The 108768-nt window shown below is 44.2% G+C and overlaps 1 protein-coding gene across 1 annotated transcript; it reads right to left on the bottom strand.

The window, feature by feature from the left end:
- Positions 1-22458: 22458 nt before the first annotated feature.
- Positions 22459-103968, bottom strand: LCP1 (lymphocyte cytosolic protein 1). The gene is made up of 16 exons (XM_075532521.1): positions 103874-103968; positions 72543-72630; positions 71833-71996; positions 71515-71644; positions 68848-68980; positions 66279-66360; positions 63125-63290; positions 54149-54291; positions 50946-51041; positions 49062-49257; positions 41917-41995; positions 40719-40833; positions 37654-37787; positions 30536-30659; positions 26656-26780; positions 22459-23441 (listed from the first exon to the last, which is right to left on the bottom strand). The coding sequence occupies exons 2-16, from the start codon at positions 72604-72606 to the stop codon at positions 23309-23311; spliced, it is 1884 nt and encodes a 627-aa protein (XP_075388636.1). The 5' UTR covers positions 72607-72630; positions 103874-103968; the 3' UTR covers positions 22459-23308.
- Positions 103969-108768: the final 4800 nt, after the last annotated feature.

Below are 108768 nucleotides of genomic sequence, written 5' to 3'. Positions count from 1 at the left end.
TGCATGTTATATCTCCACAGGTCTGTCTAAACAAGATAGCCTGGATGAACAATCTGGAGGAGAAAACAACAGAATCGACATGGGAGAGGGGGAGTTGGGGGAAAAGGTAGTGGTGTTAACAAGCTCAGGGACAAGGGAACAACAAGTGATCCAAATCGGTGGTGAGGAGGGGTATAGGAGGCCTGGTAGGGCATGATCAAGGGTAATGTAAGCAAGAGGAATTACTGAAACCCAAATGAAGACTGAGCATGATAGTGGGATAAAAGGAAAGTCAAAGGAAATCAAGGAAAGAGCTAGGAGGCAAAGGGCATTTATAGTGGTCTAAATAAAGGCATGTGCATATGCAAATATATTTATAGATGAGGATGGTGAAATAGATCTATGTGTATATATTTATAGGTTTAGTATTAAGGTAGCAGAAGGACATTGGGCCTCCACTCAAGTACTCCCTCAATGCCAGAATACTTTCTTCTATTAAATTGTCATTCCATGATGCTCACCTTCCCGACACAACTGTTGAAGACAAAGCAGGTGAATAAGCAAATGTGGTGAAGAAAGCTGATGGTTACCGGCTATCAATAGATGTAGTGTTTAGGGTCTTAAGGCCTGAAGGTAAACAAGCGGCTATCTAGCTGAGAAGCAACAAAGCCCACATGGAAGAAGCACACCAGCCTGTAGGATCACAAAGTGCCAAAGGGATCAGTTATCAGGCATCAAAGAACAAAAAATCATATCGTTGTGTGCTCACCTCCATGGTATGATCTCTGAAGACAAATGGGTGCAGAAAGCTGATGGTTCCCGGCTATCACTAGATATAGCGTCTGGGGTCTTACGGCTTGAAGGTAAACAAGCGGTCATCTAGCTCAGAAGCAACAAAGCCCACATGAAAGAAGCACTCCAGCCTGTGTCATCATGAGGTGTTGAAGGGATCGGATATCAGGCATCATCAAAACAAAAAATCTTATAATGAATGAGGTGGGGAGTGCGGAGTAGAGACCCAAAGCCCATTTGTAGGCCACTGGACAACCCCTTACAGAAGGGTCTTGGGGAGGAGACGAGCCAGTCAGGGTGCGATGTAGCAACAATGAAACGTACAACTTTCATCTAGTTCCTAAAGGCTTCTTCTATTCCCCCGCCCCCGCACCTACTCCCCACTATCATGATCCAAATTCTGCCTTGCAAGTCTGGCTAGACCAGAGGATGTACACTGGTACAGATAGGAACTGGAAACACAGGGAATCCAGGACAGATGACTCCTTCAGGACCAGTGGTGAGAGTGGCGATACCGAGAGGGTGGTGGGAGGGTGGGTTGGAAAGGGGGAACCGATTACAGGATCTCCATATAACCTCCTCCTGGGGGACAGGCAACAGAAAAGTGGGTGAAAGGAGACATCGTACAGTGCAAGATATGACAATAATAATTTATAGATTATCAAGTGTTCATGAACGAAGGGGGAGCAGGGAGGGAGGGGGAAAAATGAGGAGCTGATGCCAGAGGCTTAAGTAGAGAGCAAATGTTTTGAGAATGATGAGGACAATGAATGTACAAATGTGCTTTACACAATTGATGTATGTATGCATTGTGATAAGAGTTGTATGAGCCCCTAATAAAACGATTAAAGAAAAACAACAAAAAAAACACCTTTTTTTCCATTTAGTGGTGGTGCAATCGAATCTTGTTGTAAGTCAAATCTGAGTTTTCTGAATTAGTAATGAAGTAGAATTATTTGCATTTGATTATTGGTCATTCGTATTTCCTTTCATAGGATATGTTTATTTACAGCATTTGTGTAAGCTATTAGGTTATGCATATTTATGTAAGAATATATGTATGTTTGTGTGATGAAGGAGCCTTATCTCACTACATTCTAGATACTAGTATCCTTGGTTAGTTGAGTTTATGTTTTTCTTTTCTTTATTCTGTATTATTTAGTCATCATTTCCTTTTGTGCATACTTCGTGAGTTATAAACTTGTTCTTCCTAACGCTTGAGTCATGAAAGCACCTAGTCTCTTTGTCTATCCAATTGACATTTTCATATATTTTAAAATAGTTTGTGCACAATGAGCAAGAAATACAGTTACTAGTTTTTCTTCTTAGCATAATTTATTGAATCTTCCATATTTTCCAAAGGGATTTTCGGTGCCAGTTCTTTCATATGGTTTGAGTATAGGTTGGCAGAGACAAGGTTGGTTCATCACACTGCTGCCTTTTCTGGGCCACACAACCTTCCTTGTGATTGAGTTGAGAAGGTACTCATGAATTCTTGCCAAGGGGAATGTGAGCAAAAGCAAGGCTAGGCAATTAGGACAAGGTGTGCATGCACGTGGTCTCTCCTTGTAGCTAGAGGCAGAGCATCTTGAGAAGGTGGAATTAGACACTGAAGGCACTCTAGGTTCAGGTCAGAGGAGAGTACCAAAGGGAGACCAGGGACCTTTACTGGACAGTGAAATGAGTGCAGTCAGCCTTGGATGATTTTCAGGTTTGCATCATATGGCTGAAAATTTTAAGTGCGTCCTTGGCATCTCACAGGCCCCTAAAACCTAACATGAGTTCCCCTGCTCTTGCTAGATATGCCCCTCACCCAATGAGAAAGGCTACCCCCCACCCCACCCCCTACATACCCCTGCATCCCTATCAGCTAGATCCAATTCATCCCGGCCCTCAACCTAACATGTCTCCCTTCCTTGCCAATCCACATGATTTCTTTCTTTCTTTCTTTCTTTCTTTCTTTCTTTCTTTCTTTCTTTCTTTCTTTCTTTCTTTCTTTCTTTCTCCTTTCTTTCTTTCTTTCCTTCTTTCTTTCTTCATTTTATTTGAGACTCGTACAACTCTTATCACAATCCATCCATTCATTGTGTCAAACACATTTGCACATTTATTGCCATCATCATTCTCAAAATGTTTTCTTTCTACTTGAGTCCTTGGTATCAGCTCCTCATTTTTACCTCTCTTTCTCTCCCCCACGCCCTCCCTCCCTCCTGAACCCTTGATAATTTATAAGTTATTATTATTTTGTCATGTCTTACACTGTCTGAGATCTCCCTTCACCCATTTTTCTGTTGTCTGTCGCCCAAGGAGGGGTTCAGATGTAGATCATTGTGATCAGTTCCCCCTTTGTCCCCCACCTTCTCCTTCCCTTCCTGGTATGGCTACTCTCCATATTGGTCCTGAGGGGTTTAGTTGTACTGGATTCCCTGTGTTTCCTGTTTCCTATCTGTACCAGTGTACATCCTTGGGTCTAGCCACATTTGTAAGGTAGAACTGGGGTCATGATAGTAGCGAGCAGGGGAGTCTCATAGTGTGGCGGGCCCTAGGGTCCTCTCTGCTTTGGCTGCTCTGAGCGGGAATATCATCCTCAGGGCTTGGTGGACCAGAATGTGTTCCACTCTCTCTTCATCTTCCTTGATTTGCTCTTGTGCACTCTGATCAGACATGTCCCTCTCCTTGAGCTGTAGCTTCAGTGCTGTCTTCTGAAGTAAATTCTTCTGGGGGGAGAGGGTGCTGTTCATGTAGTTGGTGTTGGGGCTGGCCCCTCAGACCCAGAATTTCTTTTAATCACTACAAAATCATACAAATCTTTGCAAAGCAAAAACAGCAAAATGTGATGCTACTGTATATATCTATATATATGTATATATCTTTCATATACATATCTTAAAGTGGTGTTTCCATCTCTCTAACCTTCTGCTGAAGCATTATGTGTTCTTCGATCTGGACCACGTCACTATGGCGGCTTTGGCAGTCTGCCTCACCGCAACTCTACAGGACAGGGTAGGGCTTTCCCCTGAGGAGAGATTGCTTCAAAGTGCTACCCTTGAGGTTAACAGCCCAACGCATAACCTGCTACACTACCAGGGCCTCTATACTTTTCCACAATCATTCTCATTCTTTCTTGTCCCATTCTATGAATCTATGGATGGCTTCCTGTGGTCTACTGCGTTAGTTTGGACATTGTCAATCCACTGGTGCAGACTGTTCTTCTCCCCAAGGTTCCCCAAACCATCCTTGTGGTTGCTGCTGCTCAACGTCACAGCAGCATGTAATTCCATCTTCCAGGGAGCTCCCTGGAACGCTCCATCCTCCATGTGATCTCTGGACAAGTACACCCCGAGAGTTGCTCTGAGTTGGAGTTCGCTCCACAGTGAGGACTTGGTTCTCGATCTCGTGCCTCCCTAGAAGGAACACATGAAGTGCTTGGCTGCAACAGAAAGGCTGCCAGTTTCAATCCACCCTGACGCTTTGTGGGAGAAAAACGTTGTGCTCTGCTCCCTTGGAGATCATGGCCTAGAAAACCTGTGGAGAAGTCCTAGTCTGTCACTGGGGACACTCTCAGTCAGAATTGACATGCCAGCACGTAACACCAGCAGGAAAGCATCCCCGTAGGGATAAGGTCCCTTTCCTTTATTAACACATCCAACTCTGCCCTAGCCAGATAACGACGAGACATCATCCTAGTTACTGTTTTGGAGGGCAGGAAAGGGTGTGGGAGGAAATCTGAGGAGAGGAGATGACATTTCAGAACTGTAATTCCTAATGGCAATGGGGACCACGGATCTCTCGATATACTAGAAACCAGGTGGCAATGCTTAACAACCAAGTTGGGCACAATTATAATGAGTGACAAAGGGACATGACCCACAAAAATGCCATGGAAGTGGTTAAGAGAACACAGCGCCCATAAAGGCAATATGGATATACTCCATTTTCCAGACCCACGGCATATTGTCCAAGGAAGCGAAAAGCGCTTGCAACACCATGTTGTCATGATTAGGGGCTGTTCAGTTTAATAGAACTAAATGTTGAAGGGTATATGATTATGACTCCCTCGGTTCCTATTCACAGGGATCAATGGTAACTTTGGATAAGACGTAGGTGGAACTACCCAATCATTTTTATTTCTGTTGGATACAGGGTTCAAATTGACACTGACACCTAGGGATGTAGAGTCCTACCCTGGGTCCAACTAACATGGGCCATTTACTGGAACCCAAAATGTGTAGTTGAATGGGCATACTTACTAGTCGGCAGAACTCCGAATTGGCTCCTTATGCCTGAGGGAAGTGGAAAAAAGCTACTGCCTACCTCTATGCCACGATGTTGTTATTATGTCCCATCAGTCTGTTCTGACCCATAGCAGCCCTCTGCACAACAGAAGGAAGCACTTACTGGCCCTGTGCCACCCTTACAATTGCGGGCACATTTGCTGCACACGACCTACTTAAAGTGTTGAAGAGCCAGGGTGTCACTTTCTGGACTAAGGTGCACCTGATTTAGAACATGGTATTTTTAATTACTTCACATGCATGGGAAAGTTGGACAATGAATAAGGAAAAGTGAAGATGCACTTGAAGTGCATTTGAATTACGGTGTTGAGGAAGAATAGTAAAAGTGCCATGGGCTGCCAGAAGAGGAGGTGAAGCTGACTTGCAAGAAGAACAGCCAGAATGCTCCTTAGAAGAAGGTGATATTTCATCTCCTTTCCTTTGGACATGATATGGACATGTTATCAAGAGAGACCATTCTCTGGAGAGAGACACCCTGTTTGGTGAAGTTGAGAGGCAGCGATAAAGAAGACAGTGCTGGACAAGAGAGATTGACAGAGTGCTCTAAAACACGGGCTCAGACGTTAAGAAGCACAGTTCGTATGGGACTACCACACGTTAGAGACAACTCGGTAGCAATAGGTAGTATGGAGAGATGGAGAAGATTTGTGAAGCTATTGATTTGGTCTGGGATAGCATGGGAAAAATGTCAATAAAACTCAAAATTACAACACCCTCCCCTCCTACCCCCCAAGAAAGAAAGGCTTACAGTTCTGAAAGTTCGGGTAGAATACAGAGACTGCGACGCTGAGCTACTCTGTAGGCTTGGAACCCCAGTTTCCATCAAATGAGAGGCCCACCAGGTGAGCAATAACATAAGAGGTTCGTACTCTTTCGAACAATCAAAGAGCAGCATTTTTCCAGGGATCCAACTCGAGTGGAAATGGGAAACCCAGGGAGTATGTGGGAAAAGGATTGTTACCTTGTGAGATTTGGAATCACTGTCGTAAAACAAAATGTATATGAACTTTTGAATGGAAAATCAATTTGCTCTGTAAACATTCACCCAAATAACAATAAAAAGCAAACACACACACACACACACACACACACACACACACTGATGAGCTGCCTCTGAACAATGGAACACAACAAAGGCTGCCATTTTCAAGCCCATGTAGAAGAAGCACACCAGCCTGTGTGCTCATGAGGTGGCACAAACAAACAGACAGAAAAAACCCATATTGTTGGGAATGAGTTGGGTCATAGCAAAGACCCAAAACTCATCTGTAGACAACGAGACCGCCCCTCACAGAGGGGTCACCGTGAATAAATGGGTCAATCAGGGTGCAATATAGCACTGATGAAACACACAATATTACTCTAGTTCCTTAAGGCTTCCTCACCCCCATTATCATGACCCCAGTTCTGCCTTTCACTTCTGGCTAGCCCAGAGCATGTGCACAGATACAGATAAGAGATAAGAGATCACGACACATGGAATCCAGGAACAGGAATGGGAGTAGCGATACCAGGAGGGCAGGGGGAAGGGGGACAGAGGGGAAGAAGGGGGAACCGATTGAAATGATGAACACATGACTACCCCCACCACCCTCACCCCCGGGGGGGTGAACAACAGAAACCGTGGGGGAAGGGAGATAGCGGTTGGTGTAAAATATGAAAATAATAATAACTTATAATTTATCAAGGGGTCACAAGGTGGGGGAGGGTGGGGAAAAAAGAGGAGTTGATACCAAGGGCTCAGTAGAAAGTGAATGTTTAGAACATAATGATGGCAAACATATGCACAACTATGTCTGATACAGAACCCCCAATAAAATGATCTTTCAATAATTAAAAAAGGCTGCACTTTATTAATGCACTGTAGTATTTTAAGGTTCCTGGTGAACTAGTGAGCGGATCTGAAAGGTGAAAATAATGTACCTGTCGGAGTTCAGTGAAAGGAAAGAAATTGTTCCATGCATGGCCAGTGGATGTATTTGATGGCCAGAACATGTCCTGTGACCTATTAATAATTCAAAAACACTTCATCCTCGGCCTTCCCCCACCTCCAATTCCTTTCCATTTCTTCCTCCTTGTCCTCGCTTCCTCTTCCCAAAGCAAAAGCCTCAGCAGGCTGCACTTTGGTGATCACTGCACAATGCGATTCTCCTCTGGTTACAACATTCTTGTAGTGCTGTGTTTTAGCCTCATAGTCTTTGGGCTTTACAAGCAAGTGAATATTGAGAGGCACTTTTTAAAAAATGTGTATGTTTCCCCACTTCTTGGCTTGGCACCTGGCAGTTACGCTCCTCTACCTTTTTTGTGGTTGCTCCCGGTGAGATTTACCAACAAGCACATACGAAGCAGCCACTAAGAGATTGCCTGGTTACATATTGTTATTAGGAAGAGAATGACGACAAGAAAACCCTAACAAGAAAAGCATCAGGAGCAAGCCCTTTTAATAAGGGTTTCTATTCTCGTCCCCTAAAGTAATGCGTCAGTCTCTCATCCTGAATGAAATTAGATTTCCCTTTCAGCTTCAGGAAGACTCTTCCTGGGAGAGCAGCACTCAGGAACATTTGGTTGCACCCCCCACAGCCCCCACCCCCAAAAAAGTATTTTCACTCACAGCAAAACTAATTTGCATCGTTATTTCTAGTGGAGAAATAAGAACTAAGAATCAGAAATGCATCTGCCCCTAAACTCTGCTTTGCAGTCCCCCACCCACTGGTCTACACAGAGGTGCAAGGTAGTAAATATTTTCAATGTCCTCAGTGGTTATACTGTAGTCTGCTCTAATGACCTTCTTCAACTCCGGTGTCCATCAGATGTCAGAGTCAGTTCTGAAACCAAGAGACACGAGTGTCCTCCCCACCCCCACCCCCATTCATTTTCCCTTCATTTGCATTATCTTTGTGCTATCGGGTAAGCTTTGGACAGCGAACCATAAGGTTGGTTGTTCAAACTCACCCGCTGCTCCTCGGGAAAAAGATAAGCCTATCTGCTCCCATAAAGATTGATGCCTTCCTAACCTTATCTGGGGTCTCTGAGTTGGAATCAGCATCATGACATGTTTTTTTTTGTTGTTGTTCTGTTCAGTTCCTTTTTTCTGTCCCACTAAACTAGTGAAATCTTGCTCATGGAAAGCTTTGGTGTGGCTGTGGTTGCTGCCCGGACTCATGATGAGCTCCTGCAGTATACAAGAACATGCCGCCCGGTCCTGCGCTACCCCTATAATGGGTTGTGATCCATAGGGTTTCATTGGCTGATTCCTGGAAGTAAATGGCCAAGCCTTCCTTCCTATTCCATCTTAGTCTGGAAGCAATTCTGAAACCTGTTCAAAATCATAGCAGCACACAACCCTCCTCTGACAGATGTGTGATACTGCATTTGGCCAGGAATTGACTCCAGGTCTCCTGCATGGAAGACAGAGCCTTCTACCACAGAATCATCAATGTTCCTTAGCAAGGCTGCTATTGTTGTCAGAGGCTGTCTTGTCATTTCTGACTCATAGTGACCTACGCACAACAACACAAATCACCTCCTGGTTCTGCACCATCCCCCCGATTGTTCCATTGTTGCAGTCACTGCGTCTGTCCATCTTGTAAAGGGTCCTTCTCTTTGGGGCTGTCCCTCTACTTTACCAAGTATGATGTCTCTCAGGGGCTGGCATCTCCTGCTGTGGTTAGCTGCTGGTTACACTGTGGGGTAGTTTAGTTCACTGCAGGACCAGCGTGTGCCTGTAAAGCTCTGTGTCAGCCCACTCCAGCAGAGCTGGCACTGGACTGGCAGGCAGACCGTGGTTAGGTCTGCTGTAGGTGAATGTGACCATGAGTCTGACTGCCAGCCCTAGCCTCTCTTCCAGGCTGCATACCGAAGTGACTGACTTCTCGTCAGAAGCAACAAAGCCCACATGGAAGAACACACCAGCCTGTGTGATCATGAGGTGCTGAAGGGATCAGTTATCAGGCATCAAAGAACAAAAAATCATATCATTGAGTGCACACCTCCATGATACGATCGCCGAGGACAAACGGGAGCATAAGCAAATGTAAAGAAAGCTGATGGTGCCCGGCTCTGAAAAGAGATAGTGTCTGGGGTCTTAAAGGCTTGAAGGTAAACAAGCGGCCATCTAGCTCAGAAGCAACAAAGCCCACATGGAGGAAGCACTCCAGCTTGTGCGATCATGAGGTGTTGAAGGGATCAGGTATAAGGCATCATCAGAACAAAAAAAAACTTACCATAGTGAATGAGGGAGGGAGTGCAGAGAGGAGACCCAAAGCCCATTTGTAGGCCACTGGAGATCCCCTTGCAGAGGGGTCTAGGGGAAGAGATGAGCCAGTCAAGGTGCGATGTAGCACCGATGAAAAATACAACTTTCCTCTAGTTCCTAAATGCTTCCTTCCACCCCCCACCCCCATCATGATCCGAATTCTGCTTTGCAAGTCTGGCTAGACCAGAGGATGTACACTGGTACAGGTAGCAACTGAAAACACAGGAAATCCAGGACAGATGAACCCTTCAGGACCAGTGGTGAGAGTGGCAATACCGGAAGGTTCGAGGGAAGGTGGGGTAGAAAGGGGGAACCGATTACAAGGATCTACATGTGACCTCCTCCCTGGGGGACGGACAACAGAAAAGTGGGTTTAGGGAGACATTGGACAGGGCAAGATATGACAAAATAATTATTTATTAAGTATCAAGGGTTCATGAGGGCGTGGGGAGTGGGAAGGAAGGGGAAAAATGAGGAGCTGATGCCAAGAGCTTCAGTGGAGAGGAAATGTTTTGAAAATAATGAGGGCAATGAATGTACAGATGTGCTTTACACAATTGATGTATGATTGGATTGTGATAAGCGTTGTATGAGCCCTAATAAAATGATTTTAAAAAAGAGAGAGACAGAGTGACTAAATCTGACCTCCCTCCAACTGGATACTCATTGTAATTTCAATATATGTTAGGGGTAGTGCTGGGCAGTGGGAAAAAGTTGAAATGAGGCGGAAATGTTTTTGAATCCAAGCTCCACATTGGTGTTTGACGTTGGTAAAGTGAATTTTTTTTCAACTGAGGATTTTCTCATCTGTGAAATATTGATAGCGATGTCTTCAGTGTAGGATTGTAAGTATTTCGTAAGATAGAATTTCAAAGCTCCTGGTCCAGGAGAACAACACAGGTGCTAAATAAGCCTGCGTTTACCTTCCTTGGTCCTGTCAAGGAAACCACCACTGCTCATGTCAGACAGATTGGACTTTTGGCCCAGTGTTCTTTTTCCCTTTCCTGTACCTGTAATTAAGGCCAAGCACCAAGGTATAGGATTTGAGAGCTGGCAAGGAAGGCCTGTAGCAAACATAGTCCTCTGATCGATTGCCTGATAATCCTAACAACCTTGACTCCGTGTCAGCTCAGTACGAACCATAGCCCGGTAATGGAATGTGTTCCTTAGCAGGTGGCCATCAGTGAACACCCGCCTAGCTTCAGCGAAGCTATGCCACACGGTCAGCCGTTTGAAACCACACCAGCTGCTGCTCAGAAGTAAGATGAGGCTTTCTACTTCCATAAAGAGTTAGGTCTTGAAACCCACAGGAGCAATTCTACTCTGTCCTATGCGGTTGCTATGAGTCCAGATGGATGTAATGACAGTGAGTTTGGTTGTCCTCCAGCTATTTATTATTTTTTTTAAAAAAGTGATTTAGAAATTGAAAAAGGGATTTTGGGTATGGGTTCTCCCTTTCCTGGTATGTTAATTTGCTCTATGTCCTCTCTCAGTCAAATCACTAAGCGAGAGAGAGGGATCAGTTTTGTATAAATTAGAGAAAAACATGATCAGAGAAGAAGACAAATGGAAAGAAAAGCAAAACAAATCCAGAGGAAACAATATCAATTAACAAAAGCTTTAAAAATGACTAATTAATAAATGACAATACTGCTGATAACCTGGAACCATTAACTCTATGTATTATGCACCAGACAGCACAAGTTCACTTGCATTCTCTGAGTAATTTGTAGTAGAAAAGGTTAATAGCAAGACATTAAAATAAAGTCATTTCTAACTAAACAATGAAAAATAAGATATGTTCATTTAAGCGTTCTTTGTAACACATCTCCTTCTTTTACATTTAATAATGGTGAATTCCTAGGCACAAATCAAACCTCCTGACACCTTTATCTTTTACGCTCCCTCCCCATGTTCTACGTATAAAAGGAAAATAAATTATTTGGATCTAGTATGTTTTACATAGGAGAACAAACATACTCTATGGGGTACACTAGAGTATCTATAATCACATTTACAAATGCTTCTATTTCTTTACTTTTCATAGGTACTGAATATACACATCGCACACACTTCTCTAGTAATAGAGCTAGAACTAGAATAGAAAAAATGCAGATCTTAGATCTCGGGACTTCCACTTTTTACTGAAATCTGCTCATTCGCCAGGGCAACATGGGAGCTTTCTGGAAGAGTTGAACTTCAAACCCTACCTTTTTGCTCCCCAGCCTATTGTAAACAAGTGAGGAAAATGACCCCCCCCCCCATGACCTAAAATTCTCATGAATTACCTCTGAAATGTGGAGACATGTTGCTCATTGAAGAAAACGACGCTTAAAAGGACACAAAGGCTATGAAGCTTCATCTCAAGAGTGGTTTTCTCTGTAACGAAAGTGTTGGACTCGGAAGGGCCCAAAGAATTGATTGCCCAAGAGCCTTCTTTACACACTGGTTAAACTGTAATGGTGCATTCTCTCTTGTTTCTGTGAATCAATCTACTTAGATTCATTTCCACTGTCAAAATGGGAGGTACACTTAAAAAATGTTTTTATTGTGAATTAGATGGGGATTTACATTTCAGGGTCTTATGATTATGTTCAATATCTTAACCTACATATCAAAACTCCCAGAACTTGCCCTGACTCAATTTTTTTCTTCTTCCTCTTGTAGAATCCTATCCTAATCCTTCACCCAAATTAACACCTGTCTACTCTCTAACCTATTGCTTTTCTTTCCCTTCCTTCCTCTACCAGCCCTGGTAACCATCAACGTATATTTCCTTTGATATGGAAACCTTTGTTTCAGGTACTATTTGTCCTTCTGTGATTGACTAACTTCAATCATAATGTCCTCAAAATCCATCCATGTCATGAGGTGTTTCACTGTTTCATCATTATTTAGTGAAGCCTTCTATGGTTTTGGGTTCGCCTGGGTTGACTAGAGAAACAAATCCAGGGACAATCATGTGTGTAAGGATGGAGAGGCTTTGTCTCAAGTACTTTGGACATGTTATCAGGGAGATCAGTCCCTGGAGCAAGACATCATGCGTGGGAAAGTAGCGGGACAATGAATGAGAGGGAGACCCTGGACAATATGGATCAACACATCGCTTCAACAATGGGTTCAAATATAAGAACAATGTGAGGATGAGCAAGACAGGGCAGCATTTTGTTCTGTTGTGCACAGGGTTGCTATAAATTGGGACAGATTCAATAGCATCTAAAAACAACCACGAAGTGTTTTGGGCCTCATCTTATTCCTCAGCGGTAGGAATATAGCAGGAGCTTGCCTGGTTTGTTGAAGAGACACGGCCATCATGTATTAACATATTGCGGATGGATCCCGAGTTTACTCATGTTTCGCACGTCATCTGTAATGGATGGATCCTGAGATAACTCGTGATTTCTACACACTGTCTTCAGATGCCATCTGCTTGGATATATTTTAACTACATCGTCTGTTTAGATGTTTACATCAGTAGTGAATGTATCAAACCCGATTGTCTTCATGTTCTTTTTGTTTAGCATTTTAGTGCATTTTGGTTAAATCAGATAGTTACTATTTGTTTGAATTGTTTTGCAAGGAGTTGTGCGTTTATCATGATCAAACCTCAGTGAAATGTAAAACATCCCCTAAATCGCTCAAGTGGTCTCCCGTTACACAAAAAGATGAAGAAATTCTTAGCCCTAATTCTTCTAATTTTTCAAAGTAATATGGATTATGTTGATTATTTTTACAAGATAGTTCATAAAAGTAATAATGTTCCACATACATTGCAAAATATTGTTTCATAATGTGAGGCAACATTTTATATTAAAAACTGAAAGTTATGAATAAATATGATAAAAAGTTGATGAGATGTAAATCCATTTATGGTTTAATGCAAAAAAAACTGTCAAAAAATACCAGCCACTTGGGTAAGTTGGTAAAAATATATCCGGTCTTTATTAACTAGTGAATCATGACCCACCATAAGGGAGATTTCCAATGGAGATCTTTCCTTGTCTATGTCTTACCCAACATTTTCAACCTAGAAGAAGACGTAATAAAAACCCTGATATTCTCAACTTTGTGGATGATATAAAGTTGAGTTGTATTGCAGATTATAGTCTCTACACAATTCTAAAGATGATTTGATCATATGGAATATGATATGATCCAAAAATAACTGAAACAGCATGTTGTATGGAGACTTTTTAGAGCAGTGAAGATACCCATTTATTTTTGAATCATCTTTATTTACCACAGGTCACTGTAATAACTGTCATCTAAATGAAGGCCCGCACCTATTATTCTGAAGAGAATAAAGTACAACATTGGTGTGTTACAAAGTCACACATACACTATGGAAGTGGATGATGCCCAGGTATTCCTCCCTGGTAAGTACACTGGAATGTTCTGGGGGACAGGATTGGCCAGCTTGTGGAAGAAACCAGCTCCATAGAATCAACTTTCAGGAAGAAACGTGTTGAGCTTCTAAGTCTCATTTTCTGAGGCTCAAAACTACTGATACATGTTTAATCTCCTGAGGTGGCTTCTACCCAAGATACTCTATGTACAAAAGGAGCACAGTGAATATACTCGTGTGGAAAGAGCAATTGATTAGAAGCTCTGGTACAGGTGATGGGGAAATGTGGAGATAGATGCAACATGATTAACACAATTAATGTCGCTGAATATTCCATGTCAAAAAGGTCGACAGTTTTCCAAAGCAAAGATTTTTTTTTTGAGGACTAAGATGGACCTGGCCCAAACCACAGTATTTTTAATTACCTCAAATGCAAGTGAAAGCTGAGTAATGAATGAAGAGAACTGAAGAGAAATTGGTGCCTTTGAATTACAGTGTTAGCAAAGACTATTGATTACACCACAGACTGCCCAAGGATGAATACAACTGTCTTGGCAGAAGTACAGCCAGCATGCTCCTTAAGGGGCAGGATAGTGCGCCTTTGTCTCACATACTTTGTATATGCTGTTAGCAGGGACTGCGGACTGGTCCCTGAGAAAGGCACCATGCTTGATAAAGTAGAGAGCCAATGAAAAAGAGGAAGACCATCAATGAGATGGGTTGGCATCCTGGCTGCAACAAGGGGTTAAAACAATTGTGAGGGTGCCTTGGGACCATGTAGTGCACACAGTGGCTATGAGTCAATATCAACGAGAAGACACCTAGAAACAGCAGCATATATAATTATTACACAAATGAATGTATGCAAATATCTGCTTATATGTGGAAAAATACATGAAGGGTAAATCAGAAATAAGTAAGATGGGTTAGCCAAATTGGGTGGGGGGAGGTTGGGAATAAGATTAAAAATAACAGAATAGGAGGTAAACAAGCGGCCATCTAGCTCAGAAGCAACAAAGCCCACATGGAAGAAGCACACCAGCCTGTGTGATCACGAGGTGCCGAAGGGATCAAAGAACAGAATATCTTACCATAGTGAATGAGTAGGGGAGTGCTGAGTGGAGACCCAAAGCCCATTTGTCGGCCACTGGAGAGCCCCTTGCAGAAGGGTCTCAGGGAGGAGATGAGCCAGACAGGGTGTGATGTAGCCACGATGAAAAATACAACTTTCCTCTAGTTTGTAAATGCTTCCTCCCCGCCCCCCCCCCCCCCCCGCCTCCATTCCCACTCTCATGATCCCAATTCTACCTTGAAAGTCTGACAAGACCAGAGGATGTATGTACACTGGTACAGATAGGAACCAGAAATGCAGGGAATCCAGGGCGGATGATCCCTTCAGGACCAGGGGTGTGAGGGGCGATACTGGGAGGGTAGAGGGCGGGCGGGCTGGAAAGGGGGGACTGATTACAAGGATCTACATGTGACCTCCTCCCTGGGGGACAGACAACAGAAAAGTGGGTGAAGGGAGACGTCGGACAGGGCAAGATATGGCAAAAATAATAATTTATAAATTATCAAGGGCTCATGAGGGAGGGGGAAGCGGGGAGGGAGGGGAAAATGAGGAGCTGATGCCAGGGGCTTAAGTGGAGAGCAAATGTTTTGAGAATGAGGAGGGCAATGAATGTACAAATGTGCATAACCACAATGAAGATGACTAACAAACGCAAGGAACATTTTATCTATTTTTTTTAACATTAAACCCCAAACTCTATCAAGTTGATTTTGGCTCATAGCAACCTTACACAGGCTTTCAGAGGCTGTGACTCTTTATCAGAGCAGTCAGCCTGATCTTTCTCATGAAGAGCAGTCGGTGGTTTTGAACAGCTGACCTTGCACTTAGCAGTCCAACATTTATCCAATAGAGGTAACTTCAAGAGAGAGAGAGCTGATAGTTAAGAAAATGGTATCACATTTCGTGTTCTCTTCATTTTCTTGTATTCTGTATTTCTTCTCTGGGTTTGTATTTCTTATTGCTGAATTTTTTTTCTAAAGGTCTTATCATAAAGACCTGCGCTTGTTGCTGTTAGGTACCATCAAGGCAGTACGGACTCATAGCAGTCCTATGTGTAACAAGATGAAATACCACCTGGGCCTGAACTTACACTTGTTGTTGGGTTTCAGCCTGTTGCTGCAGCTACTGGGTCAATCCATGTCAAGCAACAATATCTTCACGTATTCACATTTTTGTTTATTAAAGATTTCTATGATTTTGTAGTGATATTTTTTGCCTACCCTTATTCATAGTGAATATAATTTCCTCTTGGGGAAAATATATATATGTGCATAGTAAATATATTTTTCTTGGGCAGTGCTTGCTAAACTTTTCACTATTTTGAAAATTTTGTTTGTTACTCATTTTATTATTATTGTGTACTATATATTCTGGATACAACTCCTTTGCAAGGTATATATTTTGGCAATAGTTTGTGCTACTTTGTTGCTTACTTATTTTTAAGCTGAGTTAATTTTTTAGTCATGGTTTTGAAGCACAGACGTTTTTTATTTTGCTGACCTCAGTCTCTCCTTTCTTTAATTGTTAGGAGTTTCTAGGTCTAAGGCTTTTGGATGTGAAAAGACACTCTTCTTGACGCTTACAGCTTTCATTCTGTGGCCCATCTTCAGTCTTTGGTTTTACCTTTTCCATGTAAATTAGGTGAAGATTCACAGAACAGATCATACTTTTACATTCAACAATTTATACACATTGTGATTCAACTCATGCATTGCAACCCCCTCAATGTAACATCACTTTCTCTCTGTGTTTCGTGTTTTCATTCCCACTTCTTGCCTAACTCTTTAAATGTTGCCTTTGGGTCGTAACTAGATGATTATTTTACTGTAGAGAAGGGTTCAGTTCCAGACTTCAAGGGTGAGGGTGATAGTGTTGGGGATCCCATAAGTCTCTGTCCAACTGGTAAGTCTGGCCTCTTTTATGATAATGAGATCTTCTGTTCTACATTTCTCTCCCAGTCTATATAGTCCTTTCTAATGGACTTCCAGAAGAACCAATACATTTTGTCTTGGAAGAGGTATATTCAGAATGCTCCTTCAAAGTGAGAATGACCAAGACTTGCCTCACATACTTTGGGCATGCTACCAAAAGAGGCCATTCCTTGGAAAATGGCATCACGTTTGCTAAAGTCAAAAAGCCAATGCTAAAGAGGAAGATGTTCAACTCGATGAATCGACACAATGGCTGCACCAATGAGCTCAGACCACGTGGTGAGAATGGTGCAGGACCCAGTGGTGATGTATTCTGTTGTTCATACAACCACTATGAGTTAGGTCCAACTTGATGGCGTACTACAACAACAACAACATGTCTCCTTTGTATTAAAATGATAAACCAAGAAGAGAGTGACCGGGACCCAGTATTTTCTGCTCTAGCCTTATCTGGGTCTTCATGACCTTGATGATGGCTTGTTCTCTCCCTCTGGCTGTTTCCTGGTCAGTGATGAGTCACCACCCCCAGAGCTAACATAGTCCTAACAGATCTGTCTAAACGATTCCTCTGGAACCTCATGTAATCAACACATTGGTTCTCCTGCCAATCTCTAAAATTTGATAGCAGAGACAATGATGCTGGCAACAAATGTACAAATGTGCTTGACACAATGGATGGATTGTGATAAGAGCTGTAAGAGCCCCCAATAAAATGATTTAAAAAAAAAAAGCCAATCCTTTCTGTCACGACAATTCAAAAAATTATTCAAGAGCCATAAATAAAATTTTACAAACAAGTGAAATAATTATCCTTTAAATAATACCCTTTTAAAAGTTATAAATGAAACTCTTTGAGTTTTATTTTCGTTTTCAATTTTACTTCAGAGCCACCTGTACATACTCAAAGAGCTGCACAAGGTGTGAGCGCCGGGCCTCCTTTTGCTGACCTGAACCACAGACCAGTGGAAAACACCCCAGACTAGGTACCCTGGGGTCCACCCCAAGGCACGGAGACCCCATGCTTGTCAGGGTCGAACTGTGTGGCAGAGGGTTTCAATGGCTTGTTTTTCAGAAATGCCTAAGGCCTCTGAATAGATTCAAAGCGCTGAGTGCACTGATGATGTGCCCTTCCAGGACCTCCCACTTTACGCCAGTGGTCCTCTAGGTCGGCTGCCTGTTAAAAGGAGTCATCCGTTCTTTGATGCCTGATAACTGATCCCTTCGGGACCACTCGATCACATCTTCAGGACCAAGGGTGTGAGGGGCGATGCTGGGAGAGTGGAGGGTGAGTGGGTTGGAAAGGGGGAACTGATTACAAGGATCTACATGTGACCTCTTCCCTGGAAGAGGGACGGCAGAGAAGGGGGGGGAGGGAGACTCCGGATAGGGCAAGATATGACAAAATAACGATGTATAAATTACCAAGGGCACATGAGGGAGGGGGAACGGGAAGGGAGGGGAAAAAAAAAAGAGGACCTGATGCAAAGGGCTTAAGTGGAGAGCAAATGCTTTGAAAATGATTGGGGCAGGGAATGTACAGATGTGCTTTATACAATTGATGTATGTATATGTATGGATTGTGATAAGAGTTGTATGAGCCCCTAATAAAATGTTAAAAAAAAAAAAAAGGAGTCATCCGGGGACCAGCTGCGCATCACAGCTGCTTTATCAGAATCTCAGCAGCAGGAAGTAAGCATAAGCAATTTCCAAAGCACCAAAGGTGACTAGACTGGCTTCTCATGATGCAGCATCTGTCTCCCTGCCTGCCACACTGGTTGTATTGCTTCTCAAAGAGATCAGGCTTCCATCTCAAGACCGTTGTACAGTGTCTTTTTACTTAGAAGATACTTTGTTTTCTTCCTTCCTTCCTTCCTCCCTCCCTCCCTCCCTCCTTCCTTCCTTCCTTCCTTCCTTCCTTCCTTCCTTCCTTCCTTCTTTCTTTCCTCCTCCCTCCCTCCCTCCCTCCCTCCCTCCCTCCCTCCCTCCCTCCCTTCCTTCCTTCCTCCCTCTCTCCCTTCCTTTGCCATCAGGAAATTTCCAGAGAGAATAGCGATGAGGTTGTAGTTCCAGAAATCTTATGGGTGAAGAGCAGGTGCTGGCGGGGCAGTTTTGGGGACAGTTTAGTGAACTGCATCCGCCTGTTAATTGGACTAGATTTCCCTGAGCTGGTGGGAGAAAGGTCCAAGGAAGGAAGGCGTGCACAAAGTGGCACTGAGTGAAGAGTGGACTCCCTGGGCAGATGGCCTGCTAACTTGTGCCAGGAGACACACGAAGTGTGCCCAGCAGGATAGGGAGATTCTGCTGGGGGGGAGAGGGGGGGGCTTTGTCTGGGAGCAGATCCTGCAGGGGGGAAACCCAGAGGAAGAGGACACCAAAAGACAATACTGGGTGAGGCGCGATGCCCCTAAGTGCAGAAAACCGCCATCTTGCCTGGTGAAAAGAAATACTAGTGATGAGAACTTGTGGAGCAGAAAATTATTTTAATCTCTCAAATCCTGTATAATTAGAAAAGTGTGATTTAAAGTTAATTTAATCTTACTTCAGATCATTTTTGTTATCCAAAATAGATAGCACATTTGCAAGTTCAACATCTTCACGGGTGTAATTTAGTGACAAATTACACAACTATGTTGTGTAATCACCACCAGTATATTACCAAATTTTTATTACCATAAACAGAAACTCAGTTTGCCGTAAAAAAAATTCTTCCTTTTCACCTTCCTCCTGCCCCGAGTACCTAGTTTTAAACTTTGATATCTGTACATTTGCCTATTCTAAGTATTTCATATACTGTATATACTTGAGTATAAGCTGGCCCAAATATCAACCGAGGCACCTAATTTTATCACCAAAACTGCATTAAAAAATGTGCTGAAAAAACTCGGCTTATACACGAGTATATACGGTATGTGAAATATATGGGTCCTTTGTGACATATTTCACTTGATAAAAGGTTTTCAAGGTTCTTCCATGTTGGTCCATGCATCAAAGCTTCCTCTCTTTATGGTTGTGTAATATTTCAGTGTGTGTAGAAATAAATTCATATACCATATTTTGTTTAGTAATTCAGCTGCAGGTGGACATTTGGATTGTTTACACCTTTGGGCGACTGTGGACAGTGTTGGGATGAACACTGGAGTGCATGTGTCTTTTCCAGTCATTTGGGTGTCTGCCTAGGAGTGCAATTGCCTGGTTCTTCTCATAGCTCTGTTTCACTTCTTGGGGACCCCCAAGCTCTTTTCCATAAAAATTGTGTCATTTGTATTCCCATCAGCAGTGGAATAGGCCCCAATTTTCCCATATCCCCACCGTTATTTGCTATTTTATCTTAGTCATCCTGGTGTGGCTACAACACTCTCTTGTGCTTGTGATCTGCACCTCCCTGACAGCTGATGGAGTTCAGTGTCTTTGCATGCACTCACTGACCATTCATACACAGCCTCTTTGGGGAAATGGCTAGGTGTCTAATCCTTTGCTCATTTTCCACGTGGGCTATATTTTTGTTATGTTGTAAGAGTTCTTTACATATATTGACATAGTTTTCAAAATATTTTACCCATCCTTGAGGTTGTTGCTTTGCTTTCTGTAGCTCATTTGAGCTCTCTATTCTTTTACAATTGTTACAAGAGATCAAGTAACTCATCAATTTAGGTAAATCTGCTGCACAAGACCTCTTTAATGTGTTGAGAAACAAGAACGTTACTTTGAGGACTAAGGTGTGCCTGACTCAAGCAGCGGTATTTTGAGTCACCTCATAGGCATGTGGAAGTTGGACATAGAATAAAGAAGACCGAGGAAAACTTGGTGCATTTGAATTATGGTGTTGGCAAAAAATATCAAAAGTACCATGAACTGCAAAAAGAACAAACAAGTCTGGTTTGGAAGAAGTACAGCCAGAATGCCCCTTAGAGGCAAGGGTAGTGAGACTTGTCCCACGTACTTGGACCCATTGTCAGGAGACACCAATACCTGGAGAAGGACATCATGCCTGGTGAAATAATGAGGCATCAAAGGAAGAAGACCTTTGACAAGATGGATTGACACAGTAGCTGCATCAATGGTTCAAGCATAAGAACGACTATCGGGGTGGCACAGGATCAGGCTGTATCTCATTCTGGTTGACCTCGGGTTACTATGAGTTGGAAGTGACTTGATGTTACCTAACCACAACAAACAACAACAGCTATTATTCTAGGAAAATGAGCCCCGATAGTGCAGTATCTAAGCAGTTGGTTGCTAACTGGAAGGCTGGCAGTTCAAATCCACTCAGTGACTCTATGGGGAAAAGACCTATAGAGATTATAGCCAAGAAGACTCTGTGGGGGAATTCAGTCTGCTGTATGGCATCTCTGTGGGTCCAATAGACTCAATGGTGCTCAATGACAATTCTTTTAAAAGAGTGCTTTTTTCAGTTTCTTAAAAATAATTTCAGTTTTATTGATATGTAATTCACATACCATACAATTAAATGGCTTAAATATCTTAGAAAGATGTATGCAGTCATTGCCACAATCAATTTTAGAACATTTTCTTCATGCTTGTACAGTACAATGCTTCTTAATGTTTGCACTTGGGACCTTATTAAAATGTAGACTTATATTCATTCGGTCTGGAGTGGAGTAGAGAATATGCATTACTAATCAGATCCCAGTACTGAACAGGTGGGATCCATAATGGCAGACTTATGGTGTAGCTGAAGCCAGAAATGCCTATGGAGCCATCATTCCCTACATTAAATTCCATATAGCCATGGATGCTTGCTTGCATTCTGGTGACATTCCCCAAATGGTTGAACTCTAAGCTATGTTGTTATGCTGTGGTTATTATCCCAGTTCAGACGCAGAGTAGCCCTATGTTCAACAGAATAAGACCCTGCCTGGTCCTGCTCCATCCTCACAATTGTTATGTTTGGTCCTGTTGTTACAGCAGCTGTATCAATTCACCTCTTCCTCTTTTTCCTGGGCCACACATGATGTCCTGTTCCATGGAGTGACCTCCCCTGACAGGTCCAAAGTATGTGAGATGAAGTCTCGCCATCCTTGCTACTACGGAGAATTCTGGCTGCATTAGTTCAAAGACTGATTGGTTTGTTCTTTAGGCAGTCCAAGGCATTTCTGTGGGCTTCACTAACATCATAATTCAAATGCACCAGTTTATCTACAGTCGTTTTTTTCATTGTGCATTTTTAATCTACATATGAGGCAATTGAGAACACCATTGGTCAGGAGCACCTTAGTCCTTGCTCTTCAATAAAGAAGGTCTCATGCAGCATATTTGCCCCATATGATGTCATTGGACTTCTTGACTGCTCCTTTCATGAGCATCGATTGTGGATGCAAGCAAAATGAATGCATATGTATAGGAAAAGCATACTATGGGTAGGATTTGGTGCTATCCCCAGTACCACAGTTCTACTGGTGATCTTGGAACATATTCCCCGTGGATAAGTACGGGGCTAGTGTACATAACTGCCAACCCTCTGAGGATTAAGGCCCAGCCAAGTTGACACACAACCTTAACCATCATAACCACCACTATTACCCTTGCTTTGGACCTTAGTATCCCTCACTAGAAATCATCCGATAGCAGAATATTTACTTTTGTGGTAAATGCAAAATAGCAGATAAGGAGATAGTCGATAAATGACCAGGTGCATTAACCAAAATACGTGTTTAAATGGACCTTTTTACAAATTTTAATATGCCAGGCAACATATAAAACTCACTGTTGCTTTGTTAACCCCTCCCGAATTAAAGATGTTTATTGACTAAGCATCTATGTTTTGGGGCCTGAAATAAGATGGATTGGTAAATATATGTGGACTGTAGACACGAGAAAACAAATGAACGAACAAACAAAGCCTTATTCACACAGCGGTCAAGCACGTAGCTGCTATCCAAAAGGTCAACAACTTGAACCCACCAGCTGCTACTGGGTACCAAGAGAAGGCACTTTGATTCCATAAGGATTGCAGCCATGTGGGACAGTTCTATTTGGGCCTACAGGGCCTCTAGGAGTTGGAATTGACTCCATAGGAAGGAGTTGGCTGTGGCTTGAGTCATGATAAAACATTTATACAATTTCTTTCGGTCTGTTCAGTTGGCAAACTCTTGACTTTGAGAAAGACAGGTTAAGTGACATTGGGAAAATGTAGTCATCAGCAATCGAGAGTTTAATTACCAGAATTTTATTAGGAAACTGTCAGAGTGACTAGATGTTGAAAGATGATCAGGCAATATTTCTAATTTGTTCTCTTGTTCTGAGCAAACAGCTCTCCTCTCTGGATCATAAGCTTGGGAGAATTCACTGCAGACATATAATCTAAGTCCATAGGAGATTAGGTCAGATTAGATCTATCACCTTGCATGTGTGTATTGGCTGGTAGAACGTCAACGCTTGGCCACAGAACAGAGAACACAGACCACAGAGGCTGAGAGACCATTGATCTTTGTCCTTTGTCTAACATAGCTGTACCAGTAGGCTTAGATTCAAGCAGTGCGCTGCAGGGCACTGGGAGGGTGGAGAGCAAGATCACAGGGAGACAAAGTGTATGAGGGGAAACGAAGAGGGCATGACAGATCCGGGGACTTCTTGAGAGAATCCTGGGTCGGCCAGCCAGGCCAACCAGCCTGACGGGCTTCACACTCTCCTCATTCCTTTTCCCATGAGGCACGCGAACACTGTCATCACCATCTTGGGGTTAACTTCAACCAGGTCTTCTGGAAGGGCATACACTCGGGCCCCAATTTTTCGAGCCATGGAGATGGCATATCTGAAAAGGAGAAGAGAAGAAAGATGGTGGGGGGGTGAACAAGGTAGAACGGGGCCTTGGGATCATGTTTGATGCTTGGCCAACTTTCAGCACAGAACTCACTGCAGATATGCCCAGAGCCAGTCACTGGCTCCCTCCCACTTCTTAGATGGACAAGGTTCCTGACACCAGCAGACTTTCTGTGTAACCTCATGACAGTCACAGATTTATAATTTGTCCTTGGAGACGATTCTAGCCCCCACATCCTTGTTTTTTTAGTCCCCCATGAGTATTCTCATGGGCTATGACGCATACTGCTTGCTTGGCTGCTAACCAGAGATTAGAAGTGCACCTGGCAAGACAGGCCTGGTGATCTACTTCTGAAAAGCCAGCATTGACAACCCTGTGAGCGAGCACCGCTCCACTCCGACCCAGTTGGGGCTGCCATGAGTCAAAACGAACTCAACAGCCGCTCGGTTGGTTACGTGGCACAAATCTGAGAACAGCGCAGGAATCTTTTCTTTTTTTGGTTACCACGAAATGAGATCTGATTTCAATTCTATCACAACAGTACTATTAAGAGAAGATAACAGATGATCGTATGATTCTATCTGATATGATTTAACTCTTGTATTGTATAGTGTGTTTGAATGCATCCCAATAAAACCATTGAGAGAGAGAGAGAAGACAACAGAACTGTATACAAATTTTCACTGACATCAAAAGGGGGAAAGAAATAATTTTTCACTGACATCAAAAGGGGGAAAGATAATCCCATCAAATGAAATAATGGAGAGCTTTCCTTGGAAATGGGGTCTCTCTGTATCTCCTCACGGAAGTGGGATAAGTGGGGCTCCCATATTGGAAGGGGTAACTGACTTGGTCAGTGCAGAAGCATATCTGATGGATTCTACTATGTCAACCCACCTATTACATGAATGACCATAAGCTCTGATGCCCCAAATCTCCCAAGACTGTAAGCCAAATATACAGCGACATAAAAGGAAGGTGCAGGATCACGCTTTTCCTCAGATTTGGTTCATCTGCCAGTCTCTATTTCAGTCATCTCTCTTTCCTGATTATGTGATAAATCCTGCCTTTCCACAGATCGCCTTGGTCAAAATCTTAGACGAGCTACGTGTGACAACTTGTGCCAGGATAAATTTGCAGGCTACATTTTCACCGACAGAAATATTTCTATAAGGACGAACAGGAGGAAAAATGAACCTATAATACCCCAACCTTGCATAGCAATTCTTTGATTCCTGGTGCCTTCCTCATCTTTGTATTTATTTATGTTACTACGAGTCTTATCCAAGGAGCTCTAGTGGGGTAGCGGGTTATAAATTGGGCTGCTAATTGCAAGGTTCATGGAAGGGTAGAATCCACCTTCCGTTCCATGGGGGCAGATGAGGCTCTCTGCGTCTGTAAAGATCTACAGGCTTGGAGACCCAAAGGGGCCATTGCTCTCCGTCCTCGAGGGTCTCTATGAGTCAGAATTGACTTGACAGCAGGGGCTGATACTGGATTCCTCTCCATTCTCACCGAGCAGCATCAGAGCTGAAGTGGAACACTTTGGCTCCATTTATAGTTCTGCAAGGATAACTTTCATTAGTTGTAATTACTTTTGGATGAAACCACGCTACGTGCTGACACTTCTTTTATTCACCTCATTTATTATCTAGTAGCTTTACTCAGTGGTAAATGATAGTCTCTCCACTTGACCCAAAGCCTAGTCTCTCTCCTGCTCTCCGAAATAGCATTGGTCAAATTAAATTAAGATCAGGGAAGCAATAATCCCACTGTGTTTCCTCCATCTTAATTATTAAGGAGCAAACAGTTCTCTGCTCAGTTGGGTGAGTCAAGGCTACCTAATGACTCTACGGGGGAACAACAGGAAAGTCTGCTCCTGTAAATCTTATAGCTGAGAAAAGTCTGGGCATTTCTATTACATCACATGGTGCTACGAAGGTCAAAATCAACTCAATGGCACAGAACTGCATCTTAACTATTAATTCCTTTAAAGTAACTTTTTTAAAAAAAACTGTACATTCTAAAGAAAACAAGCTTAAATGTTAGAAAAGAGAGCTTTTAAAAATCCACGCAAAACCTCGTCAGCACGACATGACCATTTTATGGCATGCCTAGTCTGGCTTTCCTTTCCCCGTTTTTCTAAGTAATTTTTACCTCACCCCTCTAGAAGAATGCCTAGATTCCAAGACAGGCTTGAGCTGAACCACATAATCACCCTGTAAGCTTGAGTAAGCTTCTTAAATAGAATTCAGTCTTTTTTTTAGTCCATTTCTTGGGGCTCATACAACTCTTATCACAATCCCTACCTCCGTCCATTGTGTGTCAAGCACGTCGGTACTAGAATTCCGTCTTCCTGGGACATCTGGACTCACGGCTATCCTTTTCTGTCTTACTTTCTTTCTGTTTTATAACCGTTGTGTCTTAGATGCACTTTCCTCTCTGCTTGGGATAGTCTTCTCGCCATCTCCACCTGAATACTCCCTCCTTACTCATCCTTTTGATTTCAGTTTATACGTTGTTAGTTCTTTTGATCTTTCCAAGGCAGCCTGCTGGGTGAGTCCCCATTCTTTGTCCTCTAAATGCCCCTGAAGAGCCCACTCCAGAGCACCCGCCACGCTCTACTGGAGTTGCCACTGAATGAGCCATCTTCTCTTGATGAGCCTGTGGAAGCGCACCAGGAATACGGGGCCCCGCACTCGTGGGCTGGGAGCAGAGGGACAGGCATACAAGGCTGGGCTCTAGAGCAGGGCCACTGGGCACAGGTCACTTGTTAGCTCTAGTTCTGCTGTCAGAAAGGTGCCCCTGTAAAGCAGGAGTTGGCCAGCATGCTCCATAAAAATCGGGCAGTGTATATTTAAGTTTTGAGGACTTTGTTGAAACTACAGAACTCTGCCTTGTAGTTAGTCGGGAAGAAGCCACAGGACACAGGTGGACAGGCCTGGCTATGTTCCAGTAAAACTTGAGCTACAGAAGCAGGCAGCAGGCCCCGTTGGGCTATTCAGAACACTGCAGTTGTTCAGCCCTGGGCTCTGCTGGAGTCATCTGACAGGTGGGTGGTTACAAAGAAACTGGCAGCTGCTCCCCACGTGGGAATGACCCTTGCCTTGAGCCCCTTTACTGCCCACTGCCCATTTGAACCCTTGCTTTGGATTCCTTCACTGCCCACTGACCTTCCCTCCCAATGTCAGGGTCGTTTACGTACTTTGCATTGTTCAGCTTCTCCTCCTCATCCAGGTTCTCAGTCTTCAGAAGGTCATAGTTAATGGAACCTGGCTGAATGGCATCGATGAGATCCAGAACGGGCAGACTTGTACTAATCTTCGGGTCCTACACAGAGAGAAAAGGAGGGTTGTTGTTGTTGTTGTTGTTTTTAAACACAACCCAAAGCTGTCAACAAGATGGCAGCAACATGGGGCTCAAACATAAGAACAATTGGGAGGATGGTGCAGGGCCGGGCCGTTTTCTTTCTACTGTACATAGCGTCTCTAGGAGTCGGAACCGGCTTGACGGTACCTAACAAGGATAACGAAAGATACATTTATTCGGCTTAGGGGAAATGGATGATTTTTCCCTCTTCAACACGTAATATATATGGCTTGGTGTACAAAGTTGGAACCCTGCTTGAGTCAGCATTGCCTTGATGACAGTGAGCTTAATTTTGGGGTTTTGGGGTGTGGGGCTAAAACAGACCCACCGCGAGTAGGCAGAGGATGTAGAGGGAAGTTTAAAAAGAAAAAAGCACCAAGCCCCAGCTGACTGTCTTTAAGGATGGACCGTGTCGGTGATTCCTGGGCCCCCAAATGGCAAAAGCAAAAAAGACACGCTTCTCCCCTCCAGGGCAATGGATAACAAGCCTAGGAAAACGACCACGACTAATCATCGCCGCACCCCCCGCCACCAAGTAGTTACTTAGACACATTCAGAATCTCAACAAAACAGATGCAGCATTTTCTTTTGCAATGGCCGAGTGGTATTTGGTTAACAGAACCACAGCTATTTTGTCTAACCTTCGGCAGAGTCAACTGAAGAGGAAAAAAACCAAAACCCAAAGCTTCCAGCACCATCTATAACCAATGTGTGCTGTGCGCCAACAAGGACTGCTGTACATGTCCGTGCCAGTTGGCACCCCATCCCGTACCAGGCAAGGTTAGCAGCTATTGAAATGACCACCAGGGCAGGGCTATCTCAGGACACATTCGGTAGAGTGCTAACAACTATACAAAAAAGAAAAAGACAGTTTTCATATTTCTCTTAAGGCTGTTGGTTGTTGGCCGTGGGCGTATTCTACACGTCCCCTGCCTTTTCTCGCAACGTCCCCAATGGACATTGCCTTTGATTTTGGGCGATGCTGAGAACGAAACAAGAAAAAGGTCAAAGGAGGCCTCTTGGGTACATTGGGATCTTTGAACTTCTTTTCTCTCTCTGCTTTAGTTGGATACATGTTTCCCTTTCTCTTTTATAACAAGCCTTGGCCGTCTCAGCCATGTCTTCACGTCTCCCCTTCTCTGTAGCAGATATGGTCTCCCACCTCTCTGAGCACTTCTTAGAAAACTCAGAGAAGACTCTAAGAAAGCATCGGTGCTTCTTGTGCTCCTCCTGGCAAGTTTGCACAAAAAATGCCTATGACGACATCTTGCCTTCTTAGGAACACCTTTGCCCAGGTTGAATTATGTTTCATTGAGTCTATGAGGCACAGAGTAGCCCAGCACCATCTGGTTCTGCTGGCCCAGCGCTGTCTCCACGGAGCTCAGTGTTCTCTGCCCCAGCATTGTATCTCATGCTTCCAATCCACGGCAGTGTCTGCAGCAGGATCAGTGGAATCACGGCGGTCCACCAAGCAGAGAAGCCCCATTAGCTGCCAGCCCGAACACCACTTGTGGTCAAGTCAATTCTGATTCATTGCAACTCCATGTGCTGCACACTACAACTGCGCTGCACTCCATGTGGTTTCCCATGTGGTTTTTAAGGTTAGAACCTTTTTTAATATTGTTTATTAGGGGATCATGCAATTCTTATCACAGTCCATACATACATCAATTGTGTGAAGCACATTTGTTCATTCTTTGCCCTCATCATTAAAACATCTGCTCTCCACTTAAGGCCCTGGCATCAGCTCCTCATTTTTTCCCCTCCCTCCATACTCCCCCTCCCTCATGAACCCTTGATAATTTATAAATTATTATTTTGTCATATCTTGCCCTGTCCGATGTCTCCCTTCACCCACTTTTCTGTTGTCTGTCCCCCAGGGAGGAGGTCACATGTAGATCCTTGTAATCAGGATCCCACCCTCCCTCTACCCTCCCAGTATCGATACCACTGGTCCTGAAGGGGTCATCCTCCCTGGATAAGGCTAGAACCTTTGAGGAGCAAATTCTGCATTTTTAGGTGCCTCTGTATGAACCTCCAACCTTTTAGCTAGAAGTCTAGTGCCTTAATGGGCTGACATCTCCCAGAGCCTCTTATCTGCCGACAGGTGTGGACTTATTTGTAACTGGAGAGCAGCATGTTGCTCCATTCAGGTGCACTGGAGGAGATTCTGAATCACGGTGATGGAGGAGGACTGCGATCTATCTGGAAGCAGTTCACCAAATCCTTTCTCACACGGAAATGCTGATGTGTTTGAACTGCCGAACGTTTGGTCAGTAGCACAGCCACACTGCTGCTAGTGTTTCTCAGAAAAGCATAGAGGTTGAAATGGAATTTGCCTAATTTAATGACTGGAAAAAGTGATAGACTGAGGATGAAGTCATTCAAAAAACCAAATCAAGAGCAAAGAAAGAGTAGCGGTGCCCAGAGAAGCCTTTGCAACACTGGGGGAGGACATTCCAGAGGATATTGTCAGGGGCAGTGATGAGGGGCAGATAGGCATAAGCTTCAGAGAATTCTCTCACTTGCAGAGCTCAGGAAAGGGGAACTGTCCGTGGAGACAGTAAGGGCAGTTGTGTGATTAACTAATATGACCCACCTATTGCCGTTGGGTCAGTATGACATAAGGAGCCCTGGAGGAGTAGTGGGTTGTGGATTGGGCTCCTAAATACAAGGTCAGTAGTTTGAAACCATGTACCACTTCATAGGATAAACAAAGATGGGGCTTTTTATTCCCTTGAAGAGTTAACGTCTTGGAAACCCACAGGGGCAGTTCTACTGTGACCTCTAGGGCTCCATGAGTCAGAATGGACTTGGCACCAATGAACTGGGCTTGGGCTGAGTGTAATAAAAAGGTACCCTGGTGGGACTGCTGGGTAAGCATTAGACTGCTAACCTGAAGGCCAGTGGTTCAAACCCACCCCAATTCTACCTTACAAATCTGGCTAGACCAGATGATGTACACTGGTACAAATTGGAACTAGAAACACAGGGAATTCAGGACGGATGATCCCTTCAGGACCAGTGGTGAGAGTGGCGATACTGGGAGGGTGGAGGGAAAATGGGGTGGAAAGGGTGAACTGATTACAAGGATCTACATATAACATACTCCATGGGGGACAGACAATAGAAAAGTGGGTGAAGGAAGATGTTGGACGGTGTAAGAAATGACAAAAGAATAATAATTTATAAATTATCAAGGGTTGATGACGGAGGGGGAAGCAGAAAAATGAGGAGCTGATACCAGGGGTTCAAGTAGAAAGCATATGTTTTGAGAATGGTGATGGCAACGAATGTACAAATGTGCTTGACACAATGGACGTATATATGGATTGTGATGAGAGTTGTATGAGCCCCAATAAAATGATTTTTTAAAGAAATATTTTAAAAAAGGAAAAATGCTTTTTCACCATTTACAAAATGTGGGTACTGTTAGAAACCCAAATCATTATTTTATGCTCTGCAAGAACAGTGTTGGAAATGGGGCATACAAAATGACAACCTTATTATTCATTGTGATGGCAGGAAGTGGAGTTCAAGAAATCTGTTGATGACATGGCGTATGAATATCAAACTAATCCTGGGATATTCGAGTAAAATGCAAATGGGCAGGGGGGCCTCAAGTACCTCCCATTGAAGGTCACTATACAATGTAGTACAGACTATCAAGATAGTGTACGGTCCGAGGGCCTCTCACCGAAGACTTGAAAGGTTACCTTGAAACTGGAGATGGATGAATTTTTCCCTGCTTCCTTCAGTGTTTCATTCACCCAGTTGACGATAATGTCGTCGTTGACCTTCTGTCCATCGCCGATGTCCTCGAGCATATTCAAAGTGTACCTGAACGAAACCAAGAATGATTTCTGGCATAAAATTGCTACCGAATTCAATGTAAGAGGAAGGGACCTAGTGTGCTACAGAACATAGTGCAGACCCCATGTGAGGGGAAAACGAAACAAAAACACACAACCACATGGTGTAAAAAATAACTTGAGAAGGCAGCATTATGGTCTCTGTATTTACTGTACAGCAAACAACTTCTAAGGACGGTCGTTGCTCTGTTCAAGATGACAGCATGGAAGACATGAAAGGAAACAACGTGAATCGGCGAAAGGAGTCCTAACAATGGAATGTTAGGAAGCTGCAAATAGTCCAAAATAATACAGGGGCGTATAAAAGAATTTCTTGTATATCAACTATAAGCCAACATGCTAGGACAAGTCAGAGAAATCATCAATCATCAACTTTGGCCTGAAGATAGTAAGCACTTCAGATACCTAGAATGATGAGTATTGAGCTTGATGGGAAGCCTACATGCAGAAGATGCTTTGAGGCCAAAATCCCTTTGAGCAGAGTAGAATTACCACTGACCTAGAACTACTCCATTCTGAAAGAAGACAGACAAGAAAGTTAAAAAAAATAAAGGATACCAAGCAGACAGGTGTGTTGACTTTGTGGCTCAGCTGGCGAGAGGTGTCAAGTTGTACAAGGAAGACCTTGTACCAGTGTGGATGCCAGGGCGAGCTTTTCTAACGGAAACTCAAAGATCTTGTGATTGAAGCTCTCCTGACAAGGCTGACTTCTGAGGAAAGGCCCCTCTCCTCTGGTAGTCTGGGGCTTCGTTTAGATCATCTGGTGTTAGCCTCCATCCCCTCTGCTGCAGCCCCACCACTCTAATCCCTAATATGGGAGCAATGCTTTGCTTCCTTGAGGGCAAAGTGCCTTCCCATTGTGGTAGATGGGGAGGAAATTGACTTCCGCTACCTTCCTTTGCCCCCAAATCCTGCTGACCAACAGCACCACCAGGGCTCCTGACGCTGCCCGCGGGTGAACACAAAGTTACCTTTTCGGTCCCTCAAGTGAAATGTCGGGGTTGAAAATGAGCTACTCATTTGTACAAAGATAAACAATAGAATTTCTGGAACTTTACACAATTCACTAGGCAATTACTCCTCTGAATTTAGAATCAACACATTAAACGGAATTCATTTAGGAGATCTGGTAGCCTAGTTGGTGATTCCTGGGGCTCCAACGTCAGTCATTCAAACCCGTCAGCTCATTTGAGAGAGAAGGATGAGGTTTTCTATCCCTGGAGAAAGTTCCCGTCATTGTATAAACCCACAGGGGCAGTTCTACTCTGCCCTAAAGGGTTACTATGAGTCCCAATCAGCTCGATGGCAGTGAGGTATACTCATCGATGTAGAATTGTCCATCTGAGACAGTGAGGCCACATTGTTGAACATTTGGGGGGGACACTGTGCCATTACATGGAACCCTCCAAACAGGTTCCCCATTTCACTGGCCTTTGCGAAATCGCTGTGCTGGGAATCCTCTGTTGAAATAGAATAGCCTGGTGCTGGGTACAAATTCCAGATCTTCATTCCACCAAACAGCATTGGGGAGCTGTGGGTGTGCTGGCAGGAGAGGGGCTAAACTGCTTGCTTTCCTGCCTTCCAACGCTACTAGATTTTTTGTTTTTGTTTTTAACATTTTGTGTAGAGCGAAAAACCTAGTGGGGCGTGCTGTTTTCAAGGACCATCCCTCCCTCTCCTCACCCCCAAACGTGCCTGATTTTGGAGGCCTCCATGCATATATTTGCCTTCCTCAGACTGTTGGTCTGCATGACTCTCCCTATTATTGCTGTCTTCCGTCAACGTATTCATTTCAGGTCTTTGTCTCCAAATTCACACACACACACACACACACACACACAATTGCTAGACTGTTGGCTTCCTTGAATCTATCTATTATTGCTGTCTGCCCTCAACTTATTCATTTCATGTCTTTGTTCCAAATTCTCTCTCTCTCTCTCTCTCTCTCTCTCTCTCACACACACACACACACACACACACACACACACACACACACACAAAATTGCTAGCTTTCAAACCAGAGAACAATTTCCCAGTTACTGACTGGGAAAGGGAGGTTTGTGCACACAGCTCTCATTTGTTCATGGGGGAGAGGGGAATGGCATGCTCTTTACTGCCCAGATAAATGGCTAAATTAGCACGTGTGTGCGATCCACTGAAATCAAATCCTGCAAGACCTGGCTGTCAACGTGGTGGCACCGTGACTGTGTGGAGGCAAACCAAAAAATCCCTGCGGGTGGCATCTGGGCACTAGCAGTCATTTCTTCTTCTTCAACAATCCTATAGACGCCTGGCCGCTGTCTTATCTGTACAAGTCTGCCTCGCGGGAGCTCGCCCAGCAGACGTAGTGGCACTCTCTGGGTCCCTGATTGGAGCAGGTTTATGGGGTCACAGTAAACCAAGTGAAAACTAGGCAACAACAGAGAGTGAGTACTTATTGCTGGCATGTGCAATTTACCAGGGAGACACAAACGACACACTCAAAAGTGATTGGTGCCACACAGTGTGTTAAGTGTATACATGCAACCCTTGAGCTCATGGCAATAGCAACCGGAAGTGATGCCAAAATGATCACAGTAGGACTACTGTGTGTACTACTGTGCGTTCTAAGCAATTGGGATGTAACACTGTATCTTTGTTTACATTTCTGACGACTTTGAATGGCACTATACACAATCTATGTATAGGTATGTAACTTTTGATAAACTTTAACTCTTTATTAATAGATTGGTGGTATATTTAATAGTAGCAAAACCTAAAATAGGCTAGTCTCTGTGTATACTTTATGCATTCATATCTAATTTTTATGACATATGTCATACCTAACTTTTAAAACAATTTTTCAATATTTCTAGCTATGCATGCAGTTTTTCCAAATTGCTGCACATTGCCCCCACCAAAAAAAACTCAACGTTTATTGAAAAAAGTCTACATATGAGTGGACCGATGTAATTTCCTGGTTGTATATGATACTTTATCAGATAAAGTATGACTCCTGGACACATTTCTGTAAAACTTCTGAACAGGGTTCATACTATAAGGTGCTTTTCCAATGCCATGAAATTCAAAGCAGAACAGAGTTAGGCTGAGATTCTTATCATTGAAGCATAATGTTCCAAAAAAAATTTCATCTCTGAAACATGTAGTTAAAGAAAACAACAAATATAGTTCAACATGGAGCTGGAAGATGGCCTCCCTTAAATTTGAAGGCCCTCAAAATACACAGCGGCTACACCAGTGAACCCCAGCTGAACAACCCTTGTGAACATGGCCCAGGACTGGGCCTCATTCTTCTGAACCAGGGTGACCGTGAGCCCGTGATTTCCATTGCAACTGCAAACACAGCAGCAGGGCAGCTCAGGCCAACAAATCACTTCAGACAGCTCTCTGAAGTTTATGCTTTGCTTCAAAAGGTATCTACAGTTATCTACTGAAGATGTAGCAGGGTATTTAGCTTCTGGCCACAACAGACCAGATCTATTCTTGTACATGTAAACAAACAATAAGAACAACAACAAAAACCATAAGAAACAATGGTTTTTAGACATTGAACAAAAGGGAGCACTGAGTAGTGGTATGTGAACCCAGGAAAACAAGGAAAGTGGGCCCTAACACATCTCCCTAGAGATCACGAGAGCCCCTGAGAGGTGACGGGTCGGAGTTGAAGAAGAGGAGGTGGGCGCGGTGACCTGGGTCCACTGGTGAGGAGAGAGCTGGGGTGAGTGAGACAGTCACACCAGACAAGAGAGTCTGGGACCTGCAGGGGTCCCTCTCCTGTGTTCAGCTGAGGCTGGTTCAGTGCATATACATGAAGAAATTGCCAGTAGCTGGGAAAGAACCGGCAGGAATGGACAGGCAGCTCAGTCTTGGGAGCTCACTGAGACCCAGTCCAAGTAGAAAAACCCACAGTACTGGGGTACTGGAGTAAAGTACTCAGAAGAGCATTTACTCGATAGTAAGAGGGAAAATCAACAGGAAGTGGATTACAAATTAGGTAGTAATTAAAAGTAGGCCTTCAAGGCAAAGTTCACAAAGCCTGACATAAAATTTAAGAATTAGCCGACGCCCAAAGCAGCAGGAAAATGAGGATGACGAAAATCAATGAATTGAAACAGACCCAGAAATAGTTGCTCTTTTAGCTATAGTCTATATGTTTAAGAACAAAACAAAACTGAATAAAACAGAACTCATTGCCATGGAGTCGATTCGGACTCCCGGTGACCCTAAAAGGCAGGGTAGAACGGCTTCTCTGGTTTCCAAGACTGGAACTCGCTATGGGGCTAGAAAGCCTCGTCTTTCTCTCTTGGAGAAATGCTGGTGGTTTCAAACCGCGAATCTCACTGATTGTTAGCAGTGCAGAATGTAACAATACCACCAGGGCTCCACATACATGTTCAAGAAAACAGAGGGGGTGGGGAGATTTGGGAAATGTAAAGAAAAGATACAAGTCCATTTCTATCCATGACACTTGTCAGAGCCAGAACGTAACAGGGCCGCCTTGCTTTCGGGGTCTTGCATGTTCTGTCTTTGACAGGGTTCAGCCTTACCATCTTCTTTTGTTTATATTAGTGGAAAATATTTACTTTTTCCTTCTCTGGCAGATTTATGCTTTACACAGGTTCTGGCTTTCACGGGCTTTACTGTAAAATGTCTGGGGTAAATATATACACTGGCGGGATTAATGGAGGGCTAGACATTGTGTAAGAATAAATCAGTGAATTTGAAGACACAGCCATACAAATTTCGCAGAATGAAACATGGAAAAGACAAGCCAGAAGGGCACAATGAACAGAGCATATAATAAATAAGACTCAGAACAACCTCAAGAGATCCAGGGGTGCCTCCGAGATGAAGAGGGAGCTGCAGAAGACATACTTGAAAAATAACGGCCAGCAATGCCCCCAAATTTGATAAAAACGAAAAGTCCTTAGATCAAAAACCAACAAGTCCTGCCAAGGAAACACTCAGGCACATCATAATCAAATGACTTCAAACCAATGATAAAGAGACAAGTTTGAAAGCAGCCAGAGGAAAGGAAGGTAACATAACAGAGGAACAGAGGTTAAGAATGACAACAGGGCTCTCGCTGGAAGCAAGACATTCCAGAAGATAGTGGAATAATAGCTGTAAATACTGAAAGAAAACATATCAGCCTAGACTCCAGAACAAGAGAAAATATCTTCCGTAATAAAAAATGAAAGGAAGACTTCTTCAAATATATGAAAGTAAGAGAATTAACAGAAGTATTTCAAGTAGCAGGAAAATAATACTAGACGGATATCTAGTTAACATGGATGAAGTACCCTAACAGTCTCTGTAAAACATAAACCAATAAATTAAGCCCAATGCCGTAGTCATTTTCAACCCATGGTGACCTTGCATCGTGTTTCGGAGGCTATTGATCTTTATGGGAGCAGATAGCCTCATCTTTCTGCAAAACATCAGCGGGTGGTTTTGAACTTATGGCCTGGTGGTTAGCAATCCAACACTTACCTGACAGCACCCCTGAGGCTCCTCTTTAAAAGATAAGCAACAGCTATTGATACCAAGGGATGAAAAAAGAGATGCTATACTACATTAAATCAAAAACAAGTTATTATCATAAGATCAGACCCAGCATATTTTAGAGAAAAGACAATTATCAAGCAAAAAGAAGGCTGTGGTAGAATGAATTACTTGACATGGCTCTTCTAGCCATGGTCTTGGTAACTCCCACCAAATCACTTTTTCCTGATAAGTCGGAGTAAGAGAAAGTGGGCGGAGATGTTGACAGGAGTTATGCAGTTGTGGAATGACTGTTAACAGATTAATTGTGTAAAAACTTGTAACTCTAATGTGGGATTGGTTGATCTTGGCATCATGCTGGGTGTGAACCATCTCAATAACCCAGGGGTGGTGGGTGGGGGTGCGAGATCTCATTGCTATTAAGAATGAGGAAAGAGGAATGGACTCTGAGATCCTTGTATATTGAGCCTCCTTGGTTCAGAGACAGAAAGCTGTCACGCCAGAGAAGTGACAGTGGAATCGAGGGGCAGAGCAGGCTTCCTGGCCCGTGGAGCAAGTAAAAGTGAGTGTTTGTGGAGCAGGAGATTGGCACGTAGAGTCAGGTGAATGTAGACACTTGATTGGGGTAGTTAGGTTTGCAGACCCATGGAGCTAGAGCTGCGTTCTTTAGGGCTGAGACTGAGTAGGGGTCTTTGAGGGCATTTATAGCCAACCCTGAAAGAGCTCTGTAACACGGCCAGAGCAGGGCAGAGCCATGCCACTGGGCACAACTGAAAAAGAGACTGTCCTGCCTAGGAGAACTGTATTCTGAGCGCTTCTGAGCCTGAATTATAATCTGTTCTTTTTCCTAATTGTGAGTATGGACAGTGAGTCTTGTGTAGCCATTGTAATGAATTATCACACCCAGATGAGGCTACTGTCTTGGAAGATCTCAGGGGCAGTTCCACTGTGTCCAGCAGGGTCACTATGAGGTTGAATTGACTTGATGGCACTGATTTTGGTGTTTGTGTGCTTTTTAGGGGGCGGGGGAGACAACACCTAGTGTTAGAATTAGCAAAAGAAGAAAGAGTGGAGGCATGTCTGACCTTGGCCTCAGGAATTATCCTTGGGCTGGCATTGAGTTTGATTCTCCTTGCCCCTGGTATATATAGTCAGAGGACGTGAGACACCTACCCCCACACCATTCGCACAAGGGTCCTCTCACAAAGATGAAGGGATCATTCATTAAGAGATGTAGCAATTTAAAATGTCAACGAGCCTACTAACACAGTTTCAAAATACCTGAAACAAGAACTGATAGAAGTTAAGGGAGAAAAACAAAAGCAAAATAAAGGAAGATAATAGTTCCGTGTTTACTATATTTTGTTTAAAATGTACCATTACTAGATTCAAGCCCATTTCTGAAGATCTTCAGATAAATAATACAGGCCATAACCGAGTCCCATGAATTTCCTTACCTTCTCATGAGCTGCCAAATTAAAGCCAATGTTAGAGTGCGCTTTCCTTCATTGAGATCTTGCCCGGCAATGCCAACCAGGGAGAACTTGGCTTGATTCTTCCCCAGTTCTACTGCGTAGTTACAATTCTCCAACTGGTAACAAGCACAAAACAAGACAATGTCACGCCATTACCTCTATGATGATAAAAGCCACGTAAAATAAGATAACAAAAATAAAGACACAACATGAGGCATGTATGGTCAGATCTCTCAGTTTCTCCTGGCTCTTCGATTCTAAGTTACGTGGTTAAAGGATTTTCTATCTGTCCTTAAATAAAACACCTCATTCTACCAAAAATATTCAGACCATTCTCTGTGTGCAAAACCAAAGTGACTTCAACATTATAAATATTTTTATGGCTGCATCACACCGGGGCCTGGAATGTACCCTGTCATCACACCGGGGCCTGGAATGTACCCCGTCATCACACCGGGGCCTGGAATGTACCCTGTCATCACACCAGGGCCTGGAATGTGCCCCGTCATCACACCGGGGCCTGGAGTGTACCCTAGAGCTTTTCAAGGCTGTGAATTTTGGGAAGCAAATTGCTAGACTCTTCTTCTAAGGCACGGTTTGGATCTAGCATTTAAACATTTCGCTACCTCTGATTATAAACATTCTCATAGCTATACCACGCTACAGAAATAGAGACTCCCCCTGTTACCTAGCTGTAGTTCTCCTAAGATGTCTCCATTCACAGATCACAGTATGGAAAATGTACATTCCCCATCCTATATCTGACATGTGGGGCAGGAATGATACATAAAGAGATCATGAAACATCGCAGAGACAAGTAATGCTAAGCAGTGGCCGTGCCAGTCCTACTGCTGCTCTGCCAACATGTCCCACGAACATCAAGGATGGGAAACTTCCCTCTAGTTCTTTAATGCTTCCTCCCACCCACTATCATGACCCCACTATCATGACCTTACAAATCCGACTAGACCAGAGCATGTACATGGGTACAGATAAGAGCTGGAAACACAGGGAATCCAGGACAGATATACTCCTCAGGACCAATATTGCAAGTAGCCATGCCAGGAGGGGAAGGGGAAGGTGGGGGGGGGAAAGGAGGAACCAATCACAATGATCTAAATATGACCCCCTCCCAGGGGGATGGACAACAGAAAGGTGGGTGAAGGGAGACATCGGTCAGTGTAAGACATAACAAAATAATAATTTATAAATGATCAAGGGCTTATGAGGGAAGGCGGGTTGGGGAGGGAGGGGGAAAATGAGGAGCGGATACCGAGAGCTCAAGTAGAAAGAAATGTTTGAGAATGATGATGGCAACATATGTACAAATGTGCTTGTCACATGGATGGATGGATGGCTTGTGATAAGAGTTGTATGAGCCCCCAATGGCATTGCCACAATCTTTCACTGGACAACATCCTCATACCCTTTTCAAAGCTGCTCCTTCCTCATGAACACAGACTCACTGCACCTGAAGGATCCTATCTCATCCTTCCAGTGACCGGTGCCACTCTGATCCCATATGCGTAGTTCTTTAAAGAGCATAATACTCAGGGCAGATCTTTTTTACTAGGTAAGATGACTGCAGGGGTTATTTTTGGTTTAAGGTTAAAGACTTCTCAGGGCAATAGTTTCAGGGGCTCCCTCCAAGGCTTCACCAAATCCGGAGTCCATAAGCATTTGGAGTTCTGTTCTGAATTTCCTCCTTTCTGATCAGGATTCTTCTATGAATCTTTGATAAGAATGTTTAGCAATGGTAGCTGGACACCACTTAATTCTTCTGGTCTTATGACAAAGGAAGCAGTAATTAATAGAGGCAAGTAGCCACACATTCAATATCCACCTCCTCTTCCTGACTCTCCTTCTTGTGTTGTTCCATGATAATAGAGACCAATTGCTGTACCTTGGATGGCCTCTTGAAAGACCCCAGGCACTATACAGTGAACTAGGAGGTAGGAGAGAAGCACGGTGGCAGTTACACAATCTCCTGTCAACATGAGCGAAGGGGTAGAGTCTAGCCTGTCAATCAGGTCGCAGTGTGATGACCTCATCTGGAGGCTTGATGGAGATAAATAGCTCACTGGAGGCCAGGTCAAGTCTCTCTGCCTTCCCTTTCCTGCTGTTGAGACACTCCGAGAGCTGGAGGAGACATGTGGAAACCGGTGCCAGCACTGAGATACTTGCACATCCACTGGATCCACAAGACCTTCTACCCACTGGCCTGTGATCTTCCTGCATTCAGCATCATTGCATGTGCTGCTTGAGTCTAAAGAGGTATTTGTGGACTAGGAGCAGACATGTGGGGTAATATTGGACTTAGGGACTTGATCTGGACTGGGCTGGGATGTTTTCTCAATATACAATTGTTCTTTTATATAAAGCTCTTTCTTATACACATATGAGTGTTTATGAATTTGTTTTTCTAGTCAACCCTGACTAACACAAAACAATAATAAGCACTAAACCCACAATTAGCCCAATTAACTAGATGTCCCATGATACCATGAGCCTACCTACCCCTCTAAGCTAAGGACACAAATTCCATGCGCTATTTGGTTCCATGCAATCAGCCCTAGCAGATCCTATTTAGATTGTCTGCTTTGGGCCACAACTTTTGCCAGTTAAACTTTTTACAATTGTACAAGTTAGAGACGGCAATTACAATAATCAACTGTGCACCTAAATCAGTGTGATATTTTCCAACTCTAATTATCTTTTAAAAAATCATTGGGGGGGGGCTCTTAAAGATATTATAATACTCCACAAGTCAATTATATCGAGCGCACTTGTACCTGTGCTCTAATTATCTTAATTTGAAGTTTCACTTTATAATGTTTTCAGACATTCAACACAGAACTCTAACAGAGAGCAACTGAAACTGTGGACTTACTCTACTAAAACTACCCAGGTTTCTAAATGCTGTGCTCCAAAGTAATATCTGAATAAACATTCTTTATCTAAGTTTGGTCTCCGAATAAAGAGTTCACCGTATGAGCCTGGCGGGCTTATGGCTTCACCAGCCTATTCAAAGATCAGGCGTGGCTTACCTTTTTCATATTGCCCCCCAGCTTGGGGTAAGGTGGCTTGTTCACTCTGTTCCAGTCAACAGGGACTTTGATCTTTTCATAGAGCTGGAAGATGACCAGGGCGTCTGATAAGTCACTGAACAAGAACAAACACAAACAATGCTCAGAAATCCGCCCTTTGTGATTGGCTTGCTTGCAGTGGGCCAGGTACGTCTGTATGCATTAACCCAAGACATGTTCACAACTGTTATCAGTGACAGTATCTTTAGAAAGGAAGAAACTGTGACTCACGGTTAGGGAACTGAGGCACATACCAAGGTCTGCCAAGGTGTGACTGCCTATGCCCCTTCACCAAGACATGCTCCCTCCAGGAAAAGGAATATGGTAGTAACAAGTAGCAAAAACAGATAAACAAAACAGCTGCTTTTAAATGAATTAAGACTCATTGTGATGTATGGATTGTTATAAGAGTTGTATGAGCCCCTAAAACGATTAAAAACAATGCCCAAAAAAAAGGAGAGACAAAAAAGACTCATTGTGACCCATTAAGTTAGAGTAAAATTGTGCTCCATAGATTTTCAATGGCTTATATTTTAGAAATAGATCACCAGGATTTTCTTCTGAGGCACCTTTGGGTGTCCTTGAACAGCCCAACTGGTTAGCAGCCAAGTGTCTAACCTGCTGGTGCCACCCCATTCTGTTGGTGCCACCCCATTCTGTGATATCTACTAGTATAGCATCCTGTGTGGGGAAATTGTTCAAACTGTTCAAAACTGTCTTCACAAGTTCACATGCTTTCTGGGTAAAATAGGATTTCAAGGCATCAAACAATTAGAGATCATGCAAGCTTGAGGCCTAAGATCCAGAGAGATAGACTTGATATTTGAGTTGAAAGAGGAGCAAGTACACCTGTGAAACCCAGGGATAGGAAGATACTTAACAACTGCAAATTTGGCTTTACTGGTTTGATCACTTAGATTTTTACATTTTAGTCAGCTTGTCATTTCATTCAAATGTGACTTTATGTTCCACCCATGGTGAGGGCAGTGTATGGAAGTGAGTGTCTCAGGTGAACAGCCAACACCCACCGTTTTCCCTTCTCAACAAGGTACAGCCATCTTTGTGATGAGGATTGCGTATCACAGTGGTATTTTGGAGTCCTGTGGAATCCTAAGGTCTTGGTGTCTCACATAAAGGATGAGACTCCAGATATTCTTACCTGTACAAATGGTTGACTCGAGGGTTCACTCCCAAGGAGTTCATCCAGTTCCTGAATGTCCGCTCCTCCCTCGTCTCACCTAAATGAATAAAGACCAGGTATTTTTCAGGTACCTAAATAGGATGCCAATCTCGAGGGGCACAGCTTAACTACATGCAAAGAAAGTGCTGTCGAGTTTGTTCTGACTCACAGTCATCCTATGTGTGACATAAAGTTTTCCATCAGTGATTTTTCAAAAGTAGACCACATGAAAGAATATAAAACATGATTGGACGGGATTCATTCCAGGGATGCAGAGATGGTTTAACATCTGAAAATCCATCACTATTGTACACTGCATTGATGAGAAAAAGGATAAGAATCACATGATAATATTGATACGCGAAGGAAAAGCATTTGACACACCCGACACTATTTCCTAATTAAGACACTCAAGAAGATAAGATGTGGAAGGAAAATTCCTCAAGAATATACAAGCTTTCTATGAAAAGCCAACAGCCAACATCATAGTCAATGGAGAAGAGCTGAAAACAATCCCACTGAAAAAGGGGACAAGACAAGGATGCCCCAAGTCCCCACTTCTATTCAACGTCGTACTGCAGGTCCTGGCTAACAACATAAGACAGTGGAAGGACATTAAAGGTGTCCAACTAGGAAAGGAGAAGGTAAAACGATCACTATTTGCAGATGGCATTATTCTATACATTGAAAATCGAGGTGGGGTAGAAATAGGGAACCGATTACAGGGATCTCCATAGAACCTCCTCCCTGGGGGACAGACAACAAAAAAATGGGTGAAGGTAGATGTCAGACAGTGTAAGATATGACAAAATAATAATTTATAAATGATCAATGGTTCATGAGGGAGGGAGGAGCTGGGAGGGAGGGGGAAAATGAGGAGCTGATGCCAGGGGCTTAAGTGGAGAGCAAATGTTTTGAGAATGATGAGGGTAATGAATGTACAAATGTGCTTTACACAATTGATGTATGTATGGATTGTGATAAGAGTTGTATGAGCCCCCAATAAAATGATTAAAAGAAAAGAAAATTGCAAAAGCTCCACTGACAGTGAAAGAGGAATATGGAAGAGTGGCAGGATACAAGATCAACAAACAGAAGTCTATTGGCTTGCTATATACATCAGACAATACCATGGAAGAGGAGATCAAGAAGACAGTACCCTTCACAATAGCTGAGAACAAATTGAAATATCTAGGGATATACTGAACCAAAAAACTCAAAAGATCATACAAGGAAAACTACAGGACCCTACTACAGGAAACCAAAAATGACCTCAACATATGGAAGAATATTCCCATGGTCATGGATTGGAAGACTCAATATAATAAAGGTATCAGTCTTACCCAAGGCACTATGTAAATTTAATGCTATCCTGATTCAAATAATAACAACCTTATTTAAAGAATTGGTAAAACTGATCACCAATTTCATATGGAGAGGGAGGAATCCCAGAATTAGCAAAGAACTCCTCAAGAAGAACGACAAAGTCAGAGGGCTCACTTTACCTGACATTAACACCTACTACACAGCCACAGTGGTCACAACATTGTGGTATTGTTATGACAGATACTCAGACCAATGGGACAGAACAGAAAACCCAGAAATAAAACCATCAGCATATAGACAACTGATCTTCGACAAGGGCCCCCAAAGCATCAGGTGGGAGGTGGCTGCCCTTTTTAACAAGTGGTGATAGAAACACTAGATATCCAGCTATAGAAAAATGAAACAAGATACTCACTTCACCCCATGCACATGAACAAACTCAAGGTGAATCACAGACCTAGAAGTAAAACCCAAGCTATCAGGACCATCAATGAAGGAATCCAGACAAACTTAAGAACCTTGGCTCAGGGAGTACATAGGCTAACTGCAATAGGGAAGGGTATACAACTGAACCTGAAATTGACAAGTGGGATATCCTAAAGATAAAAAGACGTCACCAAGAGAATAACAAGAGAACCCACAGACTGGGAGAAGATTTTCAGCAATGACACAACAGACAAAGGGCTTATTACTAAAATCTACAATACCTTCCTAGCCTGCAAAAAGTGGAAACCAGTTAACCCCCTGCGGAAGTGGGCAAAAGACCTGAAAAGACGTTTCACAAGGGAGGAGACCCGAATAGCCAATAAACATATGAGAAAATGCTGCTGATCAATAGCCAACAGGGAAATGCAAATTAAAACAACCATGAGATACCATCTAACCCCCTTGAGCATAGCACAAATCAGAAAATCAGAGAGCAACAAATGTTGGAGGGGATATGGCGAGATAGGAACTCTCCACTGCTGGTGGTTGTGTAGATATATACAGCCTCTGCGGAAATATTTAAACCAAATGGAAATTGAGCTACCCTATGACCCAGCTATCCCTCTACTGGGCATATACCCAGAAGAGGTAAGAAATAAACCACGGCCAGTAGTCTGTGCTCCAAATGTTTATTGCAGAGCAAGTCAATCCCCCCAAATTGGAAACAACCTAAATTTCTATCGATAGATGAGTGGATTAGAAAACTCTGGTACATACACACAATAGAGTACTATGCATCACTAAAAAGCACTGATGATTACATGAAGCACATCATTTCATGGGAAGAATTGGAGGAAATTATGCTAAGCGAAGTTAGTCAATCACTAAAGGACAAGTAGAACATGCGTCCCCTGAGGTAAGTATAATCAGCACAGTAGGTACAGAAGAAAAGCCACTTATCTCACATTATATGGGTTGAGGTACAGCCAGTCGACTGGAATTCAGACCAAACCCAAGGAGGTACATTTGTTCCAACACAAAGAGAGGGGAACGGGAGAGAGAAACAGGCAGGGGGTAGGGGCACTAACCCACCTAGAGGGAGAGTATGTTAAAAAAAAATAGACCACATAGTATTTCTTTTGAGGTCCCTTGGGGTAAACTGAAGCCTCCAAACTTTCAGGTACTAGTTGAATGCTTAATTACCAGGACTTCTTAAGTTCAACTGAAAATCAAAACACCCAACCCACTACCAAGTCACCCAATTCCAACTCACAGGGTTTCCAAGGCTGTATGGGAACAGACAGCCTCATCTTTCTTTCTCTGGGTTTCTGGTGGGTTTGAACCAGCAACTTTTGAGCTATCGGCCCAATGTTTAAAAATTCAACTGAAGAGGTCATCAAAAAGTGATAATAGAATTTTTTTAAAGTTAAACAAAATAAAGCCTGGTGGCGCAATGGTTAAGCATTTGGCTAATGCGAAGTCTGGCAGTTGGAACCTGTTAGTCACCCACTGGGAGAAAAGATCAGCTGATCTGCTGAAATTTCCAAAAAACAACTAGCTGCCATTGAGTCAATGCTGACTCCATGTGCTTTTCCAAGACTGTAGCCAGGTACAGGAATAGAAAGCCCAGTATTTCTCCCAAAGAGCTGATGGTGATTTTGAACTGCCAACCATGTGGATCACAGCCCAGCATGTAAGCACTATGGCACCCAGGACTCCTTTGCTTAAGTTTACAGTATTTGAAATCCTATGAGACAGTGCTACTTTGTCCTATGGGGTTACTCTCGGTTGGAGTTGACCTAACAGCCCACAACAATAACAAAATAAACCCTAATGAATCTAGATGGGGCTGCTAGTCTATGTACACACACCCTTTTTTTCCCAGGTCAACAAGTGTTTCTATGATGATTATGAGTATTATATAGTAGGATCCAGTGTGGGGAAATTGTCCAAAATTGTCTTCACAAGCTTACATGCTTTCTGGATAAAAAGGATTCAAGGCACCAAACTATTAGAGATCAACTAGAGGCCCATGATTCAAACATACATTTGATACTTGAGTTGAAGCAGGAGAAAGGATACCTGTGAAACCAGTTACCATGTCCTCAACCGGACTCATGGGGACTCATAGGTGCCAGAGTATAATTGTGCTCCATGGGATTTTCAGGGCTGGTTTTTCATGGAGAAGTTGATCTCCAGGCATTTCTTCCAGCACACCTCTGGTGGACCTCAACCTCCAGTCTTGCAACTGTTGTTGTGTGGAATCATCAAGTCAATTCTGATTCCTAACAATCCATGTGACAGAGTTGAACCGCCCCATGAGGTTTCCTAGGCTTTAATACTTATGGGAGCAAATGACCAGATCTTCCTTCCACAGAGCAGCTGGGTGGGTTCGAACCTCTTGCCGATCATTTAGCAGCTGGGTGCTTAACTATTATGTCCCGGGGGGAAAGAGCAGCGTGGGTTCCCTTTGGAAGGAGTAGGATTTGCTCTTTACCTTAAAGAGGAAGTGAAATCTGGACAGTAAAGAGGAACCATCCAGTCATGGTGGAGTAGTGGGCTGCACAAGGCCAGTGGTTCAAACCCATCACCTGTGCTGAGGGAAGGAGAAAATGAGGCTATCTACTCCCCAAAGATTTACAGTTTCAGAAATCTCAAGGGAAAGTACAATTATATTTTATAAAGTCGTTGTGAGTCAGAATCAACTTGATGACAGTGAGAAAGAGAAATTAAGAGATAATTTAGGGGGTATGGCAAGGGGTGGAGGTAGGACACTGTGTAAATGTGAACGCAAAGGGAACAGTAGGACAGGTGTTTCTTAAGGAAGTTGAGAATTGATGTGCCAGAGCCCTATGCCATCCAGTACACAGAGACAAGGCTCTCCAGAGCCTGAACCCAGCACTCAGGCTCTGTGAATGCCAGGAAGCAGATGTTATTCTTCGTATATTAGATAATGTCATTCACTTAGGTTCTTGCGATTATTTTAGTACAATTGTGAGCTGGGCACGGGTATGACGAAAGCCACATTGTGGCATGCCTAAAGCCATGGGCAGAATGCTTAGAAGGTGGCCTGAATAGAAATTCAACAAGCAGAGGGGAGCGCCTTTGGCACTGGTGCTGTGGCCATTCAAACAGTTGATGAGTGAGGAGCAGGCCCCTGAGACCCAATGGGAATAATTGGTGTGAGGCCATGAGAGTCCAGGGGAGAAGAAAGGGGGAACAACAATGTCAACGACACGACACGGTGAAGGAAGAATGCTTATTATTTGCCGATTTACTAGGTAGAAGGGTGGAGTGGAAATCACATGGAACCCATGATCTACATAACTAAAGGAAAAATGGTCAGGGTGATGGGGAAGGAGAATTTCTGGAGAGCTGAAGAGATAGGGTTGGATGAATGATGAAGGGGAGGCAATAAAAACGAGTTGATTACAACTCATTATGGCACCACGTGTATCAGAGTAGAGCTCCACGGGGTTCATATGGCTGATTTTCCAGAAGTAGGTTGCCAGGCATTTCTTCCGAGGCATTGTTGTACCTATGTGTGATGAGACTCTTCCTTTAGAACTCTTCCGTGTGACCCTGCCCATTGCTATTAGGTCAGTTCTGATGCGGAAGGACTCTATAGAGGATTTCTGAGGCTGTTTTTTTGTTTGTTTATTTTTTACAAAAATAGCCTCATTTTTCTTCCTTGGAGTGGCTGGTGAGTTTGAACTGCTAATCCTGCAATTCACAGCCTAACTTATAACCCACTATCCCCCCAGGTCTCCTTCTCACATTTAAGCTTCCTTAATTCTTTTTTATTTTTTTAAACATCTCATCGTGACTTGGAAGAAAGATGCGGTTTTTTGCTTCCATAAAAAACCCAGAGGGGCAAGGGAAAAAAAAAAAAAGAAAGAAAGAAAAGAAAATGATTAGGGCAAAGAATGTACATATGTGCTTTATACAATTGATGTATGTATATGTATGGACTGTGATAAGAGCTGTATGAGCCCCTAATAAAATGTTAAAAAAAAAAACCCAGAGGGGCAGTTCCACCCTATCCTCTAGTTCTACTGAGTTGGATTAATTGAATGGTAGTGCAGAGGGCTATGGTCATGTGAGCCCCACCAGTCTCTACCAGACCAGGAAGTCTCATCTTTTTCATGATTTCTGAATTTTGTTCTACATTTTTCTCTACACACGCAGGACCTTTTTCAGTCATCCTGCTAAGGGTGGTCCCTAGTGGTAGCTGGGTGCCATCTGGAGGCAGCTCTGGGTAGACTTCAGCAGAGAGAGTGCATTAGCCATGTGTACCATGACGTGAGTCGGTGAGGACTCAATGGGAGTCAGTGAGTGAGCTCACCGTGTAACAGAGCAGCTCCTAAGCTGTCATTCTTATAGAAGCAGAATGCCAGATTTTTCTTCCTCCGAGCCATTGGGTGGTTTAAACTGCAAACCTTTTGGTTAACATCTTAGTGCTCATTCCTGGTTGTACCACTACTTCTGTTTTGCATACGTTGAATTTCAAATGAGAGTAAAGTTTCCAAGTAGGGCTGTCCCACAGCAGCTGGGAGTGGGTGACTGAAGGGCTGGAGAAGCCCCTGTGTAATTCACCAAAAACACAGATCCCGGCTTTGATTTCTCAAGGGATACAAGGCACCCCCGTTGGAACATGGACTGGTACTCTATAACTGGCTGGACTAAAGCAACACCGGACAAGGACAAACCAGGACTTCAGATCTGTTTTGACCGAATTTGCATATTATTTTCCTTTCCCAACATTGGGGCTAGCCTGTAACGGAGGGAAGCAAGAAAAGTAAACATCCCTGGCACATGTGCCTGTTAGAAACGCCCAAGACTGTATGCTTTTATGGGTCATTCCCCAAAAAACACTTTTGTAAGGAATGCTTCCTCGAAATACCACCCTGTTTTCCCCAAATCTAAACAAAGCAAACAAAAGGAAGCCAAACCCCCCCCCCCAGGAAACATTTGCTAGTGTAAGTCAAACAATCATTTGTAGATGATGAGTAGCTGCCATTGCTTGCCTCCAGGAATTAACACTGAATCCATGAAGCACATAAATGATCATATAGAGACTGAAGATTTACTTCACCCAACAATTAAATGCATTGTCTCCCTTAAAACATTTAATTCTGATAATGGATGATGCCTATGTATAATGGATGCAAGGTAATGGCATTTAATTATTCCTGCTCGGCTGTAATGGACTTGATTAATGTATGTTCCCCTTGTAGTATACCAGAGAATTTATGACTGACTCCCAACCTTTCCCGAAACGTGAGGGGTTTGTATTTGCCTTGAAGTGATTTTGAACTGCCATTAAATTAGAGTTGGGAGGACTTGTTCTAACATCTTCAGCAACCAGTTACCTTCGAGAGCCCCCCAGTCGATGTCCTGGTTCTCTGGCTTGTGCAGGGCAGGGTATCTGTTGAAAAGGTTGGCAATGAAGGCCAAGTTCAGCTTGGGGTTTCCTCGGACCACATCAACGGCTGTGACAAACTGGCGACAGCCCAGCTTCTCTGCCTGGAGCAGCATACACTCTGCCCTCTGGATGTCATCCTTCTCCTGCAGTGGGTCAAGGTCAATAAGTATACCATGAAAGACAGCAGGAACTTTACTAGGCCTCATAGAGTTTCTCTAAGGCGGCAGTTCTCAACCTGTGGGTCGCGACCCCTTTGGGGTTGTCTAACGACCCTTTCACAGGGATCACCTGATTCCTAACAGTAGCAAAATTACAGTTATGAAGTAGCAACAAACATAATTTTATGGTTGGGGGGGGGGGTGGTCACCACCACATGAGGAACTGTATTAAAGGGTCGAGGCATTAGGAAGGTTGAGAACCACTGCTCTAAGGTGAGCCCTTACTGTTGTCAGCTGCCTAGAGCTGGAGTAGACTCATGACAATACTGTTCACAACGGAACAAAACCCTGCCTGGGCCTGGGCTTGGACCCAGGTGTGGGTCAGACAATGTTTCACTGGCTAGTTTCCAGTATCAGGTGTGGGTCAGACAATGTTCCACTGGCTAGTTTCCAGAAGTGATTGTACTGACTTTCTTCCACATGTGTGACAGGATGTATGTCAGATCTGCAGAAATCTGTTCCCCATCACAGCAACCTTTAAGCCTCCACTGACAGATGTGTGGGTGCCTGCTGGTGTCATCTTAGGTGTAAATCTTTTATATACTTCCCTCTTGCTCTGGGGCCAGGCGCTAATCCTTAGCTTCTCTGGTCTTTCCTTTAATCACCTCTAAAACAGAGTGACTAATAAATACCTCCTTAGTGATGTCTACAAAGGCTAGAGCCAGTGTGGGTCTAACACAGTACTTGGCCCAGAGAAGGAATGCAGCAACAAGAGATGACGATGCAGACTGCTCTATTTGGGAGCGTGGCAGCCTTGGCGCTGCCAGTTCCCCATCATGTGATCTTGGGTAGATGAGAAGTATGGAAGCCTTCTGGGCCAGTTGCCCCACCCCCCTCCAAAATGAGAATTTATTTATTTGTCTAAATATCCTGTTCCCAGAGATAATATTCTGTTCCTTAAAAAGGGAAACAATAGTATTTCTTGATGCTGTACTAAAGCAAAACAAAAATAATCTTTTGCCATCAAGTTGATTCCGACTCTTAGCAATCCCCCACCGCCCTACACACACAGCATATGTTACCAAGTAAAACGACTCGGCAGGGTTTTCTTGATTGTAATCAATTTTGGATGCAGATTAGCAGGAGCAATAGGGTGTGTTTGAATCACCAACCTTTAGGTTAGCAGCTAATCATAAGCCATTTGCACCAGTCAGGGCTCTTCATGGTGCTGTGCCAAAAAGCTCACCTCACTGCCATCCGGTCCATGCTGACTCAGCGCCCCTCTAGGACACGTGAGAGCTGCCCCTGGGAGCTATGGGAATAGAAATCCCCATCTTTCTCTCAAGGAGAACCTGGTGGTTTTGAACTGCCGATCTTGGGGTGAGCAGCCAGCCCGTAATCGCCGCATGACCCAGGTTCCTCTCTTGGTGCCATTGAGATTATTAAAATATGGGACATGTGGAGAAATGTCTAGCATGGTGGATGGTATTTATTTGAAGTGAGTTTCTTCCTTTCCATATGGTTTCCCCTCCCACCCCCAGATTCAATGCTGAAACACCGGTATCCCAAACTGAGGGGCTTAACAGGTACAGTCCAAGTCATGCCGAGTGAAGGAATGCCTAACTCCGCAAGGCAGTTTCCGTGATCTAAATGCAACCTGGGGACGTGCTTACCCTGAGTCCTGACATGTCAATGACGACAGCCGGAATACCTTCTTCATTGCCTTTCGGAGCCACCTGCTCAAGCAGGTGGTAATAAGCTTTGGAGTCCTGTGAGAAATTAAGAAATTACAATTTCAAAATGGTGCAGCTAATGACATACTTAGCATGACAGTAATTTCCCCCAAAGCCAACATCCTTCATTTCTCCCTTGACTATCATTCATGAATGTCACTTAATTAACAAAGCTGGCTCACTAATTTGAATTTTCCAGTGGTCTGTTTGCATAACAGATTAGGTTCTCATTTTAAAAGGAAACAATTAAAAATACAGGACATACACAAAAGGAAGCCCAAAGACACAGATAGGGAAGAAAACAATTAATTTGCATGTATTAGATTATATACAGAAAAAATATATACAGCTGTGGGAGTCAGTCAGCTAAGAGTTAATAAGAAAGAAAGGAAAGAGGTGATAGAAAAAGAAAGCAGAAGTTTAAGGCAGAGTTTTAAAATGCATTTATCTGTCAAAGAAAAATAAAGCTTTACAAGACAGAAGGTTGAAGCATTAACAGGCAATCTTTATATAAAAGGAAAGCAATTAGATGATTAGTGCCTTTAATGTTTATCCAGAGACTAGGCAAAAGGTCTAAATTTAGTCAGAGAAGACTGGATTTAGGTATTGAATTTCTAAGTTTTCTTAGCTTCTGGAAGTAAGACAAAGAATTCTCAGAATCATCACCGCAGAACTACAAATGTATCGTCTTGCAATGAAACCATGCACGATTTCAGGTAACTTATTTAAATCATTTAAAGGCATCTTGATGATGGAAACATCAGTGATCGATTGGTTCCTGTATCAAACCAGGGACATAGAGCCCTGACCACCCACCAAAGAGCCAAGGGGAGAGAGCATGAGCCACTGAAGCTGCTTCTGGGAAAACCCAGTTCCATCGCTCTCCATTCTAAGCCACTCCTCTCCCTTGTTGTCATCCTCATTTTCAACTCCATGGGAGTTCCATGCAGGTAGGAAGCACAAATACAATCTGCCTACCACCTCCTTTCCTCGGAGAGGAACCTCATTTCAGCGGACCCCTAAAAAGCCCTTCTCTCCTCTCCCGGCACAATATTCTCCGGTCTGCTGTCAAACACCTCTGCCGCCACTGTGTTTAAGGGCCCCTCCCAGGATGCTGTGCGTGCATCTGGCTTCTGTGGTGCTTAGTTCTGCTCTGACCCATTGGGGTGACACAAGGCAGAATCACCTCGAGGGTAGCTGGGTGTTGTCTGTTGTCCCCAGTGTGCTGGCCCCCACCTTACAGCACTGACTTCAGCCAGGAGGAGCTGCTCCCAGAGAACAGACACCCCCCTCCCCCACTGGCTAAGTGCTCAGCTGGCCAGTTGCTCACCCAGGCAGGATGCTTTCCCAAGTCCAACTGATGACTATGAAAACAGTAGGCAGCCTTTTAGTGATCGGCAGTCAGGTATGCTTAAGGCACAGGCCAGGCAGCCTAATTCTGGAACACAGGGTTTACAACTGAATTTAAACTGGGTTGGCCAATGAGTGGAGACCATTGTGTCCAGCACCTGGTAAGCCTGAACGTGGCGGGTGGTATTAGAAGATGTTCCTAACCACCGAAAACTGGTAGCTGAGTGACTCTGGGGTTGTTAGTGTGGCCTTAAGGAAAGAGGGCCTTCCATCTGGAAGCTTCCCTCTCAATTAACACTGTGATTGGGGGACCCCAAGTCTTAAAAGCCACTGGGTCTGCCTGGCTTGGCAGGGTGAAGATGTTCCTCACGGAACAGAAGCCTGGTTCAGCTGGGAGGCTCACGCACCATTCTTCCGATTCTTATTACTCTTTAGAAAGCATTTCCTTCATTTTCAGGAGAGAGATAAATAAAAAACTTTTCTTGCACCTCCTGTGCTCTTAGGAAATGCTTCTTGACCTTCCTTCCTGTTCCCAAGATAGATGCTTTCTATTTTCATCCACCGGTTGGTGAATGCACACAGCCGTCTCCTTTCACCTTACCGTGCAACTTCATAGACTTGCCAACCATGGAGCATGCCTCCTCCAACCTTCCCCTCTCCTCCCCTCCCATCCCCTCTCCTCCCCTCCCCCCTAGATCTCTGTGGTGTTGTCTAGGGGCTTTGCACGTGCCCATTGCACGGGGGTTCCAGAATCATCATTGCTGCTTGGTCCCTGCTTTGTACTGGTATTAAACATATATATTGCCTTAAAAAAGAGAGAGCAGTTGAATTTTACCAAAAACATATAGGTAAAAAGCATATCTATACTCTCTTCTCCCTCCTCACAATTTCCTCTATGTTTAACACGGTGGCAGAGTGGGTTAAAGTTGGGCTGCTAACCAGAAGGTCAGTACTTCAAACCCACCACTTGCTACTAGGGAGAAGGATGAGGCTATTCACTCCCATAAAGATTTACAGCCTTGGAAACCCAACTGGGTATTTCCTTCTCAAAAGGGTGGCCGTGGATTGGAATTGACTTGATGGTGGTGAGTTTAGGTTTAGGCTAGTGTGGTATTTGACACACTCCTCTGACAGCAGATCCATGGAAATATGCATTTGCCAAAACCTCTAAAACTATGTACAACACAGTAAACTCTAATGTAAATTGGGGGCTTTGGTTAATAACAATGCATTGGTTCATCTGTATAACAAAGGAACCCATTCTCTGTTCTCCATCTATTTCTCAGTCCCTGCCCCACCTCATCCCTGGTAACCACTGATCTTTGTAGTGTTTTGAATAAATTCTGACTCGTCAAGAACCTATATAGAATTTTTGAGGCCTATAATTCTTTATAGGAGCAGACAGCTTCATCTTTCTCGTAGGGAGTGGCTGATGGGTTTGAACCACCAACCATTCGGTTGGCATTACAATGTTCACAGGGCCACCAAGATTCCCTTTTCCTGGGGCCAGCAGGGTCTTATCTCCTGCCCTTTTTTATGCTTGCTCTTCTCCTTCCATTTCCTGATACTGATACTCTAAGGTAGACTGATGGTCCTTTGATGCTGCCGAGTCACAGCTAGGGCTGTGAACAGGTGAGGGTGGCTGCCTCAGCACTCGGGCTATAGACTGATTAGACTAAGGCGCAGCTCCCAAACAGCCCCACACACTAGTCGTGCCAAGATTCCCTTTCCAGTCGTGCCCAGATTCCCTTTCAAGGCCACCGCCAGCCATATCCCCAGCCCACGCCTCCTACCTTGATGTCAGTGCTGAAGTTGTTGATTTTGTTACAGCCTGCATTTTCCAAATGGTAGTTGGCCCATCTCAGCAGGAGCTCCTCCGGGGAGAGCTTCATCAGATCCTCCAGGCTCTCCCCTTCTCTCAAAAGGGCAATCAGAGCTGAGAAGCACAAACGCAGGATGCAAATGAATACAAAGGGGACTCAGGAGCAATTACAGCTTTCCTTGAACTCTGTTGGAAAGCTGCAACACCACCTCCCTCCGGAAACGCACTTCTAGCCCTTTGCTAGGATGCCAAGGAGCACCGGGGACACAATGACCAAGTGCTAGGCTGTTCACTGAAAGGTCAGCAGCTCAAACCAACCAACTGCTCTGCAGAGAAGATGGCATAGCTTCTGGAAAGATGCCTTGGGGAACCCTATGCGGCAGCTCCCCCTCGTCTACAGGGTCATTGTGAGTTAGGGTTGACTTGAAACGGTGAGTTTATTAGCAGTCCCTAAAATGCACACACACAGCAACAACAAAAACAACTCACCACAGTCACAATTAGAGCCCACTCTGACACTCACTGGGTCACCCCACATCACCAAGGTACCTCCTCTTTTTCAGTGCCCTTCTTCTTCACCAAATAGGATGTCCCATTCCAGGACAGGTCTTTCCTGATAACATGGCCATAGAATTTGAGACAACATTTCACAATCCTAGCCTCTAAGGAGCATTCTGATTGTACTTCTACCAAAACAGATGAGTCTATTCTTCCGGCAGCCCATGCTGCTTTCCAGGTTCTTTGCCATCAATTACTCTACAGTCTTCCTTAGTCAATGTCCAACTTTCACATGCATATAAAGTGGTTAAAAATACCATGTTCTGGGTCAGACGTACCTTAGGCTTCAAAGTGATATCCTTGTTCTTTAGCACTTTTTTGAAAAAAATCATTTTATTGGGGGCTCGTACAACTCTTATCACAATCTATACATCCATCCGTTGTGTCAAGCACATTTGCACATTTGTTACCATCATCATTCTCAAAACATTTTCTTTCTATGTGTACCCTTAGTATCAGCTCCTCATTTTCCCCCTATCATCCCTCCCTCATGAACCCTTGATAATTTATAAATTATTATTATTTTGCCATGTCTTACACTGACAGATGTCTGCCTTCACCCACTTTTCTGTTGTCTGTCTCCCAGGGAGGGGGTTATATAAATATTGTTATGATAGGTTCACCCATACTCTCCCACCTTCCCCTTATCCTCCTGGTATCACTACTTTCATTATTGGCCCTAGGGGGGTTATCTGTCCTCGATTTCCTGTGTTTCCAGCTCTTATCTGTACTAGTGGACATCCTCTGGTCTAGCTGGACTTGTAAGGCAGAATTGGGATCATGATAGTGTGGGGAAGGAAGCATTAAAGAACTACAGGAAAGTTGAATGTTTCATCGGTGCTATACTGCACCCTGACTGGCTAGTCTCCTCCCTGCGACCCTTCCATAAGGGGATGTCCATTTGCCTACAGATGGGCTTTGGGTTTCCACTCAGCACTCATCCTCATTCACAATGATATGATCTTATGTTCTTTGATGCCTGATACCTGATCCACTGAACACCTCGTGATCACACAGGCTGGTGTGCTTCTTCCATGTGGGCTTTGTTGCTTCTCAGCTAGATGGCCGCTTGTTTATCTTCAAGCCTTTAAGACCTCAGATGCTATATCTTTTGATAGCCGGGCACCATCAGCTTTTTCACCACATTTGCTTATGCACCCATTTTGACTTCAGTGATCATTTTGGGAAAGTGAGCATCATAGAATGTGAGTTTAATAGAACAAAGTGTTCTTGTATTGAGGGAGTACTTGAGTAGAGGCTCAATGTCCATCTGTTACCTTAATAATAAACCTATAAATATATGCAGATAGATCTATTTCCGTATCATCATATAGAAATATATTTACATATGTACAATGCCTGTATTTAGACCTCTATAAATGCCTTGTGTCCTGATTCTTTCCTCTGCTTCCTTTTACTTTCCTTTTGTCCCGCTATCATGTTCAGCCCTCATTTGGGTTTCAGTAATTCCTCTTGGTTACATTGCCCTTGATCACGCCCTATCAGGCCCCCTACACTTTCCTCACCATCGATTTTGGATCACTTGTTGTTCCCTTTTCCCTGGGTTTTTTAACACCCATTTCCTTTCCTCCGCCCCCCTCTCTCCCATGTCCCCCCAGGAACCATTGATCCCGTTGTTTTTTCCTCCAGATTGTTTATCCCTCCTATCTTATCTAGATAGACCTGCAGAGATAATATGCATAAAAATAAGAGCAAAACAACACAACAAAAGAAAACAAAACAACAACAAAAACCAATGGGGAAAAAACCAACAAAGCCTAAAGGTCTTTTTGCTGACCTTTAGGAGTGTTTTCCAGTTGAGTCTGATGGGGCACAAAGACCTGGCCCCCAAATGTATTTTTTGGTATTCCCTGGGGACTTCATTGTTCTGTTCCCCTTGCTGTTCTGTTGCACACCCTTAGTGTTTTGCTCAGTGTGGTGGGGTCACATAGGGTGCAATTCCAACACTGTGTCTCCAGTATTGTCCCCTGTAGTGCTATGGGTCAGTGAGGGACATCATGTCTCCTACATCGTGGGCCAGCCCTGTGGTCCTCTCTGTGCATTGGCTCCTCACTCCTCAGCACTTCATAGAGGCCCTGTGCTGCAGATTTGTCCAATGACAATTTATTTTATTTCTTAACTGCTGCTTCCATGAACATTGATTATAGGTCTAAGCAAAGTTAAATCCTGTACAACTTCAGTCTTTCCTGTTTATCATAATGGTATCTACTGTTGTAGTTGTGAGGACTTCTGCTTTCTTTTTATTGAGTTGCAATCCACACCAAAGGCTTTGGTTCTTGATCTCCATCAGCAAGTGCTGGAGGTCCTCACCGTCAGCAAGCAAGATTGTGTCAACTGCTTATCAAAAGTTGTTAGTAAGCCTTCCTCTAATTCTTTTTATATAATCCAACTTCTCTGACTATTTGCTCAGTGTACAGATTGAGTAAGGATGGGGAAAGGATACAACTCTGATACATATCTTTCCTGATTTTAGACCATGCAGTATGCCCTTGTGCTGTTAAGGCAACTGCTTCTTGATCCATGTTCAGGTTGTGCATGAGCACAATGAAGTGTTCTGGAATTCTCATTCTTCTTCATGCTATCCACAACTTACTAGCCACACAGTCAAATGCCTTTGCCTGTCTAAGATCCATCTGGTGTCAACATGATATCCCTTGGGCCATGTCCTATTCTGAATCCAGGTTGAATTTCTGGTAGTTCTGTCATATTGCTGTACCCACAGTTGAGTGATCCTCAGTAAAAGTTTACTTACATGTGATATTAATATTTTTTCTATAATTTCTGTAGCCTTTTGGGTAACTTTTCTTTGGACTGAACACAAATATGAATCTCTTCCAGCCAGTTGGCCAGGTAGCTATTTTCCAAATTTCTGGGCATAGATGAATGAGTACTTCTCGTGCTTCGTCAGCTTGTTGAAACATTTCCATTGATATCCCATCAGCTCCTGGACCTTGTTTTTTTCCTAATGCCTCCAGTGCAGTGTGGACTTCTTACTGCAGCGCCATTAGTTTTGATCACACGGCACCACTGGAAATGGTTGAAAGGCAACTGCTTCATTATGTAGAGTGACTCTATCCATTCATCCATCTATCCATCCATCCCTCCATCATCGTTTGATATTTCCTGCATCATTGAATATTTTGCCTAAAGAGTCTTTTAGTATTGCAACCCAACGCTTGAATTTTCCCTTCAGTTTTTTCAGCTTTATATATGCTGGCCACGTTATTCCCTTTTGGCTTTTTAGCTCCAGGTCTGTGTGCATTTCATTATAATACTTTATCTTCTTGGAAATTTTCTGTTTTGGTCTTTTTCTTCATTCTTCCACTTGCTTTAGCTACCGTGTGACTGAGAACACATTGCAGAGTCTCCTCTGACATCCATTTTGATCTTTTCTTCCTTTCTTATCTTTATAATGATTCCTTGCTCTCTATATGTATAGAACTTTGTCGTGGGGTGGGGGTAATAGTGTTCTTGATGTACATCCATAGCTTATCAGGTCTTCTGTCATTAGTGTTCGAATAGATGTCTGAGATTGTCTCACTGTTCAGGTGGAATACACTCAAACTTGTATTCTGGCTTTTGTGGACTTAATTTAATATTCTTCAACTTCAACCTGAACTTACATATGAGCAATTGATGGTCTGCTCCATAGTCAACCTCTGGTCTCCTTTGGGCTGCTGATATTGAGCTACTCCATCATCTCTTCCCACAGATGAAGTCAATTTTATTCCCATGCATTCCATCTAGAGAAGTCCATGTGTACAGTTACTTTTTATGTTGTTGAAAAAGGAATTTTCTATGAAAAAGTCATTAATCTTGTAAAATTTTGTCATGTGATCTCCAGCTTCATTTCTCTCTCCTCTTCCTTTCCAATTTTTGTCTCCTAATCGCCAATAAATTACCAATACAGCTTGATTTCATGTTTTATTAATTTCCAGCAGAAGGAGTTGGCATCATTCTTCAACTTTTCAATCACAAACTTAGGAGTTGGTATATAAATGTGAATAATAATTGTATTAACTGGATTTCCTTACATGCATATAGATATTATCACAGATAGCATTGTACTTCAAATCTTGAAAAGTTCTTTTTGAAAATGAATACACCTTCCCTTTAGAATTTGTCCTTCTTGCAATGTAAACCATTTGACTATAGTTCACTAATATCTAGAATATCCATCTCTTATGCTTTCCAATTCACTTTTTGATTACCCCAAATTTTCCAATATTCATACTTCATACATTTTACATTGCAATTAGCAAGAGTTGTTTGCAGCTGTTTCTTATAATGGTGAGTTGTGCCCTATCAGAAAATGGAGGTCTGGGAGGTTTTAGCCCCTCTACGTCACTAGGATGGACGCTACTGTGAGCCGGAGGATCTTCCTTAGTTGTATTTTGAGTGACTTCTGACCTGTGGAGCTCATCTTCTGGTACTGTCTCTGACAGGATTCTGCTGCTCTTTATGAGGTTTTCAGTCTATTTGACATCATGCCACTGCTAGTCAGAGGATTTTCCGTGGGAGACAGTCTTCCCCTTTGTCAGAGTCTGTTCATAGTCTGGAAGCTCCATCGAAACCTGTTCACCTTGGATGACCCTGCTGGTATCTGAAATAGGGGGAACATAGCTCCCAGCATCCCAGCAACACACAAGCTACCACATTACAACAGAATGACAGACAAATTGTGAGCTATGAAAATAACCTGGGCAGATGGCTCACAACTCCCTGTTGGAACCCACGTCCAATTTCAACAGAGGATAGTTTTACTTTTATAAGGTCAATTTGGTAAGAATGACAATGTCCTTTTGCCTATTTCCCTGGGTGTTTTATATTTCAAATGCTTACCTGCATAATTATAGTATCTCAAAAATGTAAACCTTCGATATAATTATATACATATACAATTATAGTATCTCAAAAATGTAATAAATCCTTTGCTCTGCTTCCTTCTAAGGTTATTTTTTGCTCAGCTTAAAGATCTAAGTTTAGCTGAGGTCATTATGTACCAATCAATATTCTTTCTCCTGGGTTCTGAGATCTCTATTGCCTTTTTTCCCCTTCTCTTTCTCTCCTTTAAATTATGTTTAATATGTTGATTTTAAAATCATACTGCAGGATTCTTCATTGGTTATTGGGATTTGTATGTGTGATATATAGGTATAAATGTGTTTTTGTGTGTATGTGTGTGTATGTATACATACACACACATACACACAAAAACACATTTATACCTATATACATATAGGTATGTGTATATATATACATACCTATGTATATATGTATGTATATATACATACATACACAATCACTAAATATTTGGCTACAGATGCCATAGTGGTGACATTTGTCCTGAACTCAAAGGCAACGATTATTTTTGTACACTACTAGCAAGGTCAACTACATGTCTAAGAAATGCGGATCCTACTCTACTCTCTGTAGGTGGATAGAGAGCGGGGAGCTTTTGTTGTAAAGTGCTGCTGAGTCAGGCTCGACTCATGCCGTGCTATGCACAATAGAACAAAACACTGCCAGGCCCGGTGCCATCCTCGCAGTCTTTATGCTGGAGCCCATTGTTAGAGCCACGGTGCCATTCTGTCTTCTTGATGTTCTTCTTTCTTGCTCACTCTCTTGATAGAGTGTCCAAAGGATGTTAGGCAATGTAGTGCCAGCTTACTTCTAAGGAGAATTCTGTCTGCATTTTTCCCTAGATTTGGGTTTTTTTGCTTTTTGTTCTTGCAGTCCATGTTACTTTCAATATCCTCTGCCAACATAATTCATAGATGACAATACTGCGGTCACCCTTCTTCAATGTCCATCTTTCACATGCATAGGTGGTTGTTGATGGGTGCCGTTGAGTTAGCTCTGACTCGTAGCGATCCTGCATACAAGAGAAGGAAACCCTGCCTGGTCCTGCACACCCTCACGACTGTTCTTATGTTTGAGCCCATTTTTGCGGCCACTGTGTCCATCCATCTTATGGAGGGCCTTCCTCTTGTTCACGACTCCTTCACTTTATCAAGCATGATGTCCTGCTCCAGGCACTGGTCTCTCCTGATAGCATCCAATGTTTGTGAGACACAGTCTTGCGATCTTCGCTTCTAAGGAGACTTTTCCAAGATAGACTCGTTTATTATTTTGGCAGCCTTTGTTATACCCTTTCAGTACTTTTTGCTAATATTATAGTTCAAATGCACTGACCTTTCTTCGGTCTTCCTTATTTAATGTCCAACTTTCACATGTATAGGAAGCAATTGAGAATACCATGGCTTGGGTCAGGCCACCTTAATCCTCAAAGTAGCATCCTTGTTTTTCAACACTTTAGAGTGTCTTGTGCAGCTGATTTACTTAATGCAATGTGTTCTTTGATCTGTAACCTGCTGCTTCCATGAACATTGATTGTGGATCCAAGGAAGACAAAATCCTTGTTAATTCCCATCTTTTCTCCACAGTGAATCGTAATCCATACTGAATCTTCATCAGCAAGTGGTTCAAGTCCTCCTCACTTTCAATAAGCAAGGTTGTGTCATTTGCCTTCTTCCAATCCCAATACCACATTCTTCTTCAAATAATCCAGCTTCTCTGTTAATTTGCTCAGAGTACAGATTGAATCAGTGTGGTGAGGGAATACTGCCCTGATACACACCTTTCCTGATTTTAAACCATGCAATGTTCCCTTGTTCTGTTAAAACAGCTGCCTCTTGGTCCATGCATAGGTTCTGGGTGAGCACCAATAAGTGTTCTGGAACTCCTGTTCTTCTTAACGTTATCCACAGTTAGTTATTATCTACACTGTCAGATGCCTCTGCATACTCAGTCAAATACAAGTCAACATCTTTATGGATTCTCTGCTGTCAGCCACGATCTGTCTAATGTCAGCAATGACATCCAGTGTACCAAATCTTCTTAATTCAGCTTGGATTTCTAGCAGTCCCCTGTCAATATCTGCTACAACCATTGTTGAATAACCTTCAGTACAATAATGATATTGTTCTGTAATATCTGCATCCTCTTGGGTTATTTTTCTTAGGAATGAACGTAAGTATGGATCTCTTCTAGTCCGTTGGCTAGGTAGCTCTTTTCCAAGTTTCTGGGCATAGATGAATGAGTGCTTCTTGTGCTTCATCTACTTGTTGGATCATTTCTATTGGCATCCCATCGACTCCTGGAGTCTTGTTTTTCTCTACTGCCTCCAGAGCAGCTTGGACTTTGTCCTTCAGTGCCATTAGTTTGTGATCAGAATCTTTCAATATTGCACCTCAAGGTATAAAGTTTCTCTTCAGTTCTTTCAGCTAGATATATGTTGAATGGGGTTTTCCTTTCTGGATTTTTAACTCCAGGTACTTGTTGCACATTTCATTACAATGTCTAACCTTGTCTTCTCAAGTTACCTTTGAACTTTTCTGTTCAGGTCTCTCATTTCATAATTTCTTACAATGGCTTTAGACACTCTATTGACACTTCCAATGGCTTTAGACACAAATTCCAAAGTCTCTTTCAAAATCCATTTTGATATTTTCTTTTTTTCTTGTCTCTTTAATTGCCTTTTTCTCTCTTCACATATGATGTTCGTGATGTTATCCCACAGCTCATCAGGTCTTCTGTCATTTGTGTTCAGTGTGTTAAAAGCTCTTGAAATCTTCTTGAAATTCAGGTAGGCTATACTCAAGGGCATGGTTTGGCTCTCATGGGCTTGTTATGACGTTCTTTAACGTCATTTGAATTTACATATGGTCCCCAATCATCCCTTTGGGGCTGCTGAGATGGAACTTCTCCATGGTCTCTTTCTGCAGTTGTCACCAGGCTGCTTCTTGGGTTTTCTGTCTAGTGAGGTTCACGCACGTCATCACCATTGTTGACAAGGATACTTGTAATACAGAAGTTGTTAGTCTTGAAGAATTCTTCCATGGTGGAAGCAGAAAAATACAATTAGCACCTACATTTGTAGTTTTAAACTTTGAATGTATAAATGGGAATTTCTATTGTTTTGATAAGAAATAAATCAGGTTCTCCTAACCTGGAGCAATTATTGCAACATATAATCCTGTGTTACTTCATAAAATACAACTTACAAGTTGCCTTGTTTGTCACAAAGTGGCTACAGGCAATCAGACCTCTCTGGCTTGAGTTCCCGGAGAACTAGAATGAGCTATGCGTTATAAATGTGTGCATTAGTGGCCAGGAAAAGAGTTTGTTCCCTTATTTTAAAAGAAGGTCAGTATGGATAGAACCTATTACATTAGTACAGTTGATTAATACACCTTTGAATATTTTCTCAACTTGAGAACTATAAGTATGACCATTCCCGACATCCTTTCCCTACAGCACCAGAGACAGGCATTAAGGAAAGCCATGCCATGAACAACAATGGTACCTTCATTTCTGCTGAGTTCAATGTCGGCAAACAATCCGATCTTGATGATTTGCCACAGGAGACCCAGGACCAGGTAAGGCTTGCCCTCCTTTAAGTCCTCAGCTCCAATGTTGACCACATGGCACCCGATAGCTGAGGCAGAGTTCAGAGCCAGGTTCAAGTTTTCCTGAGGCAGAAAAGGTAGGCACATTTTGTTCTTTGACTTCACAGATGGCATATTTGATGCTTATTGGCCAGAGTAGCAGTGTTATCTTACTGGAACATTCACAGCACTAAGGCAATGTTGTCATTAAATTTTAACATCGAGAGATCAAGCTTAAAAAACAAACTCACTGCTTCTAGCTGGTTCCAATTCATCGTGACTCTCTATAACGGAGTGGAATTGTCCCTTTAGGCTTCTGGGACTTTCACACTTTATGGGATCAGACAGCTTCATCTTTCGCCTGTGGAGCAACTTATGGGCTTGAACTGCTAACCTGTGGTTAACAGCTCATTGTACAGCCCACTCAGCCACGATGCCTTCCAACACTGAGACACAGCAGTAGCAAATAACTGACACTGGTTTGACACAAGGGGTGCTCAACCAAACCACCATCCAGAGGTGAAGGTCATCTTGGCCAGGGTGGAGCTAAGAAGGTTAATTATTTTTCATCTAACTCTATGAGAGAGGCCATAACTCCAACATTAGTGGCCAAAAAATAAAGTGGGGCCTTTGAGGGATGACGTTGTCTTGTCACGGGCTACTATTAACAATGTGATTATTGATGTCAATAAAGGTTATACAACAGAGCCACAGAATAGCTGTTTGGCTTATAGGTTATAGAGGAGGGGAATGAAAAGAGGTTAAAATTCAGTTCCTGGTTTTTAAAAAAAAAGACGATTTTTTTCACTAGCAAAATTTATTTGGAATCATGATAGTCGAGGAGCTTGAATATACACATATTTTCAAATTCATTTCTAAAAACAAACCTGTTGCTCTTGAGTTGATTCTGGCTCATGGAAACATCCAAACCTGAGACTATACCTGAGAGCCATAGGGTTTTCTTCTTAAAAACAAAAAGAACTTTTTATTGTTAATTTGGTGAAGGTTTGTTTACAGAGCAGATGATTTGTCCCCTCAACAATCCATATAGGCGTTAACTGGAGTGAAGGGAATGGCAATGGCCACATTACAATAAGAGGGAGGTTGGCACAAAATGATGGAGGCTGAGAAAGCCGCTGGAAGGCCCGAATTTAAGTCCACAGAGATAGATGCGGTTGTAAACAGGGTTTAGTACTCTGCAGTCTTTTGGGAAGCAGATGATAGTATTTTTATACCATAGCATCTTTCGATTCATAGCGAAGAACAACCATTCATGCTATCCAGGGCCTTATACATATATGCAGATGTAGATGATACATTGTTCTGTTGAACAATAAAGCACCTAGTGTAACTCAGGTCCAGGTGGGATAAGAGCAGAGCAACGCATTTTCAAGTCTAGGATTTACATGTTGCTCTTGGTTCCGAAAAGGAGGATAAATCAATCTGATATATAGAACTTATTTTAATGACCAATTGAAAACAAAATAAAGGAACCAGGTCATCAGTAAATTCAGAAGAAAATTATTAGAATAAAATTAGTTTTAACCCTACTATGCAGCTGAAGTGGTAAGAAATAATATTCTTTTATGGCCAAGATTGTGAGTAATTTAATATTATGGGCATTTACATCCATTTAAGAATACTTTAAGGACCCCTGGTGGTAGAGTGACTAACTGCATAAGGTTGCTACTGCAAAGTCAGTAGATCAAAGCTACCATCTACCACCCCAGGAGAAAGCCTTATAGGACCACAAGCCCTGGAGGCAAGCCTAGGTGTGGGTGAAGAGTTGGATTTCACTTGATGGCTATGAGCTTGGTTTGAAACACACTTTGGTCATGCTCTCCGGAGGGTCTGGCCACTGGAAACGGACACCATGCTTGGTACTAGAGGGGCAGGAAAGAGGCAGAGCATCCATGAGAAGGGTTGACCCCATGCCTGCCACAGTGAGCTCAAACAGAGGACTGATTGTAAGGATGACATGGCACCGGGGAGGGTTTTCCTTTGAGAAACACCAAAAATACCATTCGAGAACATCAATCATTGTTGTCAATTTGATTACCTACCACTTCGATTTTAAAAGTACACCAGGTTTCTTAAATCCAAGCAAAAAATCATATTTTGCAGATAGCATAAGAGGCAAAATTGAGCTTCTGAGCAAGCAGATTACAAGCAGATTAAAATGTTGGAACGGAGCCCAGAAGGAGCGTCCTTGCTGCAGGTGACTGTCCCACTGAATCCTCAAGCAAAAGGGGCCCAAGCAGGTTATGTTTACCACACTCCCCTCCCGGCTGTGCCCAATTCCACTGTGAGGCTGCCAGAACACTTCCCGTTTTTACCCCTCACTTCTGAGAAAGCCTTATCTTTTCAGCTAAAATGCTACGTATCTGGCAGCAGCTCAGAGATTAGATATTAGAGGAAGTTTGAATTGAAACTCCAGTCAATGTAAATTCTATCCACAAATGGCCAAGATAAACGCATAATCCCCCCACTCCTAATTACCCATCAATTTTCTTTTCCCCTCGCTATAGTAATAATATACGCGTCGCAATCCCTCCTGCTGATGTTTGGTGCCACTGGGTCTATTTCAACTCAGGGCGACCCCCTGTGAGACAGTGGAACTGTCTCACAGGGTGGCTTTGGCTGTGATCTTTATGGGGAGCCCTGGTGGTGCTATAGGGCAAATGGTGGACTGTTATCTGCAGGTTGGCTGTTCAAATCCATTCTATGTGCCTTGGGAGGAAAATGAGGTTGTCTGCTCCCATAAAAGTTTACAGTCTTGGAAACCCTATACAGGATCGCCATGAGCTGGAATTAATGTGGTGGCAATAGGGTTGGGGGTTCATCTTTAGGAGAGAGAGCCAATGCCATTTTTCCTCCGATTGAGCCCCTGGGTGGGGTTCTCATTGCCCACCGCTGGTAAGTGCTGAGTGTACTGCCAGGGCTCCTTCGATCTCCACTGGTCACGAAAAGTCACTGGCCAAAGCCTCAGCTTGCCACTAGTGTGTAAGCACTCAGTTGCTCTGGTACTCACCCTCAACACAAAGCTGTGTTGACAGTTGTGGAAAGACGTACCTGGATGGTGAAAGGGGTGAGTTTCTTTTTGTTGATTGTCCTTTCATCTATCGTGTCCGGCACTGATAAATTGATCATTTTGCTGAAAGAGAATAGGTTAAATAAGTTAATGAAAGAATTCTGGATAATTCTGAATAACTGAGCCCAATTGCATTGGATTTACATTTTATCAACATGATACCATGTTATTAGTATTTCCATATAAAATCAGATGTGAAAAAATATCAAAGGACTTGGGGGGAAGGCTAGTTTCCTGAAGTCCTATCTGGAGGCAAGGAATGAAGTCCTCATGTCATCCACTCACCTAAAATTTGGTAGACTATTCCTGGGTCCCTAAGCATATTAGGAACTTCTGGGTTGAAAGTGGAAGAAAATTCCCCATTAATATTTTACATTCTTAGCCATGAAAACTGTTCCCATGATAACTGTATACTCAAGTTTATACAGTGTCAAAAGTTGCTTTGTCACCTGATGGGATTCTGTCTCTGCTACCAATCATATGACCAAAAAAAAATCTTATTATAGCCAAGTTAGAATCTGCTTAATATTCAATGGGGAATAAAAAGTAGGTTTCCTTGGGTCACATCCATATTCTTTAAAGAAGAGAAGTTGAAATTAAAAATTAAATAAAAAGGTACTTTGAGAACAAGAATAATTACAACAACAACAAAAACTAAAAAAACAACAACAACCTATTCTCAGGTTCAACATCTGGGGATTCAATTAATGGAGGATCAAAAAGATGAAAATATTCAGAAAGAAAGAAGTTAAGGAGTCAACACGATTTCTCCAAGGCTAAAGAGGAGTATAAAGTGCTATTTACATATCATTTACATTGTAATAGGCAATGTAAATATCCAGAGATAATTGAATGTATAGGAGAGGAGATACACAGGTTATATTCAAATGTCATGCCATATTATACAAGGGACTTGAGTATCTGTGGATTTGGGTCTGGGTCCTGAAACCAACCTGGAGTAGATAGATACCATGGGCTGCTATAAAACCAAAGAAGGTTAGACTCAACTATGACTATATATTTTTAACGAGAAAAAAATGAGCATTTAAAATTTTCCCTATAGTTTTTGCAACTCACTTTCTTATTACTGTTCCCTAAAGATGCAGCTCCATAAAATTTCCTCATAGCTGCGCAGGTCTAAAGTAAAAGGCATTTTCTTTGCATTTGCACAAATCAAACTTCTCAGTAATCATTTAAAAACACAAAACTCGTAATTAATTCGAAATGCTGAGAAATTAAAAGGGAGAATTCAACTTCATTCCAGCCTTTGCAGAACTTACAGTCAAAGGATGGGGTGAAAGGCATGTCAAGAAAAGGCTGCCAAGCAGCCAGGAGCGGTGCAGCCTCCAAAGGCTGTGAGCCACATGCCTAAGGAGCACTGAGGGAAGGGACAGATCACTGAGGGTCTGAATGGAGAAGAGGTTCACCATGAGAGGATTTGTAGAGAAGGAGATGGCGAGGGGCCTTCTGAAAAGGGAAAAAGGAAAGGCAAAACCCCAGCTTATCAGCGTGGTATCGGTGGGGGCAGACAGGGGTGTGTGTGAGAAGGTCGTCTGCTGATGTCTGCCATGAGTCAACCAAGCAACCTGATGTTCCCCGGGCTGAGTGCCCCCAAATAAGGTGGGTCTTGGCAATTATAACGAGGACGTTGAAGGAAGGGCATGTCATGCTAAGAAGTCAGAACTTCGTTCTATAGGTTAGGTTTTTGATTTTTGTTTATTATTATTATGACTTGGTAAAAAGACATACAGTAAAACACATACCAATTGGAGGATTGCTCCATGTACAAGTCAGTAACATGGAATTACATTCTTCAAAATGTATAATCGTTGCTATTCTTGTTCACCTCATTACATTCCCATTAACATAAACCTGTAGGCTGGCTTTGTTACTTTTTTTAAGCGGTTGAGCTATTCTGAATAAAATCTTTCAGTGAACTCTAATAAGCAAAACAGCAAAGGCAGAGTTGCTTAGGTCAGAGCAGGGGAGCGTGAGTTCAAAGTCTTTACATACATCCTCTCTGCGACTCCTGGGTCTTTCCAGTCTCCTCACGAGCTCCATAGTCTAGCACAGAGGGTAACTGTTACTGATCTTGTCTTACTCTATCAGTCTGTGCTTATGTTTTCCTTGCACTGCCACAAAAGGGGCTCACATTTCTTAGTATGTAAGGTGCCTCTGTAATCCGTTACCACCCATAGACCCGTCCAGTGAAAGACCAGAAAGACACTGCAGACGGCTGCTGAGTACCTGCAGGAGTTGGCCCAGGGTCAGCACAGTTCATTGCTGATATTCTAGGCGATGGCTAGGTCCGGGGGAGAGCAAACCACAGCCCCTGAGCCATAGGCAGCTCTCAAGCAGCTTAAAAAAGTTCCAAGGGCATTATTCAGATAATGCTCATTTCATTTATTTGCAAAAATATATTCACAGCTTGAGACTAATTTTTAAATTGTTAGGAGGAACAGACTTGGTTCTTCCATCTCTAAAGTTTGCTGACCCCTGCGTAGACCGCTGGAAGAGAACCCTCAGACCCCGGCAAGAAAGTGTCCTTACCAGAGAACAATGCCATCTCCAACTGAGGTGAAGAGGTCGTTGGTGTTGGGATTCATTGGGATGACATGCCGGCAATCAGCGTCATTTTCCAGGGCTTTGTTTATCCAGTTGACGAAGGCATATTTTTCTTCCTCTGTGAGGAAATAATTAAAATAACTTGTCTGCCAAGAGAAAATCTAATACGCACAAAAGTATCCACATTGCGTCTCATATCCAGGAGGGGCAGGTTTTAGATGATTTGGTCCATTACCCTATCATCTCATATTTACTGACATTTAATAATGTCACATCATTAGCAGCGATTCATAGGATTCAATAGGAACGTAAGGGGACAGTGAGTTTATATGAAGTAGAGAGGAACCGCAGACAAGGATGATGAAAATGTTGCACAACACAATGAACATAATCAATGTCACTGAGCTGTACATGAAGAAATTGCTGTAGATGCATATGTAGTCATTGGTGTATGTTTTTCTGTGTATATCCTCAACAACAACAAAATTAAAATGACAGAGATAGTTAAGTGAGCTTCAGAAAATTTGGGGGGAAATGGAATTAAAAGATAATGGATAGACCCACACAAAACCTGGAGCTTCGGGTTTGCATTTTGAGGAAACAGTTTATCTAGATTGGAAAAGTCTATGCCCATGGAAAAGATCCTCTTCCAGGGCTGAAAGTTAAAGGGAGTCAGTGAGCAGACCGACATGCTGGCAGTGTGACCACCTGGATCCATCTGTGGAGTGGAAGTATGGGAAAGGCAGCAGTGAAGAGATGGGCTGAGCTTGGAGATATTCCATTGATGCCTACTGACCTGGTCCATGGGGGCGAGAGCTAAGAGAGAAGAGGAAGGGCTGACTAGTGTGAAGTTCAGGGGTTGTTTGGATTTCCAGCTTGTGGACAGGCTTTAGCCCCAGAGGGCTAGGACGGATGAGAGTCTGTGAGGGGCCAGATAGCATAAAGTGCAGAGGGACCTGTGTGAACTCCCAAGCTTGCTACTGGTACCGATTTGTCCTAGCTTGGAAGGATGGCTAGAACTGAACTGACCAGTAATGCCATCAAATGAAGAGAAAGGTATTGGAGACTTTGCACCGGTGCAAACTGCTGAAATGGGTGCTTTGAGCTGAAGTTCACTTGATGGATGTAGATGGCTGAGGTTCCAACTGGAATGAAGATTGTCCGAGATATGCTTTCTCCTCCGAGTCATAGGTTGACAGGAACGGGCAATTTAGAAATTGGATATCCAAAATTGGAAGCGATAAATGCATTAAGTGACTAGCTTACAAGCTTCCATAAGTGTGCCATATGCTTTCAAATAAGTGTAACCAGGGAGCATCTCCACTGAATAGCCCTCTCATTTCCCGATGGGGTTGGGAGAGAGAGGGTGGTAGAATATACTGATCAGGTATTAGTCAGGTATGATGGTGACAGAGTTTATCATGATTATAAACATTTTCGTTGTAGAAAATGTAACTAAAAGGAGCAGGAAGTTAATTCTTCAAGTATGAATGGGTTAGTGGCCAGAAGAACCAGAGATGGCCAATTAACATGGCCATTCTAGTCATAATTCTTTATGTGACATATTATAATTCTGGCTCTGTGGCTGTGGCTATACTTCTATTTTGGAGGGATTTCTCCATTATGCTAATGGTCAGGATTAAGGTGGGATTAACCTCTCCTTTTGGCAAGGGTATGAACCAAGCCACACCCTTGGTTTCCTTGGGGGTCTGGTCTGCTGAAAGACTAAAGCCACCCCTTCCAGCCTCTCCTCTGTGTACACAAGTATGGGAAGAGCTACACCACACCGCATCTGCATCTTAGCATCTTAACCATTGGAGATGTGCATTTACCTAGCAAAGCCTCTGGAAAGGTGGTGAGAATCCGTGTGTGTGTGTGTGTGTGTGTGTGTGTGTGTGTGTAAAGATCAAGGGCTTAGCTTGAATTCAGCGGTTCCAGAGGTCATTTAACCACTGAGCTCAAGGTCAACCAAGGCCTCAACAAGCTTCGTTTGGGAAGTGATAAATGATTGCACCATTCGGACTATCAATGTTCCGGAAGGTAGTCAGATGGCAGCCTTCTGAATAAATGTACTTTTTTTTCCTCCTCCCAAATGATTTCCTGATACAAAAATGATCATTTTGTAACTACTCGGCAGGCACTGAGGGAAAACACCATGACATTTATCTGTAAATGTACAACATGATTTTGGCAGTCTCTAATGGGTTATTGTTATTATTGGATGCCAGTGACGTTATTTGGTCCTACCTGGAGCTAGCGCTCCTCTGACCTTCCGTACCTGAAACCAGCCCATGACACACAAGACAACAGGTGCAAGACAACCCTGACGGCACTGCTGAGAAGGGGCTGCACTGCCAACTGCATGGTGGGTGGTTCGAACCTACCAGTCACTTCTCGAAAGAAAGATAAAGACATGACGATTTACAGCCACAGCGTTGCTGTGAGGCAGCACCAATTCACTGGCAGGGGTTAACGTTTAAGAGGCTTCATCAGTAACCTTGAGTTTGAGGCTATCTTTGCAGGTTCTCCTCTAGTTAGAGTAGGTAGTTTAGAGCCTGTAACCCCAGAAGGCCTGGGTCTTTTCTGGGTGACGCAGCTCTCTCTTCATCTCGACACCCCCCCCCCACTCTCTGTCCCCTCAGTGTGGCCCACCTGAATAGGAATGCTGGGTGTCCACACTGGACTGCTCCGAGGTCCCCCCAAGGGCACAGATCCCCTCCTTCTTGTTGATGGCTTTCCTGAAGGTCTTGGCGACCTCTGTGCTCTTTAGCCCACGGAAAATCTGCAGACAGACACAGAACATGCCCTCAGTCTGTGCCCAGGGCACCAGGAAGGAAAGAGTCGGAACTGGGAAGGCGGCCAGACATAGTCGGGGGGGGGGGGGGGGAATGTTTTGGTTCCTGGATATTGTGTTCAAACTCAACACGTTTCACAGGTGTCTCCTCACATCCTTTTGCATCATGTACTCACCTTGATAAACTCATCAAAGCTGATCCTCCCATCTTTGTCCAGGTCGCCTGTCGCCATCAGGTTTTCTGTAATTTCTCGCACTTTGTACCCGGGCAGAGGCAAGCAGGCAGCCTTGAACAAATCAGTCAACTCATTGCAGCTGATGTACCCATTGCCATCGGTATCTGCGATGCAAAGGACACACTGAGATTTCCGAGCCACACTGGAGAACCGAGATGGAGGGTCAGGGCAAGGGAGGCAACCACACAGCCAGCGTGGCTTGACCCCACAGAGAGTCAGGATGTGAGCAGGAGCAGGCGCTCCAACACCCAGACGAAAGGGAGTCATCATTTTGAAACAGAGCTTTGGGCCCCCAAACCTGAAGAAACTATTGCCAAAAGAGAAGGGAAAAGAAATCCTACTTTTAGGGATACGAAGTAAGAGATAGTATGTAACTGCAGAAGTAAGAGATAGTATGTAACAACAGAAAAACAAAAGAAACCAAAAGAAGTAGAAGAGAAACAAAAGATGAGACGCAGGGGTAATTCCCTGGAAAAACCTAGAGGTGGGAAAGGTCCACATCCCATTATTGCCCAAGGAAAGAAGTGATGTTAGGGGGATCATGTCTTTAGCCTAAGTTCTCCCAGCACAGCTAACCAACATGGCTGGCTGCCTCTTGGGTTTCTTACGTTACCATCTCCCGGAGGCAGCACTGAAGGTCCTCTACTCACCAACTTTGGCAAAGGCTTCGCTGAGCTCCAGCATCTCTTCATCGGACACCGATCCTCTGGCCATTTTTTATTGCTTTAGGTAACAGATCTGGAGGGGACAGGGAAGAGGTGACAGAAGAAATGACTTAAAGTACCTGTGTTAGTCTGGGTACTTTAGAGAAACAAATACACAACAACTGATGTGTAAGAGAGTTTTTTTTATAAAGGCTAAGTGCGCATCAAGAAAACATCCCAACCCAGTGCTGACCAAGCCCACAAGCCCAACATTAACCCATATGTCCAACACCAATCCACAAAGTCCTCCTCCATCTGGCAAAATACACACTGTGATGCCAACTACAGGAGGAAAGCCGAGTCAGTGAATGTGTAACCATCTCAGCACTGGCAGGGGTCTCCACATGGCTGCTCCAGCACTCAGGGCTGCATCGGGGTAAGTCCATGTGGCTTATCCTTGGGGATGTCTGCAGGAAGTGAGCCTTGCCAGCTAAAGCAGGGAACTGCCTAAGGCAGCTGCACCCTGGTGCAACCATCACAAAGCAAGAGACCCGAGAACTCTAAAGGTGAGGCTCACTGAGCCATTTATCTCTCCGCCCTTCAATTAACTCCACTTGTGTTTATTGGCCAGGTTGGCACAATACACTAACTAACTCAGTACCCTATTAACAGCTTTTCCTGTTCATTAAATGAAAAAAGAAAAATCCTTCTTTGCACTCCCCATGATATATAACTCTCTTGCCAAAAGAAGAAATAGCCTTTTTCTAACTTTTCCATCTCTTGGTCTTCAAAGATGACCCTCACCCACCACTGCTGGAGTACACACGCTGCCTCTCACATCAAGAGGTGCAAGCTTACCCCCACCCTAGAACGGGGCTGAATCCTGGGCTGGCATTCACCCGCAGAAGTGACGAGTGAACCTCCCTGCAGTGACCTCCCTGCCATGCTGTGAGATATGCATGCCGCATGAAACTACCAGTGAAGGAGCCCTGAGTGTTCGAATTCCCAGGGTCGGCTGGGTGCCCAGCTGGCAGACAGCACCCCTTGCCAATCACTTGACCGGGTCACTGGAGACTTTCTCGCTTAATTGAGCTTCCAAGAGAGAAACCTCCCCCCCCCCCATCAGTCTCACGTGGAGTGGAGCAATCGCCCACCTGTGCCAGTCAACCCCTCAAGTGACGACAGGATGATTGTTGCTTCATTTCGTCCCTTTGAGTAGTGTGCAACTCAGCAACCGACAACCAAGACCTTCCAAATGGGTTTGTAAGGGCTGGGTGTTCCACTCCCTCAAATAGTTACAGTCTCAGAAACTCACAGGGGTGATTCTGCCCTGTCCTGTAAGGTCGCTGTGAGTCGGCAGCTACTCCACAGCAGTGAGTTTGGTTTGAACCTTAAATGTTCATGTAAAAAAAAAAAAAGGAATGGTTTGCCAAGCCAACAGATAAATGTTATACTTTGGAAGGGAGTCATCCGAGTTGCATCAATATTATAGGAAGAGGATGGGAAGCTGACCTTACAATACTCATCGTGGGCACGGGGGTACTTTTTCTGTGATATTCTTCCCGGCCTTGGGCCCCAGAGTTGCAGAGAAAGTGTCCCTGCTTGAGCAGTTTCCCTTTCGGGCTGCCTGATCGCTGCCCTCTAGTGGCAGGAAAAGGAGTTGGTGCGTGGTAAAGGAGAGGGGCAACAGAAAAAGAGGAAGCCTCTCGGAGAAGCGCAGTGACACAGGGCAACAAACAAAGGGGCTCAACCCTAACTATTTCGAGGATGGTTTAGGGCAGGGAAGTGTTCTGTTCTCTTCCGTGGAGGGTTCCTATGAGTTGGAACCACTTAACAACCATAGTTGTAGGATGAGAATAAACCACAATTGGGGTATACATACCCTGCGAGATCTGAGCTAATCTATGGCAGAGAGGTTAGAATAAACACATCCCACTGACATGTGCTAGCCTCCTGCTGTGGAAAGGACCAGGGAGCCGAGAGCCTAGGCTATGGGGTATTTGCCAATCATGATTATGCTTTCTATAGTTTAGTAAAAGTATTAGCAAGGATACTACTTATTTCCTAAAATACATTTGTGACAAAATGTTGTTCCTAAAACATTTTATGGTGAATTGGGTTAAGGTTTATAGAGCAGATCATCAGCTTTACCCTTAACAATTCCTACTATTGTTTCATCATGTGGATGGCCATCCCCAACCCACGATCATGTACCCAAATCCTCCCTGTGTTTCCCGTTTCCATTCCTCCTCTTTCCTGCCCCTTCTGAACTTTGTCCTTGGATAAATGCAGCCTTGGGATCACCAGTGGTTGACTATTCTAAGGTCTGCCTACTCCACTAGTGTGTCGTTCCCCTTCTAGACCTGTTGACTGTTTGGTTGAAAAGTGAGCAGTAGGGGTACATTCCATTCTAGAGCCGAAGGTCTTGGGGTGCCACCGTCTCTTCTTGACTTGGTCTCATCTATGAGTCTGAGCTTTGTTCCCCATTTTCCTCCCACTCTATCCAGCACCTTCTAATGGGCTTCCTTTCAGAGGAATTGGTAGGGTAGCCAGGCACCATTTACACCAGTGCTTCTCAAAGTGGCAGATACCTCCCCCTGGAGGTCAAAGACATGATGTAGATGAGGCTTCAAAAGGAGATGCCATCAAAAACTAGATGTTCTGTCTACAAACAAACAAACAAACAAAATCCCCCCGTCACTGTTTTCAAACTAATTCTAACCCATAATGACCATACAGGGCAGGAAAGAACTTCCCTTATGGCTTTCTGAGATGATAACTCTTTATCGGAGTAGAAAGCCTCATCTTTTTCCTCATGCAGTTGGTGGTTTTGAACTGCTGACCTTGCCGTTAGGAGGCAAATATGTTATCACTATGCCACCAGGGCTCCTGCTCTTCTGGTCTCAGAGTTGTGGGATGGGGCCCATTAGGTCACTAGAGTAACTAACTATTACCACGTGTCTTTTGATTTCCACCACTTTACTCTGAAGAAAGACCTTGGATGCTGTTCGATCTCAGTCACTCCCCATCACAGTAGGATGTAGAGCATAGGTTCCCAAACTGGTTTGGCCTTTACAGAAAATAATTATGCAGCATCCCCCTGGCATTTAAAAACCTTGGTACTATAGCCCGTAATCTATAGTATCTAGGTCTCTGTTTCAGCATACCTCCTGGATCACTCTAATCCTTTCTTTAAGAAATATGATGTAGAACATTGTCCTTGTGATCTATGCGTTGTGATCAATTGGCCTTGGTGTCCCTCAACGACTCTGACCCTGAGCCCCCAGGCCCAGTAACTCATTACCTCTGGGGCTATGGTTCTGTCTAAAATATTTTCATAATTTTGCTGTTTTAAAATTTCTTCCGTTCAATGCTGCAAATGCACATCCAGTATCCCCCACCTGTATTTCAGTGGCCTATCCCCCACCTGTATTTCAGTGGCCTATCCCCCACCTGTATTTCAGTGGCCTATCCCCCACCTGTATTTCAGTGGCCTATCCCCCACCTGTATTTCAGTGGCCTATCCCCCACCTGTATTTCAGTGGCCTATTCCCCACCTGTATTTCAGTGGCCTCAACACCTTCACTGCCAGACCCTGCCCCAGTCCTTGATTATCAAAAACCTTACCTGTAAGTAAGGACGAACAAATAAAAGTAGCAAGTGGGAGAACTTTGAATCTAAGGAACCCACCACTCTAGTCCTCAGGAAGCGCCCCCTTGGGAAATGTGGTGGACCCTTGTGAGAGGCAGACTAAATATTTAAGCTGATGGTAGAGCTTCCTATATTGTCATTTTATGCTTAGAAAAGTTAGGAAGCTTACCTCAAGTCACACAGCTAGATGAAAGGGCAGCCAAGACTGTACCCCATTCTGATTCCAATTCTCAAGTCTTTCCTCCTCTGCCACACATCTACGCAGGTCCAATGCCTTGCTTCACATTTCTTTCAGGTACTGATTTCACTTAGCCATTATCATTAGGCATCTATATTAGGTCGCCCCATGGAACATTTCAGACTCCCTTGCTGTCTAGACAGCCTCATTTAGGAAACACTTGCTTTCTTGAGTTAGGAAAGCAAGGCTTCTGTTACATCACACAAGTATATACATTTAGTGACTAGCTGGTTCTGGACCTCCTTCATACCTTCTACCCATTCTAAATAATACGCATTAATAGCAGGTTCTCTCTCATCATACTTTCGAAAAGCCTGGTGGTATGATCCAGTCTGAAACCCGGTACCGGATCGTTTTCCTTGTCTTTAATACCTCTGGTTCATGAGAAGGCTGGTGGTAGGATCCAGTCTGAAGCCCCATATCTGATTGTTTTCCTTTCATACCTCTGGTTGGTGAGTGCTCAGAAAACCAAGACACCAAACTCACTGCCACTGAGGCCATGCCAACTCATAGAGACCTTATGCCAAGGGTAGAGCTGCCCCTGTGAGTTTCTAAGACTGTAACTCTTTATGGCGGTACAGTGTCCCATCTTTCTTCCATGGAGTGACTGGCGGTTTCAAACTGCTGACCTTAGAGTTCGCAGCCCAATTTGTAACCAATGTACAACCGGGGATCCTGGTATGGGTACTCATAGGCTTATGGGCTGAATTTATTTATTTAACAAGTAGTCTATGAATACCTACTATGACCCTGGCGCGGATCTTTATTTCAGATGATACATGTCCACTCTAACCTGTGAGCGACTCTGAAAGCATGAGAGTAAGACGCAGTGAAAACAGGCTGCAGGGTAGGAGGATAAATGGGTTCTCTGAAGTTGAACCTGGCCCTACCCTTTGACATAGAGTTCTAGAAATGGAAGAATCTAAGAGAGTGATACGAAATACAGGTAGGTAGGGATGCTATTGTACTTTAAAAGTCAAGAAGAGCATCAAGGAAGAAATTTGAAAAGATCATAGTGTTCAGTTAAAAAAAAGAATCTAAAGATAAAGACACAGTAAGAGAGAGTGAGGGGAGAGATAATATTTTAGCACAAAATTTAAGACGTTGGACAGGGCAAGATATGACAAAATAATAATTTATAAATTATCAAGAGTTCCTGAGGGAGGGGGAGCGGGGAGGGAGGGGAGTAAATGAGGACCTGATGCCAGGGGCTTAGGTGGAGAGCAAATGTTTTGAGAATGTTGAGGGCAATCAATGTACAAATGTGTTTTACACAATTGATGTATATATGGATTGTGATAAGAGTTGTATGAGCCTCTAATAAAATATGAAAAATAAAATAAAATATAAAGATTTTTAAAAATTTTACATGATACTTCCAGATTTTCTGGAGCCATGAAGGTTAAGGGAACTGCTGAAACGATTGCCTTGAGATCATCTTTCAAACTTGAACTAAAAATACTTCCTAAAATCTTTCAACCAAACAATTGCTTAAATTAACTGGTTACAAAAAAAAAAGAAAAAAGTCTGCCTGGAGCACTCCTGCCAGAATGACCTTTGACTTTCGGTTTGGTCACAGCGGGTCGATGGCAATCCCAAGACTAGATCAGAGCTTCGGGGCAGGCCGCTGACGGACTTTTCTCGTTCATTCAGAGCCAGCAGGAGAAACTGGCAGGGCCTGGAATTCGCAAAACATAGGTGTCAGGAATGATAACTTGAATGCGGAGAACGATGGGCTGATGTTCTGCTGGAAACTTACTGTTTCTTTCAGACAGCCAGGGCAGCATGCCTGCTGCACGACAAGGAGATCTCAGAAACAGAAGGGCCCTGTTCAAGGACGCTGGCCGACCCCACTGCTTAGAACGGGTACTGCTCTCCCCCGGGCTGCGAGGAGTCCCATCTCCTGCATCTGGGCCCGGCGAGGAACACCGCTTCCAGGGTTTCAACCTATCATTTTTCCATTCGCCATTGCAGGTATCCACGTGTTGCAAAGTTTGCTCCTTCCTGGCTTCGACTCATTGGTCATGGCTGAGGCAGCTGGGGCATTTCTGAGCCGTCTGCAGGCATGAGTGAATGCGCATGCTCATGACGGAGGAACCAACCAGAAAACGAGGGTGAAGATGGTCCCACAACTGGAAGAACGCAATCAGTGCACGCACGTAGAAGGGGCTCGACTGGGGCATGCTGTACTCTGTATCACATGCCCAGCAACAAAGCAAACTTTGTTTTTAAGAAGAAAGACTGAAAAAAACCCAAAACCATATATGACCCATTCAAATAACAGGTGAAGGAAAAGATAAAAGATTATTTAAAATCATATCTTTTTAAGTCGTGTCAAGTAGGCCAGAAAAAAAAATCCTTGAGCATCCACCTAACCACACGTGTCTTAGACATGTGGAAGTAGGGGTTGCAATAAAAATAAATAACAACCTAAAAGGCTCCGATGTTTAAAATCAGAAATATGGCCATGAGAAAGCAGCTGAAGGGAGGGAGAAGTGAATTGAAGGAGAGAGGAATCATCGACAGCCTGGGTGTCTGGGATCCTCTGAAGTCACTGGAACCAAACACAAGCAGGTGCCAAGAGAAGGCTGATTTGCTAACAGAATGAGCAATAAGCCTGACAACCAAACCTTCCCCTGAGAGACAGAGGAACCTGTTATGGCTGAATTGAATTTCCCCAAAGCTAGGCTTCAGTCATTTTCCATGGTCCTGTGAATGGGCGTCTGTTTAGAAAGGAGGCCTTTGAAGATATTATCAAGCGAATAAACGTCCAGTCAGACTGGAATCACGTGGCTCCTAATGTCATATGAGTGGTATCCTTAGGAAAGAGAGGAAGAGACACAGAAACACCGAGGGAAGGCGGCCATGTGTAGATGGAGACAGAGTGACTGACCGTCACCAGAAGCAGGGCAAGGGTCGGGAAACAAGATCAGCGTGAACAGGGCCAGCACCCCAGGGTTGACCTCCAGGCTCCCAGGAGGGTGAGACAATGCACTTTCGCTCTGTGAGGGCAGCCCTGAGGAACTCACCCAGAAGCTGGGTGTGGAGCTGTCCTTGAGTGCCCTTAACCCACAGAGACCCCTCCCACCACAGTTGCCTGACTGTACACCAGTCCCTGATCAGTGGTGAGTTGAGCCGCTGTGATTTGACTTTCACTGGTTGCTTTATGAAGGTGGATCATTAAGCCTTTCTTCCTGTCTCTCTTGGTCTTGAAGCTCCGCTGAAACTAGTTCAGTGTCACAGAAACATGCACGGCCTCCACTGACAGGCAGACCGTGGCTGGGATTGAGGTGTACTGGCCGAGACTCAACGCCAAGCCTTCTATGCGACAGGTGGGAATTCCACCAAGAAATCGCCACTGTCCCCCACAATGTGGAACCTGATCCCCAGTTCATGACGGCTCCCTCCCCTTACACACAACACCAAGGAACACCCAGAGAGGTGCAGCACTTGGTCAGTGCACGCGTTCTCAAAGTTGTGAAGGCAGCTGCTGAGGAAGGAAGGTAGGGTCAAAGGGCCCTAAATGAAGGGTCATAGCTGAACTGAATGTGCGAAGGGCAGCGTTTTCACAAGTCAGGGAAGCAAGGCGGGAGGAAATGAATGTGCAGCTGCGAGCATTTCTCTGAGGGAAGTTCAGGGGTTAGAATCAAATGGCAGGTACTTTACACAGTGCTTTCTTGGTGTGGTGGGAATGCACCCATTAAATCATCTGCTTACTTTAAGGTACGCGCTACATTGTGAACGAAATTGATGGAGAATTTGGCAGGGGTTTCAGTTTGTAAGTTCCTCACACCAGGACACTGGCTGCACCAAAGATGGCTCCTTTTCTATGGCTGTATCGTCAAATGCATTGGGCTACAAAGCTCAGGGTCAGCAGTTCGAATTCACCCGCATCTCTGAGTAAGAAAGGTGGGAGTAGAAAGGGGAAACCGATTACAAGGATCTACATATAACCCCCTCCCTGGGGGATGGACAACAGAAAAGTGGGTGAAGGGAGATGTCGGACAGTGTAAGATATAACAAAATAATAATAATTTATAAATTATCAAGGCCTCATGATGGAGGGGGTACAGGGAGGGAGGGGAAAAATGAGGAACTGAGGGGGAAAATGAGGAAAATGAGCGGGTGTAGGGAGGGAGGGGGAACATGGGGAACCAAGGGCTCAAGTAGAAAGAAAATGTTTTGAGAATGACGAGGGCAACAAATGGACACATGTGCTTGACACGATGGATGTGTGTGTGGATAGTCCCCAATGAAATGATTTTACAAAAGGAAGAAAGATGAGACTGTCCGCTCCCATAAAGACTTCCCATCTCAGAAACCCCAGGGAGCAGTTCTATTCCGTTCTAGAGAGTCACTCTGTGTTGACCCAATGTCAGTTGTTTCATTTTGTTTTGTAATAGTATCTGGTTATGCCCTGCCAGGAACCATTTTAAAGTCTCTTGCAAATCCATGAATCCATGGCAAGTTTCATAGGACGATTTCTTCCCAAATCATCCATCTAAGAAGACAAACCTCAAATCATCCATCTAAGTCTGGTCTGTTTGCTGGGTTTTTTTTGAGCACTTAAATGTATTAAATCAATAGTTGCAGAATCTCAAGACATTTGGCCAGAGAACATGCGGGCCGGTTGGGTTTTGCTTTTTTATTTATTAATCATAAGATTATTTTAAACATTATATCAAAGTTAACCCCCCAAGTGGCAAATGCCACAAAGCCCATTCCTTCCTCGAAACTGGCAAGTTGTGGGGCCGTGTAAAGAAGTTGGGATTTCCCAGGTCCAGAGGAAAAGGGGATTTCTGAGAAAGGCTCCTTATAAGGAAAACACCTGACTCACCTTCCCTGAAATCTGAAAATAGGAACTAGCTGTCAGAGTACCGTGGAACGTACAGAAGGAATGTCATTTTCTAAAGCCAATATAAAGATGGAAGCTGAATTTTCTCTTAAAATGTTCATAACCGGTGATTGTGGATTGAGTCGAGTTCCCTTCTCCTTTCAAATATATTGAGCCCAGAGCCCTCTACCTGTGGATGACATAATCCTGTTGGAAATAGGACGTGTCTTTTGTTATGTTAATGAGGGCAGACCAGGCAAAGAAGGTGGAGTCTACTCTGGATCCGAAACCTAGACACTTCTGAGTTCTGACAAAGGCAGATCATTGGCAGGCACGCAGTGGGGGGCAGGGGGGAGGATGGCACATGCAGATAAGCAAAGGGAGGACAAGGACTGTGGCAGACACCAGAAATTAGGAGAGAGACCCACAGAAGGAGTCGACCTGGCCAAGTCCCTGATTGGGTCTCTTAGCCCCCAGACCAGGGAGAAAATCAAGTTCTCCTCTTTCAAGCATCTGATTGTGGTATTTCTGCTATGAGAGCTAAGGCACTGCTGCTGAGAGAAGCCCGAGGGTCTCAGTGATGGTGATCTATCCAGAGGGAGACAAGCTTGGGCCAGAATCCTGGCTAAAAGCAAGAGTTAAAAGCTGGGCAGGGCAGTTTGCTAACTCAATACACTGACACCCAGTGATATGACCTGCCAGGACTCGGGAGGCACCTGTTACCTGGTCTCACATCACCCACAGATGCTTCTGAATGTGCCCTACTTTCCCTGCACCTCGACTCCGAGTCAAATAAAACCAGACACTCACCACCCGACTTCCCAGCCCAGTCATTTCAGTACCTATCCTGGGGGAATCACACAACTTCTGAACAGCCCAACGGACAGAGTATAGGCTGTCCCTGGGTCACAAACACACTCCCTTCCTAAGTCTATCTTAAGTTGAATCCGTCCGTCTGTCAGAACAGTGAGGTACAGTTCACCTTTAACATCCGTCTGTCGAATACTTGTCTTATGTCGTGTACCTTTCCACCACTGAAGACATCAGCGAAAACTTTCCAGACACGCTGACTCTTCGCTCACAGCACAGCACAAACCCAGTCAACTGCCACCGATTTGATTCGGACACAGAACGACCCAGTGTGGTGCCCCCAGATGATCAGTCTTTATGGGAACAGGCAGTCTCCTGAGGAGCCGCAGGTGGGCTGGATCACCGACCTTGCGTGGGGGTCAACAGCCCAGGGCCACCAGTCATAATGAGAGCCACGCACTCTTGATGCATAGCAAATCAGCACCCCTTAGTCATTACGATTCGTTTTATGCACTTCAGATTTTTAATGATAACCTCGACAGGGGTTGGTCTGCAACTATGGGTTGTAAGTAAGTTAAAAATTCACAGGCTGAGGACTAACTGCCTGTAACCCAAAAGAACATGTACTCTAGGACAATAATAACATTTCAATATTGAAACCTTTATTGCCCGACAATGAAAACCAAACACCACCATCAAGTCAACGGTGATTCATCGCGATCCTACATGACAGAGGAAAACGGCCCCTGTGAGTTGTTGTAACTGTATATGGGAGTAGAAAGCCCCATCTTTCTCCCGAGGAGCAGCTGGTGGTTTCAAACTGCTCACCTTGTGGTTAGCAGTCCGGCCCATAACCACTCCACCACCCGGGCTCCCCGAGAAGGATGACTCACGGAATTACATCTAACCTACATAAAGCAGTGCAGTCACATAAAATATAGATAGACAGGCAGACAGATAATTTCTGGGAGCCATTGAGATAGTTACTTCTAGTAGGGAAAGAATTTGGGTCTCATTCATGCTGCCCTCTCCCCAAGCAGACAATGGTGGGGCTTCTTACTGTGGTCAGTTATCACTGTATCCTTGCCTCATTGTCCTGGGACTACGGTGACACAATACCACAAAGTGGGTGGCTTGGTTATCATATAGCTTTTGCAGCTGCAGGTCGGAGTCACAGCAGTGCCCTCGGGAGGGTCCCTGCCTGTCAGCAGTCGAGGACTTCCTTGGGGCTCCTTGACTGGTGGAGAGCTGCTCCCCTGTTCTCTTAGCCCTGTGTGCACCCCTCGTCATATCTGCACTCAGAACAGACTGCGTTTAAAACAGATGCTTCTGTACGATGACTTCATGGACATAACAAAAGACAGGTCCTTTGTCTACAGGGGGCCAGAGTTCTAAGACGCGAAGTTAGATATCTCCATCACAGTATTCCTGAGATGCCATTTCTCCACAGATCCAGAAAGACCTTCCTTAACATCAAGGGCAATTCTAAAATGTATCTTAAGAATCACTTCGCTTTTAAGAAACCAATGAATCATTAACGATCTCAAATACAGTCAGCTGCTTAAAGAACTCTTCTGTACATCCTTTGGTTCAGCCACACCTCCTGTAGATGGCCTCTTCTTTCCCCACAGAGACCCAGACAGAGGGCCCTGGATGGTGCACTTGACACCCAACCACTAAGCTCAAGATTGACCAGTGGGACCCACCCCCGGGTGCTGCACAGGAAAGGCCTGGCAATGTCCTTCCTTAAACCCTAGCGCCAAGAAAACTCCATGAAGCAGTTCCACCCTGTACTGCGATGGGTCCCCCAGAGTCAGAATCTGTTGGGTTTAGAGACACTGGCCGCACCAGGGGGTGCTCAGGAGCACAGAACCCACCCCCGGGAGTCCTCCGGAGCGGCGATGAGGAAACAGTCCTTCCGCTCTCGCTGCGGCACACGCTGGGGGGAGCGAGATTGCTTTTGGTCATGTCTGTACTTCAATGACTCCGTGGAGGTGCTTCGGAAGGTGCAGGTGTATCCCCCAGCCTGGCTCTGCTGCCAGCCACGGCCTCATCACCTCACTTCCTCTCGCAGCACCCCGGATGCCGCTAAGGTTGGGCGGCAGAGCACAGCCCTGGCAAATGGAGGGGAGACACTGGCGCGTGGATGGGGAGGCATTCACGTGTCCTAGCGGCCCTCTCCTCCCCTGGGCCGTAGAAATGCTGACGCTCTTCGTGTCCGCCAACCATGAAAATCCACCAACCAAACCCGTTGCCATCTGGTCTGTTGGGACGCGGGGAGACCCATCCAGGAGGACCTGCTCCATTTTCAACGACGGATGTTTTATTTTTATTCGTTTGGAGTGGACTATCAAGACTTTCTTCCAAGTCACCGTATTTGGTTAGCAGCTGAGCCTACAAACTACGTGCCTGCGGCGCCTGGAAAGACAGCTGCCCTTGCATCTCCGGTTCTGCCACGACAACATCAAGAACCAGGTTCTTCCATACTACAAGCTCAGAGCCTTCCCAATTTCTTTCCCAAGTGCTGATTTTTATCACAGGCCAGCTGTGGATGCACTACTATCTCAAGATCAAAGGCATTCACTTAGTCATTCCACAAAGTATTTCTAGTCCAAGCTTCTCGGAGGATTACCGAAAATAGGGAAGGTGGAGCTAGGATCTCCAGCAGCCCTCCTTGTCGTGCAAGGTCAAGTGTCAAGGTGACACATGGATTACTGGCAGATTGTGGTGCACTAATGTGATGAGGAAAGCGCTGAAGATTAGATAGGAGGTTAAACACAGGGCTCCCGGCGAACAATGGGCTAAGCACAATCGGGAAGTGTTCGGATAAGTGATGCGCTGGAGCCTCTCCAAGGAGTCCTGCTGGCATAGTGGTTCCGTGCTGGGCTGCTACCGCCAGGTCTGCAGTTTGAAACTACCAGCAGCGCTGCAGGAGAAAGACGAGGCTCTCTGCTCTTGTGAAGAGTTACAGTCTCAGAAACCGACAGGGGCCCTTCTGCTGGGTCCTGTAGGGTCGCGATGAGTCAGGTTCGACTCAATGTCAGTGAGTTTCATTTGAGTGTGGAACCTCGCCAAAGAACCCACCGCTCAATAAGTGGTTGAAATAGAAGGGCCCAACCTGGTAAGCAGGAGACCTCGGCTACTACCCTGGTCCCCAAAAGTAAGACACCCCCTTGAAAATAAGACCTACTTACAGTTTTGCCTCTTGCTGAAATATAAGGCACCCCCCAAAAATAAGGCCTCCCAAAGCTACTGTAACTCTGGACTCTGGACCATAGTGGCAGGCGTGGCCATGCAGCCGGAGCAGACAGGAAGTTTGAGGTCTCTTTTAATAAAACAATAAACAATAAATGTGTATCATATTCTTCTTCATGGAAAAATAAGACATTCCCTGAAAATAAGACCTTGCGCATCTTTGGGAGCAAAAATTAATATAAGACACTGTCTTTTTTTCGGGGAAACAGGGTACCTGTATAACTTCAAGCTGCTTTCGCCTCTCTGTGCCTATTTCCTCACCTCTAGACTGAGCTGAAGTGTCCGAAGCTCTGGGGTTTTCTGTTTAGTACCAGTAAATCAGCTGCCATCGAGTCAACCCTGAGTCCCAGCGACCCCACAGGGACCCACACAGAACACGGTTCCACAGAGCTTCCTTCTCTTTCTTTGTTCCTCAGCTATCTGGGAATCTTTCAAATCTCATGTTGTTGTTGTTGTTGATAACATATACAGCAGTACATGGACCAAGGCCAGCATTTGTGCCTGGGTAACTCGGTGCATGGACCAAGGCCAGCATTTGTGCCTGGGTAACTCAGTGCATGGAAGGCCAGCATTTGTGCATGGGTAACTCGGTGCATGGAAGGCCAGCATTTGTGCATGGGTAACTCGGTGCATGGATCAGGGCAACCCAGTGTCACTGGTGCCACACCCACTCTCATCTTCCTTTTCTGGGTCATTCCTTCCGCAGGAACATGAGCTCACAGCCTCTCTGGGTGCTATCTAAGTAGCCGTATTACTGCTGTCACCTAAATGCCTTACAGATAGTTCTTTAAAAAAGCATCACGCTCAAGGGAAGTATCTTTTTCTTTCTTTTTTTACTAGTTAAACCGGTTTGATTTCTTGTGTGTTTTGAAGATTACCTTAGGGCTTGTCCAGCCCCTTGGTTCTAGAACGCCTGGAGTCCGTGAAAGTAACCATCACATTTTCCATGGTCTTTCAGAAGCTGAATCCCAGGTGTTTCTTCTAAGGCACACCCCCCCCCCCAAGACACTCTATACAGTAACAGACAAGCTTCACACACATTAGATTCATTTCGGATGGGCCTAGAAACGGGCACCGGATACCCTGTCGTAGTTACATAATTTGATAAATAGGTCTCGGGGTGATAGAAAGAGAAGCCCCACCCAGTGCTCAGGACATTTGCATTCGAAGATACTTGTGTAGGAGGCTGTTGACAGACTGAAGCCACACACACACACACACACACACACACACACACACAGGAACTCTTTTTGAATTTTGAACTAGTGGTGTGTACCCGAGCTGGAATGATTTGGAGCCATGTAAGAACCCTCCTCTCTGGGACTGAACATTGAAGGGAGCCTGTGGGCAGTTTGAACTGCTTACTGGGTGGATCCACTTGTTGAGTGGAAGTGGGAGAAATGCAGCACTAGAGACCGGGTGAGTCTGGCCACTGACACCCTTGGACCTGGTTCACAGGGACCAGAGGAGAAGATGAGAGCAGGTTCAAGGGCGCTAATGTTGTTGAGAATTTGTGGTGGGCTCATGGTTGAAAGGTGAGGCAGCCAATAGGCACCCAGATGAGACTAAGTGACACTGCAACCCACACTGAGTTGACAAGAACCCGACCAGATGAAGAGAAAAGTTTTGAACCTGTGAACTGGTGCATATTGCTGCTGACTTCATGGATGGCCTGTCCTGGTTTGACTTTGCTTATGGATGTGGACTCACAAGTTTCCGACTGGAATGAAGGGTCTTCACATCAAAGAACATGCTTGTCTCCTCAGAGCACTCTTCAGGTTGATATAAGTGGGCAGTGAGGAAATTGAATACCCAAATTGGGGGGATAAAGGTATAAAGTAGCTGCCTTGCAAACGTGCATAGTGGGGGAATATGCTTATATAATTGTAGGATTATGATGTAGGTGTTCATCTAACTACAAACATTAAGTGTGGAATATTATTGTTTGTTCACCTATAGAATATTATGTTTAAATGCGACTGATCCCTTTTGAGTTGAATGTGTTTTAGTTTTATCCTGTTAGGCAAAGTATGATTTTATTATTGTTTGTGTAAAAATTATGTGAGGGCTAAAGAGTTGTGTAAAAAGTACCAAGTTGACAAGGGGTGGTCTGTGGTAGTTCCATAATCTCATGTCACCTTGATAAATAGGAGCAGGGGTGGAGTCTAAGCTGTCAATCAGGTCACACGGCCTGACGGTGCCTCCTGGTGGCCATGACCTTCTCATGAGGATTCTGAGAACTTCACCTTCTTTCCAGAGGGGGTCCACACACTCCTTCTGCCTCACCTTCCCGGTGGAGGAGCCACTCAGGAGCTGGAGGAGCTATGTGGAGATGCTTCCCCTGCCACTGGATCCACAAGCTTTTCCACCCACCAGCCTGTGATCTTCCTATATTTGGCATCATTGCATATGCTGGATGAGTCTGAGAGGAATTTACGGACTAGCACCCGACATGTATGCTAATTTTGGACTTATGGTCTTGATCTGGACTGGGCTGGGCTGTTTTCTCAGTATACAACTGCTCTTTGGTATTCAGCTCTCTCTTCCACACAGATGAGAGCCCTGGGATTTGTTTCTTGAGTCAACCTGGACCAACACACATCCTCAGCAGCTGTGATGGGTACCTCCTCTGAACAGGGCCCAGGTGAGGAGTGACGCTGCTCCCAGGGCAGGCGCCTATGTGCCTGTTCTCACCTCGACCCAGAAAGCATTCTCCTCCTGACCAAGATAGATGCTCATTGGCTCTGGAGACCCCCTGCCCATCTGTGCCCCGGGGGATTCCAGGAGCAGTGTGTGCATCTGCCTTCTGAGATGTCACCACTTAGAGTTGAAGACATGCTGCTCCTGTTCACTCTTGGTTTCCAGGCAAAACTTTATACAAATTACCCCAGAAGGAGAGCCACCTACTATTTTCTTAAGAATCTCCAAATAAGGAACCCAGGCCATCTCTCTGGTGTCTCAAACCCCTACCCGGTAACCTAAATCTTTGCTGACGTAACGAAAGCTCTCCCTTCATTATGTCAGTCACAGTGGGCGTTACGGAGACTGCTTGGTTCCTGAAACTTCTACCGCAGGCCATCATGGCTTCCGACCACCAAGTCTCCTGCAGTCTTCTAACCTGGTGTTTTAGGGCTTATTTTTCAAGTCTTTCCCAGTATTTTTGTTTTTGCTATCTTCTAGGTCTAGGTCAAGTCTATTCAATGACGAACTTAAGACCAACAGAAGGGGCCTCAAGTGATTAGCTGGTCACCTCCTTCGTGTTACAGATAACTAATGTGACACGAAGTTAAAAGATGTGCCTGCCCCCTGTCAGATGCGGTTGGACTTCCTTACTGTAACCGTTTCCTTTTGAAAGCATGTGGAGACCTAAGGTGGAATTCCGCTTTTTAAGTAAAACCTACTGGACATTTTAAAAGCACATTTCCTCACATTTTGAAGATAACTGCATGTAAAGTTCCAGCACCTGACTTTTAATGCGGAACAAGTCCATGCACAATGATATTGGAGCTTTGGGATCCATACGATTCTTGTCAGCTCACTTGTTGGGAGAATTGCCAGGCCTTTCTTCCTAGTCTATCTCAGTCTGGCTGCTCCACTGAACCTGCTCAGTATGAGAGCAGCACACGGTCCTCCACTGGCTGATGGGTGGTGGCTGTACATGAGTTGCACTGGCCAGGAATCAAACCTAGGTCTTCCACATGGAATAGAGAATTCCATCATTGAACGGCTACGCTGTAGAAGAGGGAGAACTTAATCTCAGTATTGAGATGGCAGAGTCTCGTCTGTTCAGAAAATAGCATGTGCAAACACTGCGTGTCCCTATGAGGGGACAGGTTAGTACCCCCATATTCCCCTATATGTTGATTCTTTTTGTTATTGCTGTTATACCAATTGACCTTGATGTCCCCTGCTACTATGGCCCTGAGCCTCCCCCAGGCCCAGCAACTAACCTCAAGATGTTTGGTTATGTTTGAGAAATTTTCATAACTTTTCCATGAATGTTCTACCACATTCACGGTTATATTTTCAGCAAAGGTAAATACCCACATACAACTATCCTCTCTCAAACTTACATATACTTGTGGGTCTCCTGCCCGTCTCCATCCAAACCTGTGCATATTTCTGACATCTACGCATGGATCAGTTATTACAGGATGGTGTATGTGAGAGAATTTGTCTCTGTTGCTTTACATTTCTGCACTCCTCCCAATGGCTCCCCTTACTCTTCCATTTTTTGCCAACCTTCCTTCTATTGTGTATTACTGTCAATTTTGATTCCTGACATGGCATTCAGATGCCCTCATTTTCTCTAGTAGCCCAAACAAAATCAAATCAGCTCACCTTGAGGCAAAATTTCCAAAGACTGAACTCATAGAGGAATATTATATATCCTACCAGAGACACTGTTAGGAAGCTGATTCCAACTCATAGTGTGCCCCTACACAGGATTACAGAGACTCTAAGTCCGTGGTTCTCCACCTTCCTGATGCCGCGACCCTTTAATACAGTTCCTCATGTGTGGTGACCCCAATCATAAAATTATTTCGTTGCTCCTTCATAACTGTCATTTTGCTACTGTTCTGAATCAGGCGACCTTTGTGAAAGGGTCCTTCAATGCCCAAAGGGGTCATGACCCACAGCTTGAGAACCACTGCCTTATGGGAACAAACAAACTCATCCTTCTTGCAAGGAGTGACTGGTGGGTTCAAATTGCTGAACTTGAGCTTAGTAGTTGAACGCATAACTCATGACACCACCAGGAATGCTATGTGCAGAGTAGGTACTCAGCCAAGGAACTGTATAAGCGAACAAACAGATGTATAAACCAATACTACACAGTGCTTGAGAAGGCATTCACAGTATGCGGGTGTGTACGACATCCTCGTAGCACAGTGAGGAAACACGTGACTGCTAACCTGAGAGCCGGCAGGCTGACCCCACGAGGCACCCTGCAGGAGCAAACCCTTGGGGCTCTGCCGTTGGGAAGAAGACAGCCTAGGAAACACTGGTACAGTTCTATCCAGTCTTCTGGCTTCCATGAGTCAGGAAGCCCGGAACAACACACAATGACAACTCTTGTGGACAGATCTCTAATGTCCCTCCTTGCTAAAAGTACAAGTGCCTAAACCAAGGGAACGACCCTAGTGAGCAGATTTGAAGGCTTAAAAAGCAGCAGCTACCCCTACCTTGGCGTCCCTGGGTGGTGCAATTGGGTAATCTGCTAGGATGCTAAATGGCTGGGCGGGGCTTTAATTCATCCAGAAGCATCTCAGAAACAAGGTTTGGTGATCTACTTGTGAATTATCAGTCGCCGAAAGCCCTGCAGAGCACAGTCATTTTCAGACTGAGTTGGAAATGACTCAGGGGCAACGGCTGGGCTCCTAAGCAGTCAATGAGAAGGCCCAGGCTGTGCTCCCAGGCCCCACCCTATAGCAGCAAGAAGGGTTTCCGCTCCTCATTTCTGTGAACTCCAGTTATCTTCTGGCTGGCTAATGCCTAACAGTGGTTCCAGGTAGAAAGTGCCAAATCCACGTTGATCCTGGTGAGTGAGGTAAGTGAGGTGGGACTGTAGAGATGTTGCAGGGACTGAAAAGAGCATAAGACCTCCTGGGATGAACCCAGCTTACCAAGGACCACTTCAGAAAGAATCAGGTCTGACCTGCAGTGATCTGCCTGGATGTAATTTGCACATGGACTCATTTGTACTATGAAATTCATCTGCAAGCCATTCTAAGCAATTGCTCCCACTAAGCAATTGTGTTTCCTGAATCATACATTCAATACATTCTCAAAGAACATCCATGGTGAAAATGGGGAACCAAGTGTTGCAGGTTTGAGTTGACTCTGGGGCTTCCCAGAAGCAAGGTCTGTTTAAGAGATCTGCTTCCCCAAAGTCAGCTATTGACAAGTCCATTGAGCCAAGTTCTATTCTGACACCAACGGGGTTCTGGTGAGTTGGGGTTGACTCAAGGGCATCCGTTCTTTTCTTTAGACTATTTACCGTAGGCCGGGTCCTGTGCTAGAGGGAAGCTTACCAACCCCTCCCGAGTGGCTGCTCACCTCAAGGTCAGCAGTTTGAAAACCCAGAGCACGGTGAGGCCGTCTGCGCCCGTGAACATGCACGGTCTCAGAAACCCAGAGAAGCAGTCACCAAGAGCCAGCTTGATAGCTGTTCCTGTCAGATGCTGAAAACACAGAGATCAGACTTGGCCCTAAGCAGCTTGGGAGGAGAGACACAGGGTATATCCTGATGGGTGCTGTACCTGTGTCCCCATCCATTCATTCAACAGTTTTACTGGCCTGTAGCTCAAAATCCTACCATTCAATAGTTCAATCAGATAGAAAAGAGCTCTAAAATCATTGTGACAACCAGTCTTAGCACAATTCCCTCATTCTCATGTTCATCATGGTCAGCTCCCCATTTCCAACTTCCCCTGCCATACCCCAAAAGAACCATTCATCCAGTTACCGTATATACTCAAGTATAAGCCGATCCGAATATCAGCCAAGGCACCTAATTTTACCACAAAAAAAGGCATTAAAAATGTGCTGGAAAACTCAGCTGATACACGAGGCAATACGGTACTGTCTGTACAGATTTAGCCATCCTGGGTTTCCTATTTAGAAAAACTTTTTTTTTAAATCCTCCAAACGAACAATAACAGAGTAAAACAGATAAAAATCTCAATGGAAAAGAAAGCAGAAAATAGTTAAAAACTAGGACAAATTTAAATGAACCATAGGGAAAACTGCATCTACAGCAATTCATTTTCCAATGCATTCTTCGTGAGAGCAAGGCTGCTCCCATCCCTGAGCTATGGTCCCATAGATTAACCAGGGGCTTAAAGCACGAGTATTTCCCTCTCATCCTTCCTCCGTTAAACGGAGACCGCTTTAAAAAGGGTCTAAAGGGAGATCAAATGATATTAAATTTTGACTTAACTATGTCTGCCACAATCAACTTTGTAACGGTCTCTGTCTGATAACAGGACTAGTCACATCCCTCCGCTCTGATTGGAGGGAATTCACTAGAGGCTTAATTCTTATGTGGATCCTGCAAATGGATTGTGAACTTCACTGTCATCCAGAGCCTTCTGCAAACCAGGTGTTCACAATTTAAGTTTTGATACCATTCCCTCTTATAGATTTGGTCTATAATATTTGCCATCTTTGGATCACACGGGCTGGTGTACTTCTTTCATGTGGACTCAGCTGATTTACCGACTCAGTAGCTGTCTCACTTAAATGACTGCTTATTTAAAACCAAACTTTGAAGACCCCACATGATATCGTTCTGGTGGCCAGGCACCATCAGTGTCTTCATTCCCCTTTGCGACAGTAGCCGTGTCTTCAGCGACCTCCGCAGGAGGGCAAGCAGGAAGCAGGCCGTGTCATAAGATCGAGTTGTTCTTAGACCGGGGCTAGACTCAAAATGAGAGCCCTAAGTCCCAGAGAGACAGGTCAGAGGCCCCGGAAGGAAGACTCCTTCTTCTTGGGGGATCCAAGATGGGACGGAGGAAGTGACAACTGAACTGGATTTCGGCAGATGCGTCAGAGATGAGTCAAAGGCTCGTTAGTCCTTTTCCTTATTCGTGTGGGGATTTTCATAGCTATCCTCCTGGAAAGGACCGTCGTCCCATGAGTGAAAGGGAGAGCCAGCTGGACAAGGCCAGCCTTTAAAAACCAGTGGCCACGAAGGTGACTCTGATTCACGGTGACACCATCTGCGTCAGAGCACAGCTGTCCCCACAGGGTTGTCAGCAGCTGGGTTTTCATGGGCTACTGGTACCTCCCTGAATGCAGTTTTCGCACACTGACTTATCTGAACTTATCAGGATGACCAAATGTTTTTCTCCAGGGCCCTCGGGTGGAGTCCAACCGCTCACCGCTCGGTGTTTATGATGATGCGTTGGTGCCACTGTGAGGTAAGCATTGGGCTCCTAAGGACAAAGTTGTAGGTCAAACCCATCAGCCACTCCCTGGGAGAAAAACGAGGCTGTCTACTCCTGTAAAGATCTACAGACATGGTGACGCTTGACAGGGTTACCTGAAGTCAGAGTCAACCTTGGGGAAGTGGTTTAACGGTTGGGACAATAATAAAACAAAACAAACTCACTGCCATTGAGTCGATGCAGATTCATCGTGATGTCCTAGGGCATGGTAGAACTGCGCCCCCCCCCCCCACACACACCCCTTTGAGTCATAGCTAATACCAATCGAATGGTTACTCCGGATTAACTATTTTCTATGTGTCATTAGATTCTTGCCACAAGCCTTATTAGGATTCCTATCGAAGTTGAAATAAGTAGCTTTGGGGCACACGACTACGAATTTGAGGAGCCTTCTGCTGATGCTGAGCCTGCGGCCGGCAGTGTCCTCCATACACGGCCACGTGGATGCACACCTCACTCAGGGCTCCTTTCCTGGCAGGTTCCTGTAACTCGAAGCTCTGGGCCCTCACTCGGGGTCCCTCAGCTCTGACCTCATGTTGATAAACACACTCTTGCAACATTTGTCTTAAGATGGGGGTGCTTCCTTCCTGGGCCGCTTTTGGAGAAGTTCTAAATGTCTCTTCTCAGCATCTTGAGGAGAGCGCAGGGAGAACACTTAACCCTGCCCTCGCCGGCCTGGACCGCCTTGCCTCTGGTGAGAAGGAGTCTTTCTGAGCAGGAGCCTACCCACCATGCCACTTGTTCCTCTGTTCAGTAGTACTTACTACCTCCTACGGGTTGGAGATGTAAGCATAGCTAGGAGGCAATCCTTGCTCTTGAGACGTCTACAGTGTCGTGAGGGACAGTGGTTCTCCAGAGTAATGGCAACACTAACACGAACGCCTGGAAGCTCCTCTTCTCCCGGTGCTCTGCGAGCCCAGGGGAGGCAGCCCTTCTGGGAACCACGGCTACTCTAACTGGAAGGGGAAGACCTTCCGAAAACGTGACACTGATCTTTGCTCGGAGTCTTCAGAAGGAATCAGTGGGAGTTTTCTCAATGGAGAAGGGCGCTGTCAGGAGAGAAAGCAGGTCTTCTCAGTGAGGAGACAAGAAAGAGCACACTGAGGAAGCCGTGAGCTAGGTGTGCTTGAAGCGGGCTGCACGAGATGGCGCCGCAGAGGAACCCGTTGGGAGGCAGCAGCGTGGTTCGCTTCCTTCCCGGCTCTTGGGTGATTCTTGCTTGGGTGATTCTTGCTCTCCTTGCTAACTAACTCCAGTCCCACCACTTACTGCGCTCCCTTGAATGTGCCTCACATTCCCCAGCCAATACAATGACCACGTCTGCAACCCACTTGAGCCTGTTTGCATACACATAGCTTGCTGTTCATATCACCATCTCCCATGTAGAAAATACAGGTCTGAGAATTGATGAGGGAGCTGGACATGCCATAGTTGAGAGAATGGGGATCCTGAAAGTGAATTTACCCCCCAAGTCTCAAAGTGAGTCAGAAATGAGTCCAAAGAGAAGTAATGACTTCCAGAATTTTGGTTTGGTCTAGCTCGGGTATGGGAAAAACACAAATTAATTAGCATTTGAAGAACTTGAAGCTGCAAAACCAACCCATGAGATACAAATCCCTGAAATATAGTGTTTATTGTATGCATGGGTAGAGAAGAGAATGTGGGAAGGACTTTCTCCTTTCACCAAGTTCAAGACCGGCACAGGTGCCTTGGTTCCCAGCCCACTTTTCTCTCTTCTGAGCCAAAGTAAAGATGTTTCAGGGATCTCATATACCTCATGCAGTCACTAATGGTCATAGCATCCTTTTTGAAATCAGGCTTACTTACTATGTTTAAAGAAAAATAAGAGTGAACTAGAAAGCGTCTTGGCACGGTGAAGAGACACTGGCTTTTTCTGACTCAACTGTTTCTTGCTATGTGTTTTTGCACATTACCTAAATTTTCTGAGCCCGTTTCTTCATCTCTCAAAAGGGAATCTTGATAATGTAACCAGATGGAAAGAGTAAGAATAACTGCACATCTTCTAGAACGTAGGCAGTGGCACCGAGTTTTATGCGTAGAAACCACTGAATTGGTATATGTTTGGTTGTGTATATTCTCAACAATAACAATTAAGCTTTAAAAAAAAAACAGTGAGATGCAGCCGCAGTGCCCACAAGGTTGTTGGGATAAAGAAAAGGTGTTTAAATTTTATGCAATAAGGAAGGAAGAAAAGAAAGAAAGAGCAAAATAAGTAAGAACCAGAACATTTACAAAATTACCTTGGAGAACAAATCCCCACTAAACTGCAGGAAATACTATGTAAGAGGCACTACTTAACACCCTGCTCAGTAGTGTGCATATGCAAGATTTCACATGCATGCTCTTGGTTCTTTTGGTTGTTACACCATATTTTTCATCCAGTGTTGAAGCCAGAACTTCTACAGGCGCTGAAAAATGTATAGATCGTGTCCTTTACGAGCAAAGTCTTGGAATTGACTGATCACCAGCCTAAGCGTAGCCTTGCCTGAGATACTGGCAATGGAAAGTCCCTTTAAACAGTTGAGGAAGTGTGGCGAGAGTGGGGAGGTGTACAGAAGCTTTAAGAAATTAAGCCCAACCACATCCATGATGAGTCATGAAAGGCAAGAGACTTCTGGGTGTCTACACCAAGAACCACTGGGCAGTGCCTCTTCCCGGTAGGGTGGGCCCAGGCATAGTTCTCTCAGTCTGTGCTCCACCTTGAATCTTCTGTTCCGTCCCCAACTCTCCAGGCAGTGCCACCATCAGTTTGAGCTGGGAAACAGTGAGACTATGTATAGTCGATATTGGCATATGATCAATGAGAGAGGAAGCTTCTATGAAGTAATAACTTGACCTCATTTTCAATAGACTGCTTGAGGCTGGGTTTTTTTTTTCTTTTAGAATATCTAAGGACAAGCTTGTCCCCAGAAAGAAAGAGCAAAATTAAGAGTTAAAGATTCATTAAGGCCAACATAAACTTGCATTAATTTGATGAGCTAGATTTATCTTCTCTTTGTTGGAAGTTAGTTTGGCTGGCAGTTATTTACCAATGTCAATTCGCTATGGGACATGGCATCATATTTCTTTTGTCAAGATCTTAATTGGCTCAAATATCATCATCATCATCATCATCATCATCATCATCATTTTAAAGACAGGGTACCATAAAATCTACAAACACTGTTTTGTCTTTTCATATCTGTTGGGATCGCTTTCTAGTGAGAAATGTGGCCTTTCGAATAACTATTTTATAACTATCGGGAGGAATATTTCAACGTTTTCTTTAAAAGCCGTTAAGGGAATGATGTTAGAGAACAGAACGCATTCAAACAAGAAAGGGGGAGCAGCTTTCAACAACTTCTGATAGAAAATGTATAAAATCCACAGTGTGGATCCTGACTCTACCATGGAATCTTGGACCGGTCCCTTGAGCCTCCCCGAACCTCCGCTTTGCCACCTGTTAGGAGGAGGTAGTGGTATCAACTATGTTTGGTTCTTTTACAGAAAGGAAAGCAAAAATACATACCAAGTGCCTAAGACGGTGCCTAGGAAATCATAAGGGCTGAAAACGCCCGTGGTAGGTGGCAGAGCTCAACGGACAAAAGAGAGGATGGCAAACCAATGCAGGGAGCAAAGAATTCTTTCCCTGTTTTATGGATGAGGAAGGTGGGGTTCAAAAAGGTGAAGAAGCTTGGAGAAAATCTAGGCTGTGAATCCAAACCAGTCTCTCCGTTTGCTCTCTTTCTGGACCACCCTTGCTCCTTTCAGGCGCAGGAACAGGGGAGAAATCGCCCACATTTGATAGAGACCCGGCCGCTCCACAGGGGAGTGCTGGGCTTCTAACCTAAGGAGACAGGTCAGTGGTTCGAACACACCCAAGGACTTCCCAGGAGGAAGACCTCACAAGCTGCTTTGTTTGTTTATGGCCTGGGAAACACAAAGGGGTGGGTGATTGGGGCCCCTTTGACCCTTGGACTGCATGGGGCCAACAGCAAGCACACCAAGATGGGGGAGAGGGGCTTGAGTTCCCTCCCCTCCCCAAGTGCCTGGGGAGGACTATGTGGCTCACCACTCGCCAGCTCAGAGGCGTGACTGCCATTCTCTGTGGTCACAGCAAAGAAACAGAGACTCGGTGACATTCTTAAGAGAAGTCTGATGGAAAGTCTCCAGGGGAAGGACGAAAGCAAGGCCTGGAAGAGCATTTTGTCTTTCCCCAGGGACACTGGAGAGGCTTTACGAAGCAGCGCGGGTGCCAAGGAGCGTCCGTTTGGTTTTCACGCGAAGAAAGATGTCCACAAACAAAACTCTGCACAAATGTTCCTCCTGTTTTTATGAAATTCATTTTGTGCCCATTACCCAGAACTCCTACGCCTGGTGAGGGCGATGAGAAGCAATGATGCCAAAGAAGTACAAAGGCCCGGAGAAGAAGGTGATCACAACCTGGTCCCCAATTCTGCCTTGCAGATGAGGTGTAGGAAAGAGATGCAAACAGTCAGCAAATGTACTCATTGGGATACACAGCTCAGAGGCAATGTAGTGAGGATACCAAACGGAGCATTGTTTAAGTGCAAGGAAAGATATCCCTAATTCACTTCTCTCTTAAAAGTGCCAGCAGAGGGCGTGGGGAGGGGGCACACAGGCGAGAAAGCCTAGCATCTATCTGGGCATTGCAGCTCACATGCATAATTAATTTGCTTGCTGATTTGGTGGCCTTTCTGTCTGTGAAAAACACAAGCTCTTTTTCATTTTAATTCAACGAGTCAAGCAGTGGATGTGCGCGCGCGCGCCCACGTGTGTCCGTGTGTGTCCACAGGTTTAAGAGGAGAAAGAGGGAGGTAGCGCTCCCGGCCATGCAACTGGCGCCGGACTAAAACAAGAATCAATGCTGCAACCACAGAACTGCGGCTTTGCGACTTCCTCAATGTAACATCCTGGCTTCTCCTTCCGCCAGAAAAAACAACGAACCCTATTTAAGCAACAACCTCCTTGCAACTCGCAAGTGGAACGAACAGAGCCACCGCTCTGCAGTTGGGCAACATTAATTTTAGCTCAGTACGTGGGCTGTTCGTTTCTCTCGATTCTTCCACTCACGATTGAAACAGTCTCATTCCTTCATGGCTTTTAGCACATCGATACTTGGTCTTTAACGTGATAGATATGTGTCCCTGGGTAGAATACTAAATCAATCATTTATTCATGTCCTGTTAGTTATGAAACTAGAAAATGTGAACTGGTGAAAATGGTTCTGCACTTGTAAAATGAGGAACTTTATACCCTTTGGGGGGGAGAGGAGCATATTTTGTGAGACCAGTTAAATGTACAGAGGAGTTAAGCAAATACAGACGATGATGGTGGGGAAGAATCTGCTTAATAACAGTAGTTGTAATATAAATGCATTTATTTGGAGGTAAATGATTATTATTTAGTGAAGTCCCGGGGGGGGGGGGAGGCATTGTGCAAACAACACACTCAGCTGCTCACTTGAAGACTGTGGTTCAAGACATCCCAGAGGTGCCTGGGAAGAAAGACCTGGTGAAGGTTGCCCGGATCAGCCATTGCCAACCTCCTGGTGCACAGTTCTCCCCCGACATACTTGGGCTCCCCCTGAGTCGGATGTAGTTAGATAGCACCTGGTAAGACTCCGCTCCAGGGCTTCAGTACAAATAAGCACTGTGGTCTGCAGGGGATTGCCTTGAAGTTTGGCGGTTAATTCAAAATCGGTCCAACCGTAGAAAAAAATTAAATAATAAAACGCATGCGCAAACTAATGAAGATGACATCATCAGTACCTTTCAAGATGCATTAATATAGCTAAAGTCCTTAAGAAAAAAACAGCCAATTCAACGTAAGTGACCTTTTAAGCATTAGCAGTCATTACTAGGGCAATAAGCAAGTTGAAACTTCTCATTCCTCTGTTGCTTGCAGTAGCTTACAAGACGGAGAGACCGTGAAATTGCCGAGAAGGCTGAAGCAATGATTGAAGTGAACAAACGACAACATCAGGGACAGTCACTAATGCAGGAAAGGAAGCTAAATCAGAAGCGCCTGGAGGAAACACCAGGGAGATACCCTCTGGGGCCTCAGTGGCTCCAGCAGCTGTCAGGGAAACAACTCTGGGAGATGGCTCCTTCAACCGAAGGAATGTCAGAACTCCCAAAGGAATACAGTCCAGATGGTGAGCTCATCTGATTTAAGCCATGCAATGATATTCTGGCAAAGTAAGGACTCGGAGTGATTTGAAGTGGCTGGCACAGGCTAGTACGTTTGTCACTGGGTACCAATTCTCATTTTTATTTCTGCCATGTTCAATATGCAGACAGAATAATATTGCTCTCCTTTGATGATATCTTTGAGTTGGAAAGTTTTAAGGAATTTCAACTCTGAAGACCAGTAGACAAAGACAAACAAATAAAAACTCTATAAAGACAATTAAATTAATCTAAGTAATGTCATTCTGATATGAAATCTGGTGTTATTCATGAAGTCTAATGCCTTTATAAAAAGCAAATGCTTGGCTATTCATAATTTTAAAAAATCTCCATTTCATTTTACTTAACCTGACTTCAATATGTGTCATTTCCCCTAGATACGCAGAAAGACCTGAACTTTTTAAGTAAGAAGTTAACTTATGAATTTTCTGTGTATAATCCAAATGAAGTAAGCAAAAGTTAATAATGTAGTTCTACAGTTCTTTATGACCAAAGAAGTCCATTATTTGGGACACACTTTTGGTAAAAGAAGTTAAGTTTTAGACCAACAAATAGACTAAAAGAATAAAATTCCAAATTTGTCTGACTGTCATTGGCATAGTATAGTTTTCTAAATCCATTGTGGTCATAGTGCTTTGAAGCTACCAAGAACAGTGCTTTAACATTGATGAAGCATGACAAAATGCAAAATATTATGCTGTTGGTTACATCTTCCTTCATAGCCATCAGTGTAGGCAGTTAATAAGTTAATGAGAGAAATCAAAGTAAAGACATCTGTGCACATTTAAGAACAGAAAAAATACATGTGGCGCATTTTCAATTCAGTAACTCTCATGGACCCCTACTATATATAAGCGGAGATGGAGAAATAATTAGTTCATCAGCAAATAAAGACTATGAGGTTCTAAAACAAGATAATTTATACTATTTCTACTCTAAGATCAAAGTATTAAGTCAGTACACACGCCCCTCCCCCCCCCCCACACACACACAAAGTTGGTCAGGGACAGTCAGGGAAAGACTCAGAAAAGACATGTTTCTTAAAGCCTCCAGCAGTACCCAGAGTTTTTAGAAGTGAACAAGAAAGTAATTGCAGAAACTGTTCATGCAAAGCAGATGCAGTGAAAGAACTTTCTGGTGGCTTGTGGTCTGGTCTCCCCAGAACCTGGGCAAGTTAAAGAGGGTGGGAGCTGAGCAGGAGGAAGTGTCAAGAAATAAGCTGGGGAAGTACAAGAGATTGAGGCAAGTTTGTAATGGCACACATTTTTTAGCAAAATACACATACATCAGTTAAAAGAAACTTGTTCCAACAAATCATATCATTGTGAAGGATGAGGAGTAGGCAACAGGACATTCCCTTACAGAAGGGTCGCGGGGAGGAGATGAGCCATACAACTCCTCCATCGTTAAAACATACAACTTTCCTCTAGTTCCTTAATGCTTCCTCCCCTCAACCCCACTATCACCCACTATCATGATCCCAATTCTACTTTACAGATTCGGCTAGACCAGAACATGTACACTGGTACAGACAGGAACTGGAAACACAGGGAATCCAGGACAGATGATCCCTTCAGGACCAGTGGTGAGAGTAGCAACACCAGAACGGGAAGAGGAAGGTGGGGGATAAAAGGGGAACCGGTCACAATGATCTACACATAACCCCCTCCCTGGGGGACATACAACAGAAAAGTGGGTGAAGAGAGACATCGGACAGTATAAGATATGACAAAATAATAATAATTTATAAATTATCAAGGGTTCCTAAGGGAGGGGGGAATGAGGAGCAGATACCAAGGGCTCAAGTAGAAAGCAAATGTTTTGAGAATGATGATGGCAAGAAATGTACAAATGTGCTTGACACGATGGATGGATGTATGGATTGTGATAAGAGTTGTATGGGCCCCCAATAAAATGATTTTTAAAAAGCAACTTGTCCTTCATTGTATTATTTCTTTAAAACTGAATGATACCTTTTATCTATAACAAAGATTCTAGACTTCTTACAATTTCCTCTGTCTTTCAGTAGTGTGAGTGCCAAGAGCTCTCTGGTTCAGTAATCAAAGCCTAGATGTGGGAAAAGTAGATTATCAAAGAAGGGCGGCCCCGGCAGCAGAGGCAGTATGGAGCCTAGAATCTTGACTACTCGCCCCTCCACAACTGCCCAGTGGCCTTAGGCAGCTCCATCTGAACCCACTCCTCTACCCGAAAGGGAACTGAGAGATTAAGTGAGAAAATGCGTATAGAAGGGCTACTTGGAGTGTTTCTCAGTCTTCAGTGTTACTCCTTTCTCCCTTCTCTATAATTTAAACAGGCACCTTTGAGTGAAACTACTTGTGGGTCTTCCCCTTCCCCAAAGGCTTCAGTGAAAGAACTCGAAATGATGTTAAATTGTTTCCCAAATTACTGATGGTTTCCAGGAAAATGTGACAGTTAATTTTAGGTCAATTTGACTAGGCGATGGGTCTCGGTGGTTTGACCAAACACTAGTTTAGTTGTTGTAATATAATCAATCTAAAGTAACGTGAGGTAATGTAGTTGTTTTCTACAGAGGAATCTAATCTAATGAACTCAATCGGGTGCAAAGAGAATTCCCTACCTCCGGAGTAATGACAGCTCTTCGCTCTTCCTCTTGAAGGTCTTGAGACACCAATTGGAGGAGTCTCTAGCTTACCCTTGGTCTATGGCTTCAGAGCTCAAGAGGCCCCACCCCAGTCCCTAATCATGTGAGCCAATCCCATGAAGTAAATATCTCTCTCTTCCCATCTCCTCCCTGCCCCCCACCCCTCTCTATTTTTGTTCTCTAGAGAGTCCTAAATGACATAGTTTACAGAGGAGATGAAATTTCTATCCCAGTATTGCTGCTGAAATGCCTTCCTAAGAAAATCTCTCGCAGCACCAGATCCAGAAGACGATTCCCTGACGTGGCCGGACCAGGAGCTAGCTAGCGCCTCAAGGTTGATATGTTAGTGCTACGCTCCCTTAACAATCGAAACTCGATTTCAATTGAGATTTTTTTCTTCTTTTCATCAGCTGTTTCATATTCCTTTTTATTACCTCCCAATCCATGGAAAGCCCTGGCATGCCTTTACATCCATTCAATTTTATTCTCATTAATATATTTTGACACAAGAAGATGAAGCAAAAATTTTAAATCTGCTCTTTTCTGTTCTTTGAATTCCCCTATCGCAATCCCCCGTTTTTGCTAATTTAAAAACATTCGGATGAGATGTACAAAATAATATCGGCCGCATCTGGAACTTTCCAGAAATGCACATTTATGAATACATGGTTCATTCCCATTCAGATTTATTTCCAGAAATGCTCTTAAATTTAAAAGGAAATTAAGATGAATCAATACAAACACAAAACCAAGCTGTCTTTGTTTGCTTAACAGTAGTTTTTATATTTTGTTGTGCAATTGTCCTGAGGGAGAAATTTTGGAAAATAAGTTGCCTCACTTGAGCAAGAAAAATTGAGTTTTGATGAGTGTGCTGAGGAATGAATCTGTCTCCAATTTCAATAGCTTTTATAGTTATTACCTGTCTCTAGTTCCTAATCTTATTAGATAGTCATCATCAAATAGAAGCTGATACTATATAACCCAAGTCTCTAGATTCAGCAAGGTTTCTGAAGTAACTTTCTGCATCTGTGTCAACTCTGTAAGAAGGCCTAGTGTAGACAGAAGGTTTTTCCCTGATGTAAGTGGGTAGCCATCTGTATGTGGATCCTGTATGCATAACAGAGAGTCCAGATGATCCTACAAAGACAGCATAGTAAGGAACCCAAATTGCTTTTTATTTTTCAGAGAAGGAATGCTGAGGATGAAGTCTCTAATTCCATGCAGTTATTAAGCGCGCCCAATTAAAAGCCCTTGGCGCCAAAAGGACTCTAACGCACCAGCAGCACACACGTGACTCAAGATGTTAACCTAGCCACAGAAGCTCGGTGGAGCCCTTTTAGACAGCCAGACCACAGCAGCTAAAATTAACCGCCCCATTAGGCCAACGAGCAGCACAATCTCAATGATCAATATGCACGTCCCTGAAAACATCGCCAAGGAGATAGAATCACAGTCAACATAGCCTCCTTGAAATAAGACAAAAGAAATGAACCAGCACTTGGTTTGGCTTTCAAAAAGCAAAGCAAAATCATTTTGGTTGAGCCCTTGAGGAACACCCAGCCCAGGGAGTTCAGGGACCCCATCCTGGAAGGCATGCAAGGTGGCTGCAGCTTCGGTGGCCAGTGCAGAGGGCTCAGAGGGCAGGTGCTACTGTCTCTCGTCCCCTGAAACTCAAGTCCACTGCCACAGACACAGAGCCATGAAACCAGCAAATTCACCATAAAGCCTTGGAGACCACAAAAAAGCCAGAAAGGAAATTTACCTTGGAGAACAACTGTCCTCGGTAAGACTGGTAGGTGATCTTGAAATTGTCTTCCTTCTGAACTGGAGAACAACTTTGTTAACCCCGGGTGTGTGGTCACAAGGCAGGAAGTGACTAGAATGACAAATCATCGTCCAGGAAAGAAATAGATTTTGTCTTTATAAGGACATTTTACTGAACTTTTTTCCCCCCCTTTTCATATCCCCTCCCTCACAGAAATCACCTGACCGAACAGGTCACACTGAAATTCTGAAGCCTCTTACCACTTCCTCTTTACGAGCATATTTCTCGCTCGCTCTCTCTCTCTCTCTCTCTCTCTCTCTCTCTCTCTCTCTCTCTCTCTCTCTCTCTCTCTCTCTCTCTCTCTCTCTCTCTCTCAGTCGGCCCTGGACTACATTAACCTTCCTGATAGCTGATAGCAAGGGAAGATCAGTGCCCTGCCTCGACTTCTTCCTCTGACCCCAGTGACCAAAGCAAAGCCTCGGTGCTGAGCTGCTTAGACCAGAGATAAACAAGTGATTTCTTTTTTTTTTTTTTTTCGTGAAAGAGCCAAAGGAGAGGATGGCAGAACACCTGAAACAAGCCAAAAGGGACCCCCTTGGGAAAGCCCCACCCCAGTGACATGAAACCTCCTTCAGAGTCCCCGAAAAATGATCGCATCGCTGCAAACAAAACAGCGGGTCTCTTTAAGGCGAAGGGCATGAAAAGCAAGGTTACTATATCATTTACTCATTCCTTTATTTATAGAGCACCTATGTGCTAAGGATCTCTTTAACCCACTTCCAGATCTGAATTATTCAGACGGTTCCTATTAAGAGCGGCAGTAGATCACATAGGCAGCCTGGGGAGGTTACACGTGTAGCCAATGTCCTGCATTACAGACCAGAGGGTTGTTTGTCCGGATGCACCTTGTATACAATGTAAAAACAGAACAACCACCCACTGTCATCAGGTCAGTTCTGACTCACAATAGCCCTATAGAAGGGAGTAGAACTGCCCGATAGGGTTTCTCAGGCCCTGGAGGCATGGCAGCACATTGGGCTTCTCACCTCAGAGTCAGCAGTTCAAAACCACCAGCAGTTGGAAACCGCTCGCTGCTCCCTGGGAGAAAGATGAGGTTGCCTACTACCGTGAAGACTTTCAGTTTATAAAACCTGACAGGCTAATTCAACCCTGTCCTATAGGGTCATGTCGAGTCAGGATTGATACCCTGGCAGCGAGTTTTTCAGTCCTCTGCCTGGGAGCAGGCGACCACCTCTTTCTCTTTCGCAGGAGCCACTGGTGGGTGCTGTGAGCTAGCTCACATGTTGGTGAGCAGCCAAGCACGTCAACCACTGTGCAAGCTGGGCTCGCTTTTTCTAATATGAGCAAAGGCTCAGGGGATGCTTGAGGGAGCCCTCAGGGAGGAAGCTCTAGTCAGCATCCAAATCCCAGGTGCAAAGGATAATCTTCAAACACAACATCTCCACACCCAGAAAGCCATCGCATCGATGCTGACTCATAGAGACCCCCTTCTGTGACTGTAACTTTATGGGAGTAGAAAGTCCACTCTTTCTCCACGGAGTTGCTGGTGGTTTCAAACAGCCAATCAGGCATATCACAGCCCAATGCATAATCACTAAGCCACTAGGGATCCCATCTCCAATGCTGGGACACACTCAAAAGATGAAGTAGTTTCAACCGTTGACTTGACCCAGCAACCACTCTCAAGAGTGTGCAGGACCCAGCAGCTTTCCATGGGGTCGCCACGAGTCAGACCCCTCTGGACAGTAACTAATCACAATCATCACAACTACTGCAGGGCCCTAGTCACAGGCCTGCTGTGGAGAAGCGAGGGCAGATGGCTGTATCCCAGCTCCAATGCTGAGTCGAAGAGGTCAGGATCATTCCACACTGCTAGGTGCGCAGACGCCGTGAGGGTTTGGCATTATTCTGACAAGTTTCCCTCATTCCTCTGTTGTGTCTTCGATTTTTTTTTTCTCTCTAGAAAGTCCTTGCTTCACATTCCAAATGTCAAATTGCCTCATGTATGTACTCCATTAGCCAGTGGTGTTACAACCTTTGACTCAGAAGCCCCCACGCTCATCTTGGATTGGAAAAGGGAGGACAGAAGAATGGGAAGAGAATGTGGAGATTCTGGCTGTTCTAGAAATTGCTCCCTGAAAGAGAGATGAAGCTGTATGCAAAGGCAAAGACTGAAAGTCTCAGAAGCACCGAAACTGAGTTCACCTTTGTTTTCTCAGGGCCCTCAGTTGGAATTGACTCAATGGCAGGGAGTCTGATTTTTTTATGTGTGATGGGATCTTTTTTTCCCTCATTGTATAAGCACATCCAAAAATAAGCTACAAGGGTCCTTTCAAGAAGCACTTATGTTCTTTTAGGACACAAAAGAAAGATCCATCTATAGTTATTACAATCCCAAGCGGCAAAAGACATTCTAATAGAAACAGTCTCAGGGCCTTGTAGTAGAACATGAGACGAATGCCTTGGTGGCCTTGACGATGTACTGAAGGGCCAATATGGACCTCCTTAAGGGGGTTCCACATCCCTATGGGTTCGGGCTGTCACAAAAATCCAACAGTTAATACTTCCTACACAGGAATTGAAGTCTATTTCCTTACCTAAAGGAAGAATGACCAGCACTTTTGGTGAATCGACTTGTGCGTGGTCTTAGTGTAAGTTCTCTCTACAAAGATGAAGTTTTCTGTTCCTGTAAAGATTTATAGCATCAGAAATTGACAGGAGCAGTTCTATTCCATGTGTGCGTGTGTGTGTGTGTGTGTGTGTGTGTGTGTGTGTAAAGAAAGTGGCTCGTACACTTGCTATGACTCACAAGAGGGGCAGGCCACTGACTGAAGTCCAAAGTGCCAGGGGACCCGGACCAGCAAACAGTAAACAAGCTCTTCCCCAGTGTCCTGTGGTAGGAACAAGGCCATAACCCCTGACGGACCTTGCTTTCAATTGTGTCAGGGCTGTGACCTGAGTAAGAGGTAGCACTTTCCCTCCACCCTAATCTCCTGACAACCTTCTGGTGACTCACAGCAGATCCCAGCATGGAGTTGACTGAGGGGGTCTGCCAATGCCTGACAAGAAGATACGATCTCTTCCAGCTCTGGAAGCCCCAGGCATCCCTTGTCTTGCAGCAGTAGCATCACTGTCCCAGTGCCTTCTACTCCCGGAGTCTCTCTGCCATTTTTATAGAATATCACTCAGATGGGAGTAGCCCCCACCCCCTCATGTGAACTTAACTGATAATACTTTCAAAGACCACATTTAAAACAAGGTCACATTCACGGGTCCCAGGGGTAAGATATCAACACAAATATGTGTGTGAGGGTGAGGGGCGGGGACAAGAAGATCATTCAATCCCTAGCATTATCTACAAAAACACAGCAAGTCACTGACGTAGGTGGAGATATGATCAGAGAAGACCTTTGAAGATGGTAAAATATGTTTAGTGCTGTCTGACTGACAACTGGTTCAAGTTAAAAATACAAATGTCGGGCTCTGGACAAGGTGGAGATTCTAGCAGCTGGAGGCAGTTGAGATGGTTGCTGCTTACAACCACCCAGCGGAAAGAGTCCCCTTCATCACCAGCACCATGTCAGCTGTGCACCGCACGAGCCACCCACTGCCATCTCACCCACATCCTGGGCTTGAGCCTTGCCCGTCTCCTACTCTCCGTCTTAATCTCTTCAGCTGCCTCCCTGTGCTTCAGGTCTGTTTAATGCAAGCACTTTTGGGGGCTTCCAACCAGTAAAACTCTCTCAGGAAAGAGTATTTTAACAGTCGCTGTTTAGAATTTCTTGAGGGGATAACAACAAAGCAAACGGAATTTTAGTTTTACTATTCTGTTTAAATTCATATGGTCTGTATCCCCACTAGACTCGGTATGACCCTACTCTCACCTCTCCTACTTCTTCTCTGGGCTTGGCTCTGTCTTCTACCCCTACTTTCTTTGACATATAATTCATGTATGATACAAACCAGTGGTCTGAATATATTTTGAAAGAGTTGTGTGATCGTCGCCACAATTAATTTTAATTTTCTTCATTCTATTATCCATTCTTATTAGCTCCTCATCCCTCACCACTCCAGCTTCCCCTGTTATAACTCTAATGAACTATTAGTCCAGTTACTGACTCTGTAGCTTTACCTACCCTGAATTTCATATAAAGAAAAACACACAAAGAAACCCATCAACAACAACAAAACAATACACAGGAAAAACCTCAATCTAAAAGAAAGCAGAAAACAATAAAAACTAGAGCAAGTTAAAAATAGGTCAAAAGGGAGAACACCTGTAAGAAGTTAAATTTTTGGCTAGCTGTATCTTCAGTGATTCAGTTTCCAATTCGTTGCTGTCTGAGGGCAACATTGTATCCCTGGCCAGTGATCTGAGGGAGTTCATTGGAGCCCTCCACTATCTGGGACTCTATAAATTGGTTTTAGGTTCTCACTGTTGTCTGTAATCCTCTGAAAACAAGGTGCTCAGAATTTTAGCTCTAATACAATTCCCTCCTCTGGTATTGGATTTTATTATTTCTAATCCTTTGATCACATGGCAGGTGTGTTCCGTTTAAGTCAGCGGTTCTCAATCTTGGGGGTCGCAACCCCTTTGGGGGCCGAATGACCCTTTCACAGGGGTCTCCTGATTCATAACAGTATCAAAATTACAGTTATGAAGTAGCAATGAAAATAATTGTATGGTTGGCAGGTCACCACAACATGAGGAACTGTATTAAAGTGTTGCGGCATTAGGAAGGTTGAGAATCACTGTTCTTTAGTGGATTTAAGCTGACAACTTACTTAGATTGTTGCTTGTTTTAAGATATGCCTTTAATGGGTCAATAGCCTGGGAATGAATGAATGAACGAACAAACAAACAAACAAAT

Source organism: Tenrec ecaudatus, chromosome 15, assembly GCF_050624435.1.
Source record: "Tenrec ecaudatus isolate mTenEca1 chromosome 15, mTenEca1.hap1, whole genome shotgun sequence".
NCBI classification, from domain to species: Eukaryota; Metazoa; Chordata; class Mammalia; order Afrosoricida; family Tenrecidae; genus Tenrec; species Tenrec ecaudatus.
The sequence above is the reverse complement of the archived record's forward strand: the minus strand, read 5'-3'. Positions and strand labels throughout refer to the sequence as shown.

What these genes read in the sequence shown, in the direction of transcription:
- LCP1 (XM_075532521.1), bottom strand. Translation starts at nt 72,606, where the DNA reads ATGGCCAGAGGATCGGTGTCCGATGAAGAGATGCTGGAGCTCAGCGAA. An exon ending in GGAGATGGCATTGTTCTCTG is followed by an intron (nt 66,361 to 68,847) that starts GTAAGGACACTT and finishes ATTCTCTTTCAG; the next exon opens with CAAAATGATCAATTTATCAG. An exon ending in TTGACATGTCAGGACTCAGG is followed by an intron (nt 49,258 to 50,945) that starts GTAAGCACGTCC and finishes GACCCACTGCAG; the next exon opens with GAGAAGGATGACATCCAGAG.